The sequence below is a fragment of the Ochlerotatus camptorhynchus genome, unplaced genomic scaffold (assembly GCF_037179485.1).
Source record: "Ochlerotatus camptorhynchus isolate MF236.1 unplaced genomic scaffold, CSIRO-AGI_Acam_v1.1 ptg000261l, whole genome shotgun sequence".
Taxonomy (NCBI): domain Eukaryota; kingdom Metazoa; phylum Arthropoda; class Insecta; order Diptera; family Culicidae; genus Ochlerotatus; species Ochlerotatus camptorhynchus.
Window position 1 is genome coordinate 409,539 of NW_027040751.1, and position 111,016 is coordinate 520,554.

The following is a 111,016-nucleotide window of genomic DNA, read 5'->3' on the forward strand; positions in this document are numbered from 1 at the left end:
TTTTATTTATTTATACAGTAACCCCTCCCTATCGTTTAAACATCAATTCAGCTTATCGTTTACCAAAACGAACCTTGCTGCAAACCCTACCCTCTTACCCAACATCCCAGTGACTCCTCGTGGAAGTGCAGAGGATTTCTCGGCTTCCATCAAAGCGAGTGTCACGTCAACAAATTCCTACCCATTCCTTTCTTGACCTGCGTTCAGGCGCGGCTGGCGCTGGTATAGCCTAATTTGAGATCACCAGTTTTTACACATTGAGGATGATTGCTAGTCCCAAGCATCGTTTATTGGTTCTCTGTGTAATTACAGCTGATCTGGCAATAACAGAGTAGCAACCGTGGGCGGTCAATCATGCTCATGCTCATGCTCATGCTCATACCGAAAAGAAAGTGTTGCATTTTTTCGAGTACAATCTTTTCTTACATCGTGCATCATCTATTTGCAGGAAATTTTAAGAATCGTCATCAGTTTTCTTTCTATCTACTTAGGGTGCGTGCAGCTAATATCGCCGCAAAACAGAATCTTTCCTGCATCGCAGATAGAGTCGTCTCTCGTTGAAGATTGCAAATCGTTTACACTACTGATAAGAAAGTTATTATTATATGAATTTTGCCTTTTGCCCCACGCATACCTACAGGCAAATATATGAGCTTGGAACACTTGGTCTAAAGTAAATACTGGCCTCGAAAAAAGTGTGACACACAAACATTGTCGCAAAAAATTCCCTTTAAATCGGATTCTCTTCAAGCATTCAGGGAATAAACTAAAACATTATGGTTAGGTTTCTACTTAATTGCTTTATTGGATCTCCGCTTCACAACTGAATGCCCGCACCTTGCCTTTGATACCACTCAAAAGGTTTTTGGCAATGGTGGATCCGACTTCTGTTATACTTTTACCCAGTGTTTCTTCAAAGCCAGCTCGTTCTCCTACACCTTAGGTGTTTTGATGGTCCAAAACTTCTCAATCGGGCGAAGTTCCGGTGAGTTCGGTGGGTTGCCGTCTTTTGGTACAAAAACAACATTGTTGTCTCTGTACCAGTCTCACAGTGGTTGTGCATAGTGGCAGGATGCCAAATCCAGCCAAAACAGCGTCTCGTCTCCGTGAGACCGCAGGAAGGGTAGGAGGCGCTTCTGGAGGCACTCGTTCCGCTCGCAAAAAAAAAAACCGTTCCGATATTCGTGAACAACAAATCACGAAAGCATGAACTGCTAGTTCGTTTGAATTCATGACTTAGTTCCCGTAAACGTGATCGAGTAAATAACATTTTCATGAAACAAATCCCAAATCCATGAACTTAAGTCACACCTGTTCAGCTCGACCATCGATTTCATAACGCTACAGAAAACACAAAATAAAATCATGATTTCGTGATCCATGAGCCCATATTAAGTGTGATATTCGTTCCTGAAATCGTGAACTTGGATCACATGCAATGCTGCAGCTGTCATTTCCTTATAGAGTGCTAGGATCAGTCAAGAATAGTGTCTCGATTATTAGTGAGTGAGCTGAGCCGTATCATCAGAATGGTGGTCCGGCACAATGGCAGTGGCTCCGATAGAAGTCGAAGGTGGTGTTGATTTGTTGTGCTGAAAACTCGGCTGAAAGTGTGTTCATTGCATCTGCTGGACAGATACCTGCTGCCAGTTTGGGATGCGGGTAAAACCTGCTTCAAGGCTTCCGTTGTTCCAGTTATTCAACTTCCTCACTCCATTTAAAATATTGGTAATTATAATGAAGTTGATATTTTACAGTCCATGAACCATGTTCCCGTTTTCGAGAACAAGGTTCACGGTATCAATCACAACGCATGAACATAAAGCGCTGGCCAGACTGAGCAGTTATAACATCTTATAACGGTTGTCAAATAATTGCAACACAGAAACCAGCATCAAGATAGCGCTATAACATGTTATAACTCTGTAGTCTGAATCACTGTCATGAATAAATCACGTTTGCCAGAACTCAGAGGAAACATGTCAGAAGGGTCTAACTCAAAACGTAAACAATGGCTTAGATCGTCGGTTTTTTTTACGAATGACAACACATGATTTTCCGAACAGAGTTCACGATTCTATGACTTTTGTTGCCTTTGCAGGCGTTACGTTTATTTTGTGGAACAATGTTCACGATTTCATGATTTTTATTCATGGTGTACTTTCGTTAACCGAAAAATTTACGGGAGGTTGACGAATTTCAGAACGAATTTTTTTTCGTGCGGTAGATTTGCCCGTTGATGATGCCCGTCGTGATGTACGGCTGGCTCATCTTGCCACAGCCACAGATGGCCTTCCAAACCAAGAACTTTTTGGCGAATTTGTCCATCTTCTTCTTCCTTACCTCTTCAGGAACGGCCAACCGTGATGTGGCAACGTAAAACTTTTGCCCCGGCAACTGTGTTCACCTTGATGTAAGTCTCGTCGTCCATCACGATGCACCTCGGTTTCGTCAACCGGTGGAAACTAACGATTTAAAATTGACTCACCACTTGACTAGCCTATTGGTCCCAAGCAAATGGATTAACGTACCCTATTCTAGTCGAAATTCTAGTACTACACTATGTTTGTTTTGATTCGCTATGAAAGTTTGACAGATAAAATGAGGGGTTCGTGGATTTTCCTATGTTTCGAGGGGTGCATCGATTAGCTTGGGACCGAAGAGAGTACCAGAGCTGAGCCAAGAAGTTGAGCCCGTTACTTCAGGACCTTCTGGTCTTAGAGTTACCTCTATGGTTTCGTCAGCCACTCCCGGTACAGCTTCCTGGTGCGGGTTTTGGCCACCGTGTTTTGTTTGTCGTTCCGGTTCGATGCCTTCCGGACCTTATAGACGTGAATGCCGGCATGTTTCATCGTTTTTTGGACAAACCAGATGGAAACATCTTGGCCTTCACCGGGTCAGCTGTCTTCGGTTTTCTGTCGCAGCCTGCCCGCCGCTGGGTCGTCTGGGTCTCCTTGAATGACTATACCACCCGGGAAATCGTCGAATGATGGATTCCCAGGAATTTCCCGATCCACCTGTGGGATGCAGTCGGATTTTCCACGTCAGCGCACAAGATTTTTTGGCGGATCTGCTCTTGCTCCGATGCCATCTCGATAGCCACTTGACAGATTGTGTGTGTGAGTGTATGTGTGTATGTGTGTGTGCGTGTATTCCCTCTAACCCCCACTGGCCGGCATTGTTATTATGGTCAAACTCTCTCTACAATGTCGCATTCATGGTATTTGCAGACAGCCGGGAGTTAGAAGGTGACAGCTCTATTGTAGATCCAGCAACCCATTTCAGAATGTCTGGAGAGTCACGCCCATTCCAACGTTAACTTCACTCACAATAAGCCCCGCATGTATGTATCACTGTTATCGAATGGATATTGGTTATACATACACGCTTCCAGGTTCGAAAATATTCTTTTCAAACCTGGCTCGTATTAAGTTTAATTTTGATATTTAATTTGTAAATAATAATTGGACAGCTCTCACCATATTCTGCTCTTCTGCCGCTGTTGATTGCTTCTTTTGGAATTCATTGTTCTTTTTCTCTAACTACGATTTAGGTGCTCTGAGACTGACATATACGAGCGTCAATTTTGACATAAAATTGAGCCATAACAGACGTGAAATTCAACTCAATCAAACGTACTTTTCGTCGAGTAACGAACTTTTCAGTCTCGGAGCACTTAATTTTACATGACATGTTTGTTTACGTCTCATCCTTTATGTCAAAGATGGATTCCGTCAAGTGTAAAATTAGGTTTTGCTAAGTGTGTAGTACATTTTTAAAAATTTTGCACATTTTTAGACGAACGCATTGAACGAGCAATCGAGAACAGGGTATTGTAAAGTTGACCCACTCTAATGGATATAGATATGATAATCGTTTCTGCTTAAGAGCTTTGGCGCTTTGATTGGCGCTCTCTAGGGGTTTGCAAATCTTACTTTCCCGACTATGTACTATGAAATTCTTTATTTTCCTCTGTTCGAGACCTAACACCACTGCGACCAGTAATTTGATCTATTGTAGTATCTTCTTTCCTTTATTTAACGTCGGTCTCTGTTCCGCAATCTAGTGCCAATCACCGACGGACATCGATTGCCATCCATTGACGGCAATCGAATGTGCAGGAAGGCAGCTTCCACACCTGCGTAGGATATCGCACCCATTCAACACACATGGGCCGGGACCAACGGCTTTACTTCCCTTCCGAAGGAAGACGTGACCAGAGATTTTTATGCCTCAGAAAAATCCCACCGACCTCGGCTGGGATTGAACCCAGACCCATCGGTGTGGTAGAAAGCAGTCACGCTTACCACTACACCACCGGCGCCGGCCTCTATTGTAGTATATCCCGTGTCATTAGTTTAGTGCATGTCACTTCTTTTAAATTACCTAAACTTCAATGTTACTCCCTGAAACATTTTTTAAAATACATTTTCCAAACAGTCACATAACATTTGTGGAACTTCATGCAAAACAGCTGACTAAAAGGCTGCCCCTTTTTAATAAAATATTCGTGATATCGACACTGACCAATATCGAAACCGCAAACATACTACCCAAATTTGGGTAGAATTCACCCAGATCGGTCAAAACTGAACCTACCCAAAAATGGGTAAACTGTGTTGGGAGTGACAAGTTGACAAATTAGCAACATCGACATGAATCCGATCAACGTTGTTCATTTGTCAACTTGTAACTCCCAACACAGTATACCCATTTTTGGGTAGGTTCAGTTTTGACCGATCTGGGTGGATTATTCCCAAATTTGGGTAGTTTTGAAATATCGTGTACAACACACAAATGGGCAGAGACCAATGGCTTTACCAACAATCAATACGAAACTAATGATTTAAAATTGGCTCACTACTTGACTAGCCTATTGGTCCCAAGCAAACGATTAACGTATCCCATTCTAGTCGAAATTCTAGTACTACGCAATGTTTGTTTTGATTCGCTATGAAACTTTGACAGATAACATGAGGGGTTATTGGTTTTTCCTATGTTTCGAGGGGTGAATCGCTTGCTTGGGACCGAAGAGAGTACCAGAGCTGAGCCAAAAAGTTGAGCACGTTATTTCGGGACCTTCTAGTCTTAGAGTTACCTCTATGGCTTTACTTCCCTTCCGAAGGAAGACGTGACCAGAGATTTTCATGCCTCAGAAAAATCCCACCGACCTCGGCTGGGATTGAACTCAGACCCATTGGGGTGAGAAAGCAGTCACGCTTACCACTAAACCACCGGCGCTGGCTTGAATGGCAGGTCGTCGCATAAAAAATCGGCGATAACTGTCTACCTTTAATGCAAACGCTAATATTTTGCTGCGTGAAGTAAGGGTATGTATTTGTAAAAGTATATAATTATAAATAAAGAACGTAAATGGTTACATGAGTTCAGAAGTGCTAAAAAGACGTAGAATTATAAACCACGTTATAATTATTTTAATAGAATTGACTATCTCCTTAATCCTTTTTCTCATTTTACAGCTAGTATAATCAATTTTACAGATCGATGTGCTTCTAAACCACATGAAATCACTGAAATGGTTTCGATTTTTGATGATCGAGTTCCACATATGTTATGTGATACAGTTTACTGTTCTCTATGAAGTTCTCCGATTTTTTTGTGAAGCTCTTCGTTATTTAAATGATGCTCCCGAACTTCTATGAAATTTCCAACTTTAAAGACTGGAACGCGCAAAAATTGGTCGACAAAAAAATCGTTTCTTTCAGTCAAAATTCATATCACAAAAATCGTCTTATTTTTATTTTGGTAGTTCAATTCATATATTTAAAGGAAAAAATGTTCATTTATTCTTTTGGTTTGCCAAATCCGAAATGCCGTGCCTTCCGCTTAACCCCTTCCCTTTTATTTTTGTACAGTTGTCTCATCGACCTTATTCGCCACCGAACAGCAGTTAGATTTAAACTGCTGCTCGTTTTCAATAGATTTATTAGTTTTTTGAGAATCCGTTTGACCAAGGCCCAATACCGTTCGATAGGGCGGAGTTCTGGGCTGTTGGGAGGGTTGTGGTCTTCGGGTACCAAAACCACGTTGTTCGCATCGTACCACTCGATTGCCTTTTTCTCATAGTGGCAGCTCGCCACGTTCGACCAGAACAGCACAGGTCTATTATGTTGCTTTAGCAATGGTAGCAGCCGCATTTCCAGGCACTCCTGGACGTAGTTCTCTTGATTGATGGTTCCCGTAGTAATGAAAATGCCGCTTATGGCCTGCCAGACGAGATATTTTTTCGGGTACTTCGATGGGTTGATGGTTTTGAAAATTTCAGCCACCTTCCCTTTTCCTGATGTGGTATAAAACTCCTATCCCAGAAGCTGCTTGAAATCCGCCTCACAGTCGAACTTTGTGAGCAGATTCGTATACAGCTTTCGGGACCGCTGCTTTGCCGGCGTGTTTTGTTTGTAATCTCGGTCCGTCACTTTCATCTTCTTAAACGTCGACAACCCGGCTCGTTTTTTTGGTCCGCTGTACAGTAGTATGGGAGACATTGAGCTTGCCAGCAACGTCCCGGATGGAGAGGTTAGGATTCCGCTTATATTTCACCGCCACCTTCTTCGTCGTCGCTGCCACGTCCGGATTACGATTGCCGCCGCTTTCAGGTTTCCTGGCGGTCGACAGACGCTCCCCGAACACTTTTAAAACGTTTGTCACGGAAGATTTGGCCACATCCAGCAATTTTGCCAATTTGGCGTGTGAGAACGTCGGATTCTCTTGCTGTGCGAGCAAAATTTTGACACGCTACTCCTCTTGCTTGGCCTTCATTTTGAAAACTGGAGGGAGAGCAAACGGTGAATACTCATCATAGCAACCATTGTATATTAACTCAACTTCCAAATGCAGCATTTCAGGTTTTTTTTTATGCATTTTTAACAGAAATACACCAATTTGAAGATGACCAATTTTTGCGCGTTCCAGACTTTATATTGAATCTTCACAACCTTTCACAACGTATTTGAAGTTCTCTGAACATTTACGAGAAATATCAATAAATACATCGTACGAAATTTGAAGCAGAGTTCCATTCGTGTTTCAAACCCGCTCAGAAATAAATCCGAATAGTCGAGCAGTTGCAAATCTGGTGCAAAATAGTGCTCGTATAATGAAATTGCAACTCAGCATTGTGAGTGGCGTTTCTGTTCTAGTTTCAAATTGAAACAGTCCATATAAAATACAACAGTATTGCGTACGGCCCTAACTAAATCGATAAATAAAGCAATACCATGCTTGAGGCGTCTGATTTCAATTCCTAATTCCTAGGAATTTTACGGGCTGAAAAATTTCTCGGCTTCCCTGGGTTTAGAGTATGATTGCCACACGATATGTACAAATGCAAAAATCGTATAGGCTTAGAAAGCTCTCAAATAAAACTGTGGAAGTACTCAAAGAACACTAAGTTGGGAGCCAGCATAAAGTCCCAGTAGCGTAAAAAAACTAAAACAAGTAGTTTTAGAGTCTAAGAAATATTAAATTTAATCCATCTAATAGAGTAATGATCTTTTTGTACAAGATTGCTTACTGGACTATGAGGTCTCAGTTTATCGGCCAGAATCAACCTGTTCCTTCGTTCAATTCTAAATTTACAAGGTGAAACCAAACTCTTATCGAGCTACAACTGGATTTTGCGCAGCTAGAACCGAATCCACCGTCAAGGAATTACGATCTTCCTTAAAAAGTCCAGAGTGATATATCTTTATATTATTGACCCCTGTTAAGTAGCAGTCGCAGTTTATAAAGCCAAATTGAATAACATTTCTCGCTTGACGCACCAGAAAACTTTGAAGCAGAAACAACATCTAGCAATCAGCAGCGCAAATCCAAAAAAAAAAGATTGAAAATATACATTGTACAATAAGTGTAGGTGCCCGGTTCATACTACCAAGTTGCGTCCCGAGTGTGCGTTACTGCTGATGATGGAACTGCCCGCCGGTAGCCATTCACTTTTCTGGAAATTATGCCTCCGTCGTACCAAGCACATGCTACAGTTGCTACGGTTGTCTTTATTCGTTCGCCGGCCGTCGAGGATTCAAGAAGCAATCCACCCACCATCGTACAGCACATACGACAAACATAGTAGAACGACCGGTTGATTTGCGGTTGGCTCGCGTTGTGCAAGATCGGTTCATCCGAAAGATCACTGTTGGAAAAGTGAACGAAGATACCCGGTGTGTTTTCCATGGAAAGTGCAAGTCGGAACTAGTGAGCGGTGTCGGTTTTCCTGTAGCTTGATTCGACTTTAGGCAAGGGGGAGCACCAGTGGAAATTGTACTCGTTTCTACATCTGGTGTACTTCGTGTGAGTCCCCTTGGTAGGCGGATAGGATGGGTGATTCTAAAATTGAAATGCGCACCCGATCGGAAGACGGAGGTAAGCTGCTTGAAATGCGATATTTTATCGGTTTGACGGTGTAAATATTTAATTGAATTGATGCGAGGAATACAAACAGTTCAAATGGCTAGAATGTTCTGCTCAATTGCAATTTGGTGGACTGTTTTTTGTTGTTGTTGCCGAGGTGATTCCATGGCATATATGGCGGTTAGATGCATCGATTGTTTATTGATTTGGTCGTTGTTAGCTATAGCTTTTGATGTAATTGCTGTCAGAAAAGGTATTTTCTGGGGGTGTGTTGCGGTTTGGTCAATATTGAGATTTTTATTGGAGCTGATAGTAATCACATATATTTTCATAAATACAGGCTATAATCATAAACTTTGTTCTGGAATAGTATTGCTGCTTGCATCAAAAATTGGACTGCTCCAAAAATGAAAAAGTGTGATAAAGTGCACATGTAGGTCTTTAGGTCTTCAGAACACTTGTTGTTTGCATCATAAGAAATAAGTGCACCGAGTACACTAAAACGGTTACACGTAAACGTGCACTTTTATCAAACTTTTTAATAATAAAAAACGTGCTTCTTAGTCCAACTTGATGTGAAATGCGCAAAAAATTATCTAACAGTGCACAGTGGTTAAAAATTCGTATTTAGGAGGAATAAATGGTTTGTGCCCATACCATTAGTTTTAGGTAAAAAGTGGCTTGAGGAAAGTTTTCTCTATTTATTTTAGCCATTCTTTTAATGTGAAAGGCATCAGGGTAGTCCTTATGGTTCATGAGCACAAAATATTAACTTTTTAGTTGTTCTAGATAGACTTTAGACAACATTTTAGAAGAGTTTATTTGAAGTAACTTTGCAGAAAAAAAACTTTCTCTTATGGTTCACGCAGTGGCGTTGCGTAACCTCACTTTTTACCTGTGAACCAACTTTCAAAAACAGATTTAATGCCATATTCATACTCGAATCGGTTGAAAAATTCACTTAATCTTCTAGTTAACTCGATATCTATCCATTGCAAGCAATATTTTGATAATTGTTTATGTTTTGAGAGTTGGTGCACAGGTAGATTGAGGTTAAAGCGACGCCACTGGGTTCACGATTTAATGGTTTTAAATTAGTAACTTCTGAAAAATTGATTTTTAGAAATTATTTTTTACAAATGGGTCATTCCGCGCCAAGTGTACACAACACATGAAATTGACCTCTTCCGATTTGGACCAAATTTGTAGGGAAGGTTCATTTAAGTTCAAATTTTAAAAATCCAAAGTTTTATGCTTATCGGAGCACCCCTCGGTCAAGGGGCACATTTTCCATTTTTCGTGATTCTTTGGCAAGCATTACTTTCTTTTGTTCATATCTCCGGAACAAATGGAGCTACAAATTGCATTAGGTATTGTTTTAATAAGGAAATTAGACAATAAATCTAAATCTGAAACTTTTGTTTCTGTACAGTGTTGCCAAATATTTTTTATTTTTGTTTGAAAACTTTAAATGCAGTTTTCTCATAATACGTGTCGTTTAATTTTCATTTTAAGGACACCATCGTGTTCTTCATCCTTTTTTACATAAGAAACACTTAACGACAAAAAGTAATTTGCGTAGTTCCTGAGATATTGCATTTTGAATGAATGAAAGTCATAAATTATGAGGGTAAAACTTTTTTTTTTTTTCCATTTCCTCTTCATAAGTGGATTCATTCTCATGACTTATTGTGTGAAATAATATTTAAAGAAAAAAAAATCGTTTCCATTACCAAGAACAGTGTTGCCAAATTTGCGACTAAAAGTTTGAGTGTGTCGAAGAGTGTTTTTCTGATGTTTTTAACACAAGGTTATCTCCTGAATAGAATACACCATTTTCCACTCGGTATCTGCAAACTTCTAATGAACTAGAAAGATGCGCCAGAGATGCTTAAAACATAGACGCCTAATATATAAATAAAAATAAAAATGTCATATTTTAATAAATAGTTATTTTGGCGTTCTTGTACCAAAAAATATAGATTAAGGTCCGTTGTGCACTTACCTTCTGAAAACTTTTAAAATAATAGGTTTGGATATCAATTCCATTGCTTTAGAAAATGCATCAGAAAAATAAAAAAACACTTTTTTTAATTTGTTTTCCGAAAATGTTACATTGCGTTGAACTTTGTTTTAGATAGTCTATCTTATGTAAAAATGCTGTGGGACACGATTGTGCAATCAAACCAAATATTTAGATGCATCAACTTAAAAAAATCACGTTTAAAGTTTTTAGTCGCAAATTTGGCCACACTGTTCTTGGTAATGCAATCAATTTTTCATTTTATGCCCTTTTTGTTTTTGTTGATTTTTTTTCTGAAGGAGGGACCTCCAGAAATCGGTAGGATTCCACAAAAAAACTGATCGGGACACCGAAGTAGGCCTCACTCCCGCAATTAGGAAAGAAGATTCAACATCAAGCTCAACATTGAAAAACAGACAATTTCAACCTCTAACAAGCTAGAATATCTGTTACTGTATATGAATGAAGCGGATAATAATTATCATATCAATTATTGATCGATAGCTGAAGACAGATATTTCTTTCTAATGTGTTTGATACCCTTTCGTCGTGGATTTCATATACACAATATTCTTTTAGATAGGTGTTGGGAATTTGAATTCCTGTAAGTTGTTTACATCGACGTGTGCATTATTTTTGAAATGCCGTGCTTTCACTGTGCATGATTAAATTGGTAAATTTTTGGAGAGCAAAAAAAAAAAAGAATTCTGATTTTAAACAAAAGTGGATGTAATGCTAGCCAGTAAGCATTAATTTTCAATAAACGTTTTAACAGCTAGTCTACATGCAGAAACACCCATAAACACCTTCCGACACCCTAAAACACACAAGAAACACAATTACCCCCCGTAAAGTGGGTAGATCACCTTTTCGTGGTACGTTAAGGGATGTAAGATCTACCACCGATTCCTAGTCCTGACTACTTCAAACTAGGGGAATAGGATTTTTCAGTAATCAAAGGAACACATCTTAGTCCTTGTTACTTTTTATGCCTTGTTGATAGTGACAAGACTTGGCTTTGTCCACCGAGGATGATCTTGAAACAAGGAAAAAATGAGTAAGTTAGTCTTCATCTATGTGATTCCTAATCTTCTATTCGTTGTTCCCTAATTTGAAGTGCTTAAGACTAGGGTTCTGATGCATGGTCAATATCGGTGTCATTCCTTAATTTTGTTGCTAAAGAATCCAATTTTGACTGTGATGGCCATGCTAAGCAATATGGAGACCTGTATGCGACAATGCAACGACAGTGCTGCAACCCATTGAATCTGCATACAGTTATTCGTCGCAAGAGTTTGAAACCAATTTCTGTACGGTTTCATGACGAGTACAGTAATAACTTTGCCGAAAATTATTAAAGGTCGGAAAGTATGCATGCAATGTCATATGGCGGTTAAAAAAAAACATGGATAATGACCAGCCATCTGCAGGTAAAATTCATCTTGAATTATTCATTTCAATCCCAGCCGCACGTCTATATTGTAGCGAAACAATCCGAGTTTTTCAAATTCACTCGTCATAGCTTACGTGAAGGTGAAGTCGTTGTAGTGGCAGATTTCTCTGAAAACTATTCTTTTGTTTTTTTAAGTGTACAGGGAATTCATTATAATAATTTGCTGGCAACCGTTCACACTTTTGATGCCTACACTGTAAACCAGAATAAAGTTGTACCATTGAACTGCGTCATAATGTCCGATACTCTAGAGCACAGCACAACAACATTTCATGCTTTCCAGTGCCATTTCATAGAGTATCTCAAATCCTAGGTATCACAGTTGTCCAAAATCTCGTACTTCTCCGATGGTGCGGTACCCTGGTTTTCCACGAAAGAAAATTTGGTGGGCACCCCAAATTTTCTTTCGTGGAAAACCAGGGTACCGCACCATCGGAGAAGTACGAGATTTTGGACAACTGTGATACCTAGGATTTGAGATACTCTATGAGTGGCACTACTTTGTTACGGCACATGGCAAAGGACCAAGCGACGGATTGGGATGAACTTTGAAGAGATTGGCAACGCGAGCTAGTTTACAAGGAGCCACTATTCACACGCCAAAGGAGGTCTATGACTGGGCAATGAAGAATTGCAATACAAACGTTAGATTTGTGTCATCTGAGATCTGTTCCGAAGAAAAACAAATACTTTTCCACCGTTTTGCATCAGCTGGATCTATTCCCAGTATTCGTTCAATACATGCAGCAGTTCCTTCTGGTATTGATACCATTATTATGAAAACTGTTTCTGGTGCCACAACTGGTTCAGCTTTTAAAGTTGTGGCAACGAAACGTGCAAAGCAAGTGGATTCGAATAATAATGGGAAGAAATCATCACGAAGTGCTAGCCTTGAGAAGAAAAATAAGTAAATTGTAATTTATGTTTTACATTGTTATAATAAAATATAAGAAACAAATCGATATATTGTATGTATTGGAATGTCTTAATTTATAATGCAATTCGTTTAGATTATTACTAATGTAAAGTTTTCAGCCACTAAATAATATTTAAATATGTCAACACTACATAAAAACTATTATTGGTTTTATCATACCTATTTTGTTTCCATCAAGTATTATTTAACAAAGTAAGTCATGAGAATGAATCTTATTACGAGGAAACGTTAAAAAAATAATCCTCATAATTTATGACTTTCGTTCATTCAAAATGCAATATCTCAGGAACTACGCAAATTACTTTTTGTCGTTAAGTGTTTCTTATGTAAAAAAGGATGAAGAACACGATGGTGTCCTTAAAATGAAAATTAAACGACACGTATTATGAGAAAACTGCATTTAAAGTTTTCAAACAAAAATAAAAAATATTTGGCAACACTGTACAAAAACAAAAGTTTCAGATCTAGATTTCTTGTCTAATTTCCTTATTAAAACAATACCTAATGCAATTTGTAGCTCCATTTGTTCCGGAGATATGAACAAAAGAAAGTAATGCTTTCCAAAGAATCACGAAAAATGGAAAATGCGCCCCTTGACCGAGGGGTGCTCCGATAAGCATAAAACTTTGAATTTTAAAATTTGAACTTAAATGAACATTCCCTACAAATTTGGTCCAAATCGGAAGAGGTCAATTTCATTTTTGCAATTTTTTGTGACCACTTGGCGCGGAATGACCCAAATACATTTCTCTTAAATGATTTATTCAAGTCTTTTAGAAAATTTCATGGCACATATTTTTGCTGAAGTTACCAAGTTGCTTTTTGGTGGAAGAATGTAACAAATTATCGGTTTAAAATAACAGTAAATTTGCTATAAAATTCCAATAAAATTACAATAAAATACAATGCATTTTATTGTTGACCATTGATTCTATGATTCTATTACAATTGTTTTGTATTGGTCAAATGATCATTTTTATTACAATAGGTGTTTGTTCTCAACCAGTTCCCAAAAGTAGGTTACAGATTCGCACCAAACCTACCATTCTGTTACTAAAAATAAATGCTATATAAACGTAGTAGTACTGGAAATAAGTAGGATAAAATGAATTACGTTAGTAGTAGTTGCAAATTAGGTTTAGAGTTAACAGAATTATTAGTGATAAATTATTTCAAATTGAACTATCGAACAATCCAGGTCAAAGTTGAATCCCAACCCAAGTGAATAAATCCAAATTTCAGTTTCAAAGTGTTTCCTTAAAAAAGAAGAAGTAACTCCTATATAGTGGCGGTTAGGCGAAAACCGAAAAGATCTGTGCAAGAAATCAACTGGAGTGTTAGCCGATGCTCACACCCCCGCTGCCCAACAATAGGTTTACAATAAATTCTTTGTTATCAAAAATTTGAACAATATAATTTCACCTAATGGGATGAAAATTCTTCGAAAAAAATTTCATTTTTACGGTTACTGACAACCCCTCTGTTAACGTCTCATTTGCAATTGTTTTCACAATAAAATTTATTGTTCCTACCAGGGCTCTACATTTTTGAAGCTTTAAAATAAACTCGAGTTTTGTTTTTTTCATAGGGGAAATGGATGCAATGTCGGCCTAAATGTCCCTAATTTGGACAATCGACTAAATTTCCAATAGCGACCAAATATATATATTTGAATGCTTTTCCATTTTAATAAAAAATGTGAATTTTTGGGAAAGTTTAAATTTCGACACTTAAAAATTAACAAAAATCGTTGAACAACAACTTTCGGACCAATTTGTGAACTTTTGGTCATACAAATTTTCTGTGAAGCTTTACACAGACTTTAAAAATCGTTTTCTGTTCAAAAATTATAAACAAAAGTTCAAATATTTAACTAAAAGTTGTTGTTCTATGATTTTTGTTAATTTTTAAGTGTTCAGCTTGAAATTTTCCCAGATGATAGCATTTTTCATAAGCTGTTGAATGAAAAATAATGAAAAAATATTGAAAGGGGCACTTTTTGTTATTCAAGTTTTAAATACTTTACTTGAACTAATTTATCGTGTATATTTTTACTGAATTGTGATATTTGAGCATTTCCAGGCAAAATTGTATTTTTGAATCGACCTTCTCCAATTTGTAAGAAACTTATTTTTTGTTATGAGCAATGATTTTTTTTGGTGTAAAACAAGTTTTCAGTTCATTTGATAACAGTGTTTACAGTTCGTTATTCTAGTTTTTCTTTATTTTAGTGAATTTTAGCCATTGGCTACCCAACAAACAATTTTAGCTGCAGACTAGCTTATACAGGCAAAAATTAGCTGTATAAGCCAATTTTTGGTTGTATAAGCTGATCTGCAGCTAAAATTGTTAGTTCGGTAGTTCTTCACTTTGCAGGAAAAAATATCATAGGTATAAGGCCTGCCTTGGGAAAAACAGTTGGAATTTACAGAGTTTTGGTTGGACGATATTTAAAATTTGGGAAACACAGAAGAACAAACTAAACATTGACATTGAGTTAACTTATTGATTAATCCGAACAAGGCAGAGCTCCACCGTGGAAGGCGGTGCCCCCGAAAGGAAGGAATCAAACATTGAAAAACAAATCAGCGTCCTGCAGGAAGGAGATCAGGGTAGTCAGGATTGAAGGTTCGTCGTCCAGTATGTCGTCGATATTCCCCGAAAGGCCGTAGTGTTGCCGCACGAGCGCGTACTTTGGACACACGCAGAGGAAATGCTCGACGGTGGATGGTATGTTTCAGACGACGCAGGTCTTGCGGAAAACTCCTCCGCCGAAATCGTGTGAGAGCCGGGTGTGACCTGTGCGAAGCCTGGAGATGACTCGTTACTCCTTCAGGTTCCTAAGGTCCTTCCATGGACGCGTGCTCTCCTTGATTTTCCTTAGAAGCGGTCCTTGGTTTGCCAACCATTCTTCTTGCCACCTAGCCTGCATGGAAGTTTCGACACATCGCTTGATGTCCGGAAGGGGAACTTAATCAGTGTACCTGTCACCAGATGGTCCCGCCCCGGCCAGTCTGTCAGCGTCGGAGTTGCCAGTGATGCCACAATGCCCCGGAACCCAAGCGAATACTGTGTTGGGGGATTTGTTATTCTAGATTTAGGTGAAATTTCAGTGCATCTACATCAAATCTATCGTTACATTCACAACCAAAGCAGATGTATTTAATAACTCTAAGCACATCCACACGCCTCCTTCTGTCTATTCCTGCTAGGGCATGTATCACCAAGTCTTCAAAAGAGAGTCGTCTCCATCCATTCATAATGCCTGCTATCCGTCCAAGCCAGGCCGACACGAGCACAAGCGCAACATTTATGAGAGTTTCAGCCGTTTGATTGCCACAATGGTTGCAGTTTTTGTCCGGTACTCACTGCATTGCGAATTTCGGTTCTCTATTTTACCTCTCAAGATCAGATAAAGTTTTTATCGCTGCATTGAAGAAAGCTGCTTCGGTGCAACGTTTCGCCACGTTTGCTAAAATTCAGCTATTTTAGAGCTTGTAAAATTTTCAAAATGGCATGTTTGAAATAAAAAAAAATGTTGCATGAAACAGGTATTTCCTATTGAAAGGACGTCTGAGACAAAGCTGTAGAGGCATAATGTCTTTCTGGCAAAAACTAAAAATAAAATATTGTTTTTATTATTTTAAGTAAAAATAAAAACAAATAAAACCGAAGTATCAACAAATAAGAAAATGTCATTGACCGATTTTTGTTTTTTTTTTGTTTTGATAAAAAGCTAATGCAAATGATTTATTTTTAAATGTTCAAAACCATGGACGCTTGAAATCTGATTAAAATCATAGAACAAGAACTTTAAGTAACATTTTTGAGCTTTTTGTTAGTACACTTTTTTGTGTATGTGTGTAACTTAAAATGTCTGAAACATTGTTTTCTGAATATAAAGTAAATAATAAACGCTTCATCTAAAAGTTTAAACATTTTAGAATCCATAATTTTAAACATTCCAAAAGTTTTCAAGGCTTTTTTTTTTCAATAAAATAAAAATTAAAAAAATGAAGCTAGCAAAGATTTAGACATTGAGGTTTTATGTTTTTCTTTAAATTTGGCTTTACATTAATGAAACATTTTTTAAATATTTTTCCAAAAAAACATATTTTTTCCCAGAAAAGCATTATTTTTCCCAGAAAAACATTATTTTCCTCTACAACTTGGTCTCAGACGTCAATTCTATCACAAATTTCGTTTCCGTGCTAAAATTTTTTGAAAAAATTAAAAGACACCGTTTTGAAAGTTTTCACTTAAAATGGTGGAACTTATGCATAAATGGTAATCATTGCCCATGTTAAACAATTATGCAAAGTCTTATGCAAATCGGAGAAGGTCGAATTTAAAATTATTTTTTTTTGCTGTTTGGCTTGGAAATGCTCATTTTTTATGATCCAAAACATTTCTAAGAAGATATCCAAGCATTTTTTTTTTAAAATAATTACTTTATTTGTACAGGCTCAATCGAATAAACTTTACAGAGTCGAGTTATCATTTTCGTTATACATTATTGATGTCTTATATTTAAAGTTAAAGGAGCTGGACCGGATACTCGCGGTTGTCTCGAGGTTAGTGGACATTTACAATTTTTTGGATGGGAAAAGGGAGAAGGAGGTTTGAAATGTGGTTTACGATACAAATATTTAATTAATCCTAAAACATGAACTTCATCTTGAAAACAAACATAAAAAACCCCACACGTACAAAATACAAACTAAACACAAGGTTAATCAAACTTACAATCTAAGGTTAATATTCTTAAAGTAAACATATATGAGTTTCATAAACTCCAGAGCGCGTCTAGCCAAAATATCCCGAACTGGAACATAAGGTTGTCTACCTCGAGCCCGAAGGGAATCGTACAGCTCAGATCTGACTCCACGATGCTCAGCACAAGACCAAATAATATGATCGGCGTCCTGATAGCCTAGTCCACATTCACAGAGATTGCTGTCCCCCAGCTCAACATGGAACAAGTGAGCATTTAACGAATAGTGATTGGACATGAGGCGAGACATCATACGAATGAAGACTCGACCCACATCCAACTCCTTGAACCAAGGACTCTTCGACACCTTAGGGATGATCGAATATAGCCATCGTCCCAAACTCCCTTCACTCCACTTATTCTACCAGCTGACGAGTGACTGTTGACGGTAAATGAAGAAAAATTCATCGTAGGCGATTACCAAGCCAATTATGAGGAGAATAATTAGAAATTTCTGGGAGCACTTCATGAGCATTCTGAGGAGGTTTCCAATTTAGCGTGCGACTCGTCTTCTCTAGCTGGCGCCAATGGCCTTATGTCGCTAAAATGTAAAGAATCCCAAGACAATTCAAAGGAGGGTTCCAGGAGGGATTAATATCGAGAATAAAACTAAGAGAATTGATTTCCGAGCATAATCCTCAAGTAATCTGAGATGAGTTCAAAGACAATGAAGAGGAGAATTAATCATATTTTCGAGCAGTTTTGAGTTGGCCTTCTATCAGCGGTAAGAAGTAGATTCAAAATATTGTGCCACGACCATCCCTCTCCAACTGGGGGGTTTGGTCCTTGCTCGCTTTCTACGCTCTACATACAATTTTTACACTGCCGTACCCTAACATAACTATCAACTATATACTTTCATCTCCTCATCTATCGTATAAAAATTACCACTTTCTAGTAGTCTGTTATTTGAAATTAGCATCTTCAACTATGTAAATCGTTAACTTCACGCAAAATAGTTAAAGTACATAACTCCCAATTGTTAACATTTCGTGAATTGAAGGTGGGCCCTTCTCCACACTCATTGGGACATCCCCTCGTATGATGGAGACAATTTTATAGCTTTTTTATAGGGTTTTTCTCCAAGTATAATAAGATATGGGTATTTCCGGAACCTGCATGACATCTAGAAGCCGGAAATGCATGTTTGGCGTCATTTTGACTTCCAATATGGTGACTTCCGGTTTGCTGAAAAGCTGCGAAAACTCGTCAAATACCATTCAATATGGGAGTTTCCGGAACGGTATGACATATAGAAGCCGGAAATGCATGTTTCGCCCCATGTTGAAATCCAAGATGGCAACTTCCGGTTTGCTTTAAAACTGCAAAAAATCGTAAAGAAATAGGCCTGGATAATATAATTATCCGGATAGACCTATCCAGTGGATAGAAATAAACGGAGTCTATCCCTATTCACATTTCTTTCCCTCCGGATAATATCCAAGTTAAAATTATCTGGATAATTTTAACTTGGATATTATCCATTATTTTTCCCTCCGGAAGTATCCGGAGTACTCCGAGCAGTTTATGTTTAGAATAGGGATGTTTGATATCAAATATGAACTCCTAAAAATGGGTATTTTTAGAATCGGGATGATGTCCAAAGGCCGGAAAATGACATCCGACGCCATTTTGAAATCCAAAATGGAGGCTTACAGTTTCATAGAAAGTGGGAAATACTGAAATATGAAGCGGTGCACAACGGTCTCGTCTACTGTTTTGGCGATTTTATCCCACCAATTTTTCACCTGAGCTGCCGTTTTGATGACTGTACCTTTACCTTCAGTTTTGTCTTCAGTTTACCAAGTAGTTTTCAATGGGCCTGAATTGGGGACAATTGCGCGGATTGTGGGTTTTCGGGACAAACTGGAGCCCGTTGTATACTTCCCGGCTGTAGTGACAACTCGCAAAATCCGGCCAAAATGTTACCGGACTGTGATTGGATGAAGGGCAGAGTTCTGGCGCTTCTGAAGAAATTCGATTTTGTAAACCTCCGAGTTCATGATTTTCTCAGTGACGGAAACCTTTGTATTCTGGCCGCAGCTGCAAATTCTCTGCTAGATCCATGCCAGGATGCCAGGTACACCTCCCGAGCCTTCGCCTTGTAAAGTTTTGTTTTCCTGGAAGCTGTCCGAAGTCAACTTTTACATAGGTTGCATCATCCATAAGTATGTACCCACCGGACTTGGTCAGCAGGCTGTCATACAGCTTTCGAGCATACTTTTTACTCAAATCGCGATCGGACATACCTGGGTTTAGCTGACAATTGGCTGTTCCACTCCGGCGTTTACTTTAAGGCTTCCGATTCGTCGTCAAGTTTTCCCTGTACGTTTTGAGCACGCGCCATACGGTGTTTCTAGAAAAATTCAACACTTTAGCCAGCTTGGACGCGGATCACGATGGATTTTCCAGGTGACTGTGCACTATTTTGTTGCTCTACGCTCCTCTTGCATGGTGACTGTCTCCGAAGCAAGAGCGTTTTATGAACTGAAAAAATATACTGTTATTGTTATTGTTGGTGTCAACAAATAGACGTCAAAAGCGCTGTAATAAGCAAAAGAGTTTGTTCCATTACTAAGTGGACCATGGTTTAAGATATGTTCTACTCGATTGGCTCTAGTCTAGGCTCATAACCAGCCAGTCCGCTTCTCACTTACATTAGACTCTGACATAAATTTTTCAAACTACTCAGGGCCATGTTTGGCATACACAGTTTTGGTCACGAACTGCTCATTTGCTAATAACTTTGCACAGAGTTGACGAAACATAGTTATTTTTAAAGCAGTCGATAGAATAGAGCCCATCAGCTTGTTATAGATACGTAAACAAAAAGTAAATAAACTGTATTTGATTTTGCCCTGTAGCGGCGCCGGTGCACAGAAAAAAATTCGGAATTTTAACTATCGTGGAAAATATCCCCTCGTTTAATTTTGAGCTATACTTGGCATAAACAGCGAAATCGTTTACAAGTTTGCAAGCAATATTGCTAATTTATGCGATATTGCGCTTAAATTTACGCGAAATATCGTAAATTTATGCCATATCTAGCGTTAATTTTATGTGCGCTATATCTCGCAGAAATTTACATGAATTTTTCAAACGGTGTGGTGTAGTGGTAAGCGTGATTACCTCTCACCCCAGCAGGCCTGTAGTAAGTAAAGCCGTTGGTTCCCGGTTCATGAGTTGATGGGTCGATAGGTAGGGTCCAGGTGTGGGAGCTGCCTCCCTGGCGTCGGTAGCATTGGTGGTCAGCACGGAAAACAAGATCGACGCAAAGCAAAACAAAGGAAAATAAAAAAAAAATGCCCTGCAAAAATGAAGTGAGAAATGCTTGCCGCACATCTTTGACTTTAAGTGTAAAAATTCATTGGTGTTGATTCAAATGTTAAGATTTACCTACTCTTTACATGAATATAGTAAACTTTGATCCTAATCTATCAATTACTTTTAAGAAAAATAAATTTCTACAACTGAGTAAAAAGTTATTAACAAATGAGCAGTTGGTGTGTACAACTGTGCATGCCAAGTATGCTCAGGGCAAACCAAGGGAAGAACAGACGAATTGACATGACCAAATTCAATTTAAATTTAAGTATTTAAAGTGCACATATTTATTAATAGGAAAACTAATTTGAAATGGGGCTGAAAAGCTCATATTTAAAGAAATTTACTTTGCCAAATATAATTGCAACACTCGGTGGCCGTTGGTTGGATGGGCACTGTCAAGGTCGATGGACCCAGCCGGACAGCAGATCGACCACAATAGCGGGTTAACTACGAGGTAGAGATTGACACTGGTTACTCACGTACCTTATCGTGCGATACGCCGATCGCTTCGCAGGGTTTTCGTAGTGGTGTGGGTTGCGAACTACCAACAACTGGGGTCGGGTCACGTGTTAGCGGATGAACGTTCCGATCGCGTTCGGACTGATGATTGGCGGCTGCTCACTGGCAGGGCCGTGCCTGGATATCAAACGAGGAATGAGGATTCGTTCACAAGTCTTCTCATCCACGCAGGATGGCACTCACCGACTACACGGGACCGTGTGTTGACGGACGGTCTATTTTCACTCGAGATCACCAGATTTTCTTCTGTGCGCACTAGAGTTGAATTTTTTAGGTAGGGAAAGGAATCAATGAAATCGGGCACGTGTCGAATGGTTCGATCATTAACGTACCCAGTAGACTGATGCAAAATTTGAAATTTTTGCTCCACAGTGCTCAAACGGCTCCAAATTGAGCCCCGATTAGCCTCCCAAAATTTGAACTCATTTAGTGAGAAACTGACTTGGCACAAACCATTTGAATTTTATATGGGAATTACTATGGAGAAATCATAATTTTGGTTCATATGTATCTCATAATTCACCAGTTCATTCTACTTTAGAAAATAATAGCTGAACTTGTTGAAAATTTTCTCAGCTACAACTTTGTTCAAGACTAGTTTTCGATCAAATGTAAGGAACAAAAGTTATTAATGATTCAACTCACTGATGTCTTATGATTATGCTCAATCAACTGTTCAGCAGGCAACATTGGTGTTTATGGCGCGTAGAATAGAGGACAAAAATCATGGCTACTATGCCACACTGCAGAATACAGTGTTGCCCACAATACAGTTGCTTAATCTTGCCATAAGATTATCATGTGAAGATTATATGTGAAAAGGCTAAAAGACAATGCACAAAAAGTTCTGTTTTCCCATAGTAATTTGCATATAAACTTCAAATGGTTTGTGCCAAGTCAGATTCTTATCAAATGAGTTTAAACTTTCGGAGGCTAATCAGGACCCGATTTAAAACCGTTTGAACACTGTGGAGCGAAAATTTCAAATTTTGCATCAGTCTAGTACCCAGGGAATCCGATCAAAAGGTTCAAAGGACACCACTCTACCTCTTTCACCCCCTAGTAATGTGTCAGTGATAAGTCACAATCTCACCAACTAAAGTATTTTCCGCACACAAACTGCCCGATGTAACTTTTTCGGAGATGATTCTTCAATCAATAGCAGTCGAGTAAAAAAACCGCGTAGCCGAGCTTGGGTGAAATACCTTATATACCCTCTGCTCTCCTGTCGCTGATCCCTCTCTCCTTTTCATCCCTCTCGGTAATCGCCCACGTTCTGTTGATGCCAGATAGTAGAAGCCATGTTTCGTGCAGATTATAACGCCATTCGTGCTCTAGAGATTCAGCAGGATTTGTGTTGACGGTTGTTTAAAACTAGATTTCCCTATTTAATGCTTTTTTATAATGCTTATTTGGGAGTAATCTAGTCGCGCCCTTTGATTAGTATCCTAGCCAAGGAATCAAAAATATTTTCAAATGACAAAATGACAAGCGATCAACAAGCCGAATGATAAAGCCATGTCAGCAATCGAAAGCAATAATGACATAATCTTCTTCTTTCTTTTTCATGACAAACGGCCTTTGTAATATAGCTCACTCTGGTCGGTAGTAGTAAACGACCAAATTGTTAGCAAGCTGCTTCATGAAGTAAAGCCGAAGGTGACACACGTGTGTTAATGGTAGTTTTTTGTTATGTCTTTTCTCGATTGCGATCAAGCTATGTCCTGCAATAAAGCAGGCAAGCAATATATCATTATCCTTCTACCACTGCGATCGAGCTGTGTTGCAGTGAGAGTTTATCGTGGTAGTCGTGGCAAGCGTTTGTCTGTTTTGTTGGTTGCTTTATGTGTTTGTATTCGCTGACCCTAGTTATTAACAGAAATTAAAAGACGTTTGCTTGTAGCAAACACCGATATCTTTTGCATTTTCAATTAATTTAATTTCTGATGAGTTTTAATACCATTTCAATAATTTCAATGTAGATAGGTTGAGCTCTTGTTAAATGTATATATTATTTTACTTATTTCCTAGTGAGATTACCCCCTTCCATAGTTTCTCATCCATTTCTAACAAAGCTACATTTCTAGCGATTGGAAACGCGCCCTAACACCTGACAGCGCCATCACTCACAATGGATGAACAATAGAGTGATGCAAAGTTTGAAATTTTCGCTCCACAATACTTAAACGATTCCATATCGGATCCTGACTAACCTCTCAAAATTTGAACCCATTTGGTGAAAAACTGAGATGGCACAAACCATTTTAAGTTTGTATGGGAATTACTATGGCAAAACCAAGATTTTTATTCATGTCTATCTAATAATTCACCATATCGGTCTGCTTCAAAAGCTTTAAACTGTACTTGTAGGAAATTTTCCCAGCTACATTGCTGAAGACCTCTTTTTGAATTAATTCAAGGATCGAAAGTTATCAATGGTTCAATGCGCTGATGTCTTATGATCATGCTCAATCAACTGCTCAGCAGGCAACATTGGTGTTTCTTGGGCGTTGAATAGGACACAAAAATCATGTCTACTATGTCACACTGCAAAATACAGTGTTGCCTACAGAGCAGCTGCTTGATCTTGTCATAAGTTTACCAATCTCTTAAATAATTAATAACTTTTTCCTGTCTCGTTTTACATAGAAACGATCTTCGGCAAAGTTGTAGCTGAGAAAATTTTCTATAAGAATAGCTATCGAACTGTTTCGCAGCTCAATATGGAAAAAAAGACTGGAAGGCAATGAACAAAAAGTTGAGATTTCCCATAGGTATTTACATGTAAACTTCAAATGGCTTGTGCGAAGTCTGTTTCTAACCAAATGAGTTGAAACTTTGGGAGGCTAATCAGGACCCGATTTGAAACCATTTAAGCACTGTGGAGCGAAAAAGTCCAATTTTGCATCAGTCTAATGAACAACCATGGGACTCATTTTGGTAAAGATGGAATTTTGATTGAAAGGTTTGAATACGAACAAATCATTACAATTGATTACAACCCACTCAAGTTATAACAGCAAGTTATATCAACAATCAATACGAAACTAACGATTTTAAATTGGCTCACCACTTTAGTAGCCTATTGGTCCCAAGCAAACGATTAACGTACCCTATTCTAGTTGAAATTCTATTACTACACTATGTTTGTTTTGATTCGCTATGAAAGTTTGACAGATAATATCAGGGGTGTGTGGATTCATGCAGAACATGCAGGGGTGAGTGAAATAGCTTGGGACTGCTTGGGACCGTTGTTCTGGTACTGAGTGAGCCAAAAATAATAATGATTTTCTTCGGGACCCAGTGGTCTTAGAGTTACCTCTATGGTTATATCTTTCTTTCATCGAGATAAAAAATGTAGGTTCTCATGTCTCTTTGTCACTTCCCATTAGCAGTTTACTGGTGGTTTACATTCTGATATAGAAAGGTAGACGTAAATCAGAATACATTCCTGTTGACCGTGCCTTCGTGACCCAAATTGTAAACGGTTCAAGAGCATTATTCCTAATTGAACAAAACAAAGAGAATGACATGCAACTGATAACACTATCCGCATACACAAATGTTTTCACTAGTTTGAACTTCACAATGAAAGCAAACTCGTTCCGTTGAACAATTTAATCAACATACTTATACTCCATGGAGTTAACTTATTACCCAGCATTCGTGCCTCACGGAAGATTACAGCGTGTTTTGAAGGTCGAACCACTTACTACAAGTATACGGATTGATGATAATACAATACACTTGAACTGAAACTTGCGAATATATAAATAGAAACAAGAACAAATATTTGGGCATGTGTTGTGTTTCGTGGATTTTACATCTTTTACCAGTCAGTTGGTAACCAAATAGATGGAGTGTGTACTAACAATTTGAGATATTTACGTTTCAATTGTTTATCCCCACCACAAGTCATATCAAACTCAGGCGATGAAAGCTTTACGAGCCGTCTGTTTGTCATACCATTGACAGTAGCCTATATCTATTGTTTGGAAAGAAGTAGTAATTTAAGCAGTGCAATAAAGATACATGTGCTTGCACCCTGTTTGACTACACATGGGAAGGCATGTAATTTAATACTATTTGGACGTATCAACCGACAATTTTGTCATTCGTGAGCTGCACATTTAGTCATAGACAAATGGTACTAAATAAACAAACCACATAATCATAAACAAATTACCATAGGGTAAGTGCATCAGTTTTGGCCATAGTTTCCTATGTTGACCATACCTCAGAAAAACGATTAATTCTCAATCTTCGTGCGTTTTGTGGGCGATATTTATATGTACCCCGATGAATGAGATTTGAATCAGCAATGGAACAAAAATAGCATCATAGCCAAAATAGGTACTTTCCCCCTACATCAATAGATTGATTGCGGTAGCTAAAGCGATTTTAAGTGAGCGCGGTATTTTGATGGAAAATCTAGTAGAAGTATCTGCCTGGGTACTTCCGAGAGCACTTTTCTCACTTTACTCGAATGAATTGTGGAAGATGCAAGCCATAAGAGAAGAGCGCGGTCTATGTCAGTTTCCAGTAGGTAGATGATGAAGCGCACGCTACCCGAGCAAAACTGGAGATCAAATTGTAATACAAATTTGCTGTTATGATGTAACTATTACTACAGTTGATCTCGTCTTGTATGGATTAATGGTTAATATAGCCAGACTGAGAGCATGAATTTGCACCGATGAATCAAATGGAAAGCTAATGCTGTTATTAATGAAATCAATGTGATTACTAATTTTGCATTCATAGTATTTAACTGCATACGGGCCTAGCTCCCCGGACATGTCACGAATGACCAAAAATGTGGTAAACAAAACAAACAAACAATAATCGTTAGTTCAACGACCGATGAAATTGAATTAATTTTAAACAAGACGTTAACAGCAAAACTTGAAGTTAATTTGATTTCATTATAAAAAAAATCTTTCCTGAATCATAAAAGCCTAGTATGATATAAAATTGTGTTTTCGTTATGATTTGAACAACATGCTTTAATATCACTTTGCTTTCATTTTGTTCGGGGTAGCGATCGCCGAGCAGTCATTCAATTGTAGTGAAAGTTTAGTTAGCGTTTCGCGTACCTGCCTACCTTATCTAGGCAATTTTATCTAATATCCCAGGCAGCGTCAATCATCCGGCTGACTGATGATGAGTGCATGACAAATCAACCGCGGGCATATATGACTTGGTCCCGGTGAATTAACAGTTGCTAAAACAAGTGCAACACTACAACTGCAAGATCACCCGACAGAATAAGAAGCGAAGCTTGTCGGAAAATAAGCCCTTCCATTGGAGCGAGGTGTGGCCGACGTGGTGGTTCGATGACACTTGCGGACAAGTAGCTCTTGTCCACTTCACCCTTGAGAGAGTTTTGAACCGCGGAATGTGTCCATGTGATAATTAATGTGGCTAAATTGAGTTTAATTGTGGTGTGTTAATTGCATGACTGGACTTTATCAGCACATAGCACATAATGGTATGTGATGAACTACTTGATGTGCCGGAACAGCTATGGATGGACAAACAATGCCGATTATTGTTATAAATGATGTGTGTATACTTTTCTGGAGCAGACGTTGGTTTTCATTATGGATACAAAGGAATAAGATTTTTTCACGTGAGTTCACAGTTTTTCAAAATTAGGACCAGGCTCTTGCTCTACTGCGTCGTCTTGTCGGGTTCTAATTCCCGTACTTGATTTTTGCTTAAGCTTAAGGAATCTCAGATTTGCGTGATGGGTTGTGCCGTCTGCCCATCGTCATTTTTCATCAGTCTTTCAACCAACTGAGTTGACTTTTTGTGAGTGTCAAGATTGTGGAAGGGCCTAATTACATACAAAAAATCAGCTCAAACGGTTGAAGGATTGCTGAGAAATGACGGTGGGTAGACGGCAACAGCAACTTACAGCAAAATCAAGAAAGCAAGTACGGGAACAAACCTAATGTAACAGGCACGCCTTGATCAACGTACCCAGTGGAGAACTGAACCATGCCTCCGTCGAGATCAACCAATTCGAGTTGTACGATTCCGATCGTGCAGTCATCACCAATGCACAGTGGGTCAGGAATTAAATTTAGCAAAAAAAAAAACTACAAAGGACAGCCCTATGGGGATGTACGCAATGGTGACGTAGGACTACGTGGTCTTATATATAATAAATCTTTATGTTAACTGCAGCAGGAGCTTGTGTTTTGTGTAGGAATAGAAATTTGAGCGGGGTTATCTTATGACACGCTTGATATAGATGGCCCACAGTGAATCACGAAGAGCTACTAATTCCTCCTTCTATGGATGCTCATGTGGGCTGCAGCTCGCTGCTTGCGGCAGCCTTTCATTGTGTACTGGAGAACACCACCACTCACCACACGGTGATTGAATAAACACCGTTTGGTGAGACCGTATGACATCAAACTTTGAAATCTGTGTTAGGGAAATTGCTTTTCGCAGGCAATCGGTGATAATTTTAATAATCATAGCAACAGTTGCACATTCGTGATTTTGAAAAATGATAGTTTTAATTTTGACAGATTTGTAGAAAAAATTTCTATCGATTGGCGAATTAAGAATTAAAATCCATCATCTCTGGATCAAAATCAGACCACTTTTATGCCGCGACCGACTTTGGTTTTTGAAATCACACCCCCAATGTTGCCTTAATGTATAGTATTTTGCAGACCTTCCGGAAAATTACTTTTCGGACGGAATCATGAAGTTAAAAAATCGCTGGAATAAGTGTATCGAGCTAAAAGGGGACTATATTGATTAAAATTTAAAAAAAAATCATTCACAAAGAGGTTACTTTAACCCCACTTAGTATGTTGTTTGGAATGAGGGTGACGCGCTTGGCATAGATGGCCCACAGCGACTCACAAAGAGTTACTGATTCCGATCAATAGCGGTGTGGCTTCTTCCTCCTTCTATGGATGCTCATGTGGGCTGCAGCTCGTTGTGTACTGGAGAACAATGTTGAACGCCACGCGCCGAAAGCACTGCTGCGGCTGCAGCTAATGCCGACGTCCGGACACCACCACACACGGTGATTGGAACTGAATCCAAATCCGCGGTTAAGGCCAGCCTTGTTAGCTAGCTGCTTGCGGGGAGCCTTTCGTTGTTTACTGGAGAACAACACCACCAGATGTAATTCAACTTTGGGGAAATCACTTTTAGCACGCAATCAGTGATAATTTTAACGCAACAGTTGCACATTCACGCAATTTTCAATAGTGACATTTTGAAAAATTGTAAAGTCTGAAATTTACAGGTGCGTAGAAATATATCTGACTGATTGGTGATAAAATTAATGAAATTAATCCAGGGGCAGCTGAGTTATTAACGTTCAAAATCTTTCATAATTTTGTTACATGTTCCATTTTCGGTTTTCACAAAGTGTACCTCCATATAGAAATGACAGACGTAGTCCTACGTCAAAAAATAATAATAACGCTCTGAGATTGCATCCAATTAAGTTGACGTGTTCGGTGAAGTTTCTTGTATTCATTAGGACTACAATTTGATGGATAAAAGTAGTTCAAGTTTTGGTCGCAAATATGGCACAGCAATACAAACAGAAATACAGACATACTTCAAGTCTCCGCGTACATCGTACGGGTTAGGCAAAAGATGTGCGTTTGACTTTAAAAACTGTCGCATTAATGGCCCTTCGCTCATTTTCAACTTCTATTCAATTTTCATACTGCCGTACTCTAACGGAACTGTCCACCTACCCTCTTCTAAAGATCATTCTCTAGCTAATAAATTATCACACTAAAGCTTCATGTTAGCATTTCCAACCAACTCTGAATACAAACTTTTTTATTTCGCATGCTAGAGATGTTCTGTCTGGGGCAAAGTTGATGAATGTAGAGTTTTACGAAAAGATGATTTGCACATAAAATCTGTACATCTGAAGACAACTGAGATATTCGAAGCTTTATAAAATTTGCTTGCGAATATCTAAAATAACCTCTGATATAATTTGAGGAATTAAAGTCGGTTTGATGTACATTTTGAATAATTGATGACATTTTATGTTCACTTGTGCATTGATCAGATAATTTATTCAGAAAATCATGTATTCTTTTCAAATTTAATGTGATATATATTTATCAGAACCCTAAAAATATATCATTGATTTGGAAAAGATTGAATTGATCAGTGCCGATCGAGGAAAAATTATAAAAGTATTCTTTGGAATGAAAAACTTGAATTTCAGGAAAATTTAATCAAACTTTGTATATCTCAGTTGTTGAAGATGTACAGCCTTTAAGTTTTGGTCAACTTTTCATAAAATTCTATATTCTACAAATTTGCCAAAGACAAACCTCTAGCATGCGAAATAAAAAAAATGTATCGTTGTGCCATCTTTGCGGCCAAAACTTGAACTATTTTTATCCACCAAATTGTAATCCTAAATTAATCCAAGAAACTTCACTGAAGACGTAAACTCAATTGAATGCAATATCAGAGCGCCTTTCAACATTACCTTTCGTAGGAACAATCTCCATACGAGGATAATAATGATTTTAAGACCCTGAAGTCTTTTAAAGTTCTCCAAAATAGACTGGATGAGGTTTGTTATGTACATTGTAGCTAGCTCGGATGATCCAGTTTAAATGCGCGTGGCTTAAGCGCCACTCCACAAGGGATAATTCATAGAAAGGATTTACGGATCGTTCCAGACAGCTTCCAACTAAACGACCAAACGGGAATTTCCTATTATCCCCATGAATTCACACTCAAGATAGTCACTCAGAGAAACGGTAGAGCTCACGCATACCCTAAAACTCTACGAGAGAGAACTTCTCATCATCGGCCAGTCCCGTCACCTGCCGCTAGACGTCTCCCTTATCTGGTAGTGGAATGTACTTCCCACCATTCAAACTCAACAAGAGGACGGGCAACGAAAACTAACACGAACGCGGAGTGATGTCAAACACATTCAATTAATTAAAGCTAGAGAGATTTGGAACGGGAAAACAACATTATTTATAACATGAACGATGATACTGTTTATTTACATTTCAAGCTGAATATTGCACTAGGTCCTAAGTAACATTGATCGATTCTCTTCATCGACTTTCTCTTTCATTAATAACTTGAGCACATAACCGTTTCTTGTTGTATTTGTCGTATTAGATGCTAGATGAAAGCTTCTATTATCGATATGTGTGCTGAAAATACCTGGGAATGTCTTAAGATGGCCGTATGGATACAAAGAGAAAGTCGACGAAGAGAATCTGTCAATGTTACTTAGGACCTAATGCAATGTTCAGCTTGATTTGTAGAAAATTCGTTTTATTTCTGTTTCTGTGTGTTTGTTCCTATTCGCTAGCCTACTGTGTGCGGTTTTTCTCTCTCCCTACACACCAAATTTAAGTTTTCATTATCTGTAAAACGAATTACTGGATCATGATCAGCAAACCAATGCTTTACTGAAAAACAGCAAACGATATTTTTACCGAAAAAATCAGCTAACATAAACTAACACCCAGTCAAAGAGCTGTCAAACTGTTAGCATCACAGTCGCAAGTATTTTTGCATTCATACACCACCGGTCAAACCGCAGGAGGAGGAAGAGGTAAAAAAAACTACAAATAAATAAAATTATGTAGGTAAGGACACTGGCTCGGACACTGGTTATATTTAATAAATGATACTTGGAAAAGAGTCTGGCGATTTTATCTTTATTATTCGTAAATTTGTATCAACGATCTTTTACAGAAGCTGGAAGCTCATATAGTGAGAACAAATTCAATTTACTGAATTTAATAGTTTATTCAGCAAAATGCTGCCAAATGTCAGAATTTTGAATTGCTGAAAGAAGTTACATTGGTTCAATATTGTTTTGATCAATGTCCTGAAAATCTTTATGAGTCCATGAAGCTTAAGAGAGACTTCTGACAATATCATAAAGATATTTACTGTGCTTCAAATTATTATGGAACTAAGATCTTGAAGTTCTACAGGCTCAATGAAAGCCTTGAGAAAAAGTACTGAACATCGGTATCTGAGAGCCTCTTGACCACATGCACATTATGGAATGGTATCTATAAGATATTGAATGCTTTCCAAGTGTTTCTCAGTGTATCTTCAACGCACTTCTCAGCTCACGCTCTGTCTCTCGTCCTGATCCCTGCACTCGACCACTGTCTCGTGGGATAGACCTCTTACGCTCGCCCCTCCGCCAAGAGACTTTTCGACGAGTTCCTTGAAGGCTGTCCTCTTCACCGTAGAATCTTTCTTCAACTCGAAAAGCATCTCGCCTTTCTGGGTGCACCTGGTTTTCACCACGTTCTCCTCTAATTCCATCAATTCCGGATCAGCTCTCACTTTCCGGAGGAGTATTGCGTAGACTGCTCTGCCAGTTGGCAATTTGCGTAGTAACCTAATACCTGCCTACGTTAACCTCGTTAACCCAATGCACCAATGGATACTTACCTTACAAGTCCGGCTAAGGCCTCCGTGACCTTTGCTGTCGTCCGTAATTTTTTCAGTATTGTTTGCAACGATGGCTGCCAACAAGTCTTGCCAGAGGCCAATCGTGCACAGTTCTATTTAGAGTCCCACGCTGGCACGAGGACGATGATCAGCCGTTCCTAACAGGTGGAATAGTCGCTGTTTCGAGCCGCCCCTAACATGTAGTACAGATGCTCGGATAAGCTGCGCTTTCCGGAGAGAGGAGCCCCCTTCCCTGACAGCATACGACCAAGGTCTCACCGGGGTTAGTTTTCATACCCAGCCTGCTTTTTTTTTTTTTTTTTTTTTATTATAGTCACTTTAACACTCTTGGGTCATTCGTGACTTGTACGGGGGTGAGATTTGAACTCGTGACTTTGGCGTGAGAGGTATGGATGTTAACCACTACGCCGGGGTCGCCCCACCACCCAGCCTGTCACATTAGGGTCTATTTTAAAACTACAGGTACGCATTGACCACCTGTTTACCAGCCATGCACCAAGTGGTTCCAACCAGTAAAACCTTTGAGATCCGGTGACTTGGTGGTCGTGGTCGACTAAGGGAAGCGCAGCTATCGCTCAGATCAAAACTCTAGCTTTGAAGCTGTGATTAATTTGCTATCTGAGAGGTGTTCGTTGCCATTCGAAATTGAAATTTGATCCGTTTTGTTTGTAGAAAAGATGATTTTTAATTAACTCTGTGCCAGATAACACTGCTTGACATTATCCAGTTTCGTCGCGTTACCTCACTTTTTACCTGTGCTTCGTCTTTAAAAACGTAAAATAATGAAAAAAATGTTTTATTTAAATATCTACAAATCATTTAAACTAGAAAACTCCAGGCAAATTGGATTCGATTTGGATACAAATGTGAATATAAATTACGTATTTAAAGCCGAAGAACAGGTAAAATGTAAGATTACGCGACGTCACTGACATAATCTTTAATTTATACACTACACATTATAAATTTAAATTCTTTCCACATTGAAGTCGTGAAAACATTACCAACATGAAAAAAACTTGCGTAGCCAAAGCAGGTTATTCGTGAATCGGCGGGATTTTCCAAATTTCCCAACCCTATCGTAGCGCAACTCGATCGTAAATACTGGTTCCAACCAGTTAAATAACGAAGATAAAACACATGCATGACTTATTGGCAAGGTACTCAACTACTCAACTAACCCAATTGACGTGACTACCTACTACAGTGTATACGCTGATGTTTACATGCATACGATCATTAACTGGTTTTTTGCTTCGTTCTCACCTAGTCGTAGATTGGAATAAAATACAATCTTTCCAAAAATTCCACCTATAGCAGTGGATTTCCCCGATCGAGTGGATTCTTCCTTCCTCTTCAGTCGATCGCTGCTCTCTCATGGTTTTCTCTGTTTTTATAAGCGCACGTGAGAGAACAAAAACATGTGATCTCTCGTCGCGCGCGCACCTGGAATGGGCAGCATGGGTGGGTGAGAGCATTGCAAGGATTATACATTGAAAAAGCTACGTTGCCTCGCTCGATGGACAGGTAAAACTAACAAACCGCTCCGGCAGACGTACGGTCGACTTGAGAGCTTTGCGAGAGAAGGTATGATCGTTATAAAAGCAAAGGTAAACAAACTTTTCGGGTTTAGTGCGGTGGTGGAGTTGGATACGATCGGATCGCGTGGTGGATTATTTCAAAAGTTTAAGTTAATTGTGACAAAGTTTTACATCTAGCGTGAACGGGTCCTAGAGAGATCGCGAAAGCCAACATACAATTTGTGCTCTTTGTCGACGAAAAAAAAGATTGCACTGCACTCCGAAGGCCACCAGCCACCACCGGTCCACGCCAGAGCGCAGCAGCGAACGTTGATTGATGATTTCTGGATGGGATTGTTGCGCGAAAAGTGAGAGGAAGTGTATGAGTTTACTGCGCTAGTAATCTGTGATCATTTGTCTGCGAACGGAAGGCGCAGATTGGAAGCAGATTTGAAAAATCGATTAGCTGTGATTAGCAGAAATTGTGATAAATATTTAATAGGAAAAGTGAGTAACAGTTATGACAATTAAGTGTGTGTGTGTGTCTGCGCTTTTAATTTTGGGAGATCAATTTCAAATACAATGGTTCTAATGGCAGATTAAGTTGAAAAGTCTATTTAATCACTTATGAAGAATAATTTAGCTGGGTAACTGTGTATGGGATTTATGACTAAATGCAAACACGAACCTGAGTTTTTTTTTTACTCTGTTCGGAACATAACACCACTGCGACCAGTAATTTGATCTATTGTAGTATATCCCGTGTCCTTAGTTTAGTCCATGTCGTATTACTCCATCACTATTGAGAAATGATGAAGTATTCGGTTTTGATACAGTTGTCATTCTTGCCTTCATCGCAAGGAATCGATTCTAACTGAAAGGTTCCGCTATTTATACCCTTCGGAGTTGGAACACCCTCCAAAGGCGCGCCCCTTTGTCAGTCAAAATTGGATTCCTTAACAACAAAAACAAGCTATGACACCGATAATGACCATGCATCAGAACCCTAGTCTTAACCACTTCAAACTAGGGAACAACGATTAGAAGATTAGGAATCACATAGATGAAGACTAACTAACTCATTTTTCCCTTGTTTCAAGATCATCCTCGGTCCAGGCAACCCGAGGACTTATCACTATCAACAAGGCATAAAAAGTAACAAGGACTAAGATGTGTTCCTTTGATTACTGAAAAATCCTGTTCCCCTAGTTTGAAGAAGTTAGGACTAGGAATCGGTGGTAGATCTTACATCCCGTAACGTACCACGAAAAGGTGATCTACCCACGTTACGGGGCAACAACCTGAGTTTAGTCGATGATCCGAACGGATAGCGAATGGTCATCGGATGTACATTGTCTCGTGATGTATTGTGATTTTTTGATCTGCGTTGTTTACGTTGAATATCTGACTACACGTGTACGTACGGGTCAGTTTACTATGAGATCAGAGTAGATATTTTTGGGGGAAATATATTTGTTATTGATGTTGTGCGGTTTGTTTATTAAATACACAAATCACATTTTCAACTGATGTCATTGAATATCTCAGAATTGAATAAGCGAATTTAAAATTCCTTTTGAATCTATAACCAAGCATCCATTTTTTAGACAATAATCTATTCTTAAGTCAACCTAATGTAATACTTTAAGAAAGCATGATTTTCAGATTTCAGACTTATAAAATAAGCGATGGTGTTTTTATTTTATGAACGTTGCATTAAGAAAAGTAGAAATTTTACGCGGATTTTTTTATGCGATGAAAAAAAAATCCAATGCAAATACAAATATTGTCATTGTCATTGTAACCATGACATTTACTGTAAAAACATTGGAAATTTTTGTCGATTACCATGACCTTCCTTTTTTTAACGTCGGTCTCTGTTCCGCAATCTAGTGCCAATCACCGACGGACATCGATTGCCATCCATTGACGGCAATCGAATGTGCAGGAAGGCCACACCTGCGTAGGATATCGCACCCATTCAACACACATGGGCCGGGACCAACGGCTTTACTTCCCTTCCGTAGGAAGACGTGATCAGAGATTTTTATGCCTCAGAAAAATCCCACCGACCTCGGTTGGGATTGAACCCAGACCCATTGGGGTGAGAAAGCAGTCACGCTTACCACTACACCACCGGCGCCGGCTGATTACCATGACATCACAACGAAATGCATGTTAAATAATGAAAATCATGATATTTAGGAAATTTACAGTAGAAAAGTGGGGTTGATAAGCATACAAAAACTGGTTTTCTCAAACCAATTTAGTCCTATAACATACATTGTCATTGTTATAATGTTCGTTAAAAATCTAAATTTATATTTTTTAGGTACAAAAATTTAACAATCATTTTTAATGTACTCGAATTTCAATAGTAAAAATAATTGAAATTTGATTGTTTGATTATGGTTATCTTTTTCGTAAAGTGATGAATCTTGAAATGCCCTGCCATATTTACTGTTCACATACCCTTTCTAATCTTGGATTAGTACATAGATTTTCTGTAGTTCAGGCTGAAAAAGTGGGAATACTCCATGCGAATATTTGTTAATTTCTTCCGACTTTAAATTTGCGTGAGTATATTTTTTTTCGATATTCTTTCGCTGTGGTGAACTTAGAAGACAAATTTAGGCACAATGGCATCTGAGCAGTCTTTCGGAAAAACGCGACCGTCTCTGATTTACATGATGTTAAGAACTTCTAAAGTTTGCATGATTCACGAACTTTATTTAAAAAATAAATTTTAAAGATTGAAGATTTGTTTTTCGAGAAATTTTAATTTTTAACACTTGTTTGGATTTTTACTCAAAATTATAAAAAAAAATACCGTGTTTATTATCCCCAGAAAGACTTTACTTTTCTAAACAACTTTGTCTCAAGCGTCATTTCGATCAGAAGTGACGTTTTTCGTGCTACAATTTTTTGAAAAATGTCAAATATGCCATTAAAAAAAATACAAGATCCAAAATGGCCGAATTTTTGCAAAAAATGTGAATGATTGCCCATAACACATAATTATGCAAAACTTCATGCAAATCGGAAAAGGTCCAGTCATACATTTTTACTTTTTTATCCTATTTGGCCTAGAAGTGGTCATCTTTGATTTCATTTGGTTTCGTAGGAGGAAAAATACAACCACGTAAATTTGGAGTTGGATGCAAATATTTTGAAGTCCAGAGAGAAGCAGCAAAAATTTGCAACAAGTGTCTCGGTTTATAAAGAAATACCATGAGGAAAATATGCATTGTTTTGAGCTGACCTTGCATCGTTCCATTCGCAAGAATTTCGAAAGGAGGACGATGAATGAAATCAAACTCTTATCGATACCTGTAATCTGTAATAACCAAGGTTTCAATCCTATATATGTATCTAAATTGCGTCCAATTGAAAATTTCTACTCAAATCTTAACACAAAGATCTATTTCAATTACTTTGTGACAGAAAACGTGAAAAGATTGATTGAAAAGGAAAGGAGGTGGTAAACACGAACCTAAAAACCGACCACCATGGCTACGGATTGAAGTATTTTTTTTACTAGCATAATAATAACCACTATTTACAAGCAAAAGTAATCGTTTGATTATATCCTAGCTAATGTTTTTTTTCTAGCTTCATCATTTTAAAGCAGACATAAATTCGAATTAAACATTTTTTTGGGATATTGGATACCGAAAATTAAAGAAGCTCCTAGTCTTTGGCAATTTTGAAGAACTTGAACTTTGCAAAAGATGTAAAATCTCAAACGTGGAATATTTTTTAGAATTTCAAACTTACAAAATTAGTAGAAAAATAGTACACTTATACTCTACGAGATGAACTAGCCTACGGCTAAAAATCTAAAAAATAAAGTTAAAAAAAGCACACGTATTCACTTAGAAATATCTATTTTACTCGTGAAGTAATTCAAATTCGACATAAATCATGGAAAGTAAACAAATATGTAACGTAAAATTAATTGTACAATCGGAGTCGGAGTTGGATGATTTTTTTTAAGCAAAATAATTCGGAGTTGGAGTCGGAAATAAAAAAGTCCCGACTCTGACTCCAATTCTGACTGTTATGAAAATTAATTTAAAATTTGAACGTCCCAAAAATTGGAACCCGTGCAATTTTTTGGATAGTAATCAATTTGTTTGAATTTGAATGGTCTAAACCCAACCTTCAATCTAAGCAACTTCCTCATATTACTAAACTTTATGCTTTTAACGTTTTTAGTCTTTATTTCGCATCGGTATGATGAAGGATCGTAACTATTGGCAATTAATGTGATCATGGTACACCTTATTTTTGCGCAACAAGGAAGGGAGACAAGAGTATAGACTCTCTATGAAATCAAAGGAGAATATTCGGATTTGTAAAATAAGGTCGCCAAATGCCTAACATTATGGCAGAAACACGTTTCCTTCCAAGATTTGAAAAATAGCCATTTTTTCAAAAGTTCTTTGAATAATTAACACATGGGTCATTCCAGCTCAAGTGTACACAGAGTTATGGTTAATTAACTCCTTTTTGGATTTTGCTCAAAAGTGCTGGGAACCTTCTGGGTTACAACTCTGTTTTTTTTTTAATTTTGAATGTTATATCTTTGAATAAGGATTATTCCACAACCAAACAAGTTATTTGTGTCCTGGTCCTATCAATTTGAATGTTTTTTAATGTTAAATTCAATAAATGTACACACATTTGATTCGCAGTATTGAAACTACAGTGTAGAAGCAGATTATCGGTAGGTACCCAAATTAACCAAAAATGGCTATTTTTCATACCGCTCGGCTTTTATTATTTTTCAAGATATTTACCTGAATTTTTTTCCAGTTATTATAATAACCATCTAAAATATTCGTTAAGAAAATGAAAGGATTTTGATGTATGGTTTATAAGATATAATCAAATGAGTGAGTCCAGGTTCTTTCAGGTTGAAAAATCATTTCAACATACTTTGAATTGAGATTACTCCGCAGCCAAACAAGTTATGTTTGTTCTTGACCTACCAATTTGAAGGGTTGTTTGATTTAAAATTTAATAGATGTTCACATATTGGATTTGTGTTATTGAAACTACATTATAGAAGCAGATTATCGGAAGGTATTCAAATTATCAAAACATGGCTATTTTTTATTCTGCTCGGGGTTTGTTGTTTTTCAAGATATTGACCTGACATTTTCTACAACTTCTTTTAAGATGCCATTGTGATCAGATAAACCATTTTCAAGTTATATTTTTTTGAAAAATAAAATCCATTTTTAGGCTTGCCATTTAAAAAAGTTACTCTTGTGAAAAATAATCATATTGAAATGAAAAATCTGATTATGCCAAATGCCTGTCTCGTATAAGTTTGAATAGCTTAATTTCATATTCTGATCACTATCACAGAGAAACCCGGAACATTCCTGAATTGTATACACTAAATTCTGTTTTCCAAAGGGTATCAAACGCTTATTTGGGTGTATGACTTAGGCTGTGTCCCTTTTGGTGAATTTGCACTTAAATTTGACAGTTGGAAAATTTTCAAATAAACCTGCTATTGTACGAGACTTATTTCTGACAGACCAGGAATCAATTTTGACAAACACGTTCCCCAAAATCGGACGATCAACAACAGAGGGATTTTCGAACGTTATAATTTATTTTCGAAGTGTCAAATTGAAGTGAAAATTCACCAAACGGAACAAAGTCTTAGAGCCTATTTCTCCCGGAACATATCCAAGTTAGCTCATTTGCGTTCTGAGTTCTTCTTCGCATTCATCCTAATGACCATTCGGCGTAATGACGCAGAACCACCGGTAGATGGATTAATGAGGATTTTAAACATATAAAGGGACCTATCAAATCTGAGTGAGAGCATAGGAAAATTTGAGGATTGACCCAGGAAGTTTTTGGGATTAAGGTTGAACACGAACAAATTCGGGCAAGAAAATCTTGCGCTTTATTTTTCATAGTTCAATGTAACAGCTATACATTAGTAAGTATTATCAACCGGTGGAAGCTAACGATTTAAAATTGGCTCATTACTTGACTAGCCTATTGGTTCCAAGCAAATCTATAAGCGTACCCAATTGTAGTCGAATTTATAGTACTACACTATGTTTGTTTTGATTCGCTATGAAAGTTTGACAGATAAAATAAGGGGTTCGTGGATTTTCCTATGTTTTGAGGGGCGCATCGATAAGCTTGGGACCGAAGAGAGTACCAGAGCTGGGCCAAAAAGTCGAGCACGTTTAGTCTTAGAGTAGCCTCTATGGTATTATGTTTATTGTAAGACCATTGTTTCAGTCTTCCTTCTTACCATAGTGGCCTATGCTCGAACTTTTCTTCATACACGCCCCATCATCTTTTGCACGAGCCCTGTTCCCACTTGTTTGGCTGCCAAATTCCATTTCCGCTTGAAATCGTTCAGGTCAATTGCAGTTCCACCCTTTTTCTACAGTATGTGCTTCACAATTGACCAGTATTCCTTAATTGGCCTTAGTTCCAGAATATTGGCCGGATGTATCTCCTTGGGAACACCACTGTGACGCCGTTTTCGCTGTACCACTGTTTGGTGGAATTTGAGTACACCGTTTGAAAAATTCATGTAAATTTCTGCGAGATATAGCGCACATAAAATTAACGCTAGATTTGACATAAATTTACGCGATATTTCGTGTAAATTAAAGCGCAATATCGCATAAATTAGCAATATTGTATGCAAGCTTGTAAACGATTTCGCTGTTTATGCCAAGTATAGGTCAAAATGGAATGAAGGGAGATTCTACGCGATAGTTAAAATTCAGATTTTTTATCTGTGTAGTGGCAGCTTGCCAAGTTCGGCCAGAATAGGCAATCCACCTCATGATGCTCCAGAAAAGGCAGTAGTCTAGTCCGAAGGAACTCCTCCTGGAAAATTTGCTGGTTCATGCTCCCAGAAGTAACGAAAGTTTCGCTTTTCAGCTCACAACTGCAGATTGTTTGCCAGATAAGGAACTTTTTGGGGAATTTCGACTTCTTTTTGATTTAACACTCTTCCGGTCAACCGAGGTATAAAATGTATGCCCAGGAATTTGATCGAAAACTGCCAGGAGCGGATAGACCGTGATTTTCGTTTCGAGCGTGCAGGATCGAGTCGCGACGTGCTTACTCCAGTGAGGCCATGATGTAAACAAATGAATTTATCCTGACAACCAATGCCTACCGTGATCCTAAACACTCTTATGTCGTTTTCGTTTTTGCGGTGTAGCACTGGTGTAGTGTAAAGCCTGGTACGCAGCTGAAAAGTAATGACGTTTTTATGTGCTACCGGATAGGACACGGAATGCAAAAGAAATTACTTTTCCTCAGCATTTCTTGACCGAGTACGCAGTTCAAAAGAAATCGGTAAAGGAAAGATCGATTACATTGGTATCGTGATCGACATGAAGGTTCCGCATTCTGAATGCAATTTCACTTTCCTTGCGGAATAATGGTCTGATCAATTATTCCGTTAGGTAATGTTGGCGTTTATTGCAAAACTGATGTTTTGGATGCATTTAAACAACATAAACACTAATAAGTGTTGATTTTACAATTTGACGACATCTCGCTATAATCTCAAAATTTAGCAGACTATAGCTGTCAAATTTTCTTTTGGGAAAAATCCTCAAAAATTACTTTTCCGTTTTCTTTTCAGCTGCGTACTAGGCTTAAGCAGGAAAAAGCGCGAGTCTTTGACAGCTCAACATCATTTGTTTGTAAACAAAGGTGCATTCTATATCTACACCCTAAAATATTTCGGTGTACGGCAGTGTAGCACCGGTGTAGCTACACCGCAAAAACGAAAACGACATTAGCTTGATTCAGTGAAATCTTGAAAAACAAAAATTACTCAAAAAATGTCTTAATGGCAGCGTTTTTAATGTGTCCGGATTTTTTCCTGTTCAATCCCCATATATATCCTATGATTTTAAAGGACTTTTTAGTAGATCTTAGCTAACTACTATTTTTCGTTGAATAATTTAGATGACTTCGAAGTTGGGCCCAATGGATGTAAAAACGCCGATTACTTTGATATCATAGGATTCATTCAAAGGAATTGCGACACCTAGTTTTTAGATCCACAATAACAAAAATGATGATGTACAAAAAAAAAACTTCATGCAGTTTGACAGATATCAAAACGTCATTACCATTTTCACCCACTCACCATCTGTGAGTCAATCGTCACTTTGATTAATCAATTGGAAGAGAATAAACTTTCACTCCCAGTCAGTCAAAAGCGGTGAATGATTAGAAGAAATACATTAATTTATAAAATAAATCTACATCTTTCAGAGCTGAGCAGGATCACGAAAACTGACGCTATCGGCTCCAACTGAAATCGAAGTCACGTGTTACAAGTTGTTGGTGTAGATGTCACAAAAAAAAGTCTTATTTTTCACGTTTCTGCAAGCTGATTCCATCCACACACGCACTTTCAGTTGTCCGGTCCTTACCTTGACCTACGCAAACCAAGATTTTACTGCCGCTAGTCAGTCTACACAGTTATAAACAACCATGTATCGTGCTTTTTCTAAAACCGGCTAGCAATCGAATCTGAAATTATGGCAATGACATTGATTCGTGTTTTGCTAGCATACGTCACGAAAGTTTAACTATGAAATTTTTGACCCGTCTTTTGTCGTTTTCGTTTTTGCGGTGTAGCTACCCGCAAATTGTACATCAAAATAATGCAGGTTGTAAATATCAGTTGCACCTTTGTTTACAATCAAATGGTGCTGAGTGCTTAAATTTTTGTTGTATTAGAATTTCGCTTGGCTAACAAACTGTCAGTCAAACGCGGTTGACGAACATGTATATTTTATGAAGCAGTTTACTTCACATTGACCGTGACGTTCGAGACAAATGGCAAATTGTCCTTTCAAGTGTAGGTACGTCGTGGTAGCAAACCGCACTTTGCTTGGCATTCCATGATGGGACATGGTCTTTCTCCAGGATGACATATAAATAAATTAAGAGTATATCACGTTTTGAAATTCAATTCACCATTTCTTCATAGCCATTTCTTGTAAACTTATGGTTTTTCCATTGGTAAACTCGAGTCAACTCGGATGTTTCTTGATCTAAATTTGACTTTGTGAAATGTCGCGGATATCAAGCATGAAATTGGTAATTCGCACTTTTAGTTTTCATATTGGCGCCACAAATCAAATTGATCCGAAAATCACCCACAAAGTCTCAGTGGCTCAGATGGCTTTATCAACATCAATTAACACTATATGATTACCAAGAGTAGGTACCCAAGAACAGAATCAAACATGTATAACTGGAATATGTATTACCGCATTGGTCCGGTTCCTCTTGGCGGCACGTGTATTTCTCACCTTTATCACTGCCCATGCATGGGCAGTCGTCGCTGTTTGAAGCGGAACACCACTTTCACCTCATTCGCAAGCGCAGATTTACACTACGTCTTGAGTCGCTCGCAGTTTGTGAAAAAGTGCCGAGTAGGTAGCAATTATTATCTCATTTCTCATCGGAAAGTGCCTCAATAGCACCTCTACTTAGTCGGAAGCTAGTGCTTTCCGTGATGCTGCGTAATCCGCAATGTTATCAGCACTCTCATGGGCTGTCTGTCAATCAGTTGTACCTACACAGTACGCCGTACACATCGAGTGGCAAAAAGCAAATATTTGAAGATAATTTAGATTTCGATAAAGCGGAGCACCAGTTATGATGGAGGTGCTATTTCGTTTCATGTGTTCATGTGTAAATTTATAAACAAGCGCAAGATTACTTCTTTCGATTGAACCATAACACGAAATAAGATACAGATTAGAAATAAAAAACTTCCTCTATTTTAACGCTTAGAAAAAATATCTAATTTTTCTTGTTGCCTCAAATTATGAGTCGAAATATAAAATGTCATGTTCATGTGCAATGCTCGCATGTGTTAGTTTCAGAACACTGAGATTCACATGAGTTCTTTGTAGCGTCTTCGAATTGGGAAATATGTGTAGGCTTAAAAGAGGCGCCGTATTGCAAACATACATTGCATGGCAAAGTGAGAATACGTTTTTAAAAGTAATGTTTTTTAATTAAGTACTTTAACTTATTTTGAGTGCTATTTGGTGAATAAATAGTCGAAATCTACCCATTTGAATCACATAATATATAATATATCAAGTTCTTGACCAGATAGAAACTTACTGTCGTCGGCGAAGTTGTTCAGGATATCACAAATTTTTCAATCGTAGACAGTTGTTCAAAATTTTCTTACTACGAAGCGCTAGTGAAATGTGAAATTCTCGTCTGTGATATATCTCGAGATCCTGACCAGATAGAAAGTTACTGTCTTGAACAAAGTTGCGTGGGCGAGCCTTGACTTTCAAGACATCATCGAAAGAAGCCATTGTTTACAAAAGATGTTACGCCTGAGATGGTGGTCCTGAAAAGGACCGTTTTGTCGTGATGGTTGAGTAATGCTGTGCGTACCAACCTCCCAACGATAAGATCAAAAATCGAGTCCGTGGTGTAAAATTAAACTGTCGCGTGGAGGTCACTGGCGTCGCATCTAGTAAACAGCCCGCAACCGCGCGAAGATAGTGTAGTGAAATTTGAGGACCGGCTCCCGATCTCGTTCCGTGAGTGGATCCGATTTGTCCCGTGGTCTAAAGGTGTACCCAGTGTACAACGAGAGTGCGATCGCCTCTATTCGTTCCCGGATGTGAACGATAGTATCTGCTCGACGTGAGGGAAGCAAATCGGCCTCTATGAGGATAACGCCCGTAGTTGACGCTAGTGCGTGAAGAATCACAATCCCCGTTTTCTAGCCCGTTGTGAAAACCTAAAAAAAAAGTAAGGTTCGAGTGGACGCTTCGTACTGATTAGCGTCGTTCGTGAAGGTGGTGTACTTTGGTGTGTCAGCGGAACGGAGAGTCCCCTCTCCCAACGTCAAAATTAACTCTTTAGACGGAAGCTAGGCTTCCCATGAGATGAGTCATTAAGGTAAGTCGCATGCTCCCAATTGTAGGAAAACACCTTCCTACAATTGGGTTTTTCCTACAATTGGGAGTATGCGACTTACCTTAATGACTCATCTCAGAGGGAGCCTAGCTTCCGTCTAAAGGGTTAATTTTTACGTTGGAGAGAGGATTCGCTTGGCATATATGGCTCACAGCGACTCACGAAGAGCTGCTGATTCCGATCAATAGCGGTACAGCTTCTTCCTCCTTCTATGAATGCTCATGTGGGCTGCAGCTCACAGGCACTCTTTCGTTATGGTATTGGAGAACAATGTTCAACGCCACGCGCCGAAAGCACTGCTGCTGCTGCAGCTGATGCCAACGGCCGGACACCACCACAAACGGTGATTGGAACTGAATCCAATCAGCGGTTGAATCCAGCCTTGGTAGCTAGCTGCTTGCCGGGAGCCTTTCGTTGTGTACTGGAGAACACCGCCACTCACCACGCGGTGGTTGAATAAACACCATTTGGTGAGACCGGATCGAATTCAACTTTGAAATCTGTGTTAGGAAAATCGCTTTTCAAAGCCATCGGTGATATTTTTAATTATCATAGCAACAGTTGCACATCCGTTAAATTTTCAATAGAGACATTTTGAAAAATGATAAAGTCTCAAATTTAACAGATGTGAAAATCTGATCGATTGGTGATTATGAAAATCTTTCATAATTTTGTTACATGTTCCATTTTTGGTTTTCACAAAGTGTACCCCCATATAGAAATCGCAGACGTAGTCCTACGTCAAAAATATGATGTGGTGTATTTAGAACATTTTATTAAATTAAAAGGACATTATTAAATTGTACTACAGTATAAATTATGAATACAGTTAAGATTGTATCTACAGGGTGCGTGACGAATTTTTGCAGTAAATTTCAAATAGTAATTTCTCATGCTTGTGCATCATGATTTAGATATATTTGGCAGCACTGGATAGCTTATACTGTTAGGTGTAAGATTTAAACAAACAATGTTGAGTAAACGTAAAGATGTCGAAACAAGAGAGCAATCTGTCAGCCGTTGTCGCTTTGTTGCGCGCCGGAGTATGCATGAAAGAAATAATTCGGTCGGTAAATGTGTCTGAAAGAACAGTGTATAATATTAAAAAAGGCTTGGGAAAGTGATAAGACGGAGCACCTACTCATACTGCTAATAAAGCACAGAAATGGCTTACGGAAAATATTTCGTAAATTTGGGAGGAAGAAAATTGGCCCCCAAGCAGTCCCGATATCAATCCGTTGGATTATTTTGTATAGGGCGTCGTCCAACGGGATACCAATAGAACCCCTCACACCAAACTCGCTAAAAGCTAAAATCAAGGCAGTGATGACATCTATGGATCGAAACATTTTAAAACGTGCATACTGCAGTTTCCGGAAGCGTCTAACTACAGTCGTCGAAAGGGAAGGCAATTTTTTTGAATAAATTTACTTACAACTTCCATATGTTGCGAAAGAAAATAAATCGCACAAAATTCATTGCTAGAATAACTAACTGGTGTATTTTTTCTCAAATATGCCATTTACTGCAAAAATTCGTCACGCACCCTGTACATATAAAGGAAATATTTGTATAAACACTGTCAAAATATTGATACTAGAATCCTCCAATAAATGTCACCGACCAAATCACGTAGCTTCTATATCATAATCCTGTGACGGTTAAGCTCCATGAAATGAGTGCCCCTACAGGAGAACCAACTGTCTGGAGAGCTTGTTAAGTCTCAGAATTTTTGGAAGTCTAAAACACGTCTAAAATTAACAGCATTAATTTTTGTTCAAGCTCCAGAATATTAAATAAAGTCCATCCCAATCAACTTTTTCTTAGTCCAATATATTTTTTCCCTTTAATTTTCTATCGTAAAGTTCGTACTTTCTTTTTATCGGCCATTAGGCATTCAACCCATTTGACCTATTCAGTCTAATGGTTATCGGGCTAGAAACACCAGGCTTGATGAAGCTCTTGCCCAAGCAACACACGTCCGTTACCAACATTTGCAGCAACTTGATTGTGACCGAAATAAGTCGCATAGGAGTTGTTACAACAATTTTGTGACACGTGTTCTGCTAGGGCGTTGGTCCTAAGCTTTTGTTGTTGACGTTTTTGAGAGTTTCCGCGGAATTAAGATTGGAAATAAGAAAAGGTTCGGACCTTGGTCAAATATCAGTATCGTCGCTTGTCTTTGACACTAAGGACAAATATATTAATTGATGATAAGGTGCGTATTTGGAGAGGTCACAGAACTCTTCAACTTACACGGAACATCACAATTGAATGAGGATTCTTGTGAAACCTGTTTGGATTGATGAGAGAGCGCGTCTTTGGAATGGCTCCTGACCTCTTCGCACAATTAAATCAGGCTTCTCGTGAGAAGAGCAAGTATGATTGATTTAACTGTATCGAAACCGAATATCTAATAACTTTTCCACAGTAATGAGGTACTAAGACATGCACTAAACAAAGGACAGGGACATATCGCAACAGCTCAATGTGTTGGTCGCAGTAATTATGACCTGAACAAAGGGGAAAAAGGAAGAAGCAAACAAAACACACTGAAAGAGGTAGAAGAAGAACGGTTTCATGCTTTGCACTTTGGAAGGCTGCCAACGACTACACTGTGCAACACTAGAAAGGCACAGCATTTGTTTGTTTGTATGGTCTTCTTAGTTAATGTTTAGAGAATAGTTTCGCCTTAACACGTCACGTTTCTTAGGTACAGGATCTATAGCTGATCCTTGCCTCTGAGCAGTTCCACGCTTATTAGATTAGATTCAATTAGATTCGACCTTCTTCGATTTGCATGAAACTTTGCATAATTATTTGTGGTGGGCAATCATTCACATTTGGTCTAAAATTCATCCATGTTTAATTTTGAATTTTTGTTTACAAAATGGCGTTTTCGACATTTTTCAATAATCGTGCTAATTGAAATCACATCTGAGACAAAGTTGAGCGGAAAAATCAAGTATTTCTAGGAAGCATTTACACGGTAATCAAATTTTAGTAAGTTTGAGAAAACAAAAGCAAAAAAAAGTGTTCGAAATTTAAATAACAAATAATGTCCTTGTTAAATTTAAATTTGTTAAAAGGAGCTTATGAAAAATGCAAACTTTTGATAGATTTGAAACCTAGGACACTACTTAAAAAATGGCATTAATCGTAGAAGATTGTATTTTTCGTCCAACAAGATGTTTCTGTCCCCTACTTGATGTACGGAATATCGAAGAGTGCTACACTAAAATCTGTTTCTAAGCGATTTTTTTTTCGCCCCTATTTTTGATCATGTGATTAATGTCTGTTGTTATCATTTACCATCACACGCAAGGAGTAGCGCTTCAACCCAGTGTAGATGAATTGTGTTTGTTTTGAAAATCTTTGCTGTAACGTACAAACAAAACAAATGAGTTGTTTATACATCAACGAATACGCTTTTGTTGATATACACCTAGATAATTCAACCCAGAATTGCCAAAATCAGAAGCGATCTTTGAAATCAAAATGAGCCCAGAGCCAAAATGAGGCAATAATTTGCCATCGATCGGTGTGTGTGTGTGTGCTATACTTGTGTAGAATGAAAATAAATATTTTGCATTTGATCCTCAAAATTATCCCCACCAAGTTGAAGCCGATTATTAATATTGACAACAACAGAGGCAACAATGAACATCCCTTCGAATATATTTTGAAAGTTTTTTTGGACATAAAGACTGTACTCGAAAAAAGTGAGACACACAAAAATGGTCGCCAAAAATTCATTTTAGGTCGGATTTTCTTCAAACTTTCAGGGAATAAACTACAACGTTATGATTAGGTTTCAACTTCAATGTATTATTGGATCTCTGTTCCATAACCGAATGCCCGCACCTTGACCTTGACACCACTCATAAGGTTTGTGGAAAACACAAATTCTTTGCATTTATCCGGAATAGTTCAGTTCTCGATGCTGCGACCGCTCTCTTATATAGCGGCTGATGTCATGCCAAAAAACGGTTGGTACAGTAGGTCTCGGGGTAGGAATGCATGCTCGTGATTAATTGATTCTTGCATTTACTCGACGTTTACTTTTTGGAATTGATACATTGAGAAAATTCCGATCGATTGATGCAAACATATTGAAAATCTATCATGAAATAGCCGAGTTCTAATCGTTCAAAACCTGACCACTTTTCGTTACATATTCATTTTTCGTACTCCCATAGTGTACCCCCATATAATAAACACATTGACGTCTGTGTAAGTGATTAATTGATATTAAAATGTTCCCAACTCAATAAACTTTTATGATACACCATCCATCAGCGTGGAGTGCGCTAGGCGAAAAGAGAGAAAACGTCAACCAAACCGTTTGTTTACATACAAAAAATTTACAACTCAAATTAACGCGTATTTTGTGGCTGCTTTTGCAAATTTCCATCGGGAGTGATCATATTTTACTTTTTCCACATATCTGAACTTATCTACAACTAAAATCATCACACATTAAAAATCCGGAAGATTATAACTGCTGGGTCAGTTTTATTTATCTGATTTTTTTCTCGACGAAGATTTGTTGAAGTACCAGCCGGATCACTGTAAAACCTATACAGAAAATAAACTATTCCACGTGGATGACGATTTCAAGCACCTGCGATAAATAAATTAATCAGGAAAGGTGAACATATTGTTTTAGCACTCAATACTGGGCTTCTGGCCTACTTTTCATAAGTTTTAATTTTTAGCATCCAGTGCCAAAAAGTTCTATTTTTTGACAATATTTTGACGGTTTAGCTAATTTATTTTGGATTCGTCTGTGTTTAACGATTTTCTGAAATTTTTGAAATCATACTAAGATTCCAGGGGAGTGGGGAGTCAACTTAAAAAATAACAGTGTCTTACAAAGAAAGAAGGGGGCTTCAATAAACGCTCATAGACCCTTACATAATATGTGGACGACCCATACACATACTAGGTGTACCTGAGTTTTCTATTTTTGGCACGATCCGGTTTCTACCAACTGAAAAACGAGCAGCCCGATGCCACAAACGTTATTGTTTACAAAGAAAAGTCACGTTTCAATTAACACCCGCGCCGCTACTGCTTGCATTTCACGAAATGATGGCCAAAGCAAATATGCACTTCAACGTTAGCACGTGTTTTCTACCGGTTACGTTTCCCGGCAAAATTGCGGCAGGTAACATTTCATCTGCATCATTACCGATCGATGCAATGTGTGCAAAAGCATGATGAAGTTCAGGCCGTCAATCTCAATCTCACCACATCTCACTGCACTGCAGCCAACCAACGGCGGTGACGACGAGTCCTATTGCTGCAAGCGAGCGATGGAAGAAATGTTGAAACTTTCACTAAGTGGTGAATTTTCCCTGTATAGCAAACCGAAAGCTTTCACTATTTCATGGTTTGTGATGTAGTTGAATTCTCAATAATTCAGGCCTTCGGGTTTTTTTTTGGCAAAATATCTGTTGAGATGAGTCATAACTGATTCAAGGTTTGCGGTATTGAGATATTTAAATGCGCGTTCGAAAGCTATGGAATTTAATACTACGATAATTTCAATTGTAAACAGAGGATATTTTCGTTCAAACAGGAATGTGCCTATTTGTGCGATAAGGTGTGTTGCTCAAGTCTTGATGAATCATATTGCTCTGAATATTATTTAGTTCCAGTTATATTGTCACCGATAGGGTATAATTTTTAGCTTACACTTGCTTTGAGCATCGCTCTGAATGATCTGAGGATTTGTTGAGGCTAAACAATTTCAAAGAGATTTTTTGGAAATTGTTTGTTTCCAAATTTCTCAAATCATTCTTGATACCTTGTAGAAATGAACACTTTGCAGAAGCTTCTAAATGTTCTATTTATTTTTGCTTATCTTTTTATATGAAATTTTGAATTGAAAAATAGATTAATTTAACTAAAAAGCAACTGATAAGCGTGATAAATGTGGGCGTCTATAGTGCAATTTCTATATAAGGAAATTGAGATGGATTAGTAATTTCCATTTAATTTCACTACCTTAATTGCTGAGACTCCATAAACCACTATAGGAACACATTGTACTAACGTACCTCCACTAGTGGTGCATTTACCCTTTACAATATTTGTTATGCCTTTGAATTTGACGGACTTACTGGATGCCCCCTAAGAAGTATTAATTAATAATGTACTGGAACTTTGAATCAGCGGTATTGCTTGATTGACGCGTATTTAATGAGTTGGAAATGTTTGTAGTATCACTAGTACTAAGGCCTGTACTCGAAAAAAATGCACCAGACAAAAGTGTTCGCCAAAAATTTATTTTAATTCGGATTTTCTTGAAACTTTCAGGGAATGAACTAATCCATATGGATTATGTTTCGGCATAATTACTTTATTCAATTTCCTTTACATCGCTGAAAACCCGCACCTTTCCCTTAAGACTCCTCATTACATTTTGTGCAATGATGGAGCCGACCTTTTTGGTCACTTTCATCCATTCTTTCTTCTACTCCAGCTCTTTCTTTCTGTTGATGGTACCCATTGTGATGTACGGTTTACTCAGTTTACCGCATTGGCATATGGCCTGCCAGAGCAAGTATTTTTTGGCGAATTTGTTCACTTTCTTCTTCTTTATGTCTTCCGGAACATCAAACCGTGATTTGGCAACGTAGAACTGCAGACCCTGGTATCTGCTTTGCGTTTGCTTTGATGTAGGTTTCGTCATCCATAACCACATACATCGGTTTCGTTAACCATTCTCGATACAGCTCCCTTGCGCGGGATTTGGCCGCCGTGTTTTGTTGATCACGTCGGTTCGGTGCCTTCCAGACCTTGAATACACGAAGCCCAGCTCGTTTCATGGTTTGCTGAACGAACCAGGCGGAACACTTTGCCTTTAGAGCCGCGTCGCGAATCGACAGGTTCGGATTACGCTTGAAATAATCCAACACATTCCGGACCATCACAGGGTCAGCTGTCTTCGGGTTTCTTCCACTTCCAGCCCGCCGCTCGGTCGTCTGGGACTCCTTAAACGATTTCACCACGCGAGACACAGTTGTATGGGTGATTCTCAGTTGTCTTCCGATCCATCTCATGGTCGCAGTCGGATTTTCCATGACGGCGCGCAAAATTCTCCGGCGATTTGCTTCTTGTTTCGATGACATCTCAATAACCACTGAACCGATTGTTATGAAATTTTGCACATGTAAACAATTCACTTCAAACTAGTTATACCCAGATTTTCATCAATTTTTACCCACGGATAAAAAAGGTACACACGGATACATGGAAATTAGGTTTTCCGCAAAATCTACTCGTTTTAGCGTTTTGATGTCTTGGAAAGAGTTGTTGAAAATGAAAAAGCGCATCTTTTCATTAGGGTGTTCAGTTTTAGGATGACTTCAAAAAACTAACTCTTCAGGGAAATTTTTGGGATTTTTTTTTACTTCATCAAAGTTGTAGAGAATGCAAAACCAAGCAACTTTGTCGAAAAAGTAAAATTTTTATCTCATCATCTACGCATTCTACGAACTGAAACAAGTAGAAGGTTAGGGTGATTCATGAAAAAACAGTTTTTTGACCATAACCTTTTTTGATTTGTATTTAGAGAAAACTGTTTTTCAGAACACTTTTAGAACTTTGAAAAACACACATTTTGATCATCTAATTATGACGTTTGGACCACTGAATCAAAAGATATAGTCATTTTAAGGCAAGAAACAAATATTTTTCAAACTAATATAATTTTAAAACACCAATTTCAAATCTATTGAGAGTAATGGAAAGAAGACATTTTTTTAACTCGAGATATTTGAATTAGAAAATTGTCATTTTTTAAGGGCTTTCTTCCTTAGAATATGAATAAAAGTGGCAATAACCGGTCATTCACCGAAGTCAGTAGAGTTTTACCAACAATCAATACGAAACTAACGATTTCAAATTGGCTCACCACTTTAGTAGCCTATTGGTCCCAAGCAAACGATTAACGTACCCTATTCTAGTCGAAATTCTAGTACTACACAATGTTTGTATTGATTCGCTATGAAAGTTTGACAGATAAAATGAGGGGTTATTGGTTTTTCCTATGTTTCGAGGGGTGAATCGATTAGCTTGGGACCGAAGAGAGTACCAGAGCTGAGCCAAAAAGTTGAGCACGTTATTTCGGGACCTTCTAGTCTTAGAGTTACCTCTATGGTTTTACTGGGTTTTGAAGAGCAGATCAAGTCGGTAAAATTTTCCAATAACTGTTAAACGTGATAAATCAATAAATTTGACAAATTTTATTTTTATAACTAAATGGGGTAAACTAAACAAAGTCTGTGCAAGTTCAGAATACATTTACTAATTAATGGATTTTTAAAAGGTTTTCAAACTTTTACCGAACAGTTCTGTAGTTCAAAATTTACCGATCGGCAGAGGCCTAGATTAGTGTGCATAACAAATGAACTATGTTTACAAATGAAATCAAATGAAAACTATTATTTCATGTAGCTGGTTTTGTCAAATTTGGTGAAAACAAGCTTAATGAAGACTTAACTTGGCAATGAAGCAATTTATTTTACATTTTTGTATAACTTTATTCATAAATATAGGGGTGGCACTTTTGCCCCGTGTAAGTTTTTAAGAAAATTAGTTTTGACCAATTATAGAGAATAGTTATATATTCTTTGTTATTGGTGTTTCAATTATTCATTATCAGTGATGCCTCAATGCAGGAATTGTAGAAAACAATATTGGGAAATTCTAAAATCCTTATTTTATGATGTCTAATTATTATGAGTAATTTCTATTTTTTTTTAAATCGCTTCTAGCACTCGTTCCACGACGAGCTGGGAAACTGCAGGCTTGTACGATCGGTCCACGTACATGTGGCCACCGAGCGGAGAATGTCCTTCTGTCGTACTTGGTATCCACCGAGGTCGATCGAAATACGGGGTTCCATTTGAACAACTTTGCTGATGGCAGGAAACTTCTTTCCGGTTTCGATGCTGCGTTATTACTAGATGAACTTTATTTGTAATCTTGCGCCAAATAGTGAGTTAACTCCCAGCTAAAGGGTGTTACGATCAAAACTTGGACACACTCGTAACACTCTTTAAACTGTTTACTACTGAACGGATCTTGTCCATTCGATCAACTTTGCTGATGACACGAAACTGATCATAACGTTAAGAGATAGAAAAACATGTTTTGCCGGTAGAGGCTATTGTCCCGGATGCATCGTTCACTGGCTGCAGCTCGATCGATGATTGTCATATTTTTGTTTGAAACAATTAAAGTTTGATGCTGTTTGGAGTTGACGTCAACAGCAACGTTTGTTTTGAGTTCGAAAATGGAAGTGCGAGACTAACCTAGGGTGAAATTGTTGATTTCGTCAATGATCGCTGGACGCGAATGCTACTGAGATGGAAACAACATACCATGTGTCGGTGCAGAAAGCGCTATTCATTAAGTTCAAGTTGGAAGTACTTGCACGGATATTATTTGCTAATAATGTGCTTTAACTTACTGGGCAATCGAAGGCCCACAATTGTAATAATTGTTATATTTAATACTTTTTAGGCGGTGTGAGGTTTATTTTGGGTGTTTTATGTTATTTTGGTGTATTTTAAATCCTCCAAGATCCTGAAATTGAGTCCTGAGAACGCCAAAAAAGTCAGAATTCTTTGGGTAATTGCTGTAATTGTTGTTCAATTTTGTTTTAGTTCATTTTATTGATAACCTTGATCGTTATTAAAAAAAATTAAACAATAATTAATTGCTCAATCACAGCAACTAATTCACTTTAATTTGTTTGTATCCAAAATTTAAGCTCAGAACGAGTTGTTAAATTTTTTTCCGAGCAAGCAGCTTAGATTAGTTGTCACTATTATTTTACAACAGCTTTTAGCAGTTTTCCCTAAAAAATGACAAATATCTCGAGTTAAAAAAATGATACCTCTACCAACACAAATGTCTTCTTTCTAGTACTTTTAATAGATTTGAAATTGGCTTGCGCGTTTTAAAGTTATATTACTTTGAAAAATACTTGTTTCTTGCCTTAAAATGACTATATCTTTTGATTCAGTGGTCCAAACGTCATAATTAGATGATCAAAATGTGTGTTTTTCAAAGTTCTTAAAGTGTTCTGAAGAACATATTTTTTCTCTAAATACAAATCAAAAAAGGCTATGGTCAAAAAACTGATTTTTTCATGAATCACCCGAACCTTCTAATTGTTTCAGTTCGTAGAATGCGTAGATGATGAGATAAAAATTTGACGTCTTCAACAAAGTTGCTTGGTTTTGCATTCTCTACAACTTTGAAGAAAAAAAAAAATCCTAAACATTTCCCTGAAGAGTTAGATTTTTGAAGTCACCCTAAAACTGAATCATTCTAATGAAAATATGCGCTTTTTCATTTCCAACATCTCTTTCGAAGACATCAAAACGCTAAAACGAGTAGATTTTGCGGAAAATCCAATTTCCATGTATTTTTCCTCTCTTGACCACTGTGGATTATTGGTGGTAGAGCTTTCACGGAATATCCCAAATGTAGTCTTGAAATACCTCTTGGCCGTCTGACACAATCCGCATACTGTGGAATTCGATCCAGGAAATTCAAGTATCTGTTCGTCACCAATATCACTTTGCTGTTAAAAAAAATCCAATCTGTCATACCAATATCTTGATGAAGTATAGCAAAATGTGATATTAATCTGCTATGATTTTTGATATTCTTTAGATATGGCAAAACTGGCTTTGCTATTACTCAGTTATGGTCCTATAGGTTTCATGATGTTATTTTTGTTATTTTACCTCTTATATTAATCAAAATAATAACATTTTTTGATTTCTGTTCCTCAATTTTAATAGTAAAACTTGCTGTTGATTTGATATTCTCGTCTACTCGGGTAGGTAAACCATCGACTGGTTTTCGTCCGACGCTTGTTCTACCCATTGAATATTGATCTAAACACAACAAATTTACTGGAAATCTTGATTTCTGAAGAGGCGAACTAACCGACGGTTGAATGTCTAGAAAATAAAGAAACATAAATTAAACTAAACATGATTCCTGTGTCAACTTCAGAGTAATAGTGATGTTAGCTATACTGTCGTTACACGCATAATTGACCCACGGCTTATAAGGACTTATTTATTTATTTATTTATTTGTCGTCAATCAGTGTAGACCGTTTTACAATTGTTGTCTTTAGTGCTATTTTTACAATTTTGTTACAATTTTCACAAGGATGACAATAGTTCTATTGAATCAATGCGATGTGAAACGATATCATTTACGAATGAAATTATAGCAAATTCACGACGCTCTTTTAATGTTTGGATATTTATGAGCATACACCGAGCTGTGTAAGATGGCAGAGGAAATACAGTCCAACCTAACTTGCGGAGTACATACAATAGAAACTGCTTTTGAACGGACTACACGCTAACTTGAAAGTACCCATTAATGGTTGAAAAAGACCCATTTTGAAGAAAAGTGGCTTAACTCATTAAATGAGTAAATTTTTTACCCATTAATGAGTATCTGTTACCCATTAATGAGTAATTGTTAATCATTAATGGGTAACAGATACTTATTAATGGGTAAAATTGTTTAATCATTAATGAGTTAAGCCACTTTTCTTCAAAATGGGTCTTTTTTTACTCATTAATGAGTACTTTCAAGTTAGCGTGTATATTCTTCTTCTTCATTCCTATTTAACGTTGGTCTCTGTTCCGCAATCTAGCGTCAATCACCGACGGACATCGATTGCCATCCATTGACGGCAATCGAATGTGCAGGCAGGAAGGCAGCTTCCACAGCTGCGTAGGATATCGCACCCATTCAACACACATGGACCGGGACCTTCGGCTTTACTTCCCTTCCGAAGGAAGACGTGACCAGTTATTTTAATGCCTCTGAAAAATCCCACCGACCTCGGCTGTGATTGAACCCAGACCCATTGGGGTGTTAGAAAGCAGTCACGCTTACGACTACACCACCGGCGCCGGCGACTCTATTCTTTCTTCGTGTGTGATTGAAAAAGGAGACCAAACTATGCTGCAATTTCTAAAATCGACCTTACATAAGCAATGTATAATGTTTTTATCGTATACGGATCGTGAAAGTTATAACAGAAACGTTTTATCAAAGCAAGCATGTTGTTAGCTCTGTTAATAATTCTGTTATAATGATCTGTGAAAGTAAATTTTGAGTCCAAAATAATACCTAGATCCCTGACTCTATCACACTTTTCTACGATCTGGTTTCCTAAAGTGATTGTTATATCGGGTAGGATTCGTTTTCTACTAATGGTAATTGAGTTAAATTTTTTTATATTTAATTGTAGCAGGCTTTTATGAAACCAAGTATGGAATATCTGTATTTCCTCTTTGAATGTGATGATGTCTTTGGCATCTTTTATTTCCAACAAAAGTTTAATGTCGTCAGCATAGATTAAAACTTTCAATTTCTTAATAATGAAAGATATGTCATTGACAAAGAGAATAAATAAAAGCGGACCTAAATGGGAGCCTTGCGGAACTCCTGAAGTGACTTCAACGGGATTTGATGTCTTTCCTTTATATTTTACTGTTTGATGGCGGTCAGTTAAATATGATTCAAGCCACTTGAGGAGTGCGTAATGAACTCCCATTTTTTTAAGTTTAAAAAGAAGCATGGGTATGTCAATTCGATCAAACGCTTTGCTGAAATCTGTTAAAAACAACACTTATACATGGTTTGCGTTATCCATTGCATTCAAGGAATAATTAATTAATTCGAGCAAATTCGTAGTTGTTGAACGGCCTTTAAAGAAGCCATGTTGCATAGTAGTTATTCTGTTTTTAATTTGAAGAAAGAGTTTTTCATTTACAATCGCCTGGAAAAGTTTCGGAATGCAAGAGATAATAGCTATACCACGATAATTACGTAAATATGTCAGATTTTTTGCCCGATTTAAAGATAGGCACTAAAAACTAGTTGTTCCATATTTTAGGGAAGTTTCCGGATTCCAGTGACATATTGAAAATCCAAAACAATGGAGCAGTAAGTTCAGTTGCTAAAGTTTTCATAAAAACTGATGGAACACCGTCAGGGCCAGGACCTTTAGATGCATCTTAATTGTTTAAACCTTTTAAGATATCATGAACCTTGATTTGACTTACGCTGATGTCATTTGAAAATTCTGGATAAGATTCAAAATATTCACGGTCACGATCCTCTTCTGAAAACGTAGCATAGATTTCTTGGAAGAAATTTGCAAACAAATCGCATATATCATCCGAGTTCTCACTCGTCCAAATGCATCTTATAATTTCAGATCAATATGGTTTTCACACAATTGAAGAAGTTCCTACGACAAGATTTTAAATTATACTCCTCAAATGCCATATTCACGGCCAAATTTAACTGATCGCAAATGTCTAAATAGTATGGCAAAGTTTCTTCACTATTATATTTTTTATAAAATTTGTGCGCTTTTTGCTTACGATTTTTAAAATTTTTCAGTTCCCTGTTGTACCAACCGGATGTTTTGCATGAGTCTGACATCTTCTTCTTTTAGTTGGCACTTCTTCAAGTATTATTCCAAGCAACACATTGTAGAATACGTCAACTGTACATTCAACATTTCCTGCAGTTCTTAATATTGCTTGCCAATCAACAATGTTCAATCTATTTCTAATGTTATCATTGTTGAATTGTAATCGAAGATTTCATCAAATTCGCAGTCGTTGGTTCTTCCATTTATGTGAACGAATAAACGAATAATAGAATAAAGATTGCATGGAACATGGGACACTTATGCGTATGACGGCAGTACATAACCCACAAAAGTTACGAAACCAATTGGGAATGAAACAAATCCGGACTGATTTGACATTTGGGCATAACTGCTAAAAGCTCAACCTCGCAAACTTACACCATCAGGTAGGGGAATGATTCCTCTAGCAGTTGCGCAGTTGGTATAGTTTGTTTGAGAAATTCAGTTATTATTTACTGTTACAAAAGGTCTTATGACAAATGGCCGAATGACGAATGGCCGAATGGCCGAATGGCCGAATGACAAATGGTCGAATGGACGAATGGCCGAACGAACGAAGAGCCGAAAGGACGAATGGCCGAATGGAAAAAATGGCTGAATGGACGAGACTTCAAGGATTACATTTATGAAATAAAAAAATCTACGGTTTTAATTTTAATAATTGCACAATAAATGAAAAATTGATGCTGTCCTCTAATGAGCAAATTTTTGTTTTAATTCCACATACTTTCTTTCGAACGGCCTTAATGGAAATATGGAGTTTTGTATTATTATTTGATTTTAATAATATAATGTGAAAGAATAGCTCATCATCTCTAAAAGAAGAAAATACCTCTATTAAAAATAATAATTTCCGAAGCGTCAAAAATCACTACAAAAATATGTTTCGGAAGAATAGAAGATTTATCTATTTCTACCACTTTCAACCAGATCTCAGTTTTAACTGTTATGTGCGTGACGGGATTTGAATACACGGTGTAAAAACAGCAAAAACAAAAGGGTTAAAGATAAAAAATCTCATGACTAACTGAAGCGTCAATAAATCTGCTACAATATAACTCGAAAGAACAGTCTCATGTTTAAAAGAAGGAAATATCTCTCTAAAATTAATTATGCAAAAGCAATAAAAATCACTTGAAAAAATATTTCGGAAGAACAGCTCATGTTTAAAAGAAGGAATAGTCTCTATTTTAAAATATACCTAATTTAATTATGAAAATCTAAGATTATGTCTTGCAGTTGTTGTTAAGACTGTTTCCTAACTGAATGATCTTATTGCTGATTTATGCAACATTAAAATCAAATGTATCTTCAGCGATTGTCAAGTTGATTAAAGGGATGAATTTAATTAATCCACCTATCCGACAAATTTAAATTCGTTCATTCGTTCAGTCTCGTCCATTCGGACACTTGTCCATTCGGCCATTCGTCTTTTCGGCCATTCGTCCTTTCGGCCATTCGTCCTTTCGGCTATTCGTCCTTTCGGTGATTCGTCCTTTCGTCATTCGGCCATTCGTCATTCGGCTATTCGTCATTCGGCCATTCGTCATTCAGCTATTCGTCATTCGGCCATTCGTCATTCGGCCATTTGTCCTGAGACCTTACAAATACTGTTACGCCCTCATCTCAAATCAGTCCGGAAATATCAGTTTATATCATTAAATTATTATCAGTAGCCTACTCCCGTGATTATGTTTACTAAAGAGCCTGTATTTATAAAGAGACGACATCTTATCCATTTGACAGGTCTTCTGCTCGATTGGATTGATTTATCCTATGACTTTGACAGATAATCGTCTTATGACTTTGACAGATAATCGATTGTTCCATTTTGACATGTCGTCTCTTCAATGTTTACTAGAAAACTTGGACACTAGCGGCCCATCAACAATCTGTTTCAATTAGCACCTTCCTATTGATTGGTGCAGCTTCAGCGTCGACGTTGAAAAACACGTGTTTTGTGATAACCATTTATTCAACTGTCCTTCGAATGTTGCACGCCGCTGATGTGGTGTAAATGTAGCACCGTCTCAGCTTACGGAAAGAGGCACGGAAAAAAGCTTTAATCACGTAGTGGTGAATTTGACCTTTTTTATTTTTGTGATTTTGACCACTGTACAAGCTTCTACACAGAACGAAAATGACACGTAAAAACCATTGATTTTCATATAAAATTGTACTTTTGGAAAAACCTATAAAATGTATCTTTTTCCTGTTTTCTGAAGTATGTGTCATTAGTGATGGTCATATGAAAATCATATGGATTTCAAAAAGCGATTTCTTCATTGGAAATGCAATTTAATTTAAAGGATTTCGCCAATTGTGATTATGTTAAGTTTTGTTTCAGTGTACTAAACTGAACCATTATGACATATTCCTGTTATGTGCTATAAGAAAATCCAATGAAAACGATATGATTGAAAATGTATCTGGTAAATTCTACATGAATGCTGCTTAGTTGGTAACTTTTATGTGATTGGCATATGATAAATGAAAATCAGTCAAATTAGAAGAGTTAACTCAAATGGATTTGAAACCTATAAGCATAAGCTTTACTTTTCACTTCATCAGGCAGTGGGATGTGGTGCTTCCAGTGCTTTCAGTTGCATTTTTTTTTATTGTAGCTGATTTGGGATTCGATTTAGGTGTTGAGGTGTGATGCACTACTCGTCAACGCATTCGAACAAAACTGTGCACGTTTACTTATAATGAATCAAGGCCAAAATTGACACAGGTGTGCTGAATTTAGCGTCTGTCAAATAGGAGCTGAACTCTTTTCCTCACCATGTAGCAGCACGAAATAAGTGCAGTTCTGAATCAGTTTTGGCACAGTGTGCAATATTTTGAGTAAGTATGTTACACATTAAAAATTGTTTCAATAATTAACTTATTCTTCTTTAATTTGGTTTGATTAAGACCGTTTAATTGCTGCCTGACCACTTACTATATAAATTTCCACTTTATCAATCCGAAGATTGGGCTCAAATCCGTAATTTCCATTTTACGACAGTTTTTAATTTCACTTTTACGATCACCCTTCTATAAACCACTACGCCAAATGCAATGAGGTTATTCGCAGTCTTCAAGTGCAGTGTTTCTGCCTGTAACTGGTTCTCATTATACAATTAAGCACACAAATAAGAAAATGAAGAAAAAATCCCCACAAGTGATTTACGCTCAACCACGGAGCAGCAGCAGTCAGTGGGTCAATGCTTGTCCAGTCAATATTCTAAATTGCGCTTTGCATTTTTCTCCTCCCGTTTCTTCTCCTTGCAGTGACTGCAACGACGACAGCGAAAAAGAGCGACTCCAAATGGAACCTGGACCCGATACAGAGGGCCATGGGCCAGCTCGGTTGGTGGCACATCTTGGTGTGCGCCGTAGTGTTCCCGCTCAAGTTCCCCGTGGCGTGGCATCAGATGGGTATCATCTTCCTGGGGGCAGCCATGAATTATACCTGCGCGTCCAATAGCACCTTGGACAGGTGTAGCAGCGAGTGCACCAGCTGGACCTACGATACCAGTGTTTTCAGTTCGACGATCGTCAGTGAGTGGGATCTGGTCTGCGAGAAGGCCAATTTGGTGAACCTTTCGCAAACTATTTTCATGTTTGGCATTCTCGTTGGCGGTGTGCTGTTTGGATCGCTGGCCGACAAGTAAGTGTGGAACGCGGACATTCGTTGAAGGCTGGATTCGTGATAATTTATTACCTCTATCTATACAGGTATGGACGTCGACCACCGTTGGTGATTGCGGTCATAATTCAGCTAATTAGTGGTGTCGGAACCGCCTTTATCCCATGGTTTTGGGGATTCGTAGTTCTGCGCTTCATTACGGCCGTTGCCACCGGAGGAACCATGGTGACGAGGTGAGGAACGATTTTTGATTTGAATTTTTATCACAATAATTTATTACACATATCATTAACATTCTACAATCCGCTTTTTTCCAGTTTCGTTTTGGTGATGGAGATCATTGGCCCGAAATGGCGTGAGCTGTTCTCCGTTCTGTACCAGATCCCGTTCAACCTGGGTCACCTGACGTTGGCTGGCTTCGCGTACTTCCTTCGAGACTGGCACACTCTGCAGTTTGGTCTGTCCATCTTCTCCGTTCTGCTGGTTTCCTACTACTGGTTGGTTCCGGAATCACCGCGGTATTTGTTCACTTCCGGTAACACTGAGGGAGCCATTCAGGTACTTGAAAAGGCAGCCAAGCGTAATAAACTACCAACGGAGCACATCCGAACCGATGTGGAACAGTACGCAAAAACGAAAACCCACGGAGGTGTGGCCAAGGGTAACTTGTTGGATCTGTTCCGGACGCCCAACATGCGAGCAAAAACTCTCTACATGTGCTTCAACTGGTTCGTCTGTGGGTTGGCTTTCTTCGGTGTGGCTCAGTACATTGGCCACTCGGGTGGAGACATATATACCAACGTAGCCATCGGAGCAGCATTGGAACTCCCCGGAACATTGGTCTGTATCTACATGATGAAGAAGTACGGTCGAAAAAAGACCCTGATCACTTCGAACACGCTGACCGGTTTAACTATGCTGGCCATCGCTTTCGTACCTCCGTCCGTGACCTGGCTCAACGTAACACTGGCTTCTATAGGTCTTGTAGGAATGAGTATTTCCTTCCCGACAGTATACCTATATGCGGGTGAACTCTTCCCAACGGTCGTTCGGAACGTCGGTATTGGAACTGCATCTATGATTGCTCGAATCGGCTCGATGATTGCACCATTTGTCGCCGGTATGGGAGTTATCTCTCACTGGTTGCCACCGCTCATCTTCGGAGTGATTCCACTGATTGGCGCCTTCTTTGTATTCTTCCTGCCCGAAACGCAAGGACATCCTCTGCCGGAAACCATCGAAGATGGTGAGAACTTTGGCAAACGGAAACAGCAATCAGAAGGCGTCGAGAATGGAAAGCTCTAGGACAGACCTTGCCCGGAAGCTTCAATTCCTGTTAGCATGTATTACTCAGACTCGTGCATTTGACACGGCGACACGAGAAAGCCACTCTATTTTACTATACCAGTTTTACTACCATTAGTTAGGGTCATCTGATCTGTGAGGCCGTAGATCGAAGGATAAGCTCTTTTTCATGTGTACAAATGACGATTGATTAGACCTAAATACCAAAAATGTGCCCATACATAAACGATATTGTTGTGTAAGTGTTCCGATCGAAATAAATGCTAAAAATTTTAAATCTCGGTTGTGTTTGCTTGATAAAAGACCCTATTTTCCACGAAAAAAATGTGTGATGGTTTGCCAAACCTGGTTAACTTCCTAATGATCCTCTAAATACCGTTGAGTAAAGCCTCGAAGCCTGGTTCACATTTATAATTGACAAATTGAGTAATCAAGAAATCAAGAAATTGGCCTAAAGGGTGATACGGTCAAAATTTGGTCAAGGTAAAACGCGTGTAAATCGGTGAAATCGTTTATTTAAAAAATCAAGTTAAATTTATTTTTCAAGTTCAATTAGTATAAAATTCAGGAAAAATATTCAGTTAGGCTTCCGCTTTTCCAAATCTGAATTGCCGGGCCTTACGCTTGACCCCTGCCATCAGATTTTGTACAGCCACCTTGTCCACCTTCTTCGCCGCAGAAAGCCAGTTTGCCTTGAACTGCTGCTCGCCCTTAGCAGTTTTTTTGGTCTTCTTTAGGTTCCGCTTGACAATAGCCCAGTATTTCTCAATTGGGCGGAGCTCTGGCGTGTTGGGAGGGTTCTTGTCCTTGTGAACCACCTGCACGTTGTTGGCGGCGTACCACTCCATGGCCTTTTTACCATAATGGCAAGATGCCAAATCCGGCCAAAACAGTACGGAACAACCGTGTTTCTTCAGGAAAGGCAGCAGACGTTTATTCAAACACTCTTTCACGTAAATTTCTTGGTTGACAGTCCCGGAAGCTATGAAAATGCTGCTTTTCAAGCCACAGGTACAGATGGCTTGCCAAACCAGATATTTCTTTGCGAACTTTGACAGTTTCATGTGCTTGAAAACATCTGCTACCTTTCCCCTTCCTTTTGCCGTATAAAACTCCTGTCCCGGAAGTTGCTTGTAGTCGGCTTTGACGTAGGTTTCGTCATCCATTACCACGCAGTCAAACTTCGTCAGCATCGTCGTGTACAGCCTCCGGGATCGCGCTTTGGCCGTCGTATTTTGTTTATCATCGCGATTTGGAGTCACTACCTTCTTGTAAGTCGATAGTCCGGCTCGTTTTTTGGCTCGATGCACGGTTGTAGACGATACACCCAGCTTATTTGCGGCATCTCGGAGAGAGAGGTTAGGGTTTCGCTTGAAACTACCGGCAACTCTCTTTGTCGTCTCAGCGGCTTCCGGTTTTCGATTTCCCCCCGATCCAGACTTCCTGGCTGTCGACAAACGTTCCCCAAACACTTTAATTACATTTGTAACGGTTAATTTGGCAACTTTTAGCGATTTTGCCAACTTTGCGTGCGAGTAGCTCGGATTTTCGCGATGCGCGAGCAAAATTTTGATACGCTGCTCTTCTTGCTTGGACGGCATTTTGACAACTGAAGAGTGAATTCCAAAATCAAAATAGGAGCAACATTCTACACAAACACACCTTCAAAATGAGGGGTGTTCAGGTTTTTTAAATGCAAAATTGAAAGAAATACGTCAAGTTGATATTGACCAAATTTTGACCGTATCACCCTTTAGCATACCATGTTTTGATTGATGGAAGGCACCTGCCAAATATCATTGACGTCAGGACCTATAGCTGCACCACTAGACTGATGCAAAATTTGACTTTTTCGCTCCACAGTGCTTAAATGGTTTCAAATCGGATCCTGATTAGCCTCCCAAAGCTACAACTCATTTGGTTAGAAACAGACTTCGCACAAGCCATTTGAAGTTTACATGTAAATTACTATGGGAAATCTCAACTTTTTGTTCATTGCCTTCTAGTCTTTTTCCATATTGAGCTGCGAAACAGTTCGATAGCCATTCTTATAGAAAATTTTCTCAGCTACAACTTTGCTGAAAATTGTTTCTATGTAAAACGAGACAGGAAAAAGTTATTAATTATTTAAGAGATTGGTACACTTATGACATGATCCAGCAGCTGCTCTGTAGGCAACACTGTATTTTGCAGTGTGACATAGTAGCCATGGTTTGTATGTCCTATTCAACGCCCCAGAAACACCAATGTTGCCTGCTGAGCAGTTGATTAAGCATGATCATAAGACATCAGCGCATTGAACCATTGATAACTTTCGATCCTTCACACTAAAAAAATCTGAATTTTACTGGTGATGTAAACATCTATGCATGCAAACATTCATGCATGTAAACTTCCTTTTCACGTAAACTAGCAGCTTGCAAGAAATGTTGCAAACAAAGGTGGAAAGTTGCATACAATATATGGATTATTGCATGACTTGTCTCATAAATTTACACGATTTATAATGTAAATTTGTATGATTTATGACGCTCCATTTATATGCATCATAGTAACGGAAATTTACACTACTTTTTTTAAGCTGTGTTGCATTTAATTAAAAAGTGAAATTGAGCAAAGTTGTAGCTGGGAAAATTTCCTACAAGTACAGTTGAAAACTTTTGAAGTGGACCGATATGGTGAATTATTAGATAGACATGAACAAAAATCTTGGTTTTACCATAGTAATTCCCATACAAACTTCAAATGGTTTGTGCCATCTCAGTTTCTCACCAAATTGGTTCAAATTTTGAGAGGTTAGCCAGGATCCGATTTGGAATCGTTTAAGAATTGTGGAGCGAAAATTTCAAATTTTGCATCACTCTACTGCACCACAGATGTTCCGTTGCCACAACTATTGGTATCGATGTCCGCCTCGTTACAATCTGGAACAACTCATGCTACCCGCAGACACAACTGTTCCTTCATTCCTTTATTTAACGTCGGTCTCTGTTCCGCAATCTAGTGCCAATCACCGACGGACATCGATTGCCATCCATTGATGGCATTCGAATGTGCAGGAAGGTAGCTTCCACACCTGCGTAGGATATCGCACCCATTCATCAACACACATGGGCCGGGACCAACGGCGAAGGAAGGAAGACGTGACCAGAGATTTTTATGCCTCAGAAAAATCCCACCGACCTTGGCTGGGATTGAACCCAGACCCATTGGGGTGTGAGAAAGCATTCACGCTTACCACTACACCACCGGCGCCGGCTATATACAACTGTTCCGTCGATCTTATTTTCCGTGCTGAGCACCAATGCTACCGACGAAAGGGAGGCAGCTCCTACACCTACACCCTACCTATCGACCCATCAACTCATGAGAGGTAATCACGCTTACCACTACATCACACAACTGATTAAGCACAAAACCTCGAAGCAGCATTGAGGAATCCTGGAGTAGTGTCAAAGTAGCCATCAATAGCGCTGCAGAAGATGCTATTGGGTGCGATCGGAGGAATCGACGAAAATATGGGTTCGACGAGGAGTGTCATCCGGTTTTAGACGAGAAGAAAGAGTTTCAAGATGTAAAATCTGGAATACTCTGAAATAACCAAAGAAACTTCAATTTCATTAATCCCGATTTTTATAGTCTTCTTCTTCTTCATCGCATTTCAAGCTTAATGCTTATCGTATTTTTAGCTTATTGCGTGCTATCAACTTAGTGTTCTAGATGCACTTCCACAGTTATTAATTGAGAGCTTTCGATGCCTGTACCATTTTTGCAAAAACAATCATACTCTATGCCCAGGGAAGTCGAACAATTTTCCATCCCGAAAAATTCCTAGACCGGACCGGGAATCGAACCTAGCCACCTCCAGCATGGTCTTGCTTTGTAGCTGCACCTTTACCGACTGAGCTAAGGGAGGCTGCCCCGATTTTTATAGGCATGCTTTAATATTCTTTGATATTATTTTGACGTGTAAATTTAAAATAGAACATTGTTATTGAAATCTAATGGCACATAAATAATTAATGACATAATAGTGGTTTACCACCGATTGTAGCACGGAAACTAAGTCCGACAGCAGTGGGCTCTCTTCCCTGTTTGCCTTGATCAAGCTTAATAACCTCTGATTGTCGTCAACATGTCGCTGTATGAAGGGCCAAAAACGGATTGGATAGATCGATAGGCAATGTCGCCTATACGCATCTACGGAACAATAAAGAATCTCCTTCCAGCAACTTGATCAGCCAATTGGTCAAAAAGACAAGCCCCCAAACAGGAAGATGCCCCAATGAGTTGGGAGAAGAGCCCGCCCTTTATCCACGAAATGTTATCAACAGGGAGTTGGCATTCCCATTCTCCCCGTCCGAATCGCTTCAATCGGGTGCCCTGTTGGACCATCCCTTCCCTTTTATGTATGTATTTCAATGTATATACGAATTGATTGTTATGATTATTGTCAATAATACTTACATTTCGATGAAGATGGTGATAGGGTAAATGTTGGCTTCGGCACCCATTGACTGTTTTCGGCAACCTAAATTTAAACGTTAATTTCACTATGTTTTCCCATCAACGCACTTCCCTGAATGTGTCCAAACGATTGTTTAGCCTTTCAGCTTCAATCTGATTATATTTGAACGATCGAGCAATCCAGTAATGCTACATTTTTCTTCAAATAAAGCATACGCACTACAAAATGGGGTTGATTTCGAGTTGCCGATAATAGAACAGCTGGTTAACACGCAGTTCTAATGGGAAGGTTGCCGAAGAAAAAGAGGCTGCCGACAATAGTCACACTCACCTGAGAAGTTTGGAGCGTTGTAAAAACGCTTTCAAAACGTTTTGAAAAATGCTGTCGATTGGAATGGATAGAGAAGCAAGCAGCACATGAATGTAAACAAACAGACACATCATATATGTGCGTGACGCTGAGAATATGCTAGTAGAAGTGCAGACGCTGCTTAGATTGACGAGAATACGTAAATTCCCCTACTTATCATTACAGAAACCAATCTTGAATCGTAGACCAGGTCCATCAACAATACACTCGTTCGGAGACGGGGCAAGCCATCTTCTTCTTCTTCATCATGTTCGCTCACCACCCGGAACGAAAAAGAGATACAACCAGAATTAGTTTTTTTTTCTAGGTATAAGTTATAGTTTTATCCGAACACCCAAGTTACCATATTGTGTCTCAGTGACATTGTCTCACTCTGAACCCACATTCAAAGCTACTTTGTGACTATTTGGTTACTTGGATACTCATATAAAATGTTGTGCAAGTACCACAAGTTCAACAACGCCCAACTTTGGGCAGCTCAATGTTTATCCCATCCATTCTTTGAATCATCGAACACCAACTTGATTATCGGCTAGGAAACACCAAAGAATATATATAGATCAATCTCAAAAACACTGTTTAACTGATAGTACTTTATAAACCTCCGCGCTCTGCCTCTGTTAACCCAAAACCCTAAAACTGATTCAAAGATTATAATATAGAGAGTATAAAATAATTACACTGTATTGTCGATTCAGAAATCATTAGACCCTAACCCACTTACTTGGCCAGCCTTCAGCATCAACCGGTGGGCAGTGCACTCTACACTCCAAGTTCCCTTTGTTTCAAATTCATCTCAAATTTTATACTTTACTAATTGAGTGTTGATTAATCACAATACAAATTGTGACCGAGTGCGGACTTGAGGTTACTAGACTATTAAATAATCAAGGTCCTTTTAGGATTACATTTATATAAAAATCCAATTTTGGCCAATGTTCACCGAAAATAAATAAAACTACTTTATGACTTAAAGTGCAATGAATGAGCGTTAGTTTCGGGATCATTTTAGTGTTAGAGTTATGTTAGTTTTGATCCGTAATCAGCCCTGCCGGCCCCTCCAACATTAGTTGCAGGCAGTGGTTGTTAGATCATGCAAAACTGTAACCACTACTATGTTAGATGTATGATTCGTCAAGTTTATACAACTCAATGTTTCAAATGAGTTAAACTATTTATCTTGTAATTACAAAAACAAACTTAAAATTACAATTATATGCAAATGCAAAATAAAACTTAAAAAATCATCGTCAATCCCTTTATTCCTGGGCAGGGCCTGACAATGTGAATATGATTTTGATCAGTGAACGGGCACCATATGGTAGATTCTCTCTTTATAAACCGGTCGTTGCTAGCCTATCTGAACTATTAAATAAATGGAAACCATAACATGGGTTACGCTCCCCCTAAGCGGGCCCTCCGCATCCTATCTCTGTCCCATCTCAATACCAAATGCCAATGGTTTGAATGTATCAATATATAAATTGGAAATGACGTTCAATCAAATAAACCCATACCCCACTCACTTGGCCAGGCTTCAGAATCGTCCAGTGGGCAGTGCGCTCTACACTCTAAGTTCCCTTTCTTTCAAATTCACCCCAAATTTGATATTTTACCCCTTTGAGTGTTGATTAATCATAATGAAACATTGTGACAGAGCACAGACTTGAGGTTAATAGAGTATTACATAATCTAGGTCCTATTTAGGATTATATCTGAATAATCCAAATCTGGCCAACGCCCACCCGCACATACATAATTAAAAATTTATGAAAGAAACTATACTTTATGTGTGCCAGCAAGTTTATATAAAAGTTAAGGTCCAATTGTACCCTGAATCAGGATCTTTTGGCTATAGTGGTACCAAGCAGGTCAACCAAGATTACACCACCACCCAGAGATCAGCTTCCTTTAATAAACCACGCATCATCAGTAGTCACCATCATTCCCACGACACAGCAATAGATAAGGCATCGGCAGCAACCACGATCGTCCCACGATACAATGTACCCATCCACTAGAATCAGAAACATTATCACGCCGAGTCAACATCTTCATTTCTGGTATGCATCGAGCAGTATCATTCGACGACATCGAGCACCGTTCACGCGGTACAGCAGCGCCGCAGGTTAGGTATTTTCAGATAACATCATCATTATCGGCGACTACTATCCAGACGTCACTGGCTCTGGGAATAGTTTCACATCCGGATGTTTGCTGGACGCTTTCAGCACAGCTTGCCTTCAGCTATCTAGAACGGCGTCGTGAACGAAAAAGAACGTTTTGGACCACTGTTTTGTTAGTGATGAACTCGGTACTCACTGCAGCATGATTTGAGCTCCATGTTTGTTGTTAAAAGATTGCAGGCATCATCCTCCTTTGAAATTATAATTGCAGTGTGATGTTCGAAGTACTTTCGTTAGTGCTAATACCATATAATACGACTTCAGTAAAGCCAATTACGCCAGTATGAGCTCCTTTCTCACATGTGTTGATTGGGCTGAACTAATACGTGATTGCGATATCAACCTAGCTGCTATCACTGTTTGTAACGATCAGTTTGTTCCCAAAGAAGCTACAAAAATAACAAGTCTGAACCAACTCTCGTTTGAAACGTCTAAAAAAGGTTAAAAGGAAAGCATTGAAAAAAATCAGGAAAGCAAAAACTGCGTCCTCGAAAGCCAATTACCTAAGATCCAATAGGGTATATAAAAGACTAGATCAGCAGCTATATCACGCACATCAATATCGTTTGCAACGGAGTCTAAAACCGAAAGGATTTTGGCGCTATGTTAGTGATCAACGAAAAGAGACCGAATTTCCTTCAATCATGTCCAACGGTGATTTAGAACCAGCTAGCCTACAAGTATCGTCGATGCCACTGCCAATGTACCTCTTTTACCAGTCATTGGTCCTCACCATTCGATAACAACCGATGTTGTCCTAGCCGTAAGAAAACGATTTAAAAGCTCCACCAGTTTTGGCCCCGATGGCATTCCAGCCATTATTCTTAAAAATTGCATCCATGCAATTGCATCTCCGTTAGCATCAATATTTGATTGTTCGTTGGCTTCTGGTGTTTTCCCCTAGCTGCTGGAAAAACTCATTCGTTTTCCCGGTTCATAAAAGAGGATGCAAGCGTACTCTTTCCAACTATTGAGGTATTGCCGACTTGTGAGCGTCGTCAAAACTTTTCGAACTGATTTTCCTGGACTTCTCATCACAGAAATGCTTGCAATATATCTCATCAGATCAACATGGATTTGTTCCCAAACGGTTGACTATTTCCAACCTAGTGACATTTACTTCTTTCGTCGTTCACCAAATGGAGAAAGGCTCGCAAGTAGATGAGATTTATACGGATCTGTCGGCTGCTTTCGATAAAATGGATCACGAAATTGTCCTGGCCAAGTTTGACAGATTAGGAATTGATGGTAATCTTCACTGATGGCTGCGCTCGTACCTTTAGAAACTGCTATATATGAACGATGGTAACAACGGCCTTAAATGCCACACAAAATCTTACGCTGACGACCTTATAATGTTATCAACAAACCAATTAACGCTTTCTTTCTTCAAGAACAACTAGAGGCCTTCGCAGCTTAGTGCAAGACGAATCGTATGGTCTTAAATGTTTCTAAATGCTCTGTTATTTCCTTTCAGCGTAAAGAAACACTGGCCCTCCACAACTACGTTTTATGTGGTACCTCTCTACAACGTGAGAGCACTGTGAAAGATCTTGGAGTACTTCTTGACGCTTCACTGACATTTAAAACGTGCTTTTGAGACAATTTCTAGGCCCTTATTGTTGAGAACAATCAAGAGCTTTGGAATTTCGGGTTCTGCATACAAATGGAACACAAAAGACTGTTTTTAATGATCATGAAGTGCATCAGGGAAGTGTATTAGGGCTCCTTTTATTTATTATGTATATTAATGACATGCGACGAGTTTTACGGTCTTGTGATATTAATCTTTTGCTGACGATACTGTGTTATTCATTGCAGCTAAAGATTTAGAAGAAGCCGTTTCACGCTTGAATGAAGATTTGCGTTCACTAAGTAGATGGTTGAAGTATAAATAATAGAAATTGATTATAAGTAAAACTAAATTCATGGTAATTTCGTGGAATCGTGTGGATGATGATGTCTCTGCTGTTATTGATGATGAGAAAATTGATTGCCTTCAGGAAATTAAATATCTTGGCGAGATTATTGATGACCAACTCAAGTGTCATCAAGAAAATTACCAAGAAGTATGGAATTCTATGCCGCTTGAAAAACGATTTAACTAGGGTAAATGACGGCTTTGGCAATACCTTATTTTATTATCGTCAGGTGGTAAATAACGTCCTTGAGAGCTCAATTTTGGCATGTGGATACATTGTGTTTCAGAGCATCTATTGGCCAAATTTGAGTGCTCTAGGACTTTGTTTACCCCCTGACGATAATAGGTTAAGGTATTGCCGAAGCCGACATTTCCCCTATTGGTAGTAAAATACAGTTATTCAAATCAATCATCTCCCCTCATCTAGACTTTTGCCCGTCCATTCTATTTTTGGCCAATGAAATACAAATATCGATAATACTCGCGTAACATTTGAAAAGGGCCTATCCTCGTTGATCGATTCTCTTCATCGACTTTCTCTTTGGTTTCCCATGGCAACATAAACGAATTTCTCGCGAAGCTCGCAGCACAGTTCAACAGAAGATGATGTTAGCTTGCGCCTGAATGGGAAATTCATTTGCAGTCGGGTAATTCGCGAAAAAGAAAATCGATGAAGAGAATCGATCAACAATGATAGGTCCTTTTCCGTGTTGCGCGAGAATACAGCGTTTGCAGAATAAAGTACTAGGTAGGGTGAAAAGTAACCTCCTTGACCGCCAGAATGCGCTGCTACTGCAAAAAAAGGTTATGGTGCCTTGTAGTCCGTTCATATTCAGGCAGACATGCCAAATTTCAGTGGGATACTGTCTTTAGTTTTGTTTTGACGTGTTTGGCATCATGTTGAGTATGCATACGGTAAGAAAAAAGTACCCAAAAGTAAGTTCTTTTCACTCATCTCGGCACTATAGTGCAGGAACCCAACAGTAGGTAATGCGGGTCAAAGTAGTTTTCATTTACTTGTGTGCAATTCGTATGGAATTTTCCACTCGCCTTCTACCCAATAGTAAGTTAGTTGTACCCAATAGTAGGTAAATATGATTATACTCAACGTTGGGTTCCCACACTTTACTACCCCTGTTGGGTGGTTTTGCTCCTCCGTTTTTGACAACATTAGAAAGAGAAAAGGAGACAAACTAGTCAAAAGTAGGTAAAAGTGAGTTGGGTACTTTTTTCTAACCGTGTGGATAAAAACGATTTTCGTTCTCTCATAAAACATTATTTTTTGAGAGGCAAAACGACGAAGGAAACAAAAGAAAAGTTGGATAAATATTATGGGGCTAATGCTCCGTCAGATTACACCGTCAAATATTGGTTTTGAGGCCGCAACTCCACTACCGATCAAGTCCGCAGCGGCAGGCCCTCTGATGCGGTTACAGAGGACAATGTGAAAAAATACATGACCGGTAAGTAAAGGTACGCGAGCTAGCAGATACCGCAAAGATTAATACTGAACGCACATGCCATAGTTTGGGCGAATTTTTGCATATGAAAAAGTTATCCTGCCGCTGGGTGCCGCGCAAGCTCACTCCTGACCAAAACCACGAACGCGAGAGCACTTCGAAAGAGTGTTTGGACTTGCTGATGCGGAATCGGGTGAACTTTTGGCGTCGATCTGAAATCTGGATCCACTATCACACTCCACAGAACAGCCGAGGGAGGCTCGATGGGTCGGAAAGGTTATGGCGTCGGTTTTCTGGGATTGTCATGGCATACTCTTCGTGAACTACCTCGAAAAAGGAAACCCATCAACAGCGAGTATAACTGTGCATTATTATTGGAGCGATTGAAGGCCGAAATCGTTGCAAAACGGCCTCACATGAAGCGAAAACAAAATGTTATTTTTGCAAGACAATGCGCCGGCGCACAAGAGCATCGCAACCACGGCTACAATCAATTACTTACGGCTCCAATTGCTTCCGCATCCACCGTATTCGCCCGATTTGGCTCCGGGAAAAAACTGAACGACAAAGTCCCTAATTAATTTCTTTATGTTGTGAACGACTTTTTTTCACCTGAATATGCACCGAAAGCGAATTATTCCCACTTCTCTCAATTTCTATATGGGGATTTCTATCGTTTCCTACCAGCGGAACAGCGCCATCTCTGTGGAAAATGGTCGAACAAAATGATTAATTCCACTATCACAAAATTTGCGAACGAAGAACCAAGGCGGAACAACAACACCAGTGTTGGCAGTTCAAAGGATGGAAGATCCGGGGGGTAACAACATGTAATAAATTATCAGGACGTATGATGCTTTATTCTCAATTTCTAGACCAACAATTGAAATAGGCGGAACAGCCAAACTTAAACAATGGCTTTAAATGCAAATTCCTCGAGAATCAAATCACATTCAAGCAATCTAAAACCGTCATCTGATAGAGCAAACTTCCTTTATCGAATGGCATTGTTAGTTTGCGTGGGAGTGTTTTGATTCTTGAGAATTTTCTGTTTAAAGCCATTGTTTACGTATGGCTGTTCCGCCTATTTCAATTTTTGGTCTAGATTTCATGACAAAGAAAACTTTTTTTGTGTTTTTAGATTACACTATTAACTAGGTTATATGTCAAGATTATAAAATTATCCAGAAATGGAAAGTCGTGAAATACGATTATTTTTTAGGTCATCAAAATTCGGAAGCGATACTCTCGATATGTTCATTTTGGAGTTACGCGCTTTTAAAATGTTAGTCTAGTAGTAAGACAGTAGACAGTCTAGTACATCTTTTAAATAATGCTTCACAAAAATCATTATTTTTTAAAGGAATAAATGTTTTCAATTCGATGCCTATACACATCAAGCGTGCAACTACACTTACATAATTTAAGAGACGCTGGATTTCACATGTAAAAGATGTTTATTGAGCAGTTATATTTTTATGAATTGATAAATAATGTATCTGGACGAAGTTATCTCTAATGGATTATTTTGTATGGACACGGTAATAAAGACATTTTAGTAATTTGTGTAGCATATACAAAAAACTACATTGTTCGCCACGATGGCGATGATGGATTTTAGTTTTTATTTGATTTTGTAGTAGTAATAGTAAAAAAATAACATTGAGTAGTCTAAAATAGTTTGAGCCTCGCACGCGGAATACAGGTATAAATAGCTGGAAGTCGTTTCCCTGGATATAATCCAGGCACTGCGGAATCTTATACGTGTAAATACCAGTTCAAGTGGAAATAAAAGTATTGTCGAGGATTAGACTTGGACTCTTGATAACTGGTTACACATGTGAATGTTTTTGGTTGATGTCTATAGCATATTTAACAGGGAATTTATGTCTGTAATTTTAACCAGCTTGATATTGTTTGCAAACCTGGTTAAAATGTTTTTATTTAATTATCTTAAAGATAGCTCGTCCAGCTCAAACTTTTGTGGAGGTGGGACCATCATCGTTTAAGAAAATAAAATAATAAATAAATCTGTCCGAATGTCCTGCCTATGTTTTGTTTACCTTGTAGAATCAGAATATCAGAAAGGCCGTTTTCTGGTCGCTCAGATATGGTGTTGGCATATTTGCTCTTTGCCCAAGATTATATGATATTTAGAGCAACAAAATCGTGGGTCTTTAGGTCTACTTTCAGGAATTGACCGTTTCTTCTGTGACTCCAGATATCACCAGGGTCTAAACGGGAGCAGAATCGATATGAAGATATCATATTTCCGCTATGCTCATGATTGTATGTAATTTAGAAAGAGTCGCGGATCTCTAGGTCTACTTTCAGGAATTGACAATTTTTTCGGTGGTTGCGGATTTCCACTGGACCCCACCTGGATGCAGAATTGATATGCAGTTGACATATTTCCTCTATGCTCAACATACTTGACATGTACAGTTTTGCACACCAACTGCTCATTTGTTAATAACTTTTCACTCAGTTGTTAAAATTTGTTTTTCTTTGAAGTAATAGATAGATTACGATTATAGTTTACTATAGACATGCAAAGAATCTGTAAATCTTAACATTTGAATCAACACCAATGAATTTTTACATTAGGAGTCCGAGCTGTGCAGCGAGCATTTCTCTCTTCATTTTTACATGGCAAAAACAAGTACAGTTTATTACTCAAAATCTAATTTTTTTACCTATCTATAACAAGCTTAAGCTCTATTCTATCGACTGCTTTAAAAAGATTTTTTTTGGTCAACTGTGTGCAAAGTTATCAGCAAATGAGCAGTTCGTAACCAAAAACTGTGTATGCCAAGCATGATGCTCATGATTGCTTGCAATTTAGTCTCTAGGTCTACTTTCAGGAATTTACCATTTTCCCGGTGGTTTCGGATATCCAGGGGGCCGTTTTTTGGCCACCGGTTGCAGAATCGATATGATGAGGGCATATTTCCTCTATGCTCATGATTGTATGCAATTTAGAGAAAATCGTGGATCAATAGGTCTACTTTCAGGAATTGACCATTTCTTCGGTGATTCCGGATATCCATAGAACCCCACCCGGTTGCAGAATCGATATGCAGATGGCATATTTCCTCTATGCTCATAATTGCTTGAAATTCAGAATCGATGTGGAGATTGCATATTTCCTCTATGCTCATGATTGTATGCAATCTAGAAAACATCGTGGAACGCTAGGTAGACTTTCAGGAATTGACCATTTACCTGAAAGTATACCTAAGTAGGTCGGTGATTCCGGATATCTTGAAGAACGTTTCCTGACCGCCCGGTAGTTGTATACAAATTAGAGATAATCGCGGATCTCTTGGTCTACTTTCAGGAATTGACCATTTTCTCGGTGTATCCGAATTGCCGCAGAGCCACCTCTCACGGGTTTTCCCGTTCCGACTGGTCACTCGAAAGTATATAATAATTTCTTTCAAATAGTGGCTCAATCAAGTTATGTCAACATGAACCGACACACATTTTGTTCGGGACTTTTCCGGGTTTTTCCGTTCCGGATGGCCAACCACAGGTCCAATCGGGTTTCTACATGATATATATGAATTTAGATAGCCATATACCTTTCGAATGGTTGCTGAATCATAATGATTGATCATCGCATTACCGAGAACCAGCCATGTCAACATGCATCGACTCGCAGTTTGCAGCCTTGGGGTTATGTCAGTTAATAAAGATAATAATAATAATAATAATAATAATAACATGGCAGCGGGGAAGAATGGTATCGGAGCGTAACTTGTTAAAATGGGCTCGAATAAATTGACTACTTGTCTGCATTGGCGGATAGTCAGCATCTAGAATACAGAAAAGCTACTCTAGGAGGTGCCCAATATATCAAAAGGGAGTCAAGTTAGAAAGCGAGATCTGCCGAGCGATCACTATGCTCACCATGGCCTGCAAAGTGCTTTTTCAGATCGTCTTCCGTCGTCCATCGCCGCAAGCATGCAGATTTTTGGTAAGTTATCAAACCGATATCACTACGTTGAGGGAGACCTTCCAAAAGCGACGTGAATATCAAGCAATTACCTATTAAGGCACTTACCTATTCAGGCAACCGCTTAGGATACTATTGACTGTGAAGATCAATGGAAGATTATGAACAAGAACGGTTTTATTGATACACTGACAGGACTGATCAAGATTATGATGAAGTGCTATGCGAAGATATTGGGTGCGTTGTCGGACTTGTTGCGAAAACCGGAATGGTTTTCGCTAAAAGGTGTTAAGATTCGTTCAAGCTTGAACATGTGGGGCACGATCTACTATAAATCAAGCCAGTAGAAATGAATTCGAGATGGTGTATGGTTGTGTGTGCCTTGGATCTTTGGTGACATCATATAATAACGACTGTTTTTTTTTTCTATAGAAAAATTCGGAGAAACATTCTTGAACACAAGTCGTCTAGTTCGATCAATCACGTTAGCTTTACGTTCTTTGTTTGTAACAACATTCACTTAATTCTATGTCTGGTAGGAGTTGGACCGAATACTTGCGGCTTACCCGAGGTTAGAGGGATACATTGTCGAAGGATAGGATCAGGAGAAGAGTTTGGGGTTGGGGTTTCGTTGTCTAATAAGAGCGTTGTCACCAGTGGAAGTCGTGCTTATTAGTAGATAGTTATTACGGACTCCACAAAACCGTGAAGTGTACAAACAAATTTCTCTTACAGCCAATGTAAGGTCAGATTTGTTACATCCTCTGAATATGTTTCATACAAAAATTATAATAGAAAGTTCTTGCAATGGTGCAAATTTTTGTATAAATCCTCGCGAGATGATTTTCTAGACGCAATGCATTTGTGGAAACAAACGATGTTCGAAAAATAAGCTAACATAGACCATATTACAGAATCTGTTCAATTTTGCAAATCTGTAATAGATGTTCTAAATATTGCAAATCTGTAATAGAATCTTACATTTCCGGTTGGGTGTAGTTCTTGATATTGCGGATTCCTGATAGTCCAGTCCAAGTTGAGAGAAATCGTTAATTTCTAGTCGTGACGTTATAGCCATGAATGAGAAGAAGAGGAATTAGGTGAAGATAAAATTCGTTGTATTTTTTTTGCGGAAATTAAGTTTAATACTTTTTTATGAAAAGTTATCAATTCACTGTTTCCGATGCGCCTAGATGTTTACATTTCGCATTTAAATAAGAAACTTTTGCTTGCAACACGCCACGAAAAAGCTCAATGTATGCGTTGTGTAGCACTTTGCGATGTGCAACATTTCCTATTTTGAATAATGTCGTGCAACAAGAGGGTGCTTTTTCCAGGTTTGGACGTTTCACGCTGAACGAAGAATTGGGCACAAATGTGCTCTGATGGATGCGCTTGGTCTGAGTAAATGTAATTAGGTATGGTTTTTGATGTTTCAGAATCAATGCAAATTTCAATACCGTGTTCAAGAGAATGGAGATAAATCGGCGATGGAAGTGAAAAGTAAGTTACGTTATATCGAGTTATATCCATAGTCGAATGTATGACGAAATTTACAATTAATTTGAATTGTCAATTAGCAATCATCTAGTTTTGGTGTATCACGTTCATGGCTTGGATTGCGAGTAATGACATGTGTAGACAATATTCAGGAATTAAAATGCTCACTACGCTCAAATGATTATACAGCTTCATGGAACCCGTTCTATTTGAACCTGCCTTTCAGTTGACAAACGAAGAAGAATTTGTCATGACACTTTGGAAGCTACGCCGTAACGCACCTTTTCATGAATTAGCTGACGAATATTCTGTCTGCACGAATACAGCATCCAAGTTCTTCCACCGAACAGTTTTTATTCTCTTTGAGAATTTGAAATAAGCCCTGGCGATTCTTCCAAAAGATATCGCCAGCAGACACAATCCTCTAATATTTCAACAGTATTTTGGGAGGCGAAGGATTTTTGTCATCCATTGTTTCGAGGTGTACTCGGAAACACCTCTTGAAACCAGAGCAGCAATAGCTCATCATAGTGCTTATAATTCGCATCAGATGACATCATTTTTGATATCTATGAACAGGAACGGCAGCGTTGCGTTCATATAACAAGCCTATGGAAGACGATGCTCTGATAGCTTTATAGCGAATGATAGGGGATTTTTAAACATCATTGAATCAGGAGACGTAATTCTAGCAGATAAGAGGTACGATATACGAGATTTGGTAGCATCAAAAGGTGCCATTTTGAAGATTCCTGCATTCTTGACGAAATATTCTCAGTTGAATACATACATTGAAATGGATAAACAAATAACATGTTTGCGGGCGCACGCCGTGCGCCTAGTTGTTGTATCTAAATTCACTTATCTAAAAGGATCCATTTCCATCTTTGAGAAGATTGGAAAATAATCAAAATTCGATCGGTATTATTGTTAAATTCGTTTTTATTTTGGTTAATTTTAATGAGTCAATTCAACCGTTTTGAGTTTTAGCTATACATGATTGCTAAGTTAATATTTAAACTACATTCCAGTAATCTTTACTTTTTCATTGATTAGAAAATCCCAGCAAGTAAATCATTCGAACATAGGTTTCTAATCTACCAGGTCGCAAAGATCGATTATAGAAAATATTTACTTTTCGACTGTTTAGTTTTAAATTATTGTAAGAATGAATTACACAGAGGAAACTAAAATTCGCAAGTTGAATTTAATTTATATGTTATATGGATGTCATTTGCTGGGAGCTGGGAAAATTTATGAAGTTTAGAGAGACTATTTGAGAATCAGAAAGTCTCTCCAGAATTGTTGCCTGAAGTCAAGGGGAATTCAAGGAGCCTATGAGGGAGCGTCCATTAATTACTCCAAGCGAAAATTGGCAGAAATTACCCCCTCTCCACTTGTCACATTTTCCCCTCCATACTGTTACGTCACGTAATCATGCAAGGATGTTAAAAAAAATCGTGTGTATTTAACATCAAATACGAAGTAATTTTTTGAACCACCCTGTTTGCAACTTTCATCAAAATGAGTGCCTTTTTATAAGCAACAGCTTCACAGAAGATACTATGATGATAAAGTGGTAATTAATGGGTGTACATATTTATTTTCCCCTAATTTCCATTCGTGAACCACTGTAAATTGGCACCACATTTGTTAGAGAGTTTAAAAAAACTGGGCAGACCGCAAATCGATTCGACGTATATTAAGTGGGGTCTCAGATAGCCTAGTCGGTAAGGGTACGTTACTACGAAACTGGAGGTGGCGGATTCTATTCTTGGTCCTTTCGAGGGAATCTTTCGGGTTGGAAATTTTCTCGACTTCCCTGGACATAGAGTATCATTGTACTTGCCACACAATATACAAATTCATGCATTGGTTGGCATAGAAAGCTCTCAATTAATAACTGTGAAGTGCATCTATAGAACACTAAGTTGAGAGCAGGCGAAAGCTTGTTCAAATAGAGTCAAAGACAGGTAGAAAAATACGTATATTAAGGCGAAGGGTACACACTTAGACTATTTTACAGGAGTCAGTATTTTAACGTAGGATTACGTCTTTCGGCAACATATTGGGGGTGCAATTTCAGATTTTTACCACTTATAACTCTGTCAATAGCGGATACATTTTAATTCTAAACAATCCAATCGATTGGAAATTTTTCTACGAATCTGCTTTCCAATAGGTCACTATTGAAAATTACACAAATATCCAACTGTTTCAATGGTGTTCACAATTATCACAGATTGCCTGCAAAAAACGCTTTCCCTAACACAGATGTCAAAATCGAATTCCATCCGGTCTCGATGAACGAAGCTTATTCAATTGCAGTGTGTGGTGGTGTCCGGTCGGTCGTCATCAGCAGCAGCAGTACTTTCGGTGTGTGGCGTTGAACATTGTTGAACAGTACATAACGAAAGGCTGCCCGCAAGCAGTGAGCTGCAGCCCACGTAAGCGTCCATTCACCGGAGAAGGAGAAGAAGCCGCACAACTACTGGTCGGATTCAGTAGCTCTTCGTGAGTCGTTGTGGGCCAGCTATGAACACCCTAATAGCTCAGTAATACTCAACTATCATGACAAAATGGTTCTTTTCAGGATCACCATCAATTTGTTAAAAAGTATATTCTGGACATTTGTCAAGTTCATCAATCTGATTTCAGTTCCAATTAGTTTAAATCTAACATACCACGTATTTTTAATGCAACATTGGGGGTGCAATATCAGGTGCTGAATTTGTGGCAATCACGGCATGAAAGTGGTCTAATTGTGAAGAATTAAGACTTTATCACTTTTCAAAAGGTCACTATTGAAAGTTACACGAATTTGCAACTGTTGCTATGATAATTAAAATTAGCATCGATTGCATTGCAGCTAGCATTGTAAATTTTTCTCAAGTACACAGTGAAAGGTTCCCCGCAAGCAGCTAGCTATCAAGGCGGCCCTCAAGAACCCTCGATTCACCGAAGAAGGAGGAAGAAGCCGCACCGCTACTGATCGGATTCAGTAGCTTTTCGTGAGTCGCTGTGAGCCATCTATGCCAAGCGCGTAACCCTCGTTCCAAACTACATGCAGCTCGCCAGCCTCATCCGTGTTGAACACCCTAATAGCTCAGCATTACTCAACTATCACGACAAAACGGTTCTTTTCAGAACCACCATATTGCTGTTTAAGAGTTAATTTTCATTGAACGTTCGCTCGCCTTGCCGTCAGCCACATCATCCCCAAAGCTATTTGAAAATGTACCCAGCAGCCAAACGTTTGTGGTCAAATGCGTAACAGTATTGAAGTGGTACATACACATTCTCGCAATGACCGAATACCACATGACCTTGTCAATTAACCAGAAACACTTCGAATTTAGGTAAAAGGTTTTCTACAGGACGCTAGAAAAAAAGAGAATTTATTTGATTGATCGCAAATATCTCACGATTTTGAAAATTTTAGTAAGAAATTCCTCCAATCAACTTACGTTTTTTTTATTATCTATCGAATAAATCAAAAATTCCATACGTTTCGTGCACGAAAATGTGTAATTTTACCATCAGAAAACGAGGCGTTTCCGTTACGGGAAAAAGTGGTTTCTCTAACACAGTCGCCGAATATTGATACCGAGCACGTAATCCTAAATCTATTTTCGTGTGTTGGATGCATCCTCAATGTTTTCAATTATTAAAACACAATTAATTCGATTTTAAATGTATTTAAAGTTTTCTTAATGTAATGTCAGATTATTGTTACTCATTTTATTTAGGTAGTAGTTACCCAAAAGTTCAGGCATTAAATTTAAAAAAAAAATAAAGACGAGTTCTTTCTAGGCATTTGTTCCAAACATCATTTTGAGAACTTAAATAATTACTGAATCTGATTCACTCCATGATCATAAAAATAGCCAAATCTGCTTTTGAGAGGTGTATTTGTGCTTGAACTTGATAATAATACTCATGTTCCGGAACAAGCTCATTTGCATCATTTTGAATCTTTATGAATGAATTTGGGTTTTTGGTCAGATCTTTAATAGACAATTGACTGTCTGAAAGAAATTTGTTGCGTAGTCGAAATGGACATTTAATTTCAACGGAAAATGTACCACAACAACTACATGACCCAATTGCATCCGGCGATGCAGCGAGAAATGGGTATTCGGTGCTAAGAAACACTCCGCAAGCCTAAATGTCTTTATTTTCATGATCATTATTCCACAGCCTGGTAAGTTCCTGCTGCGCTGCAGGTTCATTTCTTCGTCCGTATGATGTCGCTGACGTTTCAAATTGGTGCAAGTACGTATGGCAGATTGATTTAAGCGTGTTTAGTTTTGGTGGAGGAACCTCATTTGAAGCACAAACCATAGTTTTCAGGATCGAGGTCGTAATTTTTACTTGTACTGAGAACGTGTTAGCCTTTTAATGCAGTTAACATTTTATGTGGTTATATGAAATGCTTTCGTATTCGCTATATCCCGAAGTTCCTCAAAAGATTTTGTTGCATATACGATATCGAAATTGTTTTGTAGGAGGATGTTCTTGTTAATTATGATTGCATTGAGAACCCAATGAGATGTGTAACATAAGTTTGTCCTGTCACATACGTGTAACGCTGAGTGTAACATAAGTTTGTCCTGTCACATACAGAATGAATAACTAACAGCTTTGAACCATCGAACTCGAGAACGAACAGAGAATGAATCGTACCACCTTTTCGTTTTCTTGCCGTAAACAATATCCTCAAATTTTCTATATAGGGTTAAATACCCTATTTCCGGCCTATTAAGCACAACCCGCATTTAGTCTATCTTAATCTAGCGCAGTTTAGCACCAAACGGAATGTTTTTATTACTGATGGCTTCCAAATTTATTTACCTTTCCGTATGTACCAGAAGATTTGATAAAGAGAAACCAATTGTTGAAATATTGTCAGAAGTCTAACACTGCTTCTTGAGGCCAAACTCGGCCTACGGATTCTAAACTCGGCCTAACGCATTGAAACGCCATTGAAACGCCAAAGAATTCACTTCGGCCTATCGGATGAAGTTAAAAATTGATTCGGTCGGAGCGCTTCTTTTGTTTTTGGGAATAATTTGTGCAAACTTTCATACCTCGCGTTCTCATTGACTTCATTTGGTAGCTTATTAACTAAAGTATCATACCAAACGCATAATTGCCTTGTTAACTCTGACATCATGGATTTATTTGAAGTTTTCTGCTCGATAGGCCCAAAATGGGCGATTAGGCCGAAGTAGTTCTCTACCCTAAATCCTCCCTGATCCGTTTTGGTGGTTGCTTCCAGTATGCTGGTTCGTCTGTTACAGCCACCTATGAAATCATTTGATGAGATAAATAGTAAGCAAAACTTTAAACTACTTCTTACTCTTCGATCGGAAAGGATTCAGGTACACATTGCTACATGTATGCAATAAATAAGATTTTAATGTACTAAATAAGATTTTAATGTACTTAACAATTCGAGCAAAACACTGAACGGGAACTGCGCAAACACCACCAAATTGAAACGTCGTAGAACTAATTGAAATCAATTTTCGATCATGTAAACCATTTTCGACGTGACAGCCGACATGAAAGACGAAGGAAAAACGAGATTTTTCCGAGAAAAGAAAAAAAGTTTTGCACCGTCGGATGACAGTTCAGTGGTACTGTTTACGTGGACTTAGTCGATTTTTTCTTGGGTAGATTTTTTCGATAATTCTTTAGACTGCAGTGAGATGTAAACCCTAGGGACACGCAATAACCTTTAACTCCAACGCAGGCAACGGCTGTAATTAAATTAATTCCATTGACTACTGCTTTGATTACATTAATTACACAATGTAGAACATTAACTACTTTTTAACTCCATTAATTACAGTTGAAATGTCGTAATTAAAGTACATTAATTACATTTTCAATACTTTAAATTACATTAATTACGGATAGATAATTTTAATTACCGTCAGTACTACTTCAAAACGCATTAATTGCTTTAAGTACTTTTGATTGCATTTTAACTTCAACTTCTTTGTATTGCGTGCCCCTCGTGTAAACCACACTTCTGCATTGTCAGCGAGCAACATCTTTTCACCGCACATTTCCGCGGAAATTTTAAATTGTGTTTTTCGAAAAACTTTAAGTGCTTGTAAACAGTACCACTGAACTGTCAAAAAATTAGTTCATCCGATGAATACTGAGTTCATTTGTGACGTCACGCTGCAGTACCAATGCACGCAATGAACTGTACGAAAAAAATGACGTTTGAGCGGTGCCGTGTTAATAAAACTGGAGTAGACAAGGATTGCTTTCATGTCATTGGCCACATCTTGCTGGACCTTATTAATGAATCATTGCAGACTGGATATGTGCCACTAATTTGGAAAGAATCCTTAGTGCTTCCTATTCAAAAGTTGCGATTAAACTGGAAGATTTTCGTCCCATCAACATGTTTTCACATTAGAGACATTTTTTGAACTTGTTGTTGAAGGCCAGCTGTTAGAGTTCAATTGACCACTTTGTCAAGCAGTTTGGGTGTGACTTTCTACCAGCGATTTCATAAAACTGGACCAACAAATTACTATTTTTTTTTATAAAACGCACATATTTTGGCTACTTTTCTCGTGGTTCTAGACGAAAAAAATCTCAGAATATTCTTCTATTACGAAGTTAAAGTGGTAGTAAACGTCATTTTAACTGCTCGAATGAAGTGGTTTTGAAATAGTAATAGTTTGTTGATACCAGAACAATCGGGATATTGGGAAGGTCATTCTTGGCGAATCAAAGCAAAACCAAAACTGGTTATGCGACACCTAGTTTTAAGATCCGCAATGATGCAATTTGACAGACATCATAACGTCATTACCATTTTCACCCATTTGCCATCTGTGAGTCAATCGTCACTTTGATTCTTCAATTGTGAAACCGCGTTTAATTTGGTATTTGCTGTCTGTTTTTTTTAAATTTTGGAATTTCTATTGTTATGATCGATCAAGGTCTTTGGAATTACGAGTACTGCATATCTGGGACAGGACTTAACAATCGGGTAGCGATTTCGAGCCAATTTTCTATCAAATCCGAACCAGATTGGTCGATTTGACAGTAGCAATCGTGGAATAAAAAGAATAGAGGGATCGCATCAATCTGGCTGGCAGTGATGCCGGAATTAATGTTGATGTCAATGGCGTTTTTAATTGTTCATATTTGCGAAAGGAAAGTTGAAAAATTGAGTGCACAGCGTTTTTTAAGGGATGGATATTGTTGTTTGTTTATAATTGTTTTCATTGTGTTGAGAGAAAATGATGTACAAGCTGCTAAACTGTGGTAGAAACTCCGAATAAAATCCAAATTAGAATAGAAACATTATTTTACATTCCTGGTGTGGTCTAAGTTCAGTTTGAATAAATTATTATGTGCTAGTGTTAAGTGTTTAAACGGTGTTTTTCTGCATGAAGCTGCATTAGAGCTAAAACGGCTCCGAACATTGATAATGAAGTGAACCGCCATTATTTACACTGGGCTCACCAAATCATCAACAAACGGGTAAAATCGATAGGCGATATTAGTGATTCCCGTAAGTCCATTAAACCCATTGAAGCAACATCTGGTCCTTCGAGCCGGATGGTCGTCGAGCCGATTCAGACCACCCGGAGAAACTACGGCAAATGGCACCATCGCCATTCCTGCATGTACATCTGAATAGAGGATATCGCCATCATACTTACCACCCATTCGCCATCATCCGACGTCCCATTGTGGAGGGAGCTGCTGATCAAATTCAATACAAGGCATTGAAATTTGATTGAATAGGTGAGTGGTATTCCAATCACTTTATGTTTTCATCGCATGTCTACCGGGTCTTTAAGTTGCTTGCATGTTCATATCGTCGACGAGATCTTCCTATGATCCACAACTACGGCTGTGTGAACCTCCGGCCGGCATCCCCGGAGTGATTCATCGAGATTGAAGTCCTTCATGGATTGCAGTGACCTATCGTTGTGCAAGCAAGTAGCCATTGCCCTTTGGAACACTAGCACCGCACCGCACCGTATGGCATCGAGAAGCCATACTTCACACTACCATTTTGGTGAGATTTAGCAGCTATTTCTGTGTGTTTTCCAGCTCTGTTGGTCTACGCGGACACAGACACGTGGACGATTCGAGAAAATTATAACCCTGTGACGTCACCACCCTTGTTGGTCCTGGGTTCATCCAACGACGCAGAGTAGTTCGTGAGAAGGAGAATTTCAACAAATACAAGGCTAATAATTGCCTTCTAGAAGGTAATTACCGCTCCATTCTGTTATTTTCTTCTTGTCCGGGCTACCTGGTCTCAATTATAGGTTTGGATTCGTCAACCAACCAACATGTCCGCCGCTGAAAGGAAACTACGACTCCTGAAGACGAGACGTCGCAGTATCCTGACATCTTTCTCACTCATCAAGAATTTCGTCGGATCTTACCAGGAGGAGAGAGACAGAGCCGAGGTACCCGTACGCTTGGAAGCGGTCGTGTCGCTGTGGACTGAGTTTAATAAGGTACAATTAGATTTAGAGACTTGTGACGAGTCCTCTGATGCTGTAGAACAATACCTCAAAGAAAGAGCCGAATTTGAAACACACTTCTACAACGTTAAGGGTTTTCTTCTACAACACTGCCATATCCCTGCTGTGAATACGCCCACTTCCGTCCTCCACACTCAGAGCCATAGTTCGAATCATGTAAAGCTGCCCGACGTTAAGCTACCGGTGTTTACTGGCAACTATGAAAGCTGGCTTAAGTTTCATGACTTGTTCGCATCGCTTGTCCACTCTTCGTCGGAACTTTCCAGCATTCAAAAATTTTATTACCTTTGGTCGTCACTAGCTGAGGAACCACTTAAGTTGATCCAAACTATACCGATTAGCGGCATTAATTATCCCGCTGCATGGAATTTACTGATCGAGCATTTCCAAAACCCGAAGGTTCTAAAGCGCAATTATGTTCAAGCATTGTTCGATTTTCCGGTCATACGTCGAGAGTCCTCTGCTGAGCTGCATTAATTGGTCGAGCAGTTTGAAGCGAACGTTAGAGTGCTGAAGCAGCTTGGAGAGAGCACCGAACATTGGGATATACTGCTGATCCATTCTTCCCAATCACGTCGAGTCACAGGATCAAGTCGGCTTGTGAGGAAATGGATCAGCGGTATATCCCAATGTTCGGTGCTCTCTCCAAGCTGCTTCAGCACTCTAACGTTCGCTTCAAACTGCTCGACTGCTGGATCATAGGAAGATCTCGTCGACGATATGAACATGCAAGCAACTTAAAGACCCGGTAGACATGCGATGAAAACATAAAGTTATTGGAATACCACTCACCTATTCAATCAAATTTCAATGCCTTGTATTGAATTTGATCAGCAGCTCCCTCCACAATGGGACGTCGGATGATGGCGAATGGGTGGTAAGTATGATGGCGATATCCTCTATTCAGATGTACATGCAGGAATGGCGATGGTGCCATTTGCCGTAGTTTCTCCGGGTGGTCGGAATCGGCTCGACGACCATCCGGCTCGAAGGACCAGATGTTGCTTCAATGGGTTTAATGGACTTACGGGAATCACTAATATCGCCTATCGATTTTATCCGTTTGTTGATGATTTGGTGAGCCCAGTGTAAATAATGGCGGTTCACTTCATAATCAATGTTCGGAGCCGTTTTAGCTCTAATGCAGCTTCATGCAGAAAAACACCGTTTAAACACTTAACACTAGCACATAATAATTTATTCAAACTGAACTTAGACCACACAACTAGCACATTTATTAAATAGTAGTTTTACTTAAAATTAAGGTAATACAAAATCACATAGTGATGTTTCACTTTCCTCGATCTTCGACCGTCTTCGATGCGAATAGTAGTAGCACTGATCTGTTGTAGCTACGATGAGGATTTGATGACCTGCTGGGTGTTCATTGGTGTCGGGTGTCCATCGCCGTTCTCACTCTCCTTATCAGATCAACATTTGTAGTGGTAGAACGTTCACTGAGCATGCCGTAGGTATTGAAAGTAGTGGTCACTCATCAATCTATTCTTTCTCCCGTATGACTCGCTGTGTCACGTCGATCACGTACTGCTATCCAGGATCATTTGCATATTACATGCAAACACCTGGCATCATTGGTCAACTTCGTCAAACACCACGCACAACTATCCGAAGGGCATTCTTCAAAAACATTAAGATAGTGAGAAGCTTGATTGTCAAGTTCCGTCCCGGCTGCATATAAATGGTTTAAAAGTTATTTATCTGACAGAACTCACGGCAGACGGAGGGAAACAATCCAAGCAGCCACCGGAGGAAAATCATCCAGATGCTATTGAACGTTCTGATCCTCCTGGAAACTCTCGATGGATTTGTTGACAAATATAGCCGAGTTTAACGGATATCGGGCGCCGAATTTGGACGATCTTGATCTCATCGGGTTGGAGGTGCAATCATTCTGAATCTAGTAATCATGTATTATTATATTTCAAGGGTTTTTTTTGCAACATGTTTATATTTTTCAGTGGAATCGATCATCTTCTCATTCCTGTAAATGACCAGCACTCAACCCCAGTAGAATAGTCGAATTGGATATCTAAATAGCAAATCAACCAATAACATCGGGACGGAATGTTTTGCCAAATATTCCTCGCTTAGGGCTGTTCTACTAATTCGATTGATGTCACACTAAATGCCCGTTACCGATTCCGTTACACCATCCTCAATGCTAATGCATGTGGATCGGAGGAGTGAACAACGTTGAGCATCAACGACTTCAGCAGATTCAGCTCAACTTGGTATCGGGCAGTGAAGACATATCTAATGAATTTATTGTTATTGTTCTATCGAGTAAATACATTTTTTATATAAATTTAATATTGTTGCTTCCTCACCAATCAAATTTCAATAGATTTTGAAATGAAAAATGATGTTATTACATTTAAAACACTGGTTTTTAAACTCCAAACGTTTATTTTTAACAATAATAAAACTATATGTCATTTTAAAAAATCGAACTAAAAATATTTTGGTTTTAATTTTAACACTGTCATGCTTTTGGGCTACAAAATGGTGAGTGGCAATCTGGAAGGAGCGATATACCTAGGCTCCGGTCCTCACAAGTTCCTACCTCACGCCTCCACGAGTCACATGATCACAAAAGACTGCCAGCTGAAACATGGACACAGCTGGTTGGCGTAGCCTGGGCAATGTTGTCAATCCGACAATAGCAGAGTGAGGAGGTGCGACGCGAACACTGGCGCGGTATCCATAGCACGGTGATAGAGGAAATGCTTCGCTAACCCGAGCGTCTGTTCACCATGGAGGTGCGGCTCAAACAGCGTCTGACTGGCATCCAGCGGCTGAATAAGAAATGCTCTTCGCCGGAAGCTACACCTAAGATGGCAGCCCCATCACGGCGGATAGGAGACCTTAGGCCAACCACCTACTGTCTCTGAAGCCTTTACAATTGTTACAGAAACCAACAGAGAAAGACATCGAACTGATTTAACGGCAACGACTTTTAGCGCAAAACAACGAACACGAATTGGATCATGGAATGTATTGACGTTAGCCCAGCAGGGTAAACTGGCACAACTCGCCAACGAGGCGCGACGCATGAACCTAGAAATCCTGGGACTGAGTGAAGTTCGTTGGCCAAACTTTGGAGAACACAAACTGCCGTCGGGACAGGTACTACTATACTCTGGTATTCGAGGTGAACACGCTCCCCGCCATCGTGGAGTTGGTCTCCTACTTAGCGTCCAGGCAAGTGCTGCGCTCATCAAGTGGGAGCCTGTTAATGAGAGGATAATCGTTGCCAGATTTAGAACACGGGTTCGTAACCTTACCATAAAGGGTGATACGGTCAAAATTTGGTCAAGGGAAAACGCGTGTAAATCGGTGAAATCGTTTATTTAAAAAATCAAATTAAATTTCTTTTTCAAGTTCAATTAGTATAAAATTCAGGAAAAATATTCAGTTAGGCTTCCGCTTTTCCAAATCCGAATTGCCGGGCCTTACGCTTGACCCCTGCCATCAGATTTTGTACAGCCACCTTGTCCACCTTCTTCGCCGCAGAAAGCCAGTTTGGCTTGAACTGCTGCTCGCCCTTAGCAGTTTTTTTGGTCTTCTTTAGGTTCCGCTTGACAATAGCCCAGTATTTCTCAATTGGGCGGAGCTCTGGCGTGTTGGGAGGGTTCTTGTCCTTGGGAACCACCTGCACGTTGTTGGCGGCGTACCACTCCATGGCCTTTTTACCGTAATGGCAAGATGCCAAATCCGGCCAAAACAGTACGGAACAACCGTGTTTCTTCAGGAAAGGCAGCAGACGTTTATTCAAACACTCTTTCACGTAAATTTCTTGGTTGACAGTCCCGGAAGCTATGAAAATGCTGCTTTTCAAGCCACAGGTACAGATGGCTTGCCAAACCAGATATTTCTTTGCGAACTTTGACAGTTTCATGTGCTTGAAAACATCTGCTACCTTTCCCCTTCCTTTTGCCGTATAAAACTCCTGTCCCGGAAGCTGCTTGTAGTCGGCTTTGACGTAGGTTTCGTCGTCCATTACCACGCAGTCAAACTTCGTCAGCATCGTCGTGTACAGCCTCCGGGATCGCGCTTTGGCCGTCGTATTTTGTTTATCATCGCGATTTGGAGTCACTACCTTCTTGTAAGTCGATAGTCCGGCTCGTTTTTTGGCTCGATGCACGGTTGTAGACGATACACCCAGCTTATTTGCGGCATCTCGGAGAGAGAGGTTAGGGTTTCGCTTGAAACTACCGGCAACTCTCTTTGTCGTCTCAGCGGCTTCCGGTTTTCGATTTCCCCCCAATCCAGACTTCCTGGCTGTCGACAAACGTTCCCCAAACACTTTAATTACATTTGTAACGGTTGATTTGGCAACTTTTAGCGATTTTGCCAACTTTGCGTGCGAGTAGCTCGGATTTTCGCGATGCGTGAGCAAAATTTTGATACGCTGCTCTTCTTGCTTGGACGGCATTTTGACAACTGAAGAGTGAATTCCAAAATCAAAATAGGAGCAACATTCTACACACACACACACCTTCAAAATGAGGGGTGTTCAGGTTTTTTAAATGCAAAATTGAAAGAAATACGTCAAGTTGATATTGACCCAATTTTGACCGTATCACCCTTTACTCCAATGTTATGCGCCAACCGATGCTGCCGAGCTACAGGACAAGGAGAATTTTTACAGTCAACTAAATGCCGTCGTGGATAATGTTCCAAAGGGTGACATCAAGATCTACACTGGCGACTTCAATGCGAAGATCGGCTCCGACAACACGGACTATGAGCACAAACGAAGTGACAGACGACTAAATGGCGAAGAAATCAATTAAAATAATGTGGTTCGCTGTAATAGAACTTTCTTAGAAGCTTGTGCCATCATCCACCAGATGGGATAGTATTTTTGTTTTGGTTTTGCACAAAGTTGATTTTGTGTACAATGATTCTTTGACAGTGTGCAAAGAGTGTATCATTTTGTTATTTTTTTTATGCATTTCAGTTTTGAGTAGAGTGAAAGAGATAGAACCAAAACATTTTAGTACATTTGGTGAAAATGCTAGTTCAATCCAGTAGTAGTGTTGCCATGTGGTACAATCCAGTAGTAGTGGTGTTGCCATGTAGTACACTGAAAAATTGCAATAGCAGGTTAGTCACCAAAGTTTTCGAGCCGCTCCGTCTGTCACTTCGTTTGTGCTATGAGCGTGTCATGGGACGCCATGGTCTCAGCGAAATGAGCGAGAAAGGTGAGCTGTTTGCAGAATTTTGTGGCAATAACGACATGGTGATCGGGGGCTCGCTCTTCATCCATCGGCCAGTGCACAAAGTCACGTGGGTTTCCCGTGATGGACATACCGAAAATCAGATCGACCACATCTGCATCAGTCGAAAATGGAGACGGAGCCTTCTTGATGTCCGGAATAAACGCAGCGCCGACATCGCGTCTGACCATCACCTTCTAATCGGCGAAATCCGCCTACGCATGGCGCGGATCCAGCGACGGGAGGAGAGACTCGGGCGGCGGTTCAACACACGCCGACTTGAAGATCCAGCGGTAAAAAGGTCTTTTGTTGAAGAACTTGAGACTCGAGCTGCGGACGTTCCAGAAGGTGGCAGCGTAGAAGAACAATGGACGGCCATCAAGAATGCCTTTATAGAAACAAGCGAAAACAACTTGGGTGAGCTGCGCACCGAGAGGAAAGAGTGGATCACAGATGAAACCTGGCGGAAGATTGAGGAGCGTAGAGAAGCAAAAGCCGCGATAGAGCGGGCGAGAACCAGAGGAGCCAAGAACGAAGCCCGTCAACGGTACTTGGCTCTAGAGAAGGAAGTCAAGCGCTCTTGCAGACGGGACAAGCGAGCGTGGGTGAACTCCCTGGCCGACGAAGGGGAGAAAGCCGCAAACACTGGCGATATACGCCTCCTCTACGATATCTCACGACGCCTGAGTGGAGCAAGGATGAACCCGAGGATGCCAGTGAAGGACACGACTGGACAGTTGCTTACCGACCCCACTGACCAGCGGAAACGCTGGTTTGAGCACTTCGAACAACTTCTTCAAGTTTCGACGGCCAACCAGCCATCAACATCTCGGCATGATGCCTAGGGTGCGGCGCATCACTCGCGTCAATTCCGAGGCCCCATCACTGCCGGAGATTGAAGCAGCTATCCGAAGCATGAAATCCAACAAGGCTCCAGGGGTCGATCGCATATCAGCAAAGATGCTCAAAGCTGACCCCATGCTATCCGCACAAATGTTGCATCAACTATTCTGTAATATCTGGGACACCGCGACTTTTCCGGCCGACTGGATGCAGGGCATCTTAGTGAAGGTCCCAAAGAAGGGGGATCTGACTGTGTGCGACAATTGGCGAGGCATTATGTTACTGTGTATTGTTCTCAAAGTTCTGTGCAAAGTTATCCTGAATCGGATACAGGAGAAGATCGATGCGACTCTCCGACGGCAGCAGGCAGGATTCCGTGCCGGAAGATCTTGTGTAGACCATATTGTCACGCTCCGCATCTTCCTCGAGCAGGTCAATGAATTCCAAGAGTCCCTTTATTTGGTATTCATTGACTACGAAAAAGCTTTCGATCGTCTCAATCACGAGAATCAGTGGGGCGCCCTGAGACGCAAGGGAGTCACGGATAAAATCGTCAACCTCATCGAAGCGCAGTATGAGGCTTTCACGTGCAGAGTTCTGCATAACGGAGCCTTGTCCGACCCTATCCGGGTAGTCGCTGGTGTGAGACAAGGATGTAAAGGGCGAACTCGAAATTATTGCGACACATTAAACAGGGCATAACTTTTTTACCATTGGGTAAAAATCAACCAAATTTTGCACACTTTCTCATTGATGTGTATTGTGTACATGCTGTCAAACTCGAAGTCGTGTTTTTCGATTCAACGAAAATGGAGGTGAACCAACGCGAGTTGAGAGAACAAATTCTTTCCAAACACCTGGAATTTCCTGACCTGTCGCACCGGCAGTTGGGAAAAATGTTGAACATTCACCATTCAACCGTCTCCAGAGTGTTGAAGCGGTTCCAGGAGCGGTTGACGTTGGACCACGGCAAAGGAGCTGGAAGAAAACCGGGACCGGAGAACAAAAAGACGGAGGGAAAGGTGAAGCGGATGATTAAAGTAAATCCCAACGTCTCAAGCCGTGATTTGGCTAAAAAGATCGGCATGTCGCAGAGCTACGTCCAGAATGCAAAGAAGAGAGCTGGACTACATACATACAAGGTACAGAACTTCCCAAACCGCGATGAGCGGCAACAATCGACGGCTAAAACTCGGGCACGGAAGCTCTACGAGAAGATGCTGACAAAATATGGCTGCTGTGTGATGGACGACGAAACGTATATAAAAGCCGATTTTAAGCAAATTCCGGGGTTGGAGTTTTTCACTAGCAAGAGCAAGTTCGATGTGGACGACAAATTTAAGAAGAAGAAAATGTCGAAGTTCGCCTCCAAATATCTCATTTGGCAGGCCATCTGCTCTTGCGGACTGAGGAGTGAGCCTTTCGTGACAAAGGGCACAGTAAATGGCGAGATCTACAAATCTGAGTGCCTCGAGAAGCGCCTTTTGCCGTTCTTGCAGCAGCACGACGAAGCTCCGCTATTTTGGCCAGATTTGGCATCATGCCACTATTCTAAAAGTGTCCTGGAGTGGTATGAGGCCAATTCTGTCCATTTTGTTCCAAAGGACATGAATCCGCCAAACTTTCCGGAGCTGCGCCCGGTGGAGCAGTACTGGGCAATAATGAAGCGGGAACTTCGGAAGAGCAAGAAGACAGTCAAAGACGAGAAGGACATGTTAAGAAAATGGAAAAAAAAACTGAGAAACTGATACCGGATGACACTGTAAAGACTTTGATGGAGGGCATCAAGCGAAAATGCGTTCAATTTTACACTCAAGGCTCCATCGATTAACTTTTCTTTTGATTTTTGAAGTAAATATATGCATAACACTACCCTAAAATTTTGGTTTGATTCTAAACATTATAAGAAAATTGGCATGACATTTTCGGTGTCGCAATAATTTCGTGTTCGCCCTTTATACTATCACCGCTACTGTTTCTCATCGTAATCGACGAGATCATCGTAGGTGCAATTGACCGTGTACCGAACCGTGGGCTGCTTTGGCAGCCTATCACCATGGAGCATCTCAACGACTTCGATTTGGCTGATGATGTTACTCTACTAGCACAACGGCGCTCTGATATGCAGAGTAAGCTAAATGACCTAGCCGCTCCTCTGCGGCGGGTCTCACCATCAACGTCAACAAGACCAACTCGTTGGATATCAACACGGGCAACCCGTCCAACTTTACGGTATTGGGGCAAGCAGTGGAGAAGGTCGAAAGTTTCCAATATCTTGGCAGCCAAATAGCGTCGGACGGCGGGACCAAGAGCGACATAGGTGCACGAATCAAGAAGGCTAGGGCTACCTTTGCGAGTTTACGAAACGTATGGAGATCCAACCAGATAAGTCAACGCACCAAAAGCCGAATTTTCAACTCGAACGTGAAATCTGTGTTGTTATACGCCAGCGAGACGTGGTGTGTATCAGAGTATTGAAAAACGGTTTAACTATTGCCAGTAAAATACAGCTATACAAATCAATCATCTCTCCTCAGCCTTTTGCCCTTCCATTTTATTTTTGGCCAATGGTAAACAAACATCGAAGTTAAAGCGCTTGCAGAATAAAATAATGCGTATGATTTTGAGATGTAATAGATTCACTTCCGCAACTTTGATGCTGGACGCTTTACAGTGGTTATCAGTGAAGAAAAGAATTAAATATTTGACTATGGTGTTCATTTTAAAAGTAGTTAACGGTTTGCTACCTCAATATTTGTGTGATCCAGGAAGAGACTTTCATATACATAATACTAGAAATGCGGATGAAATAAGAACACCACATTTCTTGACCTGTGCTTCACAAAATTCATTATATTTAAAAAAAAAAAATATTTCGATTCGATGCCTAGACACTGCATTTCACACGGTAAAACTGTATATTGAACAGTTATCCAATGATTTTTTTATGAATTGACTTATAATTGTATCTTGAAGAAGTTATCTCTAACGGATTATTTTGTATGGATAGCTGTCATAACGACTGTTTCGTCCAGGGTTGACCAGGCCCTACGTTGTGAATTTGTTCCATGGTCCGGCGAAGAAGAGTATTCCAACCGTCGAAATACTGAGGCGAATCCAAAGTGAAAATGAAACTCACAATGTTGCGACTGGATACATTCAGCCGACATGACTTCCTTGACGAACTGGATGCAATTTACACAGGTAAATCCATAGACGGTGATCAATACCATTCAACAAGGTTGTCGGGATGTATGAAGGAATATAGGAATAGCGGGACAAATGATCCGAGTTGCTGATCCTGCCGCTGTGAGACTCGTTGCGGTGGCTGTGCCGTGTGTGACAACACTGGCCTGACCACGCCGAGTGCGAGGCCTGAGTTCATAGGAGGTAGCAATAGGGATTAGAACCTGATTGAATTGAGGATGGAGGACTGTGTTCCGGAAACGTTCACTCTACCAGTGAGCCATTAGCCAAATAAATTCAATCAGGGTTCAGGAAATCGTAGGACAGGAAAGTAAAGCGGAAAAGGAATTGATTACCGTTGAATGAAAATCGCTGACGATGGCGTTCGAATCATTTTGCTGGCGATTACTGATGCGATCAGAGCTTGTTGATTGTCCGTTTGGTCATCGATTATCGAAGGTGCCGTACTAATTCGTCGAAATCAATAGAGCAGTGACGATTCCTCAATCCATATCGTTGACTTCGATGTCGATGCAGTGACACCAATTTGAAGCGATCGCGACAGTTTTTTTTGCTTTGTATCCTCCATCGTTGCTTCGGGTTGGAAACTTGCTTGCTTGCTCTCGAAACGAAAAACTTTTTCATACAAGCGTTCGTACAAAAAGTGTTTCGTTTCGAGATGCGCAATGTGGCCCCTGGTCACGGCACCAAATGTTTCGTCCAGGGTTGACCAGGTCCTACGTTGTGAATTTGTTCCGTGGTCCGGCGAAGAAGAGTATTCGAACCGTCGAAATACTGAGGCGAATCCAAAGTGAAAGTGAAACTCACAATTTACTGGTCTCCGAGAGGCAGCGTGCCTCTGCGGAGTCTAAATGGTATACGGTCTTTTATTTTAGGAATCTTTGGCTTTTTATATAATATTCGTACAATTAATTATTTGAATTTAAATATAATGAGAATTTCTTCTCCGTGACACATTAGACACAGAAATATTTCACGTATTGATTTCAATGTGGTATTGTTTTTTTTTCCCCTTTGGTTTGTTTTTTCCGTCGATCTTGTTTTCCGTGCTGAGCACCAATGCTACCGACGTGCCACAGAAAGGCAGCTCCCACACCTGGACCCTACCTATCGACCCATCAACTCATGAACCGGGGACCAACGGCTTTACTTCCCATCCGAAGGAAGGCGTGATCAGAGATGTTATGCCTCAGAACATCCCGGCGGCGCCGACTGGGATTGTACCCAGGCCTGCTGGGGTGAGAGGTAATCACGCTTACCACTACACCACCGGCGCCGTTTGGTATTGTTTTGCTGTAGAAGATTTGCCCTTCATTTGACATTTGGCTATTTGACAAAGGACGTAAACAAAAACGAGAGGCCTGGCTGGCGGCCATATTTTTGATGCTATCATCTGCTCTTGTCTTTCTGCTTATAACACGATTTTCCGTCTTTTTCCACCGTCAGGCGGGCTATTATTAAATTATAATTACTGTCGAACGTATAGGATTGATACAGGGTTGCCAGCCCCCTGACAAAAACACTTCAACCAGCTAGGTGGCCTTACCTTGACAAGAGCTAACATCGCTGCGGGCCCACGAATTGTGGGCCCCACTGAACGCTCATAATTTGTAAACAAATGAAAGATTCAAGCCAGAATTTCAAAAAAGGCGTTGCTGATATTTTGGATATTCTTAATATTTTTGCTTACATTTTGTGAAATATAAACTTTGAACTCATAAAGCATTATTTTCTGATTTTCTACAACGAAGTCAACCATTCATATGGCATAAAAGGGAAAATAATGTAATTTGATAAAAATAAGACAATCTAGTCACGCCATTTTTGCAGTTCACACTTGAATTGTGACGTTTCAGAAGTTGGTTTCAATAACATGGCGGCATATCAGCCAGTTGACTTCAACACGACTTTTAATACTTATTGTACACGCAAACCAAAAATCTATTACAATGAATGTTAGTTCCATTTCCTATCATCCTCTGTTCATGAACATCGCAGCGAATGTTAGAAGTTGACCTTGCAGGCGATGTAATGTTTTTTTGCGTTTTTTATTTCGTGTTCTGTCTGTCCTTTCACTTACACAAGCAAGCATTTGCCTTGATTTTTATGTATAACATGGTAGAACGACGCACACCCTTGCCTCGAATCTCTTCAGCAGAAAAAGCATACGAAGTCGAGTGTGAGAGGAAATGAGCGCTTCTTGTTTGCTTTTAGGCTATCCTTATTCAGAAGCATGGAGAGAGCAGTGGAGAAAGCACAGGTCTGATAATCGCAACGTTCGTTGTTCGAGTCCAGTCGGCAACCTTTTTCCTATTTTTTTTCGACATAATTAATTTACCTCACTAATACACTCTACATTTTTCGGTCTCCAATTTTCTTGCATTGGACCGCAGCTAGGTATATCGCATCCTCGGTTCATGCGGTCTCCACTTACATCCTCTGATGATGAATCCCACATAATTGTAAGCGAATCTTACATCCACCGGTTGGGTGTAGCACTGCAACAACTATTTTCATCGCTACAATGGTCATGATGGATTTTTGATATTTGATTTAATAGTAGTAGTTAATAAAAAAAAGTTATTGTGAATAGTCTGCAAAAGTTTGAGCCTCGCGCGCGTATTATGGGTATAGGGGACTGAATTTACACATTTGATAAAAAAAATTGTACTTTGAAGTTTTTTTGGAAGATGCTTTGTTAGTAGTAGGTTTTCTGGCTGATTGTCGGGATTTGTGAGCATTCTTGATATTGCTGAAAATTACGATAGAATCAGATTGCGGGGTTGCTACTTTGTTGATTATTCACGAATCGCTGAGAATGCTTGTGAATATTTGACGTGGATAAAAGGGTTAACAGAAAGGTGAACACCTAAGCTTTTTCACATTTATAACCCCCTGAAGCAACTGAAAGTTGTTGAGGGGATTTATATCTGTGACTGTTACCAGTTCGTTTTTTTTGCTAATCTGGTTCAGATGTCATACTTCACACAAAAAACAAAAATTGTTTTAATAAAAATAATGCCATTTCAAATTAAAAGTTTTCTAAATTTCGTTTTTTTAACAACAATAAAAGTTATTTTTTTTTGGTTTGAAAGTGTTTCTTTCAGCTTCGACTTGAAATTTTAAAAGTGCATTTTTTTTAAATGAAAGTTGTTCAACTGTCAAAAATACATTTTCTAGGCAAAGTTTTTGGCAGCACTGGACCTCGTTTTGCCGCTTAATTTGGCTTGACGTCAGATTTGTCACGAAGAGCGAGGAAAACTTGGGAAGGACAATAATTTTCCTCCGTGGAAAATAATAATCGCATCAGGTAAGCGATCAAATTTAAGAACAATAGTAGAGTTTAATTAGAGATTTTTATTAATTTCAGATAAACCGAAACAATAGTCATCTGCGAGCGGACGAGATGGCTAGGAATGAAAGTGAGTGTTCGACGACTACTACAACAGTAGATGTTAAAGGTATATAACAATATTTAATTAATATTCCACAGAAACCCTCACCGAAAACGGTCTAATTTGACACCTTCCTTCCGCTATCCGCTGCCGTAAAATCTCCACCGGTAAACAATCGCGCTGCTGACAATGCTGGAGGTTGTCTTCTGCCCTTAACCCTGCATCTGTGACATCACCATGTACCTGTTACTGTAGCAGGTTTACTCAAAGCGAGAATAGCTCCAAGACGCAATAACGTAAACATCAACAAAGATAACAATAACAATGTAAAAATAAAATTGGATATTATCCTATTGAAAAATAATGATAAAGAAGATTGAATATTTATCCACTAAAATTAAAACTAAAATATTTTTTTTGCCAAATAAATATTTTTTGAAATTTTTTTAGTTTAAATTCAAAATGCCTATTTAATTTTAACTATGCCACATTTCCAAGTCAAAAATAATCCACATTTAACTTCAACACTAATACATTTTTCATTTGACAGTTCTACAATTCATTTTGAAAATTTGAACTTTTAAAAGTATCGAGCGGACAACTTTTGAAATGACGGTTGGTTGACTTTTATTTTGAAAGCTAACCGCTTTTTACCAAAAAGAACCAATGCAAACTTTTAAATCTACCAATGGTTTTTATAATTCTATAAACGACTTTTCTTTGTGTGTAATTATCTTAAAGATAAATCGTCCAGCTCAAACCTGTGTAGAGGTAAGAGGTGAGACCATTATCATCAACTTAAATTTGTGTCTACTTATGTCTAGAATCTTGATAATTTTCTTATGTTGGAAGAAACCTAAAAATTTCCTTGATACTTTTCACAATTTTTGTTGGAAATTTTCTCTAGAAATTTTTTTAGGAAGCATCCTAGATTTTTCTTGTAGATCTTTTCAGAATTCCCCTGAAATAACCTTGGGCTTTTCTGGAATTTCCTTGAAATTTACTAAATCACACTCTAGTGATCCTCCACTGAATACTCCAATCGATTCCAAATTCCTCATTTGAAAATATCATCACAGTACGATTAATTTGGAATTTGCCTCAGAAATCATTAAGAATTATTCTCAGGAATCGATTTTCTTGAAATGGTCATCAGACTATTCAGACTTGTAGATTCTTCTCGAAGTTCGTCTAGAATTCTATTCAGCATCACATAAAAATTCTACTTAGAACTCGCATCAGAGCTGTGCTGCTGCTATCTTCACAATTCCCTTTTAATCTACTCTGAATCCCTCTAGGATTTTATTTAAAAATATAACGACATTCTCCTCGATAAGCCATTGAAATTTTTATTAAATACCACTTTAAAGCCTTAAAAGTGATTGACATATATCCAATTTCAAGTCTCTCGACCATTTCTTAAGACGCAGAATATTGATTTGTTTTTCAGATGTGCGATCTTTAAAATGTTTCAAAGTCTACCGTGGTGAATATGAGGTGGAGAGGTCGTAATCACCTATTTTTTTTCGTCGTATCGAGTAGAATAAAAATATCAATGACACCGTGAACAATTCAATAACACGTTTGATCTGATACTTCAGTGCAAAGAACGCACTGTTTAAACCCTTAGCTCAGTTGGTAAAGGCGCAGCTACAAATCAAGACCATGCTGGTTTCGATTCCCGGTCCGATCTACACGATCTACAGTAATTTTGATATCACATCAAAGTGAATGCACTTCAATCCTGTCAAAAATATGGTGTAATATTAATTGCCAAAAAGGACAACAGTATGATTAATACAGTGCATGAACTGACATTACGTTGCTTTTACTTGATTTTTTTTATTTTTGTGGTCATAAAAATTACATGAGATTTTCGACATGATTGAAGTGCATCCCCTTGGATGTAATATTAAAATTAATTTTTAATATCGGGACGGAAAATATCTCGACTTCCCAGGGCATAGAGTATGATTGTACTTGCCAAACAATTATAACAATGCAAAAATGGTACAGGCATCGATAGCTCCCAATTAAAAACTGTGGAAGTGCATCTAGAACACAAAGTTGAGAGCACGCAATAAGCTAATATGCGATAAGCAATAAGCTTGAAATGCGAAGTCCCTTTTGTTACGCCCGCTCAGCCTACAAGTGACTCTAACCACACTCTGGGTCGGCTTCTTTCCGCCGAGGTTTGCGAAATTAGAGGAAAAAACACAAGATAATTAAATTGATAACTGACGGCGATTTATTAAATTTTTGCCCTAACAGCCCTATCTCTTCCTAAATGTAAACTACTCACGGTTTCTTTTTGTGTGTGTGGTGTCAGTGTCGGGCCCGTCGATGAACGCTCCCCGAGCAAAGTTAGAGATCAAATTGAAATCAGAATTTGCTGTTATGATGTAATTTATTTTGAATACTCCATCTGATCTCATTTTGGTTGACTTAACGGTTAACACAGCAAAAATGAGAGCAACATTTTACACTGTTGAATCAAACGGAAAACTAATTCTGCTTTCAATGAAATCAATTTGATTACTGATTTTGCATTCATAATGTTTGACTGAATACGGGCCTGTGGTAAATGGTTAACATCCATGCTTCTTACGCTGAAATATTTGAGCTCAAATGTCACCTCGGACTAGTCACCAATGACCTAAAATGTGTTAAACAAAACAAATAAACAATAATCGTTAGTTCAACGACAGATTAACTTAAATCAAATTTTAAACAAGAAATTAACAGCAGAACTTCAAGTTAAGTTGCTTTGATTTAAAAAGTCTTGACTGCATAATGAAAGCACAATATGATATCAGACTTCTGTCGCGACAATTGAAATCAAAATGAGTTTTCATTATGATAGGAACTGCAAACTTTAATATCGATTTGCTTTCATTTTGTTAACCGACTTTGCTCGGGTCGCTGGTTGGTTCCGCAACGGATTGCACGATGTCTCCGTGCCTAGTCGAATCCTTGGTCTCCTTCCTTGCCGTTCGCGCCAATCGTACCGATTGCCCCGATTGCGCCGATCTGGCCTCCCCGATATCTGGTGATGATCGTTCGTGACAATCGTGCCGACTGCCGACGATCACACTGGTCTCGTTCTCTTGGATTCGCAGGTTTAGAGTCTCGCTTCGTCCACTTATGTCAGCTTACCTTTTTTTATGGCAGTGACGACTCTGGTGGTTTCGTAGAACCTTTCCACCGCTTTATGGAGAATAAATTCCTTCACCAACTTTTTCTTCGTGAGCTAAGGTGTGGGTGCTTTCCTGGTGCTCAAGCAAGTGACCGAGCCAATATATTTGCAATCCTTAGGAACGGGCGAATAGGCCTTTTTCTGTGGTTGTTGTAGGTACACAGCAAAAAAATAATTTTGATATCACGTCAAAGTGGATGCACTACAATCATGTCGAAAATATGGTGTAATATTACTTGCTAAAAAGGACAAAATTATCATTAATACAATGCATGAACTGACATTACGCTGCTTTTACTGCATTTGTTTATTTATGTGGTCATAAAAATTACATGAAATTTTCGACATGATTGTAGTGCATCCACTTTGATGTGATATCAAAATTATTTTTTTGCTGTGTAGCATCCACCCATCAGGCAGTACTGCTATCAAAAATACCAGCGTTTAGGGGTGTATTGTGGGTGTGTCGTGTTGTTGAGGCTGCGTACAAAACCTTCACAGTGTGTTGTGTTTTTTTTAAATTTAGTCGTTAGCCGTCTTTTGCCTCCTAGATTAATTTTGCATGATATCTAGTTTAATTTTTTTTTCCTGTGTTGGGGACATAATACCACCGCGATCATAACTTTGATCTACACAGCAAAAAAATAATTTTGATATCACATCAAAGTGGATGCACTACAATCATGTCGAAAATTTCATGTAATTTTTATGACCACATAAATAAACAAATGCAGTAAAAGCAGCGTAATGTCAGTTCATGCATTGTATTAATGATAATTTTGTCCTTTTTAGCAAGTAAGATTACACCATATTTTCGACATGATTGTAGTGCATCCACTTTGACGTGCTATCAAAATTATTTTTTTGCTGTGTATTGTGGTGTGTCCTCTTTTGATTTTGCCGTAACGCAATGGCAAGATGCTATTTATATGAGCAACCACCACTACTGTTGTTGGCAATTATCCCAAACAGGTAATGCATTCCTTATGACATGTATAACTTGATTGGGAGAAGCAGCCCAGATTTCCCAGGGTTCCATAAGCCCCTTATCTAGATATATACGTCGTTTGTGAAATAGTGCAACGCAGTCACACAGCAGATGTTTAGAGCTCTCACTCTCTAGTTTACAAAAACGGCATCTGTCTTCATCAACTTTTCCGATAAGTTTAAGGTGATATTTACTAGGACAGTGTCCTGTAATCAAACCAGTATATGTACTCAAATCGTGTTTCGATAAGGTCAGCAGTTTTTGTGTGTGCAAAGCGTTGGGCTCTATGAAACGTTTTGATTGCCGGGCATTTAAGGTATTATTCCAGTTGCACTGTACCTTTATTCTTTCCCAGTTATTGAACTCCATTTTAAGAGCACAAAAAGATAATCCTAAAAATGGTTCAGGTCCAATAAATTGCATTGATGATCCCACTTTAGCCAATTGATCAGCTTTTTCGTTCCCTTCGATTCCGCAATGACCAGGAACCCAGTATAGGTTAACCTTATTACAGTAGGACAAATGCAGCAATAGCTTAGTGCATTCCCAAACCAGTTTTGAAGTGCAAGTTTTGGACTTTAGAGCATTCAACGCTGCTTGGCTATCTGAACAAATACATATGTTTGCATTTTTATAATTTCTTTTTAAGCATATCGTGGCACATTCTAGGATGGCATATATTTCAGCTTGAAATACTGTTGGCCATTTTCCCATCGGCACCGATAGGCTGATCCCAGGACCACTTATTCCAGCCCCAACCATATTATATTGTTTCGATCCATCCGTATAGAATACTATTGACCCAGGACGAAAAGATGGCCCTCCTGTATTCCAATCATAACGAGTCACTTTAGGAACTTTGAATTGGTGATTGAAGTTGTTACGCTTTAACATCCAGTCTTCATTCATTAAAATTAGTGGACTTATTTGAAACTCTTTTAAAATGCTCAGATGTCCAATAAGATCTCCATCAAAGAAATTCATGGACCGTTTGAGCCTCAGAGCACTTTTCATTGCATCCATTTGAATAAATTGATGTAAAGGAAGAATATTGAGTAGAGCATCTAATGCCTTCGAAGGAGTACTACGCATTGCTCCAGTAATGGAAAGAGTAGCAAGTCTTTGTAACTTGTTCAATTTAACTTGTGCCGTTTGTTGTCTGGTTTTCGGCCACCAGATTAGTGATGCATAAGTGATTCTGGGTTTAACAATAGCCGAGTAGATACAATGTATCATCTTCGGCTTTAGACCCAATTTTTTACCAAATGATCTTTTACAGACCCAAAAAGCATTTGTTGTTTTTTCTATTTGTTGTTTCATATGTCTGTTCCAGCAGAGTTTACTATCTAGGATTACTCCCAAATACTTAACTTCTGACGACAGTGATAATTTAACATCTCCTAGTTTAAGATCAGTGGTAGAGACTCTACGTCTTTTAGTAAAGGGTACAATTGATGTTTTCGTAGGATTTATGTTCAGTCCTTCTTGTGTGCACCATGATAGTGTGAATTTTAATGCTTTTTGGATTCTATCAAATACAATTTTATCAAATTTTCCGCGAACTATAATAACAATGTCGTCAGCAAATCCGATTACTTCAAATCCTTGATGCTTTAACTTTAAAAGAAGCTCATCAACTACCAGAGACCACAGAAGTGGAGAAAAAACTCCTCCTTGAGGACAGCCTTTTACAGCTGTTACTTTTACTAGTGCATCTCCAAGATTAGCTGATATTTCTCTTTTGGATAACATCTCCACAATCCATTTAATTAGGTTTTCATTAAAGCCACGATTCCTCATGGCGTTTATCATTGACGAAAAAGACGCATTGTCAAATGCACCTTCAATATCCAGAAACGCTGCTAATAGAATTTCCTTTGCTGTGAAGGTTTTTTCTATTTTAGTAACTGTGGAGGCGAACCAGCCCCAGGCTGAAAGCCTCCCTAATAAAGATAAATTAATTAATTAAATTTAGTAACTAGCATATGAAGAGCTGTTATGGTGGATTTGCCTGACTGATAGGCGAATTGGACTCTACATAGTGGGTTACCATGAAGAACATCCGATTTGACATATTCATCTAAGAGTTTTTCTATTAACTTCAAAAATATTGATGAAAGACTTATTGGTCTAAATGATTTCGGTGAAGTTTTGTCTTTTTTGTTTGCCTTAGGTATGAACACCACCCGGACTTGTGTGTGTGTGTGTGTACAATCTAACCCCCACTGTCCGGCAGTGTTATTATGGAAGAAAACTGCTTTTTATTACTTTTAAATTAAAGCAGGTTTAGTCCGGGAGTTAGAAGGTGTTAGCTCTATTGCAGCTCCAGTGACCCATTTCAGAATGCCTGGTAATTCACGACCATTCCGAGGTCACTTTTACTTACAATAAGCCCCGCATGTTCACTCTACCTTTATCAAATGGATAATGGTATCATAAACACACTTCCAGATTCAAAAAATATTATTTCCAAATCTGGCACGTATATCGTTTTGAAATATGTATGAAATACTGTATTAAATCGATTTTAATGGAGATTTCTTATCAATTTTGTTTCGAATACCTCTTGATTCATCTGCTGGCAGCACTTACTGGCCCTTACCGGCGACCAACTCATCTGTCCGTAAATGCAATAACGCCTAAATCTCAAAGCTTTCCGAACGTCCCCTCGAAAATGCAATCGAGATATGTATAAGAACAATCTTCAACTGGAACGTACTCACCAAATTAATACATCCGGGAGCAAATTCCCGATGCTTATTTTTCTCTCGCAAACCCGTCGTCGTCGAACGGCAAAAAAAGGAAACTCGGTGAGCAATTTTGTGACACGGAATTTTCACTGAACATAAACCACGAATTCACGAATTTCACCACACCCAACTGCGAAACACGTTCAGAAGCACTTTTGGTACAATTTCGATCAATTTCTTTCGAAAACACAACAAAAAAAGTTACAAGCGAGCCAACATCAACACCGATTGTGCCGAGCTCTTTCACGCACCTTGCAGCGTGTAAATAAACTGAAATTAAAAATTATCACTCGCGATGCCACTAATTTCTGGTCCGGGAGAAAATCAAACAACGCAGATCGCGACATCTCTTCTGATGCTTGCAAACATGTTGAATCATGTTTTCTTTCTCTATTCTAAAACTTCCCGGAAAGCGAGAAAACTACCAATCACACACGTATAAACGTCCGGGAGGCAGAGCGCCAGCGATAATCCGGCAATTGCAGCCGAAAACTATGAGAGCGAACGCACGCACAAAACAGAGAACAAACTTAAAACACAACCGTATCCAAAGGCGTTAGAAACTGCACCCGCACTTTAGGTGAATGATCCTGTCGCAAAAAAAGCCATGCAGGAGACGGATTCTTCATCGCCTTTAACTGCGCTAAACAGCGCATTGGTCACAGGCGGAAGTCATGCTGACTCAGTTTCCAAAAGTGATTTAGAAACAGCGGTGGAGATGCTCTAATACGCAAAGAGGAATTGGATTCTCAAGATCGCCCAATGCTAGACAGTATACACTACAATATGTCTGATTGGATAACTTTTTCACTGTTTTCACAACACAAAATATGCTCTAATTAGACGATTATCGCAACGAACTGCACTTTCCACTAACAACCAGTACAATATTACGGGTATACCGAACGGAAAAAAACGAATAACGATAGCCCGTGTGATAAAAGATCGACAAATTTAACAGCGCACAATCACGACGATGTGAATAACAACAACTCACTTCTCTCGCATCGGTATGAACACCATATGGACTTGCTTCCATATTTTTGGTATGTACCCTAGAAGAAAGCTCGATTTGAAGAGCTTGATTAAAATAGGAATTATTAAAGTTTTGCACTTTTGGATATGTGCTGGAAAAATTCCATCTACACCTGGGGATTTGAATGGGCTGAAAGAGTCTATTGCCCATTCAATTCTAGAGTCTGCAAATAGAATGTTTGCTAGATTGACAGCCTCCTTGTTGAACACTACTAGTTCACAAGAGTTATTCATTCTAGTAGTACCATTTTGTTCTTCACATCTTAGAGATGTATCTTGTATGCAGTCAGTAGTAGGACTAGACCCTGGAAAATGAGAATACATCATCATTTCCAAAGTTTCTGTTGCATTTATAGTAAAAGAGCCATCAACTTTTAACTCCCAGGCCGTTAGAATTGTCCTTTGAGAGAACTTTATGAAACCTTGCAGTTTCAGGAGTGCTTTCTATGTTTTCACACATGTGCCTCCAGTCTTTTCGCTTGGATCTTCTTATTTCTCTGTTATACTCACTTAGAGCCTCTTTATACTGAGACCAGTGTGCTGTGCATTTGGCAGAATTGAATAGTTTCCTAGCCCTTTTCCTTAGTTTTTTCTAATCTATCATTCCACCATGGCAAATTTCTGTTAGTCGTGCGCACCTTTGCAGGGCAACTAATATTATAAGCCTGATTTATATTGCTTATTAAGCAATTAGCAGCTTTTTCTAGCTTAGAAATTGAATCAAAATCCTGTAAAATAGGCTCATTTTGACTCTGAAGACTGAAGCTGTATAGCTCCCAATTTGTTTTACGAGGATCTCGGTAAGTTTCCTTTAATACATCATTAATCGTGAATTCAAACATAATTTGCATATGATCAGATAAAGAAATTTCATCCGATACATGCCAATTTACTATACGATCTGAGATTGTTGGACTGCAAAGTGTTAGATCCAACACCTCTTCCCTTATTGAATTAATGAATGTTGGCGAATTACCCTTATTACATATATCAATATTTCGCTGAGAAATGAAATCAAAAAGTGACTCACCCCTTTTGTTGATCCCCGAACTACTCCATATCGTATGATGGGCATTGGCATCACATCCGATGATAAAGGCTTTATTTTGCCTTCTGCAGTATGAGACAAAGGCTGCAACATCAAGAGGAGGTACACAGTTTAATTTATTTCGTTGCATAAATTTTATTATTTATATGGCTTTTATATTTATTATTTTAGTTTGAATTAAGTCCCTATCTAGCTAGTTAAGGTTTTATTTATGATTTTTCCTCTATACCCATAAACAAATCCCCATTTGTGGTAAGGATACTATGGACTGAGTGAACGAACGGAGTGACTTGTCACAAACTTAAAACCAATAATCTTAGTCTGAAATATAGATAAAAATGCAATAAAAAAAAAGCCTTTGTTGTTGAACATTTCCAGAATCTCAGTTAAGTTTTAAGTTAATCAGTTCTAAAACAATGTTTTCGTCCCCCCTGTTCCACTCTGCCATAAGGCATACACAAAATCCTGTGGATCTATCTTTTGAGTTCACCAAACTTGCAGTTAGAGTCATCTGAACCAATCCATAAAGGTTTCATCCTGAAGTCTTCTGAATTGGCCTTTGATGGAACAATATTCACGCTTAATGGATATTTAACGCTGTGGCGCAAAACTCATAATGTTGATAGCATAAATAGAAATGTGAGTTGCATTGTGTCTGATGCAGTGTTGAAGAAATAATTTGAAATTGTTATTTGCTTGTTGTTAAACCATTCTCGTTCTTCATAAGCATCACTCACCACCGCATCTTAGAATACCACTCGAAAAACTCTTCACAAAAAACAGTAGATAGTGTCTACCTTCGATTTACATCCTGTACTTGAACTTACATTCGCACGAAGGCCTTCCTTCGCTCCGAGTGTCAAGTGCTGTTTACGATTTGATTCATTTCTGTAGAAATTCAGATGCACCAGCATTTCTAGTTGCTATAGATAAAACCAAGTTCTCGAGTTGAAAACAAACTAATCGTGTAGCATGAAATCGCCTCTAATAATGAAAGGGGCGTGAAGTCTAACGTACACTTAGGCAAGTACGAACGTTCGTACGTTCAAATTTGAAAGGCTCTTATCGGACCTATTATAAGTAGTTAGCAATTACAATCCGCATCCGAAATGTTCTCGGTTCTTAAATCGTATCGTTTTCCAAATGCTCGTCAGCAATGCACTCCGGCCGGAAGAATCATGAACATGTATGCATGTAATTCCGTACAAACAACCCCAGCCAAATCAACAAGAGCGCTCTCAATTTGTGATCATCATTTTGTAGCTCTAGTCAGTGTAGACGAGAAGCATAGCCGATGCAAAAATACCTCCCCTAATCTGGCAGGTCGTCCGAGCAGAGGGTATCGAGCTATATCGAGGTTTGCCGTTGGCGATGGCAATAGTGTCTGTAGTGAATTTTCGTACTCAGCTCAGCGAGCTCTAATTGATTCCATTCAGCTTTTGTAGTTCGATGTTGGACTTCGTCGCGTAATGACTGTGGTGTCGCGGATTCGAAAGATCGTGCCGATGATCAACGGGTTGTGTTGTTTTGTCGCAAATATTTGAGTTTGACCAAACGAAGATAAACCGACACGCCTTTGGTTGTACGTTTGCCGAAAAACATATCCCCCCCAAAGCATGTGAGATGAATATTCATGACGAGGGTCAAAGTGATCGGAATTGATGCCAGTCGAAGTTATTGAGTGATAAATAAATTTTAATTACCGTGAACAATTAAGTGTGATCAGTACACCCTCGGAAACGGCGACGCGGTGGTTGTGGTTTTGCAAACTGAGTCCAGATGATGGGAATGGGATGGTACCGCGGGAGGGATGTGTGATGGTCTAACTGACCGACCGACCGAAAAACCAACGATTCTGGTCCAGTGGAGCTGCTGATGATGAATGGCAGCCAGTACAGCTAGTGTCAAATTGTGCTCTGTGTGGTCAGTAACTTGCACGTTGGTCGTTGGTCGTCGTTGTCGTCCTGCGATGCTTTCCGACTCACCCTCTCACGAGTTCAAGTGTTAAATTAGTTCAATTATTAGTAATTAATAACTTCAGTTCGCCACGCAACAGTGATACACTAGAAGTAGAGAAGTGTTTGTGGGGAG

The 111,016-nt window shown here is 39.0% G+C and overlaps 1 protein-coding gene, 1 long non-coding RNA gene and 1 pseudogene across 3 annotated transcripts; all 3 read left to right on the forward strand.

The window, feature by feature from the left end:
- The first annotated feature begins 8,295 nt into the window (after positions 1–8,295).
- On the forward strand, positions 8,296–63,028 carry LOC135705195 (organic cation transporter protein). Of its 2 annotated transcripts, none has more exons than XM_065226800.1 (4): positions 8,296–8,382; positions 61,156–61,534; positions 61,603–61,746; positions 61,831–63,028. In XM_065226800.1, exons 1-4 carry the CDS (start codon positions 8,337–8,339, stop codon positions 62,816–62,818), a joined length of 1,557 nt encoding a protein of 518 aa, XP_065082872.1. In that variant the 5' UTR covers positions 8,296–8,336; the 3' UTR covers positions 62,819–63,028. The 2 variants fall into 2 exon arrangements, with proteins under 2 accessions (XP_065082872.1, XP_065082873.1); XM_065226801.1 differs by lacking the exon at positions 8,296–8,382 and adding an exon at positions 33,579–33,903.
- Positions 63,029–78,789: 15,761 nt separating this feature from the next.
- LOC135705206 (uncharacterized) lies at positions 78,790–79,663 on the forward strand (annotated as a pseudogene).
- A 20,091-nt stretch (positions 79,664–99,754) lies between these two features.
- LOC135705230 (uncharacterized) lies at positions 99,755–100,071 on the forward strand. Its single transcript, XR_010517829.1, has 3 exons — positions 99,755–99,823; positions 99,884–99,935; positions 100,007–100,071. It is a non-coding gene; the product is annotated as an uncharacterized LOC135705230 (long non-coding RNA).
- Positions 100,072–111,016: the final 10,945 nt, after the last annotated feature.

Excerpts from the sequence above, each read along its gene's own strand:
- LOC135705195 (XM_065226800.1), top strand. The coding sequence starts at position 8,337 with ATGGGTGATTCTAAAATTGAAATGCGCACCCGATCGGAAGACGGAG. Across the intron at positions 8,383-61,155 it reads CACCCGATCGGAAGACGGAG|TGACTGCAACGACGACAGCG; the intron begins GTAAGCTGCTTG and ends TTCTCCTTGCAG. Across the intron at positions 61,747-61,830 it reads GGAGGAACCATGGTGACGAG|TTTCGTTTTGGTGATGGAGA; the intron begins GTGAGGAACGAT and ends GCTTTTTTCCAG.